Source organism: Actinia tenebrosa, unplaced genomic scaffold (genome assembly GCF_029948245.1).
Source record: "Actinia tenebrosa isolate PJP-AT-01 unplaced genomic scaffold, QUT_ActTen_1.0 PGA_scaffold0__85_contigs__length_37466705, whole genome shotgun sequence".
NCBI classification, from domain to species: domain Eukaryota; kingdom Metazoa; phylum Cnidaria; class Anthozoa; order Actiniaria; family Actiniidae; genus Actinia; species Actinia tenebrosa.
This window is the reverse complement of record NW_028292569.1, coordinates 18,180,061-18,301,956: the sequence shown is the minus strand read 5'-3', so window position 1 is coordinate 18,301,956 and position 121,896 is coordinate 18,180,061. Positions and strand designations below refer to the sequence as shown.

Genomic DNA, 121,896 nt, shown 5'->3' with positions numbered 1-121,896 from the left:
GATTTCAGCCCATTTTAAAGCCAAGATTTATTGAAAAATGTTTACTAAATCAAGGCAACATAGATACAACAAGATGTTCGCATAATGATCATAGCATTATGTACTACTACTACCAGAATCCTTTGCACACTTTATTTTTCTAAGTTAACAAACATCAATATTTTCTTGCTTTTCTCACAATTAATAAAAATTTAAAATATTGACAAAGAAAACTTGTGAAGCATTTTGGCAGGTAGTAAACTGGTAAGATAACCACATTCTATGTAAATATTCTATTCATTATAATGTAAGGTACAAAGATTAAAAATTATGTACGTCATGTGTTGAAATTGTAAAATAAAACACCCAGAAATTGATCGCTAAATAATGTATGTTTTAGCTTAAAGAGTTTGGGAGAGACCGATGCATTTCCAGATGGGAGTTCTGATAGGCTCCTCTTCTTCATCAAACTGTCTCTTTTTCTGAAAACAGAATTATTGCAAAGAAAATTAAGTTACATGTTGAGGGGAAGACAGGATGATGAAAATGAAAGTTCATAATTTTTTTGTGTATTAGTGGTGGGTGAGAGTTAAAGTGTTCAAACGAAGCATAAGAGACTGGAATGAATGAACAAATGAATGTGTGTGACTGATAAAGTAGCAACAAATAAATATGTCAGTGAGTAAATGAAGGTATGATCAGGAGTGAATGAATGAATGTATGGATGAGTGAAGGAATGAATAGAATAAATAGGAAGTTTGCACGATGGTGTCATTGATCTCTACTACCAGACTTCCTTGCACACTTTATTTTTATTTTTTTATTTTTTATTTAAACATATTGACTGTCTGTGCTCTCTACAAGAGCTAAGCTCATCGTGGGAGATTGCACACTTTCTTTTGTTCAGTTAATTAGCACCAATTTTCTACTATTCTCATGAGGGAATACTGAATTTAAATAAGAAAGACAAGTTGAGAAGCATCTGGGTAGCTGGTGTCAAATGACACCATCATGCAAACGTCCTATTAATGAAAGAATGATCTAGTGAATGTCAGAATAAATGAATAAATAAAACATTGAATGGAAAAAATGAAGGTTCAAAAAGGTTTGATAATAAATTTACACACATTTTATGATTGAAGATGTAATATTTGAACATAAATAAGATTAAATAAGAATGTAATAATAGTTTGGAAAGTATAATATAATATTTGTGTGTGTTCATTGAAAGAGTATATACTTTTGAGTCAAGACCACCAAGGATAAGGAGTTAATTAAAGAATGGATGGATGGATGGATGAATAAATTAATGAAAGAAGAATGAAATGAAAGACAGAATTTACTATTACAATTACCTTTTCTTTGATATTATATACACCATACTGCTCAAACCCCTTCTTAAAGACATATTTACCAGGTCCTGATGGCTAAATGTATAAATATTAATAACATCACTAACCCTCATCTTATAGTTGAAAAACTAAGATGACATACTGCCCACTAGTATAGTGCACACCATACATCTGAAAAACTTTGTAAGAAATTGCACAAATATGTAAGTAAATTCAATAGACCGTAGACCTACAAAACTTTGCACCAATATGTACAATTTTGTTAGAGCACATGCAGTAAAACCATGAAATAAAAACAAAGTTAATACTGAGGTAAAGGTAACCAGTCAATTCGCCCACGGAGCAACTCGCCCACGCCAAGTTGCCCACACAAAATCATTGATCATGTAAACCAATACTGACAAATTCACCATTTTCCATACATCGGTTCACTGGTCGAAGCATTCAGTCGAGGTTGCAAGGTTCAAATTTGAATAATCCTTTGAAAGTACCTTGGCGCCTAGCTTGAGCGCTTTGTGTTTGACCAGTGAACCAATGTATGGAAAATGGTGAATAGAACTATTTAGTGACTAATAGTTGCTATCACTCAACCAGAACATTCATCATACAAAGACAAATACACAAGAGACCATTTGTGTCTTTTGTTTAATAAATGTTCTGGTTGAGTAATAGTGACTATTAGTCACTAAATAGCTACTATTTGTCAGTATCAACTTTGTTTTTATATCATGGTTTTACTGCATGCGCTCTATCTAACTTATTCACACATATATGATAAGCAATCTATAAACCCTTACACCAATTCCCAATCTTTATTTTTAGATTATTGTTTTGAACCCCAGGGCCAGTTCTACAAAGGGTTGATAGCGCTATCTGATGAATAAGTCTTGTATCCAGTGGAGAAATTTATTTTGGATAAACTAGGGCAAACGTCGAACTTTCCATGCACCGAACTCATTAAAAACAATGGACTAGTCAGGTGATAGTGAGGCGGCATTCTTTGATGTAATGATAAAAAGGTAAATTATACACCGTGAAAAGATGAAAAAACGATGAAAAAACTTACTGACGTTTCGGACGCTAGTCCTTCGTCGGAGTAAAAGAGAAAGAGGTGGTAGAAAGGAGTGTTGATGTAATTAAGTTCGGTGCATGGAAAGTTCGACGTTTTCCCTAGGCCTTCTCTACTAAATAAGGAATTATCCATTGGATAGGTACACAAGGAGGGTACACGACTTAACAAGATTTAAGTCTGGCCTAAAAGAGCATTTTAGATCTTGCTACAAATTAACCCTGTGCGCCAAACAGTACTACATGTAAAGTGTTTAAATCTTAGTACTTTGTAACTTTAATTTTTGTATTCTGTACTATATTTTCTGTCTAAGTTTATTTTATACAGAGACCCATTCAAACCAGCTTTGCTGAACTGGACACCTCTGTATAAATATCGTTGATAAATAAATAAATAATGCTATCCACCCTTCATACAACCAGGTTCAGGTTCAGGGGTCTGTACCCTCTTTTAATCATTTTTGAAGGGGGGGGGGGGGGGGAGGGGGGGGGGAGTAGTGTCCAGATGTCCAGAGAGACAATTGCCCTATTTCACTATGACGTCACATCAAAACAATCTATTGTTTAAACGCAAAGGATCATGGTCGTCGGAGGGGGTCAAATCAACGCAAATTCACCGAAAATTGTTCTAAAACTTGCATCAATCCACGAAGAGAAGTAGAATATCCGGCAAACGCTTAGAATATTTTTTAGTACATATTAACACATACTATATCTGAAAACCAGGCCATTTTAGATTAAACTGTTTCGCTAGGAGCAAATTTTGTTGAATTTTCTATTGGATTAGGCGATTCTATCCCCCACATAAACAAGCAGTGACGTCATAGTGAAATAGGGTAATTCCTACCAGATTATCTGCGAATTTTCCTTGGTAAACATGGTCAGCCAGTATCATCTTTCCTGTGCCATTCAGTTTTCCTCTTACCCATGTTCCTTCAAGCTTTTTCATGTGAAAAAATATAAATACATCTTAGAATAGATATATATCTTTGACTCTAGGGCTATGTACCAACTTTGAGATTAGATTCTTCACCATCAGGTTTTAATGTTCCAGTAATCCAGTACCGCTCAAAAGCTGGATTTTCATTGCTCCCTAAGTACAGTACCGCTTTTGTAAGGTTAAGTTTAGTGCTATTGTTTGGATGACCAATTTATTGCTTTTTAATCCAATCATGTAACTCGTTCCCAACGGTACGGGCTGGCTCTTTCAATTCACTGGTTTTCCTCCCTAACTACAAAAACTATCACGAAATTCTAATTCAATCTTTAATTTAACAGAAGTCAGGTAATGAACTGAAAATGAATATTCTGGATTACAGCTGCCATTCTGACTCCCTCCCCCCTCCCACCCTCCCACCCTCCCATCATTCTGGGGCTTAACCATACTCTACCTTGACTTTGGTTTTAGCACACAGATAACTTCCACGACCATGTTTCTTGTTCTTCTTCCATTCACCATCATAGACGTCATTGTTTGGATAGGTATACAGACCCTGGCCATTTCGCTCATCATCCACCCACATTCCTATAACCAACAACATACTTCCTTAAGGTGCAATAATTTTGGCTGCAAAATTCACAGCTTGTCATGCAACATTGTTGTGTTGCAAGCTGCAAAGTAAATGCTGTCTAATAGGTAGGCGTACGATGACGAAATTTGTTTTGGTTGATAAATAAATAAATCACTTTATTTAAGTGTCTAGTCGTTCTAGCGCTTTCGCACTAATTGGGAACACTTTTCACTCACACGCACTACCACTACATTTAATATTCTATGCACACAACGCTCAGCTCACATGTTGATTTTTACGGAGGGAGGAAACGGGAGAACCTGGAGAAAACCCTCGTAGCATAGGAGAGAACAACACATCAAACAAACTCAATTCACATGTGGCGACCGCAGGGCTCGAACCAGCGACCCGGCCGACACGTTGGACTCACAATGGTGAAAGACGACGCGTTAGCTGCGAATGCCACCTATGCTACCCAGATTGTTATTTAAATTGCCATCCAGAAATCTATTGGACAATCCAACAAAGCAGAATGACAAAACAAAAAAAGTTGACACATTAACATCTTAATGACAATGTTTAACAACATTACGTCCACCTATTTTACCCTGGATGCAACAAATGTTTTTGCGAATGGCTATGTGCAAGCAAGAAAATTTGTAATATTAAATAAAATGTGGATTTTTCGTCCCTCACCTTCATATTTTGAGCCGTCGGGGTAGACGAAGGTACCTCGGCCTTGCTTCTTGTTGTTGTCATAGGTCCCAGTGTATTTTGCACCTCTTCTAAAGAAATATGATCCCTGGGAAGATGTAAAGACTAATTATGGATGTAAATATGAATACGTATATGTATATTCTACCCCTACCCTTGGTCATGTGCTCCAATTGAAGTAACCCACCCATACCTCAAGCATGGTATATTCTACCCCTACCGTTGGTCATGTGCCTCCCATACCTCAAGCATGGTATATTCTACCCCTACCCTTGGTCATGTGCTCTAATTGATGTAACCCACCCATACCTCAAGCATGGTATATTCTACCCCTACCGTTGGTCATGTGCCTCCCATACCTCAAGCATGGTATATTCTACCCCTACCCTTGGTCATGTGCTCTAATTGATGTAACCCACCCATACCTCAAGCATGGTATATTCTACCCCTACCCTTGGTCATGTGCTCTAATTGATGTAACCCTCTAATAACTTAAGCATGGAATATTCTACCCCTACCCTTGGTAATGTGCTCCAATTGATATAAATTTCCCACACCTGAAGAATGGAATATTTTACCTCTACCCTTGGTCAGTGCTCCAATTGGCGTAACCCTCTAATAACTTAAGCATGGAATATTCTACCCCTACCCTTGGTCATGTGCTCCAATCAATATATATCCCTCACATAGCTTAAGCATGGTATAATCTACCCTTAGCCCTGGCCATAATTACCTGTCCATTTCTTTTACCATTATGATAACTGCCTTTGTAGATATCTCCATTAGGTAATACAGCCTTGCCTACACCATGACGTTCTCCTAACTCATTCCTTTGTCCTTCATATTCCTAAATTATACAGAGCTCAAATTATTAGCTTGATCTTTTATCAAACAACTGTTTGATTCCTTAAAACAACTTGAAACTCGAGCAAAAGCTAAGCTAAAAAAAAAAACACACGATGTTTTCAAAACATTCTCACTATTGAAACTGTAAGTGATAAACTCAACTATTTTGCTCTTTTTGGATTAAATTGATGGACGATAAGAAAAACTAAAAGTTTGTTTTAAAAAGAATCAAAGAAAGTTCATTTTCCAAGGTTATTTCCAACAAAAACGTTTAAAAAAATAAAATAAAATAAACTTGAGAAAAAATTCAGACTCAAATAGTTTTATCATAGCTTAACTTACTCCCAAGTCGTATTCTCTGTCGCCTTCCTCGTCGGAGTCAAAGTGTAGGTCTGACATTTTGTTTTATCGACAAAAAAATCAAAGCTTTTCTTCCTTTTTCTTCATCGGTAAAAAATTCCTATATGAATTCTGAAAAATGCAAAAACTGACGAAAGATTACATAATCCAGTCCCCCACAACCTGAGGTGACACAGGAAACCCAATCTACAAATAAGGAGTCTCGGTATCACGTGTGAGTACAGTTTGTTGGGTTTCTTCCTTCAGCTTGATTTGAGGTCTTAGTACAATTTCCCTCTTTTCGCTAAATTCCAATAAAATCTGTAACTGAGTTGGCCGAGCCTTGACTTAACAAATTTCGCGGCATCCCTTCTTAAAAATGGGCTACAGGGCTTAAGTTTACTCTGAGCCTCACTAATTCTTGCATGTTGGTTGACGACAACAAATTAAGAATTCTTTTCGTATTCAAGCAGTGAGCGCCAAAAATTGCTTTCTTGAAGAGAGGCCTAGGCCTGTTGAATTGTACAAGGCTAAAATCTTGTTATTCAGAAAGTTTAACCTGTTTGGAAGTGGAGATGACCGATGAAAGTGGAATCAAAGTGATAACCCAAAGCAAAAATTTGAATCGAAAATGTGGTTTAGGCCTTCATTATTTTTGCTTATTTCCCATATATTTTCTTTAAAAAAGCCTGACAAAGCAACATTCTAACACAAGTGCAACAAAACGATTGAAAATACCGCTTCAAACTGCAGGTATCTTATTTATCATAGTACATCAGTTTCTAACTGTTAAAAAAAGGTTTTGAGTGTTAACCCAAAACGAAAATTGGGATCAAAACTCATACGAAAGTCTAGTTTTTGGCGCTTTTTTGCCATTATTGCTCAGTATTGAAAAAAAAATTCCTCTTAAAGCATTCCTCAGTTCAGCTCTGTCCTTTGTTAGATCAAAGAACATGGCGGCTGTTTCATTGTTATTTATATCTCAAGGGATTTTGAATCTTGTATTGGTTGCTCCTGAAGTGATAGTCGTGATAGCCCAGAGGGTTGTTTTAGAGGTTCGCCAACTTTGGGTTAGGCGTAGAGATCTTGTGAGCGCTTTTCTTGAAACTTCTTTCGATTGCCGCCATTTTATAATCTTGACCAGTGACTACCACGAGTTGAATTGTCTTCTTTACAAAGAGGGAAAAAATACGGATACTTCCATTTTGGGAAAAATTTCGCAACGTGAGACTGAGTTATGTTTTAATTTAGTGTAGTGTGTATTTTAATTGTTATTCCTTGATAAAAAATTAACAAATAACACATACCCTCTAATGCTCTATTTACATCGAATTCGTTATATACTATATTATGTTCCATATTTTCCTATGCTAGTTTTTTATCGTTTAATTTTATTTGGTAACTTAAGGGTTTTTGTGCACCAATAAAAACAAGGTATTTTCTTAGGAATCCGGCAGACATTCATAATACGAAACGTGTGGTACATTATAGTTTAACTTGGACAGAGACCATGACTTATAATTGGTTTTACCAAGAGTATAAATAAGAGAGGGAAACTTCTTATAACGCGCGCGCCATGTAAATTCCCGGTTGGGCTATTTTTAGTAGCCGGATGCAGTTAAAAGTTCGCCTTACCCTACTCCCGTGCGTCCCTCTCTTATTTAAGCTCTCTTGGTTTTACTTAATCTGAAAAATAGCATAAAATTAGGCAATCAGTAAACGACTGCCATTGTCTAAAATCTCATATTAGTATCTAATACCATTTACGGAATGTTCTAACATTTCAGCCCACGTGCATTTCATGCAATCCCTAGAGCATTACGTCTTTGTTTAACGGCTGCACATTAGAAGACACATGAATATGGATACAACTCAAACAAAGAATCTTATTCTCTAGGGAATGACACGTGGTCTGAAATCGGAATTTTTAAACATGAATGCGCCCAAAGTAAACAGGTTGTCTATCAAAACTTTTACTATACAACCTAGTGTCGGTAATGAGAGAAATTCGAGATTAAAATGAAGATTTAGTTAAGATTTAATTATATTTCAAGAGTTTGTTGACTATTTCGTAAACTTTTCGCGTGAATTTTCTATATCCTTTCCTCGTCAGGTGCAGGTAGTCGAACATATCGGTATGGTCGATGAGCCCGTCTCCTTTGACGAATCCAGGGTCAGCGTCATAGTACTGCGCATGCGGAATAGCAGTGACTATCTCGCTCAAGGAGTGGTTAACTTGAAAGTGTTTTTCACGAAGAGGGTTGGGTTTTTCGCCTCTTGGTAAAAGACCCTGGAATGGAAAAGTTTATAGAATTAAAAAGCAAACACGCTGTAACGTGCGCGCTACGTTAGTAACTGAGAAGTGGCAATAGAACGTTTTCTCAAGGTTGCGTGCGCATCCAACTTGACGGGCCACAAAACTGAAAAACACAAATTCAGTAAAATTGAGAAGACAGTTTTATATTTAAAGAGGAGAATAATCGATTTGATAAATTTTTATTGAAAAATCTAATAGATATGCATGATAATTCTCATTATAAAGCTCCTGTTCTGGTATCGTGGCCCGTCACTAAGTTCCTTAAATTTGGATGCCAACGCAACCTTGAGAAAACAGTCTATAGACCCCTTGAGCAGAGTCCCGAGAGCATTGTTCTGTGGGACAAAACATAAGAAAAGAAAAGACGGGCTATCGCGTTTTGTCTTCCATGCAGAACAACTCCTCTAGGAAATGAATGCAAGGGGTCTATAGCAGATATAAACCCCTTGCATGTGATGTCAAAGCAGCTCAATTTGGAGGACAAAACGAAAGAATTTCAATCTGCTGAGAATTGGAAACCTATTGTTATATATGTCCTCCAAATTGAGCTACGTACCAACGGAATGCAAGGAGTCTATTAGAGTTATACTCTGTTGCCTTCAAACAACAGGTATTTGAATGGGTTAATAATTGATACAATGAAATTTATAGAAAATTGACACAAATGGACGCGTACGTTCTTAAAAATGCGAGGCCAACATGAAAATACAAAAGAAATGCTGTATTTATGGATGGAATTGAGTGGATTTTGCTGAGGTTTTGTTGGTTTAGATCATTCGAAAAGACGGAGTTTTGTGAAGACAGGCAACAAACATGGCGCTCGACGAAAGCTGATTGCGTTGCTAAGCGACGGAAGAATACTTATAGACTACCGCTGGGATGATAAAGTGGGAGCATAATCGCTCCATCCCTTTCTCGATTTCGCGTAAAAAGAGCTCCAGGCCCAAATGCGTTCACAATAACCGCTAAAAGAAAACAAAAAATGTTCTCAATTATTTAACCTCTATCTGAAATAATTAGACATTTGAACAGCAAATCCTTTATAAAGAAATAGTAGAAATATCTTAATCGAGAAGCTGCTTTCCTCCCCCTTCCTTTTTCGATCCGGAAGTCGTTTTCCAAACCATTCAGTGACGTCACACTCAATAAAAACTTTTCTCTCTTCCAAATTCTATTTTTAAATCATAAAAATTTCAAAGCACGTTTCCAAGGAACTAGTATTTTTTTTAAAAAAATAAGGAAATAAGACCAAAATTTTTGTCAAGAGTTTGTGTGATTATATTAAATGACATGTCTTTTAAACGCATCCCACATGGAAAAGATTCCTCACGGTTGCTAAGTCATCAGAGACAAGTGCGATTTTTCGAGTTAGCTGGTCATAGCAAGGGGTTAATCATCTACGGTCTAGGGGCCGACTAACCTCTCCCTTAGGCTTCGGCCGAGCTTCCTGATCAGTCTGCAAATCTTCGGATAGCGGTGTCGGGGCCGAAATCTCCGGCGTAGCCGTAACGCTGCCATACGACGGTTCAGCACTAGATGTCTGGAAGTATGGTCCTAAAATTCTCCAATTGAAAACTAATCATGATTCCATAGATGATCTAAATTCGGTGCAAAGTTTTTAGTAGCTCTACTATACAGTCTACTTAGTTTTACCAAACTTTACTAATTTGTGCAAATTTGTGCACTTTCCTACGAAGTTTTCCAGGCCGCATTTGCTCCAAATTTTTTAATGAAATTAAAATAAAAAAACAACTACGATTTATTTGATTTTATAACAAATTTATTTCTCAAAACCAGCTCTAAATTTGTAAATAATTGAATTTGTATTACAAAAAACATATTTGTGACAAATATAGATGTAGCTAGTTATACAATACTGTTTACCTAATATACTGAACTTAACTTACCAATAATTTAGTTCTTAGAAATATATGAAGAAGTCAAAAATAACATATTTTTAAGAAAAACTAAATATATACTAAACTCGTATTGATTCTTGTCTACAAAATATGAAATATTTTAACAAACAGTTTCGGACTCAAAAAGTGCCGGATTAATATTTGTGTGCTATTCTTCTAACATTTATAGTAAAGTCTTTTAATCTACTTCCTCGATAGTCGGTCCTCCCGCGCTGTTATTGGTGCTTTGTTGTCCTTTGCCATGTAGTTTCGCCATGATGGGAGAACAGATTCTCTGGAGCTCTTTTTCTTTGTGTTCAAATTCTTCTTTCTCTGCCAGAGTATTGCTATCCAACCAACTGATCACCTCTTTGACTTTACTTTGAACATTTTCACGATCCTCAGAGGACAACTTGCTGGACACAGCCGGGTCCTCTACTGATTGTTTCACGTGATAGACGTAATTCTCCAAGCTGTTTCTTGCCTGTACTCTTTCTCTCTGAGCATCGTCTTCACTTTTGTATTTCTCAGCTTCATGGACCATTCTTTCGATCTCTTCATTTGACAAACGTCCTTTGTCGTTCTTGATGGTGATGGAACTCGATTTACCTGTGCTCTTGTCTTTAGCAGACACGTTCAGGATGCCGTTAGCATCGATGTCGAAGGTGACTTCAATCTGCGGCACGCCCCGAGGAGCAGGAGGAATTCCATCCAGTTCGAATCTTCCAAGAAGATTATTGTGTTTGGTCATGGCTCTTTCTCCTTCGTACACTTGGATGGACACTCCTGGTTGGTTGTCTGAGTACGTTGTGAACGTTTGAGATGTCTTGGTTGGGATGCGTGTGTTTCTCTCGATTAACTTGGTCATCACTTCTCCAGCTGTTTCGATTCCAAGAGAAAGAGGAGTGACATCAACCAAAAGCACATCCTTCACTTCAGAGCTCTGATCACCAGACAGGATAGCTGCTTGTATGGCTGCACCGTATGCTACCGCCTCGTCTGGGTTGATGGATTTGTTCAGACTTTTACCGTTGAAGAATTCTTGCAATAACTTCTGGATCTTGGGAATACGTGTGGACCCTCCAACAAGCACCACCTCGTCAATGTCTTTCTTTCCAAGCTTGGCATCGCGGAGAGCTTTTTCTACTGGTTCAAGACACGAACGGAAAAGGTCTGAACAGAGCTCTTCGAATCTTGCGCGGCTGATTCTCGAGTAGAAGTCTATTCCTTCGTAGAGTGAATCAATCTCGATGTTGGCCTCGCTGCTTGACGACAGAGTTCTCTTGGCTCGTTCACATGCTGTTCTTAATCTTCTCATCGATCTTTGGTTGCACTTGATGTCTTTTTTGTACTTTCTCTGAAACTCTTTCACAAAATGTTCAACCATTCTGTTGTCAAAGTCCTCGCCTCCAAGATGCGTGTTGCCGGCTGTCGACTTGACTTCGAACAGCGACCCTTCATCGATGCACAGAATAGACACATCAAAAGTCCCTCCACCAAGATCAAAAATCAGCACATTTTGTTCTCCTTTGAGTTTCTTGTCCAGTCCATAAGCCAAAGCAGCAGCCGTCGGTTCGTTGACGATTCTCATCACGTTCAGTCCAGCAATGACTCCTGCGTCTTTCGTAGCTTGTCGTTGTGAGTCGTTGAAGTAAGCTGGTACCGTCACTACTGCATCTGTAACTTTACTTCCAAGGTACGCCTCGGCAGTTTCTTTCATCTTGGTTAACACCATAGAGCTGATCTCTTCTGGTGTAAACACCTTGGTTTCGCCTTTGAATTCAACACGAATCTTTGGTTTGCCTTGGTTGATGACTTCGAAAGGCCAGTGCTTCATGTCGGCTTGAACACTAGCATCGTCAAACTTACGGCCAATCAGCCTCTTGGCATCAAAGATGGTGTTTTTAGCGTTCAAAGCCACTTGGTTCTTGGCAGCATCACCAATAAGTCGTTCAGTGTCTGTGAAGGCCACGTAACTTGGAGTCGTCCTGTTGCCTTGGTCGTTAGCGATGATTTCCACTTTACCATTTTGGAAAACCCCAACACAGGAGTACGTGGTGCCAAGATCGATTCCAATCGCTGGTGTTTTAGGCATCTTCTTCTTCTTCTTCTTCTTCTTTGTAGCTTTTTTTTCTCTTGTAGTTTTATCTTGTTTTTCGTTTCTCATTAGATTACTGCTGGTTCGCTCGCACTCGCATTTATACCCCGAGCTACGAAATCCAGAACATTCGCTCTCAAAATAAACCATTATGTAATGCTCGGTTCGTACGTTCTAGATTGCGTGACTCAGTAAAATACTTTGTTTACAAAAATGATGAAACTGTTCACGATCAAACGCGAAGGTTCTAGAGGAATCCCCTCTGAAAGATTCGAGAACTTTCTAGAGACTTCCGGTAAATCCGAGTACTTCCGGCCGCCATATTGGAAACAATAGTATCCAGTCCTCCTCAGACAGATACCAAAAAATTAAGTTTAAAGGGATGTGTTAATTTAAGATATAAAAATATTGTAATGATATCTAATACACTAGCTATTTCTTTGATACTATGCATTGTTTTGGAGTCTAACAAGTTTTATCATATGTTTTTTAGTAAATTTGTTTTTACACAGTCTCTCTCGACCTTTTACCACAGGTAGACAATGAAAACAGAAACTAAACAACATGGACGATATAAAATTTGACAAGTTTTCTCTAGAAATTTCTAGTTTACTCTAAAAATATGAATCACAAAAAGGCTTTGAAGGTTCAAAATAACAGTAAAGGTATTAAGTAATTATTTATTTATAGAGAGTTTTAAAATGAAGTAGTTTTTTTTCTTACCAAAACGAGAATTTTTGAGGAGGGAAGCTTTTCATTTATCGTCCATACAATGGCTTCTATCCCTTCAACTATCTGGTCTGCAGTGCTGTGATGATTATTTGTGCCAACCAGAAGTACAACTACCTAGAGGTTAGTAAAAGAATATTAGCTGGCTACGTTCAATTCTGTTACTTCTTGTTTAAAAAGTCTTTTTTTTTTTCAATACAAAGAGTGTGACTGAAACTTGAGATCTCATTTTTCTATCTTATGTAACAATAATTTTTGCAATGCTGGGCTCGAAATAGCGGCCCGCCAATGGCCAAATGACAGGCCAAATTTCAAGTTTTGCAGGTGAAACTAACAATACACTGCCAAATGAATAACAAAATGGCATGCAAAATTTACTGGAATTACCTCCTTTTAGCATGCTCCTTTACTATGGCAGGCTGCAATTTTTTTCTATTTCGAGCCCTGCATTGGCGTTTTTTCTTACCTTGGGTGAGAGGGCATCTAACTCCCCATTCTGCATTCTCCATAGGACATGCTCAGTGCAGTCTCCTCCAATACCAAAGTTAAGTGACCTCAAAGGCTTGAAGAGTTCATCCCACTCCTATAAAAACATTTTAAAAACAATTTTTGTAAATGGAAAAAATAGTAGAGACAAAGCATGTACGTTACAACTGACATCACATGACACTAAAGTGACTTCTCATTATGGTTATCATACCAGTGCTACCGACTTTAATTTGCTACGTACTACATACTCCAAAAGTTATAGGCGGGAGCTAGTGATAAACGCAAATCAAGATTCTTTCTGGCATCTAGCACACAGGGCTCCCAATGGAGCAAATGCAAGATTAGTGTTGCAGCTTCCCTGGTGGCTCACACCAATTGTTCTGAATATTGAGGGCTATTATTAATTAATGGTCGATTAATGGACAATTACGTCCTGACAAAATTGCCACTTGTCTGGATATACGCCTAGCTTAGGGCCAGTCATTTTGACTGGTCACATGTTAACCAGTTTTGGGAATCACAGGTGGTGTAGCAGTGAGAGTGCTTGCCTCTCACCAATGCAAACCTGGGTTGAGTCCCACTGGGCTTGGTGTAGTTTGTGAGTAGATTGCTTATTGATTGTCTCCTGTGCTTCAAGGTTTTTCTGGGTTCTCTGGTTTTCCTCCCTTCATCAACATGCTGTACATCATGGATTTACTATCTATTAATTACACAGCTTCTCATTAATCCCATATAGGTAACTGTCCAATTATTTTCTTAATTGGACAGGTCTTGTTGTTATGGGATTAATAAGGCAGTTATATAATAATAATAGGTAATGGGATTTCATGCTCCCCAATCAAGAAATAATTAGACTTGAAAAATTCCTCTGACTGCCAAATTGGACTCGGCCTACAGCCTCGGAATTTTCCTCGTCCAATTATTTCTTAATTGGACAGCATGGAGTCCTATTACATATACTAACATATTATAACTGAAGCTTAATACCTCTGTTTCTTCCATGTTTCTTATCAAAGAATCTCCAACGAAAAGTATTTGGCATGAAGAATCCTTTTGCTTGGCGTAAAAATCTTGCATGCTAAAAATAAAAAAACAACAAAAATGTTATTTCAAAAAAACTTCTAAAGTACATATTATGTTAAATTTATATACACCTACTTTACTTGCAAGAACGTTGTCATACAAAAATAGAACATTAGTGATTTAGTGGGATAGGAATTATATTAAAAAACAAAAGAAGAACGCTGAAGCTGAACTTTTTCTTTTGTCTTTTAATGTATTCCTATCTCATTAAATTACAAATGTTCTATTCTTGTATGACAACCTTCCCGCAAGTAGGTGTATAAATCTTGAACTTTAAAGCTTTAATAGACAGATAAAATTTTCGCTTTGTTCATCAACGGGGAAAGGTCGTTCAAAGTTTCTTATCAATTGTTCTGGCAGCTAGCTTCTCTGTAGCCTTAGTCGATGGTTCTGAACCCTAGTCTTGGTTATGTGTTACAGTGCGAATCGGAAAACCGTGGGCACCTAGAAATATTTCAAGAATGTTTAATAGCCAATCAGAAGTGTTATTGTTATCTTTCCGTTATCTTGTGTTTAAAAAGTCAATTCTGATTGGCCAACGAAGAATAGAACGTTCCTAGAATATTTCTAGGTGCCCATGGTTTTTAATTCCCACTGAATCTAAGCCTTTGGATTTTTAATCAACTCGTAATGTTCCATATACAGTACTTTCAATAATCAATTTCAGCATACAGCTCAATAATATTGTACAGAGTTTGCAGAATGTTGAGAACCAGGTCTTAAACTAGTTAGTTATTTATTAACAGGCTGAAGTCAAAAAATTCAGACGTTTTGAAGTAGTCAAAGGAAACATTAAAAAACAATCTTCAAATCTTAGTGTAGTCTTCATTCTCGAACCTTACCATGCTATTCCAGCGTCCATCTCCTTGAACATCTTGAAGGGGAGTAGGTACAGTTGCTGGATTACTCATTGCTTTAAAAAAATCTATGGATATGAATTTAAAAATATAATAAGTAATAAGCCTGAAGCGAGATGACGTTTTACACCCAACTCTATACCATAATAGTTTTTAAAATTCTTTCATATTAAAATTTTTGATTCCTTAGAGAATACATGAACAATAGTCATGATTAAAGAACAAAAGCAATGTGAAAAGGATTATGGTCTAGAGACGGGGGTAAAACGTCATCTCGCTTCAGGCTTATTAATATTATCAGAATTCTATTATTAATAGCATGTAGGACTGATAGCTAAAGAAAATATTAGATACATTCCTACAGGAGTTGAGGTACGTGGCCAATTCACCTTTTCGGCACCAGCCATCACAGGGCATAAATTGTTTTAGATTGTGTTACAATCACCAAAACGTTCGGACATTGTTCTCGAATTTCCGTACAAATGTACTGACTCTAAATGAACTATTTACTTGGTTAATGTTTAGTTAGTTCCTCTCTAAATACAAGTAAATAATCATTTTTCTAGCTTGATTGAAGCTTTTCTTACTGCTGTTAAGAGAGTTAACTAAAGAAATCTACCTAAATTTTCTCTTTAAAGTCAGTGATGTCTGAACTTTTTGGTGACCGTAACACAATCCAAGCTAGCGCTGAAAAGGTGAATTTAACATGTGTAATGACCCCCCCCCCCCCCCTCCAAATTAGATAAAAGATATGTAGATACAGTATTCTCCCCTCGGGCTCTTCCCATCTCTTGGAAATTACAATTCCTCTCCACAGGAACTACACAATGAGTATACCTTCTTCAGACCATACCCACTTTTTCGAAAATTCCAAATCCCCCTCCATGGGAGCGGTATGGATGTTTTTTGGTACTACACATCAATAAATAAATATAACCTACTCAAACCTTCCCCACCCCTTGGAAATCCCAAACCCTCCCCCCGGCCCCCATGGGTGACATATGGATATTTCATTATTTCATCTGCAGGCAAATTTACTTTATTGTCTAAAAACACATTAAGGTGTCTCTGCTTGAAACTTAAACATCTTCAAAGATTTCCCAATTTACTTGAAGGCAACCGAGATTGCCAAAGGCCACAGAGGTTGCTTGGTTTTCATTGGGCCTTTGGAGGCTCTACCAATTATTTTTGAAGACTCATACAGTAGTATAATAATTTATTCTAACATCATAAATTTTGACACTTAAGAGAAATGTTGCTCTATTTGAACTTGAATTAAAAGAATGAATGAAGCGAATAGAAACATCAGCAATGTATATCTAAAACAAAATTGCATTCAATTATTTAAAGCAGAATTGAAAAAGTGAAAAAAATATGAGAAATGAAAAAAAATGAAAAAAAATGAATGAAGTGAATAGAAGCATCGGCAATGTATATCTAAAGCAAAATTGCATTTCATCATTTAAAGCAGAATTGAAAAAGAAAAAATATGAGAAATCTGAAAAAATGAAAAAAAATGAATGAAGTGAATAGAAGAATCGGCAATATAATCTAAAACAAAATTGCATTTCATTATTTAAAGCAGAATTGAAAAAGTTAAAAAATATGAGAAATTTTTAAATGATTTACTTGAGATTGTTTTTTTTTTTTTAAAAAGTATTAATGGATACGAATAGAAATGTGTATAGCCGTCCTTTAATTTGAATATTCAAATTTTGTCATAAATAAACGATGTCTGCTTCAAAAGAAGATCTGAAATATTATTTCATTTTTGGAAGATATATTTGAACATCCTTCAAAGGTTTTTGAAATAAAGTTAGTAGGGATTCTTTACATTTTTTGGATTAATTTTCTGAGTGGGCATTTTTAAGATTAAGTAGCCATCTAAATTTCATTGGTTCATAAATTCATGCAAGTTCAATATTTTTAGCAAAAACACTACCATGTTTTAGTATATTTTTTGCATTATTTATCTGATTAGATGAAGTTATATTATCAATCCACACATATATTATATAAGTTAAATTTTTTTTGGGAAAAAAAATTTTTTAACTTGTCATACAAACCTTTTTTTTTTTGCTTCAAAAAATAAAATATAAAATTCAACATTTAGTTTATCTCATGAATTTAAAATTCTTAAAAATTATTTTTGTGTTTGTGCAATATTATTTTTCGTTAAAGTTATCTTTCATTGTCAAAAATGTTGGTTGCCATCAACAGTTTCCCATAAACACTTCTTATGGTTTTTATTTTTTTTATTGAAATAAAGATCCAGAACTCACAAAAACCTTTTCCATCAAGATCAATGATTTTCCTGCTTAACTTACCAATCATGAATCTGTAAAATATCCTTTATAAATTCTACATATTAATTTATTGGTATCAAAAATAATGCATTCAAAAAGGAACGAAAAAGGTAAAAAAACTGATAAAAAGATAAATGGAGTTGAAGAAATACTTAAATCCATCTTCTGAAATAAACTTCCAAAATCAATATTATTATCCCTTTCCCATATTACTTTCTTTGCCATTGAACTTTATTTATATATTTTTTACTTTTCTAATAAAAATTACCATCTACATATCCTCCAAATATATTCTCTCAAAAATAAAAATCGTTCGTCAAAATTTTTTTTGGGCAATTCTGTAGTTATACTTACAGTAAAATAATATTGTTCTCCTGTGCTGTTATTTCACAGTGCCTGTATTGTTTTTAACAACTTTATTTCCCCTAGACCAATTTTTTTGTATATAAAGGTCTTCACTTTCAATGCTACACCTTTTGTATAATTTAGGAAGTCATTTAGCATGAAAAAATATAATTTACTGTTGCTAAGCTTTTAAAAAACACGATGTGTGAACAGCTGTTGGAAAATGATCTATTTTTGTAGCATTTTATGGAGTAGCATTTTATGGAATAGCCAAAAATGGAATTGGTTGGCAATTTAATTTTACAAAAGATGGTTTTTGTTACTTAATTAACATTTGGATGAACAAAGAATTATTGTGAGTCTTTATTAAATAAAGGAGACTATTTTGTCTGAATAAAAATCTGCACATTTTTTTTTTTAATTTCTTCAATTTTTTATTTTGAAAAATATATATCTATACCTCTCCCATGGAGGGGGATTGGAATTTCTTGTGGGGAGAGTCTGAGGAGGGCATATTGTGTAGTACCAGAAAATATCCATACCTCACCCATGGAGGGGGATTGGAATTTCCAAGGGGTGGGGAGGGTCTGAGGAGGGCATATTGTGTAGTCCCAGAAAATATCCATACCTCACCCAGAGGGGGATTGAAATGTTTTCATTAAATTTAAAGAAAAATTGAATGGTCAATATAATAAATATGAATAACAATTCTTAATATTATATGCAAACCTTATGTTTATATTTTAACGATATTGATTCGTGTATTCCATATCGATTTAATGATATCTAGTATTCATTTCTTTTGAATCAAACGACATTAATATATAAACCTAATCCAAATTAAAAGTAGATCGGAAAAATTACCTTGCACAATAAATTAACATAAAAGGCTAGAACTTCTTAAAAAAGTACGCTAAACCATGGATAAACCACCTCCCTGGATGAACTAAGTTAAAATTGTTTTTGAATAATAATTTCATGGGAATATTTAATAAAAATTAACTAAATACATAAAGTTATATATATTCGGTTTAGTTTATGATTTAGAACTAGAAATATTCTAGTGAATTTATAAATTTTAGAGGTAAAAACATGGCATTAAGCCTTAAAAATATATAGCTGCTATACTATGATATCAATAATTAAACTTACCTTCAAATTGGGTATTCTAACTTTCTGATGTCCTTGGTTCGACGTTGGTGGTTTATTGGAATCTTTAACCCTGAAAAGTCTTTAAAATACGTCCTTGATTCGATACTGTAAAACGGAAATTAGACGAGAACGAGTTTCAATTAACAATGATTCGAGCTTTCCTTATCCTTAGGAAAATTTTCTCTTTCCGAGGATGTGATTTGAATATTTTGACTCTTGGACAGCACAAGGCGTCCGGCAATCGCGACGTGTCTCTAAATAAACAACCACGTTTCCCTTTTCTCTTGGTGAGTACGTGCTATTTAGCAAAACAATAAAGAGTTTTTAAACACTACCAAAGCAAACATTCTAATAATTCACCTATGCAAACAGTCTGACAAAAAAAACAGACTTTCAAAAGTGACGAGCCCGCAATCAATTCCACTACTCTCTGGAGAGGGGACAGAATTATTGACCATGGGGGGGGGGGAGGTGCACTGGGGTACTTTCTGTTTAAAACTTACCAAAAACTTATGCAACAAAAGTTTGACTTTCTGACAAAACTAGGGAAATTATAAAAATATAAATGGAAAGTAAGTTTTAATTAAGGTTCCTATACTGAACTTTGTTTAAGAATTAAAACAGCTTTTAACATGCTATGTTTAAGAGATATACTGAGCATGTGCATTATGTTTCAAATATTCTATAATCTGTAATAAAGCACCTAGGAAGTGACATAGCATGAATGAAGAAAGTCCTGGATAATGGAAGAGAGAATTTAAATCTTACTTTCTATGGGAAAAAAACAAGAGAAATTAGGAAGTTTTCTTTCTGTCTTTCTCTCTAACTTTCTCTTTCTTTCTCACTTTCTTTCTTTCTCTCTCTCTTTCTTTCTCTCTTTCTTTCTTTCTCACTTTCTTTCTTTCTCTCTCTCTTTCTTTCTCTCTTTCTTTCTTTCTAACTTTCTTTCTTCTTTTCTTTCTTTCTTTCTTTCTAACTTTCTTTCTTTCTTCCTTTCTTCCTTTTTTCTTTCTTTCCTTCCATCCTTCCTTCCTTTAATAATATTAATAATAATAATAGATTCATAAAATCGCATAAAATGAGTCTATATGCTCTTTAGAATAATTTTTAAGACCTATACAAATGCAAACTAATCTATCTATCTAGGTAACATAAATTGATTAGAATAACGGTACCCCGTGGATCTACTCCCCACCATGCATGAGCTCTCCAACTAGCACAACATAGTGTAGTTCAGAACACCCAAAAAAAACTCAAAGCGAAGACGTCTTCGAAAACAAATTCCTGCATTTTATAACTGAGATAATGCTTGACAATTTGGTATGCTAACCTGCATAATATTTCGAACTAGATATTTTCTCAAATTTCCATTTTTTTAAATTATTTTATTAGTTTTACAAGATCATTATATTGAGGGTTCAAAAAAGTGAATTTATTTTATTTTATTTTTTTTCTTTTCTTTCTTTTTTCTTTTGTCTGAGTTGTTTGTTCATTTATTTCATTTCTTATTTACTCTCAATTCAATTAAACAGATAAATGAAGTAAATATATAGCAAACAAAATAGTTATAATCATGATTAAAAAAAAAAAAAATCTTAAAACCTCTATAATATCAAATTATTGATAGTTCTATGATGCACTTCTAGTCCAGCTGATAGGAGCACAGCCCATTTTGTCTTGTCTAATGTCTTGTCTTGTCACCGGCTTATCTTGTCTTGTCGTTTTTTGTTTTTGTCTTGTCTTGTCTTAACCATTGCTTTAGTCAATCAGCAACAAATAGATTTTCTCCGCATGGCCCAGCCACTTAGCTTGATTATCTATTGCTATTTCTAATTGGCTGTGCTCTTATCACCTGCAATTTCAACTATTATTATTTATATCTGTAAACTATTGAGCACAATAAAGATTGATTGATTGATTGATTAAAAAATAAATTTACATATTAATTTTAGTTGAAAGACTTCAATATAGGTCCTTTGTTATCAGATACCCAAAGAAATGGTGACCAAGCTCTACAGCTGCATTGCCTGTATGCTGGAAATGATCATTTATTTTTTAGCTATAGAGGGGAGTGAAAATTTTTTCTGGGGGGAGGGGGTCAATATTTTTCATGGAACTTTGAAAGGATGGTCACAAAATTTGTGCAAGCTTTTCAAGGAGGACACTATCGATTTATGTGAAATATTAAGGGAACAACATTTTTTGCATCAGGAGGAAGTTGGGGGCTTTTAAAATATTCAGAACAAGAATAAAATGCATCAGACCTCCCCCCCTTCTCCCCATCTAATCAATGACCAGCTCCTATAGCACCTATGTATAGTAGCATTAGTGGTAAATTTCAAATGAAATATTTCATGTATATAACTAATTTAAAATCAAAAATATACATGTCCTACACAGTTTCTATAATTATGTTAGCCACTTAATTAAACTATTTTAACACAGCCTTTTTCAAGAAGCTGTCTTATTCTGCTTTTAAGTCTTTCGTCAGCTTCCAACCAAAAATATCGGCCAGGATTTGAAGGCTTTGGTTGTGAAGTAGGTATGAACTCTGCTAACAGTGTGAGACATGCACCATCAGCAGCCCCGTGGGGTTTGCCGACATGTTCTATACTTATGATACCATGAAGTTGGTAATCAACTTTGTCGATCCCTAGTGCTCGCTTTAATATGGTGTATACAGTATCATACACTGAGCAGAAGAGAGTGGATGGGGTACAATGCAAAAATCCCATGCTGTATTCCTTGTCGAGACAAATTTTGATTCCATTATTACCATCACATGAAACTAAAACAACTTGAATTTTGATTCTCTCGTGGGGTAGTGGCACTGGAAGAGAAGTATAAATGGGATCCCTTTCTTTCATTTCTTTCCATTTCAGCGTTGATTTAATGTGAGGGATGATATCCGGGGCCCGAAGTGGAAGTGAACGGGAAAACACCTCTTGAGGTTCAAACCATCCTGCCTCCATTGACTCCTTGTCTTCATCCTTGATTGTCTTCAGCTTCCCTCCTGTAACATTGCCTGTAAAATTAAAACGCTGCCAGCTTAAAACCCTTGAGTTATCCACGGAAATTAAAGACGTTGGCTCAAAATGTAGCCCTGTCTCTTCGAGAACTTCGCGTTTCACTCCTTCAATCAGGCTTTCATTTTTCTCCAGTCGTCCTGCCGGTAAATACCACAACCCTCGGCACGATTTCTTCGCTTCCTTCATCATTAGCACCTTTCCATTCTCAATAATAACAGCCGATACAATATAACAGAGATCCGCTTTAAGAACAAGTGGCCTATCAAATTCGACTTCAACTCCAGTTTTGAGATCTTTCTTCGCTTTTTCTTTGGTTGTTTTTCTTGGCGAATCGCTTGATTTTTCTTTAGAAAGATCTTTTAAAACAATCTCCTTTAGCTCTGAAAATAGTTGATCCATCGTGTGATTTTAATTTTTGCTTTTATGAGTTTAATTTTCTTGAAAAACTGATTCTGATGAATGTACCGCAGGCCTGAAACCGGAAAAAACATATTTCACCGGGAGATGTCGTGGATGTCGGAGTTTGGAGTCCAGCCACAGGGATCCCAACATACTAGGTACCTACTGTGTATTCTCTACTTTCACATCCCCATAATGCCTTGCGTCTTTGGGGGGTAACCAATCAAAAAACTGTCCCAAATCGAAAGGTTTCTTAATTGAATTTATACTATACCTGCTTTTATCTGTACGATACTGATTATCAGTTTATTCCAAGTTATTTTTGCTTGTACAGATCATCAAGAGTTTTGGTCTTACAGAAAATGTATTGACTTACGAAAAAATGTTTAAAATTTACCTTAAACGTCTTCAAGCTTCTATCTTTTTCTGTTTTTTACTTCTTCATTTTATTTTTGGATACCAAACAAGGTATTGTCAACATTGTCAGATCAGCCTTCAGCAAAATAAGTGGGTTTTTACCCTCTGGTTACCCCCCAAACACACAAAGGATTATGGGGATGTGAAAGTAGAAACTTCGCCCTTTTACAAAATTTTAGGTGCTCTTTTTATTTATGGAGTTCATTTTGACTCATTTGCTTGTTTAAAGGGGGATGGGGTCACGTGACCTGTTAGTGCAAGTCGTCTATTGCAAGTCTTTTGTTTGACCTTTTCGGCATTAGACATTTCCTGTCCCTTCCTCTTCCTCTTACTCCTCATGATTCTTCCTAAAGCCTCTGGAACCTAGCCTGTGTTCAGCCGAATGCAGGCTACTGGAGCCAAGTGTATAGTCTTGTGCAGCATTATTTTCATCAGCTGAATCACAAGTAAATATTATAGCTTTCTTTCTTGTTGACAGCACTAAGCATCTGTCCATCATTTGGAGCCAAAAAAAACCCGCAGAAAATAAAAATATCAAAACTGAACATAACTTATGTTACCCTGGCTTGTAAAATAAATATCATTACTATGATCATTGTCATGAGATGTTATTTCCAATAAAAGTTTAAGGCATATTTAAATAGCATGTTATCATATATTAACATCATAAATACTATAATATTTACATGGATAATGCAAGAAAAACGATCAGAATGCTTTAAAACTGGTTGCTGAAGGTTGTCTTTCATTTCCTCTAATATTTTTCATTTTCTTTTTTTCTTCTTTTTTTATCCCTTTTTGTTTTCTTTCCTTACTTATTCCTTTTCTATTTCTTTTTCCCTTTCTTTCCTAAATCCTTCTTTCCTCCTTTTCTTCATTACCTCTTTATTTCCTTCATTTTTTATTCCTCTTTGGCCTTATACTTTATTTCTATTTTTTCTCTTTTACTTCTTTCCTTCTTCTCTTATTTCTTTCATTATCTGTTTTTTTTTCTTTCTTTCTTATTCCTTTCTTTCTCTACTTTTTTTCTGAGAAAGTTCAAAGCTGTAATGATTAAGTTGTTCCCAAGGCAAACAGATCCTTCATTCTTTCCTTCATTCTTTCTTTTTTTTATCTTTTTTTCTGGGATTTTAGAAGCTGTAAGTCTTTCTTGTGGTAAGTGCTGGAGAATAAATCGGCTCCATCCAGTGGAATATCAACACAAAAACAAAAGCAACCACAGCAAACACACAAATAAAGGAAAATAAAACAGTCCTTGGAATGATCATGTAGTCAACTTCCACCTGAAAATAAATACAAAATGGAGGTAACAAAAGTGAGAGAGGTCCTAGTATATTACTGTAAAACCCCTTGGTCAAGAGTAAATGTAATGGTAATCCATATAATAGATAGAGTAGCTATGGATATATTCTGGGACTACACAATATACCCTCCTCAGACCCTCCCTAGCCCTTGGAAATTCTGATCCCCCTACATGGGTGAGGTATAGATATTTTCTGGTACTACACAATATACCCTCCTAAGAGCCTCCCTGCACCCCTTGGAAATTCCAATCCCCCTCCATGGGGGAGGTATGGATATATTCTGGTTCTACACAGTATACCCTCCTCAGACCCTACCCACCTCTTGGAAATTCCAATCCCTATATAATGTAATGGCTAATGTTGTACCTTTTTGCCTGAACTTCCAGCTAGTTCTTCCTCCTTTGTCTTTCTTGGGTAAAACAGCATGGTTATTGTGAGTAAAATAAGAAGAAAACCAATTCCGAACACTGCATTCCTGTCGAATAAACAAAACGATTTGAACGGTTTTAATCTGTCATTGACTTTTTTTTTAACTTAGCCAATGAATTATGTTACGCTATAAAGCTTGAGGATCCTTGATCTTAAAGCCTTATCAAAAGTTAAAGAATAAATTTTGAACAAAAATATGAAAGAATAATCAATGAAAATATTTTTTTTCCATGACTTACTTCAGTCCTCCTGTTGCTCTAGACAACGAAACACATCCAAGAATACCGAGAACCCAGAAGAAAATAAGGACGAAAAGCCCAACACCAACACCAAGAACAAGCGCCATTAAGACGTGCAAATACCTAAAAGAAACGGAGGACTACTTGTAGTTAAAACTCTGGATTAAAAAGGTTTTTTTCGTAAATCTTGGAAGGTGAGAGTAGAGTTTAACAGACTGATGGCCGCCATAATTTTGGGTTTGCTTTTAAACCACAGGAAGCCCAAGCTTTGTATATTTGACAAGATTGAAAAGGCAAACTCGTGGAAGTATTGGGTTTCCTGTTCTTCTCATCGTCCCACTGACAAGACTGAGTGTTGCGTTATGCGTATTAAGGTGGCTCGACTGGGTTTTGCTTGTGGCGTACCTTCGAAGTTTGAAGGGAAACTGCGTCGCTGCCAATAAATTAAATTCAAATAAATCATTATGACATGTCTAGAGATAGATTCAAGTTTTAAATGATATACAATTTATCATGATCGGAGTTACCATAGCAATACAGTGACGTCATGTCATTTTTTTATACATTCCATTTTTGGCGAAATCAGACGTTTGTTTTAAAAATTGTTTAACAGAACTTAAAGTTCATATGTTTGTCTTCAAGTTAACGAAGTTTCGAAGATTTGTATGGAAGCGTTTCGAAATAATTGCCGTCGGAACTTTTGGGCAACAAAAATGTAAACAATCCAAAGCAATTAGTTCATATGATCGAAACCTTTCCTTTTTGGACTTGGGAAAAGCTTTTTTTGGGGTCATAGTGTTGTGTTACTATTCCAATAGTCCTTCTGAGAAATGGAAAGCAATCGCGTTATTCGATTTCGAGAAATATGATTTCAAGCCTAGTTAGTAAAGTTGTGCCTTTTGATATCTTGTCAAAGATCTCACTTGTCTTTACTAAAAACGGTCAAACTCAATAATCCGATGATGAATTTTTTTTTAACTTCCAAGTCAGTTACTTTAGATAACATATTTAAATACCCTAAAGTTTCAAGTTCATTGAAATAATTTAAAACCGTCAAATAATATTCTCAATTCCGTAAACATTTGTATCCTAATTCTAAATATGCGACAGCTTTCTTCACTCGCACTTTGTCTTTATCGTTACGCCTTTCTATTGTCCAGAATATTTCCAAAGTCGTGCATTCCAACACCTCACGCTTAACATTCGAAGTCTGATTGCTTTCCGAAACCCTTCCGACTATGATAATTTGTGATTGCAATTTCATATATACTTGAAAATAACAAAGAAAAACACTTGTCACACGACTATCTAGTACTCTCGTTAAACTTTATTTAGTAAAATATGTTTTTGTCTTTAGAGTGGGGTATAGTATGGCTGCCGCGTGAAAAAGACCAATTGTTTTAATCGATGACCAGAAATCCGTCTGTTATTCTAATAGACAATTGTTAAAATCACCAGCTAATGTTTATAAACACTGTGCGAAAATTAGAGAAAACGAAATAAAAATAGAAACTTCATATAAACATTACGCCAAATAGAAATTAGACTCTTCCACAGTCTCTCGCTCGTCCGTTCCGTCTCCACGCTTAGAGACTGTAACGGTACAATGACCGAAAGGACTTATGGGTCCCGAAAACTTGGACCCAGCGTGCTTTGGGAACCAAAGTTTTCGCCGCCATCTTTAAAATATTGAAACGAGTGAGACTGTGGACGAGTATTTTGGTTCCCAAAGCACGCCGGGTCCAAGTTTTCGAGACCCATAAGTCCTTTCGGTCATTGTACCGTTACAGTCTCTAAGCGTGGAGACGGAACGGACGAGCGAAAGACTGTGGAAGAGTCTAAATAGAAATTTGCAGCACAAGAAAAAGGAAAGAAAAGACGAGCATGCCAGGGACCGCGGAGCTAGGGGGAATGGGGCCAATAATATTGCCGCTATGTTGCATTACTTTAATCATAACTTTAATGCTATAAATATGCTGCAAATGCCCCTCAAGACACGGGAAATTAAATTTCCAAAGGGTCTCAATTCCAATATTTTTCGGGGGGAGGGGAAAACCTCCTTGATGCTTCTGTCTTTCTGAATCTGAATCTGAATCTTTATTTAACCACGGTAAAATACATCAGTCAATTACAGCTAAAATAATATATAATATATAATGCTAACTAAATACAGATATCTAATATACATGCTTTACATACATGTAGGCCGTGGGAGTCTTTACATTAAGAAAACACATTTTCAATGTTTTTCTTGAATTGTGAGATAGTTTTTGTCTCTCTCACTGATTGCGGAAGGCTATTCCACAGTGAAGAGCCACTATAACAAAAAGAATTCTTAAGATACTCAGTATTAGGCTTAGGAAATAAAAATGTATTTTCCTGATTACGTAATTTGTAATTAAGTTTTTTTCAGATCAAAGAGATTTTGGATGTACGTTGGCTTGGCTTATGCATTGTCTTATACATTAGTGTTGCTTTTTGCTTATCTCGACGAATTGCAAGGGCGTCCCAATTTTGGTCGACGAGTAATTGGCTAGATTGAGTCTCATAGTTAGTCTTTGGCGGTCGTTAGCCCCCCAATCAGATTTACGCTCCGCCGTCCCCGGTCCCCGCCAATTAAGAAAATGTGGTACTCATTATCCTAATGATTAAATCTAAAACTTATCCAAACCGCACCGAATTGAAATTAGTATATTTAATAGGACTCCATGCTGTCCAATTAAGAAATAATTGGACGAGGAAAATTCAGAGGACTGACAAAATTGGATGAGGCCGTAGGCCGAGTCCGCCAATTTGTCAGTCAGAGGAATTTTTCGAGTCTAATTATTTCTTGATTGGGGAGCATGAAATCCCATTACCTATTAATTATATAGCTGCCTAATTAATCCCATATCAACAAGACCTGTGCAATTAAGAAAATAATTGGACAGTTACCTATATGGGATTTATGAGAAGCTGTATAATTAAAATATTTATAGACGTAGAGAAAAGAAATGTAATGATATTATTGTAATAATCGTAAAAGTTGTTTTTCCAAATAAAACTAAAAACTATGTATAACAAATATTAATTTAAAACATGTCAAGCAAAGAAATGTCGAGCAAAAATAATAATATTAATAAAAGACATCAGAGCCCGGTAGCACGAAGGGTGGATAGCGCTACTCAATGGATAAATCCTTACACAGTGGATAAGTCGATGCTTTTATCCAATAAATTTATTTACTAAAGCCCTTCGTACAACCGGGCCCTGCTGAGTTAACATTTAAAAGAAAGTCTTCTAAGAAGTCATTGTTATAACAAGAGGGTATTCGCGAGGCTCAAACGCTCACGCGGACCGATATTAATTCTTTGAGAAAGATATATATGATATGGACTCGTATATTTCCAACACCATAAAAACGAGGTATTTATCTTCTTATCGAAAGGTTCATACTTCGACTGGGGAAAAAATGGCGGATCCTCGATTAAGGAGGTAAAAACGCAAAACCGTCTGATTGGCAAGCCAGTGATGCTAAGGCCACGAGTTACTAACAATGCACTTCTTTTCTTCGCAGTGCTGTATAAGGCTGTGCCAGATTGGGTCATACGATAGTAAGTTTTTATTCCCTGTTGAAGAAAAAGAGTTTTAGTATACGAGTTAAGTACTAGAACATGGTATATGTGGAAATTGAGACGAACAAGACCGCGAACCCCCGAAACAAACAAACAAACGTTTCCAAGGCAAATGGGACTTTGAAAACCCAGTCTACCTTCCTCCTCACTACCGCACACACACGCTCACGCGCGCCAATCCTGTTTGGGAAAAGATTATAAGTGCACAAGTAGCCCAATTAAAGTTTCAGCTTATGCATAATGATTTCTTTCTTTGCAGTTTCTTGGTCTGTGCTTATGATAGTGGTCTATTTTTGGCATGCCATTCAACTATTCCCTTCATGTAGATTCAATATTGAAAGTATTGTCTTAGGCTTGACGTGCGCTTTTACATTTGAAAGTGTATGCACGAAGTAGATTGAAGCTTGGTCACTCAATTACTCGAAATATTTAGCTTCTGTCTTGAAAACAAATTGAGTATTATAGAAGATCGCAGGCTATTGAACAATATTAATGATCTAAATGTACCAGTGATGAAAAGTCCATGTTTAGCTCGTGTCAGGGCCACGTTAATCTGATGTTCATCTGTGATGAATCCAAGATGTTCACCGAGCCATGATGACGATGGTTCAGGTTCTAATTCTTGTTCAGGAAGCGAACGAACCAATGACAAGATTACATAGTCCCATTCACTTCCTATAATGATAAAAGATGTTAAAAAAAAAAATTAGCCAAAAAGTATGTCTAATATAGAAAAATGGTAATTTTACGAGTTGGAGAGATAATTTACACACACACGCCGGTACGTTCATAGTCTCCTACGCCGCCGCTATTATTGTCGTCACGCTATGCTCTTGGGAGTGGGCGTTGCGTGACGACCCTAACAGCGGCTGCGTAGGAGACTAGCCGGTTCTGGGCTTAGTTATCATGTTTCTGTGTCCCAGGTATTTTCAGAATCAGTACGTTCAGATTTCTGGAGCTTTGGCTTCCTCTCCATCAAATAGTTTCTATCACAATGCAACGACTAGGAAATATGAAAAGCGCAGTTATAATACGAATAATAATTATTAATGACCTTGGCTTTTAATGATAGTAGTAACAAGGATATCCTTGCCAGCCTTTTTAAGAAGATCTTGAATGACTTTGCGTTGTTGTCTGTATGGCGTCAGGATGACTATATTCTTCTCTTTTATCTGTTGTCTGTGGCTGTTAACCAGATATTTAGCCAGATAGACCTTAAATATAACATAAACATAACACATTAGTAGCATATCGTAAGATGCTATAAACTAGGATTGAATTCCAGACAATGATAATGTATTGAATCTATTGTGTATGTATACTATTTGATAGTTTTTTCTTATTATATTTATTAGTAATTCAGTCTTACGACTCAGTAACGCAAAGATGTTTAATGAACGATTTATCTAATATAATATTGATGGTGGTGTTGGGGGAGAGGGGAGAAGGGGAAATATCAATCTCGTACCCAGAGCCCTTATTTCTTACTGCGCATGCTCGACGAAATAATTGGGCTCTGGAAAACTCCAATATTTCCTGTGCTGTGATTGGTTCTCGAGAACAAAGGAAGATACCGGAAGTAAAAATTACAGGAAAAATAAACAAGATGGCGTCTCGAATTAAGTACACCAAAAAAGCCTGTAGGGCCGGATTTTTCAAGTTTTGCCGGTTTTGTAATGGAAATTGTATTGATGTCCATCCAATAGATATTTTCGGAGTTAATTTAACTGAAAACCATCTTCAAAACCTAATTTTTCAAGCGCAAATTCACATGCTCGTTGAACATCGTCCGCCATTTTGAATTTACCTAGTCTGTCATGTAATGCGCATGTGCGAGAAACCCAGAATCTGGGTCTTCCGGTTTGGAGTTTTCCAGAGCCCAATTATTTCGTCGAGCATGCGCAGTAAGAAATAAGGGCTCTGGGTACGAGATTGGGGAAATATCTTTTTTGGCGATTTTAATGTCAATTAGAAACCACCTGTGGGAGTCTGTGCTTAAAGGTCCAGTTCAGACGTCTACAACTTTTGCCGCGTCGAATCTAGTAGTTGCGTTTCGCACATGAGAAGTGCGACGTCTGAACCAATATTTAATACGAATAAAAATGAAAAAAAGCCAGTCGCACAATACAAGACAGCAAAAGATCGGCGTTGAGGCAAATGTCGAACTTTCATCGCGTCAAATGCAATGCATCAATTTTAAAGGCTCAATATCATAGCGGCTATGGATAACAATCTTGATAGTACTTTAGCTAGATTATGTTTGTTGTGAGCGGCAGAATTAAATGCGACGTTTGAATTAGACGTCGAATTTAATGGATTTCAGTCGACCTCAAGGCAATTAGATGTCATCCAATGTTAACATCAATAAGGTGGTGTCACACGGAACAACTTGCAACGCCGATTTTTCGTGCAACGCTATTGTGCCATTTGTGTGTCGAATTTTTGCAACATGTTACACGGGAACAACTTTTCGCGTAACATTCACTTTAGTATTCAATCCACGCGCTGCCAACATGTAAACAAACAAAATGGCGTTTGACTCTTGTTATCGACGACGCGCAAGTTTGATACTTTTACTTGTGTTAGCTGATTTTGGCGAAGATAAACTGAGGAGAAGAGAAAGAAATGTTTGGACGAGGAATTGGTTGTTAAACAGCAGCCGCCATTTTGTTTGTTTACAAGAAAGCCTCGCTTTCATGAGCAAAGTTGCGCGTCAAATCGGCGATGGACATGTTACACACATCGATTTGCTGCAAATTCGTCATCTTGTGTTGCAAGTTTTTGTAGTCAGATCAAAAGCTTGCAACGTGTTGCAGAGTGAGATATTGCGCGAAAAATCGTCCTCGGCGCTATGTTACACGGCAACGGCAACAGCGTTGCGCGAAAAATCAGCGTTGCAAGTTGGCCCGTGTAACACCACCTTTAAGGACTATTTAACAATTAGACCTCTCGCCTTCATGGTGTACGAGTCAATAGTGCATGAGGCCGAACCTACTAATCGTCCAAATAAATGGATACAAACGAGAGAGTATTAATAAGAGAGGGAAACTTCTTAATAACGCGCGCGCCATGTAAATTCCCGGTTGGGCTATTTTTAGTAACCGGATGCAGTTTAAATTTCGCCTTACCCTACTCCCGTGCTCCCTTCCCTCTCTTATTTATGCTCCCTTGATACAAAATATTATGAAATCTGATTGAAATAATGGATTCTCTGTGTTGTTTTGATTTTCAAAACTGGCACTTTTCTCTACTAGGGGTCTATCACTAATACACCACTAGTCGCTCAACCAATCAGAGGGCAGGATTTGTGATAGAACATTAGTAGGTTTATACTAATATGTATTATTCTCTTCTCTTCATAAAAACTACTGAAGACCGTAATTAAAGACAGCAAACATTTGAACTTACAGCTTTCCTGGCTTCGTCCATGTTGTATTTAGAGTCAGCTCCACTGTCAACAGCTGATATAACAGAGGATTCTTCTACGCCTTCAATGTGGCAGAAACATACTCTTGTACCCAAAGCAGGCCATATCTGCACATTAGCTGTGTTGCGGGACGTCACGATGTCAGATGTTTGTAGCATGCCTTCGTAAAACTGCTTAGAGGGAAACTCACAGATCGATGGATGCTGAAGAAAGATGCGTTTTACAGCTTACCACTCTTTTCACTGCTACGCGCTGATCGAGACAACAATCCCAACAGGAAAATAGTGCAATACACTGCTGCCAATCAAAGAATATAAAGTTACCAACCAATTTATTTGATTGACAGAAGTGTATTGCCCAATTTCCCTGTCGCGACTTTTGTCTCAATCAGCACGTAGCAGTGAAAGAGTGGTAATATGGAATATAAGTTATCTATTTTTTACTTAAACAAAGTACAGTCATAAAGTTTTGGCTTGGTTTTATTGTGTTCCGCACGTGAAGGTAAATTACGGCCGGGAATGAAAAAACATTTTATCATTATAAAATGATGAAGCATAGAATTTTAATCAAAAAGGCTGAGGAATGAAGTTCGCCAATCCTTAACTTTCGTTAAGCTGATTCGAATGAAGTAAAAGTGACTGGACAAGCAATGTATATGTTTTTTTTTTAAAGTAATAAACAAGAATAACAAGAACAACTAAGAAAAAAAAAGGATTTATATTTTTTTTCCCGCGGTACATACGTCGAGCTTGTGCGGCACTCAGCGCAACCAAACCATTATAACACAGCTATTTCAAAAATGGATGGTGAAAGTTTTGTTGCATGTGGCATGTTGCACGTGGCATGTTGCATGAGGCACGTTGTATGTAGCAAGCACGTTGCATGTGGCACGTTGCATGTGGCATGTTGCATGTGGCATGTTGCATGAGGCACGTTGTATGTAGCAAGCACGTTGCATGTGTCACGTTACATGTGGCACGTTGCATGTGGCACGTTCCATGTGGCATGTTGCATGAAGCACGTTCCATGTGGCATGTTGCATGAGGCACGTTGTATGTAGCACGTTGCATGTGGCACGTTCCATGTGGCATGTTGCATGTGGCACGTTCCATGTGGCATGTTGCATGAGGCACGTTGTATGTAGCACGTTGCATGTGTCACGTTGCATGTGGCGCATGTTGCATGCTGCACGTTGCAGTGGCATGTTGCATGTTGCACAACGTATAATATTCATTTGTCAACACAAGAAATTATGCAGGAATTAAACACATTCAGACAATATTTAGAAGATTTCACATCGATGAGACTCTTTGGAATGGAATGCAACGAAACCTTCGCCAATCCTTTTTCTTTTGAAGTAGCTGTATGCACAACGTACCATTCGGTATTGCATCCTTAACATACATGCTTGCTTGGCAAGTCGTTCAAATAATGATATATCCAGCTGAAGACTCTTTGCACGTTTATCAGTGATGATTGGTTGCAGTTGTTTGTGATCACCAATCAGCACGAACTGTTTAGCATTGGATGACGTCATGGGGACCAGAGCCTCTGGTTCCGTACACATCCCACATTCATCGATAATACACTGCTGAATATTATTGCACAATTCAGTGATTGTTTTACTGCCTGCTCGAGAACACGTGCAGAGTATTATCTCTTTGCCAGACTTCGTGATCGCCCATTCTTCAGCTTTAGCAATTATCTAAATATAAAACCATTATTTAAATTTAAATTATTATTTTTGCATTATTATTTGTCAAATTTTTCAATCAATTAAATGTTCAAGAATTTCATATACAAATGGCTGAGAGGCAAAGTTATAAATTCAGAAATGTTGTCAGATCGAAACCAAATCATTTTTGGAATTACTGAAACAATTCTGTCGTAATATCCGTTTTTAAGGTATCAAAGTCCAAGTCTATGAACTAGCTTTAACCCTGATAGTAAGGACTGAAATCCGTAGCTAAAGATGTCATTTCCAGCGTCGCATGTGAATTTTACCAGCCAAAATAGCAAGTCTTTAATAGATAAAAACATGGGTGATTAAAAACTTTGGGCAGTATTTGCCCCTAACATTAGTTATTCATGGTATTTATTTATGCTGACTAGCCGTTTCGAGGTTGAGGAAAAAACTGGGTCGAGTTGGCATTGCGGTGCATTGTGGGGCTGTTTTAGGGGAAATATTTTCAAGATGGCGCCAATTCGTCACCTTAAACATAAACACAATGCGTTGAAACACAAACTCGAACCAGCTTTTTCTTCAAGCTCGGAACGGCTAATTGAAGCAGCACGTTACATAAGTTTTGTGCAGCATTCAGAGCAGTAACCAACTGTTACAAACTACTAAAAGCGAATAGTGTGAAATAGTGTGACCTGAGAAATGAAAATATGCAAGTAATCATTAAAATAACACTTTTTGTTTGGTAAAATATACAGGATGACCGACAACTTAGCCTGTAGTATTCACTCACATCACAATATGTTGCTACTTCTTCCTCACTTGGCCTTTCTTTTCGTTTCTTTGCTTCTTTGAAATCGTCCTCCTTCTCTCTTAGTTTTGTGGCGAATGGAGACAACTCACTCCTTATGAAATGATGAAGAGAAACTTCTTTAACTTCGCCTTCTGGAATCTTGAGTTCATCATCACTTGCAGTGGGTTTGGATACGTTAATCTTGTTGGGAATGGGATACTCAGATTCCTCTATAAGTGTACCGTGCACGCGAAGAATCTTGCCCTTCATTCCGGGTATCTTAAGCAGATATTCTAAATGATAAGAGGATATGTAAAACAATAAGTAAATGACTATTAAAAAGAGGTTTAGTCCAAGTCAAGTACTGATCTCTCGAATCCTCATCGAGCGTGTGCTGCGTCCATACAAAAACATCATAGTGCAAGTGGTATTTTTCAATACCTTCATTGATTTTTAAAAACTAGTTTTATCCTTCTCTTTTTACATCTACATCTTTATAACATTCTTTATATTGTATACACTTATTTCAATAAAGTTAGTCACCAAAAACCTAGAAAGCTGAGATCACTGAGCATCATGGGAAACTTTTCATATCAATAAAGCATATATATACAAAGCTTTTTTAATACAAACTGCAGCTCGATGATGCTTAGAAGAGGTGAGACTATAACCGGTAAAAGATTGGCAAGTCCATGAACAGTTATCAAGCGGTTGAACGTGTAAAATGAATCTACCCATAATCCTTGTCGGCCTCAGCTTTATAGCTTTTCAGGTGACTAACTTTATTGAAATAAGTGTATATGTAAATTGTTTATAATCCCGAGGGCCACTTGAAAATTATCAGTCATGGTAAGGTGCGAACCCTGACAAATAAAGTTGTTGTTATTATTATTATTATTATTATTATTATTATTGGAGGGTTTTCAAAACTGAAGCGCTTCACCGCTTATGTGAACGGCGAGAAGAATTGCACGAGTCGCTTTAATAAATTATGAAAATTACTGAAATCATGTGGCTGTGTCCGACCGTAAATTGGTAATCTTAGCAACGTCCACACGGATCCGGAAATGTTTTGTATCCGTATCCGAAAATTTTCGAAAACGATCTCTAGAGTGGAAATTTTCGAATACGCTCCGAATACGGATACGTGTGGACGGTCGTATCCGCAAATTTTCGAATACGATGACGTAAACACGATTTTGCGCATGCTCAATAAGAAAAACTATCCGCCAAAGGGACTAGGCACTAGCGTGCATCAATGTGGATCAAGAAATTTCCAGATACGTGTGGACAGTAAAAACGATTCGAAAACGATTCGAATACGCTGCGTGTGGATGCAAACATTTCCGTATCCGAAAAAATAAATTTGCAGATACAAAAATTTCCGGATACGTGTTGACGGGGCCTTAGAAGTTCATAACTAGATTAATTATTCTAGTAATCTTTACTTTGACTGATTTTCTGAGACAAACAATCAAACAAACAATAGCAATACCTGTGACAACATCAATTGATTTGTTGGATGGGCCGCAGTAAAGCACCTGTGGTGGCCCCTTCTCCTTTTCCTCCTTATCATGATCTGTCTTAATTTTGGCTGCCTTCTTTTTTGACTTCTTGTTTTGTTTCTCTGCTGGCTTCTGCTTTTCATTTTGCTTTGCGAACCAATATGCAACATGCACTCCAGTTAATGTTTTGCCGGTCCCTAATGAAGAATCAAAATGTTATCCAAGTTAAATTCTATGTTTATCCTCGAAGGTCAAGTCACAACTACATTTAAAAATTGCAAGAGTCAAAGATAGATGGTCAATTGCTATTGTATATAATAGTTTGACAGCATACCTGGTGGACCTTGAATGAGCGAGAAAGGCCTTGACAAAGCCTGACGTACAGCATTTTTTTGATAATCATTCAATGGTTTAAATCCAGTCGTTCTGTAATGATCAGAAATGGATAATTCTTGTTCGGGAAGAGGAAATCTTTCTACAATGATAAATGAATCACAAATAATTTAAAAACAAAAATAAAGGTTTTGCGTTAGAGATGGGTTGACGCACCTTGTGAAGGACTTTGTCCAAGGCAGATTGTTTTGACAAGTTCTGACGAGTCTTTCAACTTGCATTCCAACGCTGTAATCATCCGCCTTATAAAATAAATATCAATATTAGTAAAATTATGTAAGACTTTACAAAATTCAACTAAAATTAAAAGTTAAAAATCAAGTTTTACTAAAGCCAATGTTCATGCCAAAAGCCAATGAGAGAATAGCTTAAAGAAGTAAAGCATTTTTTTTTTGAAAGCGACAGTCTACAAGAAAATTGCACAAATGTTTTATTTTCTAAATATATCTCACGAGAGGGACTATATCGTAAATCGGAGGAAAGACCAAGGACACTGTTGGCAGAAGCCTACTGCTAGGAGTACGGGCAGCTTAACTCTACTTTACAAGAAAAGTGCACAAACGTTTTATTTTCTAAATATATATATCACGATATATTTCCCCTATTGCGTAATTAAACGAACAAAAAAAGTTAACGAATTTCTTTAAAAATGAGGGGGGGGGGGGGGAGGATTTCTTTTGTCTCCTTTTCAGTTTGGAAAATTGTGTTATGAAACTGTTTTGATGTTGTAGAGGAATACAAAACAAAACAAACCTTAACGGCAGAGGCTGGTAAATATACTCCATGTCACACTCCCGTTGGCCTTTGGTCAAAAGGTGACGAGGAAATTCACATGCCATTTGATGAAGTCTGACAGTCACTGATGTTGCATCTTGGTTCTTCTTTGGTTTTATATCTTCAACAATACAATGCCCTATCCAAATGCTTATTTCTTGATCGTCAGTTGTTGCCTCAGCATCTTCTGGTAATAAGTCGTCCGAGAATGGAATTCTAATGCACGCGAGGTCACCATAGTGGAACTCCAGTTGCCGAGATTTGCAATAAGATGACGTCAGAGTAAATTTACCCTTGATATCTCCATCCTTTTGTTTCCACTTCACTGGCAAAGATTTCAGAATAAATCCATCATTCTGAACAACCGCTGCATTTGCTGCTTCCATGGCAAGTACGGGTTTCCAAAAGTCAACGTACTCATCAACACTGCAATATTCTGCTTTTGAGGCACACCGTTTTGTATCAAATGCAAAGCACCTTCGAGGGTATCTTTGATGCTCCAGGCAAATACAAAAACCTGATGAAACACTCAAAAGCTGAACGTCTGGACAGAGCATCTTACTGTGCAGACGTGAAAACATTTGAAAACGAACCATGTCACACCGCTTGAGATTCATAGTTATCTCATGAAAATGACAATCACTGTTGCTGTTCGTACCAACATCCATTCGGCCAAAGTTAGGATGCTTGTAGACATCTCTACTGGAGCTTCCGGCTGTAAAAGACCTCTTTTGAGTAGCACTTTTTTTCAAGTTCTCGTCAGTTTGCTTTACCTGTCGTAGTAGTTCATCTGCTGGTTTACCATCCTTGACAGCATCTATAATGCACTTCCAGGTATTTCCCTTTATCCTCTGAACGGCAACACGGTTTCTACCGCTATCTAACAAATTCTTGATTTTGGCCGCATCCCGACGGGAGAGAGACAAATCATCAGCTTCGGTTCCCGATGAATGTGCAAGGTATATTCTCGACCTCCATCTGAGACTGGTTTCCGGCTTGCCATCAATGCTGTCTGACTTGGAGGAAGGCAACAGGACATCAAAATTAACCTTCTTGTGCTTCCCCAAGAAATAATCGTGATCTGGACTCACTGGATGTATCGTGAAGAAACGGCCCTCCAACTGGTCTATGAAAAACATCCCAGACTTGTTTTTCTGTTTCAACGTTGAAGCAAAATGAATGCGTTTGAATTCCTTCTCAAATTTGTCTGAGTTGGTTTTGAAGTATGTGGACCTGCGACAGAGCGTTGCCATCTCATCTTCATTCAAAGTGGCTTGTTCCACACTATTACTTGGCATCAGTGCCAAAAGAAGGCGGTGGACTTCAATATCTACGTAGCGCCTGATGGGTGAGGTGAAGTGAACGTAGTTACTCAGTCCTAGGGAATAGTGTTGAGAGTCACTTCCAGAGCACGTGTATTGAGATTTCGTCTGAATTCGCATGAGATGCAGACGTGCTATCGCAAGTTGTGGTGAAGACGACGGGTCACAAATCAAACGCTTCACTTTTCTCAGATCCCCAGATTCTGCAGCTCTACATATTTCGTCCCAGGCGTGTTCATGAATGTCGATTTCTTTTTCTTCTGTATATATTCTTTCTTTGACTTCGTTTTTGATGTCCTCACTCTGAAGTTTTGGTTGCAGAACCGGAGAGTACTTGGCAATTGAGCCATACTTTTCCGCCCATTCATTGAGGCGATGGACCTTTGGTTCTAGTTGTGTACGAAATGGAGTGCCCCTTGGATTTCTACTATGCAGGAAGTCCCCAACTGTATGATTGGCAAGAATCATGAGCTCTTCTATTAGCTCGTGTGCATCTGAATCTTCTCCGTTATTCGAATCCTCAAAAGATGCTTCCTTAAGACGCTGCCAGCGCCTTTTTACGACAAGTGAATGAAGCCTCTTAATTGCTAGAGGCACTTGAGCAGGCACGCCCTCTACATTATCATGCTTCTCCATGTCTAATATCTGCTGTGCTTGAGAGTAGCTAAGCCTACAGCGAGAATGCGTCACAGTTCTCAGAATCTCTTTTTGGCCGACGACCTCGCCTTCACTGTTAAGAGTAACGAAAACTGAAACAGTCAAGCGGTCCTCGTTTGGCAGGAGACTAAGGATATTCTCACTTAGTTCACGTGGAAGCATGGGCATATTTTCTTCCCCATTTTGACCAGGATAATATGACACTCCTCTTTGCCGTGCTTCTCGATCCAGATCAGTACCACGCTCTACAAAAAAGCTTACATCGGCGATGTGAATCCCAACCTTGAACTTTCCATCTCCAATTTCATCTATTGAGATGGCATCATCCAGATCTTTAGCTTCTGGTGGATCAATAGTAAAAGCCTTATCAATCTTCTTCCGGTTCTTCATTTCACTGTCTGGAATTTTCCATGTTGTTGGAAAACGCTTGCGTATCATCTCTTTAGTGTTCCTACTGAAGGCTTTGCGAATGCCGCATTCAGCAAAGAGGATTTCTTTGCATTGCTCTACTGTTTCCCCTGTCGGTATAGTTCTTACGGCAATTCCCAGAGGAAGGGTGCAGTCGCTTCTCCACTGAAGAAACTCGACAACAAACAAAAGCTTCTTCTCTATAACCTCTTCTATGGCTATCATCTTCATTGGTTCGCCGATTCTTTCGTCTTGCGTCTTGCGCTTCTTGTAAACCGGTATGATATCTCTGAGGCTCTTATCACTAAGGTTTACTATTTTTGTAGCCGATCTGTTAATGGGAATCATGACTGCAGGATTGTTCAGAGTGACCTTGCAAACATACTGCCGTTCGCGAGGACTAATCATGTGATTCAGCACACCTGAAATAGAAAATGCAAAACGTTTCAAAACAATAAAGAGAGATTCTTAAGACGTTTTTTCTGAACCTAAAACTTAATATGAGGCACCTTACCTTTGAGGAAACCACAGCTTATACTTTCTGTTTCGTTCTGACTTGGCTGTACTTCGACTACAATAGTATCGTGATCAAATGCATGTCTGATTGATCCCTTAACTTGTATGTCAGGTTTGTCTTTGTCTGGAATAACGAGATAGGCTATCCTTGATTTCTCATTTCGTATCTGAAGCTGACCAGAGTAGAATTTCAAAGGTTCTTTTTCAAGCATATTTATTAGTACCTCGGGCTCAAGGTTTTGATATTTGTAGTTATTCATGGCGATCTGCTGTACTCGATCTGAAGGGCTTTTGTATATATCCAACAGCTGGATTTCGGTGCGCCCATTCTTGTTGCGAATTAGATATTCGCTTTTCAGTGTTTTACGATTAAAGTCCTGAGTGGGCCTTTTCGAGGGCCAAATAATTTGAGTTTCTTTAACTTTTGAAGAGTACTTGGTCAAGGCGGGAAATTCCTCATCCATAACAGCGGTTTGCTGCTGGCGTTTTTTAACGAATTTACATAGCTCTTTGATTATTCCATCAATATTAGCTGGTAGCACGGCCTCGTCTTCTAAATCGTCTTCCACATCAGCAAAACAATCATCGTCTTCAGCATTATATTTAATGTCTCCCGAGCAAGAGGATGCCTGATCTTCCTCCGTTTCTGGTTCTAATTCACTCAGGTTTGAGGCGGTTTTGTTTGGAAATTCCATATTTGCCTCATCTCCATCATCATTCCTAGGAATTTCTGATTTAGGAACAAACGTTGGAGCTTCTGGATCCAGTTGAATTTGAGAGAAATGGGCACCTATGTCTTCACTTAAGGCTTCCCATGTTATTCCGAATAACCCGTTAAGATTGTAGCATCTTGTGATGTAATCGTCCCAAAGAATTTTACACCTTCCTAGGGTGCATAGGGCAAAAGGGTCACCAACAACAGCCACCAATGACTTTGCTCGTGTAACAGCAGTTATGAGCAGCTTCGGGTCAGAAAGAAATTCCAGAGATAGATCGTCACAGGACAATTTGTCAGACTGGCTCAAGTCTTGGATGGAGTTCCAAGTTCGCACAGTACTGATAAACACAGCTCTGAATTCCCTTCCTGAAATGAAAAAAAGATTGAAAAATGTTTGATGTAGTTAGTTCCCTTTAGACACAAGAAGGACGAAATTCGTAAACAGAATTTGACATTTCGCAAGTTTAGTTACTTGTAGTTACTTGTTGATTATTGCAATGGTTCGAATTAATGGAATGGTTCGTGAACTGTTAATAAAGTCACACGAACTATACCTTGTATATTGTGGATCGTTTGAACATTGACTTCACTCATTCGTTTTTTCCTCAATTCGCCTCGAATTGCGTCCACCTAAAGAAACAAAAATCTTACATTGCTTACATTGTATACAATTAACACATCATACTTTACTAGAAAATATCATTTTTATATTATTCATATTTTCCCCCCAAATTTGTATAAAATACCTGATATTTGTAGGGAGCAACTACTGCAATGTCTCGTAGGTTCTTCTGGCCCCAACACAGTGGCCAGTTTTTTACCAGTTCAACTACTCGCTTCTCTACCTCGTAAATTTCAGACTCGTTTAAGAACGAGTTGTTGCTTTGCTTTTCGTCTTTGCCTTTGGCTGCGTAGAAAACCAAAGGCGGTATCTTAGGATGGCCAGGAATGTTACCTCTTGCGACGATGCCTTTTTCGTAGCAGTTCACCGAAGGAAAGTTAAGTATTTCCTCGTGAGAGCGGTAATTTTCGAACAAAAACAGCACTTGATCGTCTTTGCTATCTTTTGCCTGGTAATGGTCAAAAAGGCGTTCGGGAAGTGATTTCTGGAGTCCGCACTGACGAGCGAATTCTGAATATACCTCAGGAGACGTCTGTTGAATTACATAAATGAATAGATTAGAATTTTCCACATACAGACCAGGTACGTATAAAAATACCGTAAACCTCCAACCTAAAACAACTTCTGAGCTTATATTTTGTAAATTTACCCTTTGGATAGGCTTGTTTTCGGAGAGGGATTATTTTCAGCGGATTAAGCTTGTTTCTGGAAGGAAATTTGTAATTTTCGGATTGCATTTCGCGTTTGTCTCAAAAACTCATTGGCCAAAAGAACTCTTTATTTAATCCAACAGTAACAAGCTTCATTACGTTGTGACAGAATCTTGTCGATAAAGAAATAACATGTTAATAGCTTGATATCGTTTTTATTCACGAGTTTCCATATGATATCGCGAACGAGTGAGTCTGCGAGTGAGTGATATCATATGGAAAACGAGTGAATAATAAAGATATCAGATTACACATTTAGCCTCCATATTAGTGTGATAAAGCCGTGAATATAAACCATATCAGTGAAGTGATTTGATACGATATCACTTCACGGTAAACGGTAAACTGTAAGTTTTGTCATTTTATCGACCCTGTGTAATGTGTAATATCTTTCACTCGCTCGCAGATTCGCTTGTTCGGGATATGATATGGAAACTCGTGACGATATCAAGCTCTTAAGATGTGATAATATCTATATTTAAAACACTTATTAATAATTCACAAGCTTATGGTCCAATTGGAGCCACCATACACGTCACGTGCATGAACCTTTATACCCGATAAAGTCCTCTTCATTAGTATTCAAGTGATTTTATATAAAGACACATGTGATCTTTATATAAAGACCACTCGAATACTATGAGGACGACTTCATCAGGGATGAAGTATGCATCCAAGTTTAGATGAAGACACAGAGCTTCATCAAGGTCATAGCCAAACCTAATGATCTTTGACTAACGTGCCTGTCTTTGACTTGGCACGCAATATCCAACGTGTGGGAGCTTCTATTGAATCTGGTTGCGCATGCCCGTGACGTCAAATCTCTATCGAAGTATAAAAATCCATGTTCGTGACGTGTATGGTGACTCCAGTTGAACCAAAATCTTATAAATTGTTCATGAGTGTTTTAAGCAGTTTAAGCTACGCCTCGTGCTTTTATACCTGATAAAACACTCCTACTCGTCCTCCTACTCGTTTTTTAAACACATAAAACCATAAAATTTTAATAATAGTAATAATAATAATAATAATGGGAGGTTCTCGCATAGCATTAAAGACCAGTGGAGGACTTTACGGGCTGCATATTAAGGCGCTATTAGCAGTCGTGCAGCTTACAATCATGGGTAATTTGTTAGTACATTAGTGTTATGCCTCCAAACAGGGATAGGCTGTTGAACCGGGAGACAATCCCCTACTCTTATACGTATAATTCAACAGGTTCTTTTATGTCCCCCATTTTACTATAGCTTAGGAAGGGTTGGAAGACAGGGCCTATGGTTTTAAGTCCTTGTCCGAGAAGACTTGAAGTCTAACCATTTGCAGATATTATTACAAAGGCAGCACCTTCTCCTCAGTTATTTTAAGACAGGCCGAGGCTTGAACCACGACCTCCCGCACAACAGACCGACGGTTAGGAAGTCTATGGTATAACACTAATGATACTCGATAAATATCATCCGAAACATAATACACTCACCTGCATGTGGTCTCCAGTGAAGACAATCTTCGTGTTGGGGCCAGCGAGGGCTAGTGGTATCAGTGCTTCTGTTTCCCAAGCCTGTGCAGCCTCGTCTATCAGGATATGTGTAAAAAATCCATGGTGAACATTAAGCTTAGTCAACAGGTCAGCAGTTGTAAGCGTTGTTATGACAACACGATGATCGACGACATTCTTTCTAGTTGGCATTACGAAAACTCCATCTTTCACTAGTGCATACTTCCGACCAACGTCAGAAGTCTTACTCCATTCTGTTTCAGGGCTGTAAATGCGCAGAGGTTTTGCTGCACGCGAAAGCTTCCCATTTCCTTGGAGATATTCATCGAGTCGTTCCACGTGAATGTCAGCCGCTGAATTTGTATGTGTGCATACAAGAACGCGATTTGTCTTCTCTTTCATCAAATATATCGCAGCTTGGTTCAAAGTGAAGGTTTTTCCTGTCCCAAAGGGTCCAAACACCACAAGTGGAGGAGAAGGGGGGACAACGTCTGCGATAGCGTGAATAACGCGTTTCTGGCATTCGTTAAGGCGTTGATCCAGGAACCACCCCAAAAAATCGGTCACCTGTACAAATGTGATCAAAGGAGGGAAATTAGAAGATTGATTCAGTGGTAAGATTGAGATATTTAAGGAGAAGGACATGAGACAACTGCGATTAAGAAATCACAAAAGATAAATGAAATAATTAAAGACGCACAAAATCAAAATAAACAAAATTGCTGTAATTGGACTATTTGATCCCTTCGGTTGGCATCGTTAAACAGGAAACAACTTGAAATTTGATTCTTATCACAAAATATTTATTTCCGCTCCCACTAACGTTGAGATCAACATTTATTCATCGACGACAAAAAGTGCGCAATTCATCTTTCCAAACTTGTTCATGATTGTAGAATCAACTTAATTTGAGAATCACGGAGGCCAAAAAAATTCGGTCAACGAATCTATATGCTGAGTTGTTTTTTGTGGTGTTTTTTCTATCGTATTAGTTGTTAATAACATAAGTTATCCGTGGATTTAGTTTACCTCTCGTCTTCTGATGACTCTTCGTTCTACGGGAAAAAGCTGGCGTGCTTGCGTAATCCCAAGGCTGTCTATGGCTTTATGCATCATGCAAAGAATATAGCGGTTTAGATTGAACCTCATCTCAACATCAACGACTTTGTCTTTGATTAGCTGAAGGGAAAGAATGTAATTTATTTCAAAATTGTTTGTGAATAATTATATTTATTTAATGATATTTATATTATCATTTAATCTAGCATGAATAAACGTTTTATATAATCGTGTTACTACTTTTACTCTATAATATATACGATGGTCATCTTGAGCGCAAAGCATTAAATGGGTTGTACAGGGGGCAAATATAGAGCTAATGTGAGGCTTGATGATATATTTTCATATATTTTTGATTGATATATATATATACACACACTTTGCCTTGCGATTCAAGATGATCGTTCTAATGTCGAAATAGCCCATTGTTAGATAAGGTGATGATATTGTAAATTTTGTACGAATTATCAAAACTTGATCAATCAGCTGCATTTGGGATGGAGCAAAACGTAATCGTATATTGCAATGCAATGCAATGCAATGCAACTCCTTTGATCGTGTGAATTGGCTTCAAGTTATCCATTTAATATCCCGTTTCAACAAGCGTCTTAAAATATAGTCAAGCGCGTTTTCCTTTGCCTCATTGAAGTTTACCGCCCTGCTCGTGCTCTCCGTTCATCGAATCTACTAGTACTCCAAGCACCTAAGAACGACTCTGTTTCATATGGCCAACGAGCTTATTACTCTTATGCTGAATCGGAACTGTTTGCCTTTCCGACTGACGAAAGAACGAGAGGAATTTTCAGGTATCTTTAACAAAAAATATTTTAAAAACTCTCCATCACTACATACCTTCAGATCCTCGCACACCTTTGGTGGCAAATCCACATAAATGGTGTTGCCCTCGTGAATTTCGCTCGGCAACTCGTAAAGGTATTTGGGTTTATCACGTGACTGGATCCAAATGTGCTGAACATTTCGCAGACATACTCTTCCCGCCATGTCATCGAGAGTAATTTCGATGTTTTCAAGTTTTATTTTTCCAAACAGTTGACCTTTCCCCGCAAACTTTATACCACCGAACCTGAGGTCTGGTTTAGTTGTCACGATTTCAAGCTTTACGGCAGTCGTTGGCGCAAGACTATAAAATGATAAATCCAAAGTTAAAATACATTTGTAAATATCCCGCCAGTATGAGGAAAGGTTATAATCACTTTGAACAAGAGAAAAGCTTAACTGAGTGAAAAACTATGAAATTAACTAGTTTAATTGAATAAAAAAACGTTGGAACAAAAGACATTTCTGTTTTAATGCTCATAACGATTTTTGGTTTAAAATTAAATTTTTGAAAACAAAAAGCAGAAACAACAACAAAACAATAACCAATTTCGTACCTTAACAAAAGTTTCCTCATATAAACCTCTTCCGAAAAAAGGAGCTGGTGCATTGTCTGTTTATAAGTGTCTTGTCTGACTTCCCCTTTAACCAACTGAGCTGACACAATTCTCTCTGCATCCTTAGGCAAAGAATAGGCGGACATCAACTTTTCTTTTTCTGGATCGGGTTCGAATCTTACGAGTGTCATATTTTGATCTTCCCAAGGTAGGGCATCAAGTATGACGGTCTTCCTCCTAGCTGCCAATTTCTCCAGTGTTTCCTTGCTGCCAATATCGATGTTAAAATCTTTCTTAAGACAAGGTAGCTGACCAAAATTAAACAGAAGATGCTGAGAAAAGCTGCCAAACAATGATGCTTGGAAGGCAACGCTCACACGAAATTCGATTTTCTGCATTTGCGAATCCAACACCACTGCCTCCCTTGGAATATACACCGACGCTTTGAGCTCTTTAGACAAAATAGTAGTAGCTTTGTTATCCCTATCAAATCCCACAACTTTGATCTTTGTAAAATGGAAGTTTGAACGAAAATTCAATAGTTCAACGGTTGGAAGGCCCAACGTTACCTGCAAGAAAACAAAGCATATGATTATAAAGTAACTTTGAAATAAAATTTAACGGATTTTTATGAAACGGTTATTACAACCAATTTCTTATTGGTAAATAAAATTACCAATTTCAATATGGTTGTTATTTAACAATTAGGCGAAGTGATCATCGGTGGAATATTCACCATAATCACTGAGCCTGAGGGGAATAATTGTCTTAGCATAATTTTAGAATTGAATATTGAGAAAAGTCAAAAATCAGGATAAAAAAACGTTTTAGTATTATTTCCGCATTGGAAAACTTTGGGAAGCCTCATAATCACCGCTCGCGGGCAGTGATTATCGTCTCAGAATCACCGGTCGCTCGACCAATCACAGTTCGAGAAACCCTATATTCAAGGCTGTACTTTTTTTTTTGCTTAAAATAACCTGCATACTTATAACCGATTAAAACAGCCATTACAACCAATTTCTCATTGGTTGATAAAATAACCAATAAGGTTATTAATACTGCAACCAAACAAAACGGACGCTCTAATCAGCTGAGCTACTAGACCTCTTGTTGGTGTGCTCGAAAAAAATCACACATTTAATAACTATCCAAGTATACACAAAAATATACTGTGTCTAACTGTCAAGGTCTTTAAAAAATAGGATAAAAGCTCTATTCTTAAGGTGACTGCCTACTTTTGGAAATTGATTTAAGCTTTTTTTAAAACTTCGATTTTCCGAATTGAAATTTAAGAGGCTGTCTCTGTAAGAACCAGCTCATAACCATTTTGGGTGAAAAAACAGATTTCTTTCAAACTTTGTGTGTGAGTGTGCCCTTCCAAGGTTATTTCCAAAACACACTTTGTTTTGTGTCTCGGCGCTTTTTTGCAAAGTTTCAGGGGGGGTCCCCTTGGGGGCCAAATTAGTGATTTTGACTACTTCTCATTCATGAAATTTGGGCGATGTTTAAAAATTCGTAAATCCATAACAAATCATCACAACACTAAATCCTTCCATATTATAGTAGACATATATCTTATGCAAAGTTGAGTAGCCTTAAAGTTAAATATGAACTTATTTATATCTAGATATTTTAATTTTACCGACCATCCATAATCGACTTTGGCCAGTTGGCTAAAATATGGCTTAGGAAAAAAAATCAAAACTCAAAAGCTAGGCTTCGTAGGACTATAATATTTGAGTACTGCAGAGATAAAAGGTAGTTCTTACAGAAATTGAAATAATATTTTGCGGCCAGCAGGTTTTGAGAAGTGAACAGGTCGACAAACTTTCAGTATTTTTGAGATTTAATGTAATACGTGAAAAAGGTGCAAATAGTTTTGAATGCGATTTATCTTTAAATGTATATAAATTCATTGTTTAAACTGATCTAATATATTTTTAAAACATTTTAACCACACAAATCGTAAAAAACGGTTTTAGAAAACAGTATTGGAATCGAAAGACTGATTTCACAACATGCCTTAACTGTAAGGTAAAATGCTGTATACTGTCATAAAATACAACGATAAGTTCACTCGAAATGAATAACTGTAAACTATTTGCACGATGCACAAACATCAATCGATGAACAAATCACAAGATTATTTGTTCATATTTTGCCTACAATTAAAAAAGAAATCCAAATAATCTAGATAAACATGCCTTTGAAAAAGAGTCATCATCTGCAGTTCGATACAACTGTCATGTTGATACATTTAGGCCCAGAAGTATCCACTTTTGGTCTTCCATTTCGTCCTCAATGAAGTCTTTGAATATAGTAACATGCTAAAACATTATTCTTGTAACTTTATCGAGGATATTAGTTTAAAAAAACTGCCTCGTTATTTTCCTGAGTTCATCTTGTAGTTACTCTTTTCTAATAATCTAGTAGTAAAAGCCGCTGACCAGCAAGGGCACACTCACACACAAAGTTTGAAAGAAATCTGTTTTTTCACCCAAATTGGTTATGAGGTTCTTACAAGAACAGCCTCTTAATGCTGATTCCAAATCTGGAAAGAAAAATAGGGTGTCCCGAGCTCGTTTTCGAGATAATCAGCATTTAATGGAAGCCTACGCACGAGCTTTTGGAGTAAAAATTGCGTTGCATGTTCGCTCGTTATTGTTTTCTACCATTAAAAATCGAAGCTAGATTTTAACAGTTGAATTTTAAGCATAACATATTTGGTTAAATTAACAGGAAGAAACCTAAAAAAACTGGTTGTCTCAGTTGCATTAGCCTGCTTTGCAGACTCGATTTTTTTACGCTCGGTTATCTCGCGAAAAACTAGCCTGCTGAACCGAGTTGCTAATTAGTTTCCATTACGCACGAGCTATTGTCTGAACCGGCCAATCAGAGCAAACTTTCCATATCCCGGGAAGTAGCTTCTGATTGGTTAGTCGCAGTCGAAATTCCAAATGGCGTTCGACGAAGGTTTAAAGCAATAAACGTAAGAGCTGTGGCTGTGGATGAAGCCCATGTTATTAGGCATTAGTAAGTGTAAATACTGTTAAAACTATTTAAATAGCCCTCAGGCTCTTACAAAAACTAAAACGATAATTATGTAATATGTATAAAGTTAAATGTAAAATATGTGTAGCAAAATAAATTGATTTGTATTTTAAAGTGCACATAGTTATTAAATAAATGCATACATGTAAAATGGCAGACTGTGCTGACTGAATCAAGACTATACCACTGATTTCAGTAGATTTCAAGAGGATGTATGCACGAATAAACAATGATTACAACCTTATCAAATCAATGTGTGTTATGAAGCTAGTCTTGTGGTTGGATTTTCTACGTAATAAATTTTTTTATTTATACATGGTAGGCTTTAAAGCTATACTCTATTAGACTTTTCAGATGAAATATTACAGACGAAACATTCGTTTTCGCCAACGACAATTTTTTGGGAGTTATTCCTGTCTATCTAAGGTAACAAGATATACTACTCTTCCCAGTAGACCAAGGCAGTTAATCGTCTTCGTAGCGTCTGTTATGTTATCCAGAAGTACATTTCAAATCGACCACGTGATGCCAATGTTATACCACGTGGACATGTTTTTTACACCACGTGATTAAAACTTGAATGAATTTTGATCACGTGATGTTAAAAACTTGTCCACAGGGAATAACATTGGTCGATTTGAAATGTACTTCTGGATCACATAAAAGGCTATGTTAACCATTAAAAAACTGGTTCTCTCAGTTGCATAAATTTAACCAAAGTTTTTTGGTTGTTTCAACCCGGCAGTTTTTACAGTGTACACGGGAACCATGTTTGGACTGCCTGTGATTAACTGTACCTCAAAACGAGCACAAAATTCCCATGTGTAGGAATGGTCTTCGCAGTCCTCGGCAAGCTGTACATTAGGGACTACGGGGTTACATGTGAGCTTAACCCCTGGAATGGAGTCTTTACACTAAAAGATAAGTAGGAAAACAAATTAAAAAACGTAATGCAACCAAGCAGCTTACTTGATGTCTTTGTTTTGGTCTTACCTGAAGCTCATGATGCTTTAAGAAGTGCTCGCTGTATGGTATTCTTATTTCTCTCCGTTCTTTTAGTCTTTCTTCGAAGAGTTTCTTCCAGGAGTCCAGTTCAGTTTCACTATGTGCAAAACGACAGCCTCGTCCAAATCTGCAAATTATTCTTGACTGCACGCTACGAAAAAAATAAGCAGCCTTGGTGTCACTCCCCACCTACTCTTTTCTGACCGGATTTTTGTATGTAGTAAGTTCTTGAGCAATAATAACGAGGGAGGAGGGAAGGGGGTGTGAAGAATATGTTTCATTTGATTAAAAAAACATGTGGTCTTGTAAAATAAAACTAAAACGTTTACTGTGACATATGACTTTCTTTGACCGTACCTATAACCTAATGTGTCGCGATTCATCGCCAACTATTCCGGCCATGCGCCGCTCGGCAAGTCAGCGGATATAATGTATAAAATAAAAACCACAGGAAGCCCAAGCTCTCTCAGGCCCGGACTTACAGAAACAAAACTTTTTGCTACGGTATTCCTGTGCTTAATAGGTATCCTATTACATTATCCTATGGCAAACGAGAGCTGAGGATTCAAGCTTTATTTTGCTACCAAACATGCCGTATTTTGCGGATAATTTTCAAGGTTTTTGCTTCACAAAGTGCCTATTCTTGAAGAAGGATCTCACAAATATTCGTCTCAAATCGGAGCTTTTCGAAAGTAAAAAGCGAAAAGTATAAATTCGTTCAATCGACCACCAGATTCGACATCAGTAATTTAGAATGTGTGTATTTTAAGGATCGACTCCGGCAAATGAGGTAACTAGCTCTGATTTTGAGAAATGTTGTTTATAATATTTGACCTTTTGTGCTTTTCTTACAATTTAACAAAGCACATATGGCAAGAAGGCTGTTAAAATCTAACTATCGAGACGAAAAGGTTTTTCGAAACAAATTAAAGTATGTTTGGTAAAAATCAAATGCATTAATGTTATATATTGATCTCCTACCCCGGCAAGTGGAAAGCTGTTTACACAGAAATTTATAAATCGAAAACTATCTTGACTCTATACATTTCCTTGTAAAATCTGACTTAACTCGCCTAACACTTTCAAGCGACACCGCTGCATTTGTACGCGGGCGCATGACCGGAATAGTTGGCGATGTTATATCATCATTCTCAAGGCAAGGCAAGGCACGGCTGGACAAGATCAAACATCATACAATCATGAGGTATTATTACATTTAATCACTAAACTAACCTCTTGCATAGTGTCAAATACTCTTTCAGAGGCGAGGCGAGGCGAGGCGAGGCGAGGCGAGGCGAGGCGAGGCAAGGCAAGGCAAGGCAAGGCAAGGCATTTTAATAGACACACCTTTAATCAAATATACAGGTATTATTACATAATCAACTTACCTCATGCATAGCCTCAAATCGTCTTTTAAAGCTCCATGGGGGAGTGGCCGTACAACAGCCATTAGTTCATTACTTGATACATATACGATAGTACGAAACAAAGCCTCCCATGCTGGAACAAGCGCTAAAAAACAAAACCAGAGATTTACTGTGTTGACAATAAACAAATCCTCGTTTTATAGAGGGTGAATAATTGATATCCAATGGTTTCCATTATGACCCACCGGCTTTTACTCACACCACGTACTACTGCGACATTCAATACTCTATGAAATTAAATGTAGATTTTTATGGCAGGAAGAAAAACCATATGCTTTCCGATAGCTATTTTTAGTGTCGTCACGCAACGCTCCCTCCCCACTAGACAGAACGGCGGCGGGGGAAAGTAGGGAAACCGGTGAATGCGGATAAAAGCCCTTGTGGCAAGGGAGGGAAAAAGAGACATCTGCGGCATAAAGATAAGAAAGATATTCATTCATCTCTATGTATGCATGTATAATAAAAAATTGATTAAAATGTCCCTACATAGCTAGACCGGCATTCAATTGAGGCCAATAATGGACCCATTTGGATCGCTTTAAAAAGAATAAACTTAATCAAAATATATATATGCATGCCTTCAAGGCATAGCTTCTAGGAATAACAACTGTTGCGTTTTGATGTGCAAAAAAAAAAAAAAGTCAAACATAAAATAAAATTGTACTCACTTCCTTCTCGTTCCATAGTCCACATAGATACCTCGGGTCCATGAGCAAAAGTACATTCGCTTCTAGTACAGAGCCTGTTATTTTTTAAATCTTTGCATTGTCGGAAGGCAATACGGAGCTCTCCCCTTGGATAGGTTCTGATCACAAACCATTGTTTAAACCCTTCGCTCCAAAAGGCATATCGTATTAACGAGCGCACCAAAGGATGCCTTTCCTGACATTTCTTCTTACAACTATCACAGACATTTGTTGTTCGCTCGACAGCCCGTCCACCATAAGATTTGAAGTTTTTTATGAAATCATCACAAACAATCTTTACACCCGTTGGTAGACGGCATATATTGCTAGCACTTAAAGATTGGACCCTCGTTGTTTGAATCGGTGTTCTATTGTTTCCTGAAATTTTCTCTGTTGGGCATCCTTTTGGTCTCTCTATAATGTATTCAGGCGCAGTATCTCTTTTAGATGAATCTGGTGTTACTACATTATATAGAGAGATTTTTTTATTCTTCAGATGTGTCTCTGGTGATGGCAGAACTTAAAAGAAGAAAGGGATGTCTGTTAGCCGAATTCATATTGAGGAAAATATGGGTCGAGAATGGTGAAATAAAACAGCATGGTGAAAGAGAACCGTGGGGACATTTTTAGCAAGATTGGTACTCGAGTTGCAAAGAATAGGAAACTGCATGACAACAGTGATTCAACAACATACATATTCTTTTTTAAGGTGACTGGCAACTTTTGGAAAAAGATTAAACTTTTTCTTAAACTACGTTCCTTACGAGTGAAATTTAATGGCGATTCCAAATATGAAAAGAAAAAAGTGGTGTCCCGAGCTTGTTTTCGAGATAATCAGCATTTAACGGATGCCTACACGCGAGATTTTGAAGCAAAAATTCCCCCCCTCAGTGAATATCTGAGAAGAAAAAAAAAAGGTTAAAAGTTCTTTGCCGACTCTATGTTTGCACGAATGACGGCTGGTCAATCATTCTACAATAATACGTGGATATTTCTGACAAAAAAACAAACATTGATTTGTCACATTTTGTTTTTTCAGTTCTCTCAAAAACTCTCATAAAGTCGAACAAAAATCCCTACAAAAATCTATTTTTTCGTGTGTTACGAAAATCAACTTTTTCTTAAAAAATTGATATGACCTAGATTTTTAGGAGCTTTTTCGAATAACCTAAAATAAAGTATAGAGTCCCGTGCAAAATTTGAGAGTTTTGTCATCTTGAAGTTCAAAACGTGTCATGGTTCTTCAAAAAAAAATCGTGAAAATTATTCAGCGTATTTTGAGCGCGCGTACATTGCGGGCTCAAATCGAACGTCCAAAAGTAGGTAGTCACCTTAAGCGTTAATTGTATCGTTGCTATAACCTTTCTTGTTCCACTAATATTCCCGATGTTATATAGGAATGACGAGATAATTCTAAAGAAGGTTGCGTATCCAGTCTTGTAGGCTCATGCGGCTTTGCCTGATTATAACAATGGTTTCAACTCATGTGCAGTTGTGTTATATGCAATCCATACAACTGTGCTTTCGTAGTCATGAAGAATTTATCACTTTTACTATTAGCTGACTCGTTTTCATAATAAGGCAACCCAAACAGCTGGCAAAAGCTCTAGGCGTCTGGAAATCTAGGGTTGCCTAATTGTAAAAACACGTGTAATTAAGACATCAATTTTATCACCTCCTTTGCGTTCTAGATCCCACATCTGTAGCTCCGGTCCATGCGCAAAAGTGCAGGATGGGAAGCACGTCTTTCCACTTTGAACATGACGACAACAAAGGATCTGCTTTCCAGTTGGGCGCATGATTGACGGAACACGCCGCACAGATATCCACTTCTTTTGCTCTTTGCTCCAATATGCGTACTTGCATCTTGTAGGGCATCTTTGGCAATTCAGACAAACCTTAGGAATTTTGGAACTGTTTTGGGGGTGTGCAAAGACTTCTCTCTCGAAATGCTCACAGATGACTTCCACTCCTTCTGGCAAACAAAAGGTTTTTTGTTTACTAACAGTCTGAAATGCGCCTTCGTATGATGGAGGAAGTTCCGTCTCGGTTCCTATCTCCTCAGTCTCACTTCCTGTGGCCTTTGCACTATCTTGTTCAACATTACTAGGTTTTGCGATTAGAGACTGTGATGCGTCATGTTGTGTAGCTGTGGAATCTTCATGGCTGACGGTACGTAACACTGAATGTCTAATGCAAGACTTAGTTGAAGAAGGGGATGCCTGATTACTGCTTTGAAGGGGTTTCTGGGTATTCGTCGTTGTCAGTTTTGGTAGTCTTTCCCATGCTGAATCCGTTTTATTCCTTTCAAGGTGACGACTGCCACTTGAAACACCTTGAGAATGTAAACAAAAACAAAAGCGGAGTGTTTCTCAACACATCTCGAGTGATCTGCTACTCCCCAAGTAACTTACAACTCCACACAGCACAGCAAGCAAGGGTTTTATTTCTTTTATAAAATACAAATTAGAGTAACCGTTATTTTGGATACGAATGACAAAATAGAAAATGCGCGTGCGTACTGTGTGCTGTCGTAAAGCACGCACTCCCATCCAATCAGAAAGCAAGATTCATAACAGGTATTTTATAACTATAAATAAATAAATAAAAATGTCTTACAGTTAGGCTCTTTTTTGGTTCGGCGTTTATTTTTATCTCATTTTTATTTTACTTTTTCTCCTTTTGGTTCGGCCTTCCGCAGGTCAGAAGCTCAATCAAAATCACTGAAATTGTGCGTTTAAAAAAACCTGTGCAATGAGCTGATTAAAGTCTACATTTGTACAGGATAGCAACAGTGGCCAAGGGAAATACAGGGTCTGCTCACAGTCTACGATTATCGTTGATTAAGGTTATATTGCACTATTAAACCTTTTAGTCTAACAGGTATGGGGTGCTTTCGAAATTTTATCGAGGGAACAAAGAAGCCAATTAATTCAAGTAACAAGCCCTTAGAATGCAATACCTATTTCAATAGTACTTTTAGCTTGGTCAAGACTATCCATGATATGGGGGGAGGGGGGGATGGGTAGTTGTAAAAGAATATTTGTTTGCAGGCTTATTAGATCAGAGACTGTGTCGACAGGACATGAGTGAATAGGACATGGAGCGGAATGATGAATAGGAGTAGTGTTTATCTGAAATATCTTACAAGATATAGCAAGAAAAATAATGTTAAGGTGAATTAATGTTCATTACTTATTGATAATTATCAAATACCTTTTGTTTGCAGTTCATGTTGAGCTCTCAAGTATTCTATTTCATTAATATGGACAGTTATTTCTACATCACTTTGTGCCATGGCTATTAGCTGTTTTGTCAATAACACTTTCTCCAAATCAGTTTTCAATTGACCCTCTTTGTATCTTGAAACAAAATAAATGTAGTTAACACATAGGACAGAAGTAAAAAAAAAAAAAAATTTTTTTAAAGATGGTAAAGGAGTATAAAACCACAAAGAGTTATCTAAGATACAGCCCTCTGATTGCGAGATCAAATTAGAATTAAGTTCCCTCCAGATTTCAGATTTTAGTTTACAAGGAATTTGAGGAGTGGCACAAGCCCTGGTATTCTACCAAAAAATACTAATAACATTAAGTAATGAAATTTATTTATTATAGCTAGGAAAGTAAATATAGAAATAATGTATTGAATGTGTAGTTCCAGAAGTTATCCATACCCACCCCACAGAGGAATTTTGAATTTCCGAGAAGTTGGGGGGTCAGAGAAAAAACAAATTACAGAGTTTGTATGGAAGAAAATTGGAATTTCTGGGATGTAGGGGGGTGCCTTTAAACAATTCCTCCGTGAGGGGGGTATGGATAATTTTTGGAACTACACATTAGTAATTTATAAAAAAATTTATCAACTTATCAAGTATAAGGGTTAACAGTAGGCAGATTAAGACTCCTGTTTTTCCTTCCCGCAAACGGCAAACGTGACCACGTTTTCATCATTTCTCTACATTTCACTTTACCTTTTGCAAACCTTCCCGACAAAGACAAATATTCTTATTTTTATCTACTACTTGGAGATCATTGAGATTCCTTTTCACTAATTTTAAAGAATTTTTTAATGGTCAACTGATGTTTCATGTTTGCCGTAAACGAGAAGCTTACCTCTCTAGTAACAGGACCAAAAACTAATTAACTGAATTAAGGGTTTTTTGAATCTAATTATATGGGTCCCATCACTCTCTAAGACTTTCAAACTTGGGTCTGTTGGTGAGAGACGAAGCTCTCACTGCTACGCCATCCATGTTTCCCATGAATTTTAGTTTTCATATCATTAGTAACTTCATGATCATATGCATGTCTTACCTCTCCCACAATTCTGTAAGGGCATCCAATGATGTTACTTTTGTAACCAGTTTGATTGAGCCAAATATGATTTTATAGACTAAGACTCCAGTAGGAAACACCACATCCTGGAGGACTGTTTTCAAGGCCTCTAAATCATCCCTATATTGGTTCATGATAACTGTACTTCCTGCAAGCCACAGTGCTCCAGAAGCAAATTTAAACAGGCACTGGATAACCACCTCTGTCATAAAAAAGTAACCTCAATTGTGTTGGAGTACCAAAAAATTTTCAAAATCATATGACATTTGCTCTACTTTTGAATTCGTATTTTACCATTAGTCACTGAAGTCGAGGTGATTATCGAGGAATATTTACCGAGCCAAGAGTCTTCGAGGTAATTTCTTGATAATCACTGAGACCGAGATTACTGATTGTTTTAATGAAGTAACACAGTCAGGTGATTATTCAAAAAAATAGAAATATATAAGCACATTTCCTCCATAACGTTGACAAACCGGCTAGTGGATTTTTGTAATCACCTGTGTTATTTTGCTAAGCAGTATCATAACAAAATAATTTGTACCATGAATATGTATCTGTAAAATGTGGTTTGGGTAATGAAGCTAAGAGTTTTTCCTGTTCTCAGTGATCCTCTTACTAGCTACATTCCACAGTGTTTGCTAAGTACTAAATTGCCAGAGTATGAGACTACAAGGAATTACCTGGTTGTACATGTGGTATCTGTTCTTGCTGTTGTGCTTGTACAACTGGTTGCTGCAAACCCTCTCTGGCTCTGTCTGGTAAACAACAAATAATTCATTAATATTCCTCAATGTATGACCAATGGAATACATCAACAATGTGGCAGCCATCCTGAATCACAAGGCATTATCTGTTGCCCAGGGGGCAAAACAAAACAAAGATGCTGAAATGATGACCTCATGTTACTGAGAAATTTCCTCAGTTGTGGATTGTTTATTTATTTTAATTCATCTCTTGTCAAATTGCCTTGTTGTGAACTGTAAATGTCAATCTGTGCCATTATCTTTTGTGGATGCGGGGTTTTCGTGTTTCTGTATATATATGTATATATTATACTCAATTTTCTCTTTTCTTATATTTATACTTTTAGGTTCTTAATCGCAGATTTTAGTATAGATTTTATTTAGATTTTTATAGATTTTATATTGCTGATCACCGGTTCATACCAGCTGTTCTATCGTCTCCAGCTGATCGGTTTTTTAAATCAGGGTAAATAAAGATATTATCATTATTGTAACAAAGCTTTGTCTATTTGCTTCCTGGATGACCCACAATGCCTTGCGATTCAAGATGGCCACTGCATCTTTGAAGTAATTATCTATTAGTATAGGCCAGCTGCTACTATAGTTATTGGTTAAGGCTCAGATCAGGTGCCAATTCAAACATTACAAAACTTAATAAAGATCCTAATTCTCACTGAGACTAATGAAAAATACTGGAATATTAGCATCAAGCAGAGTTTACAAAGGTGAACCACTTTAATACCACAAGTGGGTAATGAATAGGGAGAATATTATCTATATATAGCCACACCTTTCCCTGCTGTAATTGTACTCCTGTAAATACTCATGACAATGAATTATATTTTATCTTCCAATAACTAACCTGTTCCCATCATAGTTGTCATTTGTTCTACTGCTCTTCTGGTTTCTTCTGCTGTTCTTCCAATTTGATCTACTGCTCTCCTAACCTCCATATCCTCCAGATACCAGTGCTCTAATTCTTCAAGGTGCATTTCATCTTCGTCAGTTAGAGGCGCATTTAGCAGTTTTTCAATAGCATTCTCCCAATCTGTGATTGAAGTTGAGCCACTTGTAGTATAGTACTTAACAATCCTTACTAAAGCGTCTTTTATCTCATTCCAGAGGCCAAGAAATTCCTCGTCTCTCAGTTCCATGTCTTCATTCACATGTCCATGAATTTCGTTTCGAAAATTTTTAATTCTAGCTAAATCAGCTGTTAAAGAAAGATCCGTGCTGTTTGGCAGACTGTCCCAACCAGTAACCGGCGCTATTAGGCTGCAGATATTTCTAAAAAGTTTACAAAGCAAAGTAATATCAAAATTTTTCGACTGACCACAAGTACCAGGCGACGGAAATAAAATTTTCCATTGAGGAACGGTTAAAAACCCCCTCCTTTTCATTTGTTTTAGCGTTGAACGTTTACTTGTCAAGACAGTTGAAAGATTTGCTGGTGGATGGATAAAATCGAATAACTCTCTTAAAATCGCAGTTCCTCCACATATCAGCAGTCTTGTCAGTCTTGTATGGTTGGTTCTTCCTGATGTTACTCCAAAGACTTCTTCTGGATTTCGACTACTGGCCATAGTCCATATTTTACCCCATTGTTAACCAAATTATTTAATTGGGTCGTCCTTGTATTGGGTCGTCCTTGTATTGGGTCGGTGTGTTAAAAATATGTTGTAATAATTTGTATCGTATATTATACGAGAAATTTTCATCTCCTTGTTGCCTTCAAAAACATTAAAGATTCATGTCCTTAACATAACGACAAAGCAATGCAGGCGTTCCTGGTTGGGGACGGGGAAGATTGAGGACGGGGAGAGAAGAAGCCGGGAATGCCCAGGTACAAAAGAAGCGGATAAATTAAACAAAGTTTTTAAATTGACAGACGAGAGAACTGCATTGGAAGTTCTTCCTGTACGTACTACAAGCCTCGTAAGTTTGAGTTGTAACATGGCCACTCTGCTTAAAACAAATATTTATTTATTTTTATGATGCTACACATTGATTATACCAATATTGATCTTATATTTACATCATTACAGTCTAAAGGTGCGGCAATGTGGGCAAGAAAATGAAGAGAGTAACAGTGCAAGTTTGTTGCGCGCGGAGTGGTAATATGAGTAACATTCGCTCTGCAACTTGCAACACAGCAATGTTGCGCTAGAAGTTGCGCGTATTTTTTGCCCATAATACCTCACCTTTAGAAGTATCTTTAATTTATAGTAATAATTTTTTTATCATATAATTATCCATAAATGCTAATATTTGTATAGGAAATCGCACGATCTCGAGTACAATTTGGAAATTAATAGACACGAGTAATGTTTTGTAAGTTCTTGTAATTGCACGAGCCTTTAGGCGAGTGCAATTAAAGAACTTTCAAAACATTACGAGTGTCTATTAATTCCAAATTGTAAGAGAAGATCGTGCGATTTTTTGTTTATAGTTCACTCAACAAAATTTCAGTAAAAAATGCGAAGCGACGCCGTTCATCTTTGTCTATTTGGCGGCCGATTTTCAGTCCATCGCGCAACTGAAATGCATAAAAAACATTAGTTCTTACGGCTTTAATATTTTCTTTATATGTTTTTTAAGTACAAAATGATAGAAAATATTTATTTTGACATTGTTTTGGCCGTGTTGCCATAGCGACTTAATTTGGTACTCCTACGGAGTACAATTAACGCTATAATTGTACTCCTCTCGACCAATCAGAGTCGAGTAATTTTGTTGAGTGTACTATAAATGTGAAAATATCGGTACCATGTATGTACTAATAGTTTATAAATAAAAACTATTTAGAATAATAAAAAGGTCATTAAGATGATTTTATGGATAATTGTATAATAAACAGAATATTATATGGACGCGCGGAGATACGAAATTTATCTTCGAGTTTTGAAAAGATCTTTCACGAGTAAGCGCAGCGAACGAGTGAGAGATTTTTAACACGAGAAGATAAATTTCTTATCTCCGCATGCCCATGTAATATCCTCTATGGATCAGTTGTTATTTAGAGTTGGCCGGGGCTCCTACGCAGCCGCTATAAGTCAGAATAAGAATAAATCATTTATATAGCCCCAAAATCCTAAAGTTCAATGGCGCTTAAATACAATGCATTATAAAAGTGTCGCAATGCAAAGCGAGATTACACGGAGCGATTTTCTCTGCAACTTGTCTCGCAACAACGATGCGACACAAGTTGCAAAGAGTGTCTACACGGTGCAACGGAGAAGCAATCGCAAACATTTTCGTATCCGAAAAAAAATTTTCGGATACAAAAATTTTCGGATACGTGTGGACAGGGCCGCCTAAGACTCATATCAGAGTCTAAATATTCACAAATACCAACGGTAAAGTAAAGAATGCACCACTTCAACAATACGAACACTGAAACTCCACGGATCTTCATTGGAACACGTGAATACTCTACACGAAATCGAGGCTTATTGTGGGCAACAGAGAACTTGAACTGTGAACACGTGACAAAACTGTTCACAGAACTGTGTTCACAGTTCAAGTTTCCTTACTGTAAAAGTAGGAAATTAATAAATTTCTTTGTAAATAAATCAAAATTCAAAGGATGTTAATTTTTTTTCAAAAAAACAAAAAAACAAAAAAAAAAACTATGGCATTGCAATCACAATTTTCTAGAAATGATGCAAGTGGATTGCAAGAGATAAATAATTGAAAGATGAAGTAAAAAGCAAGAAACGAGTGATTTTTTATGACTAAAATTGAAACAAAAATACAGCCACATTTTCGTAATCAGGAATGCTTACCATCTTAAACCAAACCCTCCGGTTGGGAATTCATTCGCTAATGGTAAGAAAAGAGCGGGAAACTTTGATTTTCGAAAAATGGTACAACACACCTCTACAAAAGAACTGATTAGGCTAGCGAAAAAAGTGGATTACCTCAAGTTCACAAGACCAATTTTTCATTGGAACAACACATACTATTTGTTTTCAAACCGGAATTTCCTGTTTTTGTGGGTAAATGGTAAGCACCCCAGACACACAAATTCTTATCTCAAAAAAAAATTTTAAATGTGAACTTGAATTCTGACTATACGTCCAGTACATTACAATAACTGTGAGCTGTCATTGTGTTGATAAGGTAAATTCATTGATAATTAGCTGTCTGCGTCTGGGTTGGATGGAATGTCTATTGGTGTAAATAGCAGCTCAGCTTTTCGGTGAATGAAGATAACCAAAGCAAAGGAGAACAAGGTGATGATGATTCCGGATGCTAATGTTACAGCCTGAAGACAAGAGAAATTTCGACGCCATTATTGATTGATGAGTGAGAAAGTCAATCAGTTTGGGAAGAAAGAAAGGAAGGGAAGATTGAAGGAAGGAAGGGAGGGAGGGAGGGAGGGAGGGAGGGAGGAATACTTTAGGTACTCAACTATATTGAAATGAATCAACAATTTATACCTGTCTTTGAGGGCTTGAGATTAGAAACATGCGAACTGACAGATCGGCAGGCCACCTAAGAAGAAGCAAGGAATTAGGTTTACCATTAAATTGCAAATTAGTCAGTTGGGAATAACACTAATAACTTTGATGTTTAATGTTGAACCCTGAAACAACCTCTGGGCTGATCTAAGTCAGGGCATGGCTAATCCACAAACAGAACCCTGAAACAACCTCTGGGCTGATCTAAGTCAGGGCATGGCTAATCCACAAACAGAACCCTGAAACAACCTCTGGGCTGATCTTAGTCAGGGCATGGCTAATCCACAAACAGAACCCTGAAACAACCTCTGGGCTGATCTAAGTCAGGGCATGGCTAATCCACAAACAGAACCCTGAAACAACCTCTGGGCTGATCTTAGTCAGAGCATGGCTAATCCACAAACAGAACCCTGAAACAACCTCTGGGCTGATCTTAGTCAGGGCATGGCTAATCCACAAACAGAACCCTGAAACAACCTCTGGGCTGATCTAAGTCAGGGCATGGCTAATCCACAAACAGAACCCTGAAACAACCTCTGGGCTGATCTTAGTCAGGGCATGGCTAATCCACAAACAGAACCCTGAAACAACCTCTGGGCTGATCTTAGTCAGGGCATGGCTAATCCACAAACAGAACCCTGAAACAACCTCTGGGCTGATCTTAGTCAGGGCATAGCTAATCCACAAACAGAACCCTGAAACAACCTCTGGGCTGATCTTAGTCAGGGCATAGCTAACTCACAAACAGAACCCTGAAACAACCTCTGGGCTGATCTAAGTCAGGGCATAGCTAACTCACAAACAGAACCCTGAAACAACCTCTGGGCTGATCTAAGTCAGGGTACGGCTAACTCACAGATTAAACCCCGAAACAACCTCTGGGCTGATCTAAGTCAGGGCATGGCTAACTCACAGATTAAACCCGGAAACAACCTCTGGGCTGATCTAAGTCAGGGCATAGCTAACCCACAGATCAAAATCACAATGTCAATGTTTCTATATAATCTTTCAATTACTGTAATAAAAAGGATAATCTGATAGTTATTTTTTACGTACGTGCTTTCTGCCCACGTAGAATACTCGGTGGAGTCGTATTCTTTCTTTAAAAATGCTGGAGACTCAGCCACTGAATAATAGACCGTTCCATTAACACAGATATCATCAGAGTAGTTTCCTGTCCCACGCATCCTTTGTGTGACGTGTGGCTAGAAGAATGGAAATGTAAAAAAAAAGACATTAAGTTATATTTGTATTGAACTTGTACGTGAAATATTACAGTATTTACTTGTTTAAGCACCGATTAAACACTGCCCTCAAATAAGTGCCGCACCTAAGACCACCAAAAATTAATTAACATGCGCCATCCCAGAATTAATGCCTCATATGGAACCCCAAAAATTGAATAAGCCCTTAAAGAAGCATGGTAACCTCTGTGCTGAATTAAGTCAGGGCAAAGAAAAACCATAGAGCCTGGGGAAAACCCTCGAATCAAGGGAGAGACACAACAAACCCTTCTCATGTGTGATACTGGGTCAAGGAATAAAAGCCGAGACCCCAGAGGCAAGAGGGGAGTGAACTTTTATTCATTAGAGAGTTTTAGATTGACTTTTTTTCTCCCCGCAAACAGCAAACGTGACCACGTTTTCATCGTTTTCCTGTACTTTACTTAACCTTTTACAAACTTTCTCACCAAGCGCAAATACTCTTTTGTTTTTCTACTACTTGGACTTTTTTGCGATTCTTTTTCAGTAATTTAAAATAATTTTAAAATGGTCAACTGACGTTTCACGTTTGCCGTGAACGTAAATCTAAAACTCTCTATTCTTGATCAATTCTATACATTTAGTTCTTCACTTCTAGAAAATTAATACTAAAATATATGGGAATAGACCTTATTTGTGGTGTGAAGATGCTTTTGCAATTCACCTTTTCGGCGCTAGCCGTCACGGGGTATAAATCGTTTTATATTGTGTTACTGTCACCAAAATGTTTGGACATTGTTCTAGGATTTCCGTACAAATGTACTGACTTTAAATGAACTATTTACTTGGTTTGTTTAGTTAGTTCTCTAAATACAAGTAAAGATCATTTTTCTAGCTTGATTGAAGCTTTTCTTACTGCTCTTAAGAGAGCTAACTAAAGAAATCTGTACCTAAATTTTCTCCGAGAACAATGTCACCGTAACACAATCCAAGCTAGCGCCGAAAAGGTGAACTGAACATGACAAACCTCTAGGGGAATGAACAGCTATTGTTTCAAAACTCATCAGGATATCATCGTTATTTCATTCATATCCTTTGGGATACTCATGAATTTTTGGAAGAGTAAAAACAAAAGAATATGAATCCTCTGGAGGTTTGTCACGCTGAATTGAGAAAACATTGTCACACCACGAATAAGGTCTATTTACTAGTGACATTTCATGAACTATGGATAGAATAGCCCACTCAGATGTGCTTTCACACCTAGTCTACTGTTTTCCAATTTCAAGCCATGCATCATTGCCTTGAGTATTATTTTCTTCATTATTTCCATAGTAAGTTTACAATTTCATTCTCAATGGAATGCTGTGGTCTGAAACAGGAAAGCATTATGCCCAATGGAAGGGATGACTCTCTTGTTAACTATAACCCATACCTTGTCTGATGAACAAGATTTTGTCAACAAGTGTTCCCCAGTGAAGTACAGGAGAAGGTTGTGGGTGATAAACGTGAGGGTATTGTTGGCTGTGTTGACGCTGACGTATCGTGATAATGGTGATGCCGCTGCAAAAAATATAAAATGAAATGTTACTAAGAAAAGTTCAAGTTTAGTGGCTGATGAACTAGGACAACCAATTTGCAAATAAACTTGATTTTTTCTTGAGACTGGTAGATCGTTTAAAATTAGACGCAAAGAACATTAAAGTGCTGTTGTGAAACAGGATAAACACAATAACATTGCCAGGCATCATACCAAAACTGGTCATACGATAGACTGGGAATCCAGTGAATGCCTTTCTTTTTGCAACAATAGGCAGCAACGACTTGTGCTGGAGAGTTGGTTTACCAAGTTTGAGCATCATCCACTAAACCGCTCAATTAACTTACCGGCTCTGTATAATAGGCTTATTAGAAACAATAAAACCGCCCACAACACCGAAACAGCGACTCACACTCATTAGACCAATGCCGCCATTTACGCTAATCCAGGTAATTAGGCTATTGTTATCGTGGCAGTATAAATATGACCAATCTGACTTTATTCTTTACTTGACTCTGAAGATGACTTCCGCTCAAGTTGTCGAAACGTCAGTCACATCAAACAGTCCTTCTCAGTCTCTTCTTCTTCCAACCGGATGATCATAATACTTCGATTTACAAAGAATTTTTTTATGGTTGGTGTTTGATTAAGCGTCCTTCCAGTGAGTTGTTAGTTCCCTTGGTCAGTTTCTTATGCACTCAAAATGCTACAATCTTCTGCAAAAATAATGTGCCACGTTCCCCCCTGTAACCCTAGCAATAATGGTCAAGGAAGTTTTCTAGACTGTGAAGCGGTTGGCTGGTAAAATGCATGCGAGACAACATTGCTACGGGGGGAGATGGGGGATGGTCCTCCAGAATACTAGCTGGCACATTTTTTTTTTGCAAAAGATTGTATTAGACTCTTATGTTTCCATCGTGCTTAACAGCCTCCTGCATGCGGCCAAAACTCGATGGAAGCTTGCTAATCAATGACCAATGCTTTATTATTTGATTTAATTGATTTTCTACTGTTGCTGCTATTTAATACTTACGCAACTTTGCCCCGATACTGCTGGTGAACACACTTTTGAACAAACTACAATCTGTTCTGTAGAAAGAGCAGTACACAAGATGACCAACCTGAAATAACAGCAATGCAGTCAGAGAAGACTGGTGAAGTTCGATTATTTGTGAAAAACACAAGTAATAATGATAACAAATAATAATAATGATACATTCTACATTTATAAAATGTCATATCTATCACTCTATGGTGCTTTACAATACACCCTAGAAGGATTCAAATGAAAAGTAAAATATTAAAGTGCTAGTCTTACGAAAATGACACCGTTCCTGGAAATTGTACCATATAAAACTAGATATGTAATATAGCTTACTGTCCAAATTCTTTTTCGATACAAGACTGGGAAGATGCTGTATTTAGCCAGTAAAGTTTGGCTGTTTGAGTCCGCCATTAAGCGATTGCGTTCCTGGCAACTTTTGGTGATTCGAAGGAAGTAACGTCATACGCGCAACCCTTCAAAATTCTTCAAATATTTTTGATTTAAAAACAAGCCTTAAACCAAGTCATGCCTTCTTACAGAGAATGCTGTAGAGTCAGTGTGGATAAAGAGGATGCCAGTTGCGCGTATGATGTCACACATAAATTAAAATGCAGCGACAAAATCGCTGCTCATAGAAATGGCAGACGAGCTTTTAACAATTTTCGGAAGTAGAATTCAGACGGGAAAAGTTTCTTTTTCGAAGCAATTATTGTTTATTGGTGAACATTATAATCTATTTGAGCATATAGAAATTCGGGGATCTTTTTGTGTCATTAATTTTTTCGTAAGACTAGTAAGGCTGGTAAGGCTTAAGTAACGACCTGGATCGAAACAACTGTGGATCAAAAAGACTGGCATTCAGAGAGAGAGGAACAGTGGAAGAGATGGACAGGCCTATCCGTTTTTAGTTTCCATGAAATAAAAATAAAATAATTTAAAAATCAATAAATAATAAATAAAATTCCTAGGAATGCTTACAATGTCTTCGTCAGCCTTGAGTGGCTTCTTTGGTGCCTTCCCGTCATTTGCCAGTGTATAAAGAGCATTGGCTACAGTTGTAGCTACGTCTGTTAATCTCTGTTTGTACAGGTAAGAAATCAAATTAGTTTCATATCAGTTTTTTTTTTATACTTTGATGTTTCGATTGCAAACTCCTTTTTCTGACAAATAACATATCTTATATTTTTATACGTTTTACTCACTACAGTCAACTCTCGCCTTACGGACACCCCGATATTACTTACACATTGCTAATACGGACAGGAGAAAAATCCCGACAAAAATGCTGACAAAGAAATGGCCGTAAATAATTCTCGCTATTGCGGACGCTCGCTATTACGGACATGAAATGATGGTCCCGAGGGTGTCCTCTGTAACGAGAGTTGACTGTAACTCACTTCTGATTGGCCAAAAGGCCACAACCAATCCCTGATACCTTGTGAACTCAACATGATAAATGTAAGGCCCCGTCCACACGTATCCGGAAATTTTTGTATCCGCAAATTATTTTTTACGGATACGAAAATGTTTGCGTCCACACGCAGCGTATTCGAATCGTTTTCACCGTCCACACGTATCCGTTTTCGTAAAATTTGCGGATACGGACACAAAAACTTCCGGACACGTGTGGACGCAACCCGTATCCGTAAAAAAAATTTGCGGATACAAAAATTTCCGGGTACGTGTGGACGGGGCCTAATAGTTTTACAGGTTTTCCTGCTGATGTTACATATTTTGTCATGTTGAGTTCATAAAATGTCACAATACAGATTGTGTTTGCTATATCTTTGAATTAAAGTAGAATTAAATATATCTTTATTTTATCTTTATCTTAATGTAACATGATATATGAGTATGTATTGTGGTGCATTTTCTTACCTCTGTGAATTTATTGTGCAAGAAGATTTTGCTAGAGTTTTCAATCCTAGAAAAGTTCCCCTGGACATATAAAGCATCGTCAAAACGACTGTTATAATACCTTCAATAAAAAACAAACAAACAAAATGTTAAGCAAAAAATAAAATATTAACAATAATAATTATTAAAAGGAGAATAAAATAATATAAAACATAAATGAAAATAATCAGAGAAAAATAATGATTATGATTGAGTAAAATATGAATATGAAGGGAACGTGTGCTGAGACGACAGGGCAGAAAAACGGGTTCTACTTTGGACGTTAATAAGCTTTATATTTCATAAACAGGCTCTTTTGGGGCTGATTAACAAAATACCAAAATTTTGGGGAAATTTAAGGAATGCGTATTTGAGATATAACGCTTTGAACGTAGGGAGAGATGATATTTTGATCAGCACAAAAACGAACATTTTCGCCAATACCTCGAAGTAGAATTGCTCGAGATTAGCAGAATTTTGTGAAAAGTTTAAAGCACAAGAGACACGAATGAAACACTAGACTTTTTTTTTTAGCATGAATGAGAGATAAAGAAAAAAATTGCGAAAGCAGCCTTGTCGTTTTTCTGCTCTGTCTGCTGAGACAGGAAACTCAGAAAAAAAAGGTTTAGTTCCAGAAGGGAATCAAATCCAAAACCTTCTGTGTTCTAGTCGGACATTCTAACCACTGAGCTACGGGAATTCGAATGGAGTTAAGAGTTAAGAGTTAAGAAAGACAGGCTGCATTGCACAGTCACTGTAATGCCAATGCATACAGTCAATTCAAAAAATGTTGTCGTCGACCAACTCAAGCCTACGCGACTGGACCGAAAGGAACGCTGGGTAGAAATCATTGAAGCCAAGTTGACTCCATAATTTTATCTGGCTAGTTATGCCTCATTTACAGCACGAACCTTCGTAGGCGAGCGGGAAGTGTTGAAGGAGACATTTTTTCAATGCCTTCATATTTTCGGAATTGTGAACTGAATCATAACTACTTTGTTTTTCTTTCCCTAAACCCGAAGACAGCATTTGATGGATTGTTTCTCGCCATTATTATCTTATTACTAGCGAGAACAATTAATTCAGAACGAATATTTAACCGCTTCAGTGGTTTTTACCCATATTCCTTTCGGTCTAGTCGCGTAGGCTCGAGCCGGTCAACGACAACGTTTTTTTAATTGACTGTATGTTCGTATCAAAGAATGCCATTAAATTAACTTCATCACGCAGTCACATAAAGAGAAGGTCGTTAAATGTAAAACACATATTTGATAGCAATGCCTCAACATTGTTATCATACTTGTTGAGAAATTCAGCCTTGTGGTCTGTTAGTACTATTCCTGGTATTTCTTTGTTGGACTTGAGGAACTGTTGTAAAGATGCTGGCGGGAGGGGCTGGTCTTTGGGTGGTTTCTCCACGGACATATTTGCTTTCTTGCTGGCCTTTTGGAGTATTTGGAACATTTTGTCAATCTGGATATTATTAAATAGAATGAGAAAATCTACAAATGGGTTGATATAGAGATATAGTTGAAAAGTGAATGGATGGATGGATGGATGGATGAATGGATGGATGGGATGAACGGACGGACGGACGGATGGATTAATGGATGGACGGATGGATTAACGGATGTATGGATGGATGGATGAATGGATGGACGGACAGACAGACAGATGGATTAATGGATGGATGGATGGATGAATTAATGGATGGATGGGATGGATGGAAAGGACGGACGGACAGACGGACAGATGGATGGATGGGGAAGGATGGATGGATACGGACGGATGGATAAACTGATGGACATCCAGATGGTTGGATGGATAGGCAGATGGACGGACAGACAGCGATCCAAGTCCAATATGATAATACCTACCTCAGAGTCTACTCCTTTGTCTGCTCTTGTGATGGGATCTGAATGTGCCCATAATAATGAGTTTGTCCCCAGACCAACTTGATTAAGCTCAAGAATATACCCAATATCTGAGGTACTTATATTCAGGTCTTCCATTTTGCCAGTGACCTGTACACCAAAAGTAACAATGAATGGAGAATATAATGAACAAAAACCCTTAAGTTCTATGGACATTTTAAGAACAGTGAAATTGCTGGAAAAACTTCTCTGTAACAATAATATTTTTTATTATTACTTCTATTTAACAAATTGACATCAGATTTTTATGTGTCTGTCCTCTTATTGACGATGAATCGAGTCATCATATTGTCAAAGTAACTGAAGTAATATGTTGAAGTAGCACTTAAAGTGCTACTACGACGAAAATCGCTCAAACTTGGATTCAGCTGAAACTTCCTAAGAATACTCTTTAAAGGTCCAATAATCACTGTATGAAGTGTTTTCTCGATATTCAGGACGAAAGTATGATATTTTTACGATTATTTTTTGGAGTCTGTGACGTCATACACTCAACATCGAACATCGCTCCATACATTTCTTTGTAGTTTATGATCAAAATATCAGTAGTAAAGGGAGAAAGAAATACCCAAACACCTCAAAATATAAATTATAGTCACAAGTAATGTGAAATAAGCACATTAGCCACCCTTTGGGCTTCATAGGAATAAAATAAAATATACAAAGAAATATATGTAGCAATGTTTGATGTTGAGTGTATGACGTCACAGACTCCAAAAAATAATCGTAAAAATATCATACTTTCGTCCTGAATATCGAGAAAACACTTCATACAGTGATTATTAGACCTTTAAAGAGTATTCTTAGGAAGTTTCAGCTGAATCCAAGTTTGAGCGATTTTCGTCATAGTAGCACTTTAAGTTTAAGACTTACATTGACTTTCCAAGTGTTTGGAGGAAATGCTTTGTTCTCCATATCGTAGACCATTCTTGATGAACCAATGTAATCCCAGCTTTCCTGGGGAGAAAAGGATATGAAATCAGGACAGGATTTAAGCTTGCATCTTTAAGGAGGCAGCATTGTCGAGTGGTCATAGTGTCGGTCTCGCAATCCAGTGGTGAGCACTGTGTTCGAGTCCCGCTGTGGGCACTAGCTGAGACTGTATTTGTCCTGATTCCTGATTAGTTCAGATTCAGTTTCTCGACCATGCTTGTAAATAGCCTACTGGCTTGCCTCCTTGCCAGTTGGGATTCTTAACACACTTTATGTTTCTTTGGTCATTCATTTCAGTTTCATTAGTTAATTGTAGGAGGGCCATAATGTAAACTACTGGGCTACCAGTAATGTATGTCACCCTCGTTAAATAAAGTTAATTTATTTTTTATTTTTTATCTCTACCCTCCTCTGCAGGTACAGTTAACTCAAAGTGGTCACAGTTCGAGTGTCATCATTATTTTTCAGTATTTATTGATATTAGAGTGCTCACACTAAACCCATGAAACAAATACTAATTATTTTTAGTACTAAATAGTCTAAATAGTGATAATGAAACAAAATGAAACAAAGGATTCTGTATGAATTACTACTAATTAGTACTAAGTATTATTCACGGGTTTAGTGCATGCACCCTAACAAACAATAATTTATTTACTACACGTACAATAATTCACTAGCCTGCAAATACCATAGCTAATCTAGGCGGGTTTGTGATATATGAAGAAAAGTATACAACTCAATTAAGTTTTGAAAAGAGATATAAGGACTGTAAAATAACGTAATATTAACGGACTTACCCCTTGGAATAAAGTAAACATGATGGGCTTCGCAGGAGGAGGAAGTGACTTCTACAAATGAAATAATAATAAAATAGATTAATAATACACTTTTAGGGATAAGAGGTGAATAAATTAGTTTAGCATAAATACACAGGTGATTATTCAAAATCGCGTGTGCTGATTGGTTGAGAAACTCAGATTATCACACGATAATCACCTCCAGCGATAATCCAAAATGGCGGCCAGCCGCTTTGTTGCTGTTACCAGAAAAAAATGTGTCTTTTATCTTCTTATTTTCTTTTTTTGAAAGAATCACTTGTGCATTTATACTAAAACAATTATTCACCTCAGGCTCAGTGAATATCGGGAAAAATGACCTCAACTTCGTTTTGGTTATTATTCCCTGATATTCACTTCGCTTTCGGCGAATAATTGTTAATTAGGGGTAATCAAAAATAAGTGATAACAAAAGTGATGGCTTCCATAGCAAAAGAGACTAACACCAACGCTAACAGAGTAAATAGACCCCTTGCATGTGACGTCAAAGTAGCTCAATTTAGAGGAAGAAGAAAAAAGAATTTCAATCTCCTGAATATTCCTTTTTACAGTTCTGTTCAGTGACCACGAGTTCCAAGTAGCTCCAAGTCGAGGCTGGAGTTTCAGTGCATAGCAAAACTATACTTTATATCATGCGCGGCAACTCCAACCTCCTCCTGGACTACTATTTATGGTCACTGAACGGAGCTGTAAAATGGAGTATTGCATTCTGATGTGCTGCAAGGGGTCTATTGCCAATATTGTCAATAGACCCCTTGCAGCACGTCAGAATGCAATGATTTACTTGAATGACAGTCAATAGACGACTTGCACTAAGAGGTCACATGATCAAATCGGCCATTGTGGCTGGCATTTTACAGGATTTTAGCTATGCGAGAATGTAAAAAAAGATGGCGATTCAGGATGTTTTTTTGGTGATAAAAGGTAAGTTAGCGCAGTAAATAACACTAAAAATCCCCTTTTCTTGCAAGAAATATATTCTTAGTAGATATCTAAAGTAGATTTTTGCTATCAACTAGCCAAAAAGAGAAAAAATATGGTATTTTTTGCACTACAATGAGAAGACCTACGAAGTGTTTAGTCTTGTTTTGCCGGCTTCATGACCTCAAAACAACGACTGTCATTCAAGTAAATCATTTAAGAACATGTAAAGATAGAGGGGAACCATAGAAAGGTACATGAGAATGATTAATCAAAATTGATTGTAGTCTATTACCCATTCTCATATTCATTAATAATTCATAAGGAAACCAGCCAATCAATGGGCTATTTTTTAGGTCACATGATGTTACTTGAAACCTGGTAAAGTCCTGTGAAAGGACTGAATTAATTTTATTCAAGTCCTTGGACTGGATCAAAATTAATTCAGTTCAGGGACATATCTGTCCCTTAAGTCTTTCAATCCTAAACAAATAACCTCCCGAATTATTAATGATTATTAGAAGTCATTTCAAAGCCTCCAAATCAGACTGGACGAGATTTCAAGTCGTCCTTGCAATTAGTTGCGCGGACTTGAAATCCAGTCCAGTCCTCATTGTCGGCTTTGAAATATTACTTCAGGTGTTGTGGCTTTTATCTCAATCATTGTGTAGCAATAAATACACTGGTAAGACATCTGGATAATTATAAGTTACTTTTACATACCTTTCTCTTCATTTCACCGAGCGCACTAGCAGCAGCTAGAAGAGCAATGACACCAGAAGCATCATTCTCCGCACCGTGGACCATGTCGTGGAAGAAAGAGCTAGAGTCAAGCTACAAAACAATATGACAGGACAAAAATTGAAACTTGAGGGATGGGTGGGTGGGAATGATTTGTCACATAAGGGCAATCACTTCCTAAAGGTCAGGAAACATGGTGCAACATTGCACGCAATGTTGCAGGCAAAGATGCTGAAATAAGATCATATTCTAATGCCAGACATGTCTAGGTTGTGGCCGAGAATAGGTTTGACTGATAAGAATTACTGTTATCTGCAGAAACATCTACATCTGCATGACAACGTGAAAATCAAACTATCACAAAGATTGCAGCAAATGGTTCCGTTAAACAGGTTAATAGACCTCCTCTGCTTGATTGGCGTAGTATAAAATTTTTTTTCCAATTTCAGACCACATGCCATTCCCTTGATAAAAAGATTCTTTGTTTGAGTTGTATCCAGTCATATTCAGGTGTCTTCTCATGCGTAACCACGCTCAACCATTAAACAAATAAATGATGCTCTAGGGAATCTATGTGGTCTAAAATACGAAAACATCATACCCGAGCTGAGGAGGTCTATTGGTTCTGCCATACAACATGACTGACATGAAACCACTCTATGAATCTACGGTAAATTGACTTGATGAATGTCTCACCTTTGCTGCTGCTACTACTATGTCACTCTTGTTGGGTTTCTCCATCATGGGGTAGAGAGTACCCCAGACATTATAATCACCAAGAGGATCACAGAATTGGTCTAGAAAGAAAGAAAATATTTTAGAATATGTTGAATTTATTGGTAAAATATTAAAGATAATAAATTACAGTCAATATATCAATCATTTGCTGATTCACTAACTCATTAATTGATTGATTGATGAATAAGTGAGTGATTGATGAATAAATGAGTGGATGGACAGATCAGTGGACGGAGTGGAGAGAATAGATAGATTTAGGGAGGTAGGGAAACATTTAACAAAATGATATGATTGGTAAAAGGATGGTTGCGTGTATGGAAGGATACGTGGGTGGATAGATGGATGGATGGGTGGAAGAATGGATGGGAGGATGGATGGGAGGATGGATAAATGGGTGAATAGAGGGAGAAAGGTGGAAAGGATGAATAATGTACATCTCCAGAATAGGTACAGAGATTTGATAACCAATAACAATAAGTATTGGAATTCTCCCATAACAGCCACCATATTGATATAACCTGGTTCAGAATTACCAATCGATAGAAGAGTCATTATACAAAACATCTTGTGACTTTGACTCACCAATATGACAATCACATACTCATCGTCACAACTACAGCCAATAAGGAACATATATTTTCTCCCAACTTATATTAGTAGCTGTCAATATAACCTGCATTGGTAACTCGAAATCGCAATGAGCTGTGTTGACTTGAGTAAATGTTATGTCTAGTATTCATTTTCAAAATAGGCCATTCACGGATCCTGTTACTCAACCTCAGCCTCGTCAGCGTGTAATTATTCTTTAGAATTTGACTACAGTCCGCAGTAATGAAAGGAATTTACACATCAACAAACAATTGAAACACTTAAAAATTTCACAGGTTGTAGGCAATTTCTAAAGAATATATTACACTCTGACGAGGCTGAGGTTGAGTAACGGGATCCGTGAAATGGTCTATTGTTGACTTACTTTGTGTAGGGCTTGGCATCTGAGACTTCCTCATGCACGTAGGAGTGTCTTTCGCTGCGAACATGAAATCCTTGAGCTCTACTCCACACAGGGGGAAGTCTGGCTTGCTACCATTGACTGGATTATTATTATCATTAAAGCACTGCAAAAGAAATAATTAATGAGTGATTATGGTATGCCGACAGTGATTACAGCACACAGCACAGATAGATGGATAACCACACTGAATGAATAAATGAACGGATTGATGGATGGATGGATGGTTGACCTGATGGGTGGATGGATGGATGGATGAATGGGTGGGTGGGTGGGTTGGTGGATGGATGGATGGATGACCTGATGGGTGGGTGGATGGATGGATGGATGGATGGATGGATAGATGGATGGATGACCTGATGGATGGATGGATATATGACCTAATGAATGGATGGGTGGGTGGGTGGATGGATGAATGGATGGATGGATAAAAGAAGGAACAAACGAATGAAGGTCAAACAACAGTGGACAGAATGACAGGATAAAATGAATGAATAGAACAATAAATAAAAAAACAGACAAATGTACAGTTAAAAAAGAATGTAAATGAAAGAATAAATGAATGAAAGAATGAATGAACAAATAATTAAATTAACGAACGAATGAACAAAAGAAAAAACTAATGAGAGAAAGTATGAATGAACGAATGAACAGATGAACAGACAGACAGACAAACCTTTATCAGCTCATTGACTTCATCTTTATCATACAAAGCAAAGACTGGTATACCATAAGAAATGAAGGACATGCCGTTTCCCTGGAAGAAAAAAATATTACATATTAAATTTTATGACACTAAGTAAAATATCTATGGTAAATAAAAAAATCACAAGGAATCATTGAATCAGAACCTACAGTACATGCATAAATGTAGTCATAATGACCCATAATAACTTCATATTTTCCACGATACTCCAGTTTCAAACAATTTTATATGCACAGGGTTAGATGTTTGATTTTGTGTAAAACAATCATGTGTTCCAGTGAAGTTTTGTGGAAGTGCATTTCTTAATTTATCGTTAGTATTTGAGGATGCTTTGGTGCTGAAATGGGGCTAACACAGAGTTTACAAGTCTGTAATCAAGTAATGTGGTGTTTTATGAATTCAAAAAGGGCAATAATCTTACTAGACAACAATTATAATTTTGTAATAGTTATTAATAATGACCTTTTTGTTCCACTTGACTTTTTTACAAGAGCCGTAACTAGAATCAGAATACATTCCTATGAATATGGAAAAAATAGTATGTTATGTTGAATAAAAATCAGGTATAAATGATAAAATAATTATATTATTTTAAATTAAAATAATTATATATTATTAGTATTAGTATATGTAATAGGACTCCATGCTGTCCAATTAAGAAATAATTGGACGAGGAAAATTACGAGGACTGACAAAATTGGATGAGGCCATAAGTCGAGTCCAATTTGGCAGTCAGAGGAATTTTTCGAGTCTAATTATTTCTTGATTGGGGAGCATGAAATCCCATTACCTATTAATTATATAGCTGCCTAACTAATCCCATATCAACAAGACCTGTCCAATTAAGAAAGTAATTGGACAGTTACCTATATGGGATTAATGAGAAGCTGTATAATTATCATAGTAAGGGTACAATAGCAGTAAAACAACTAGTTACTACTAAGTACAGCGTACTTCTAATACTTTTTCAATGACCATGAGTTGAACGGCATGATACATTAAGCATGTTTCACATGAAACAAATTTTCATGCAATTACTTGTCTTGCGGAAAAAATTGTTGCCATGTCACACACACGATTTTGTTGCAATTTGTCTCTCAATAAAAATTAAGTCAAGTTGAATTTAGAATGAACAATTGGCTTGTGCGCAGGACCATGTCACATGTAAATTTTTACATGAACTGTGGCAGAAAGTAGTAGGCAATTCTATTTTTACTGCAGCAAAAAAACTAAGAATTCAGGGTGTCAAAATATCAAGAAAAGTTGAGGAATTGTTCCATGCAACACAACCTTTAGTATCGGGTCCCAAAATACTCACCATATCTATCATTAGGACAATCAACATCTGGAGAAAAACCTGTGGAAAACAGAATAAGGTTTAGGATCACAGTCGTCAATTTTCGCCTTACAGACACCCCAATATTAAGAACCTCGCTATTACGGACAGGAGCAAAATCCCCGGTCAAAATAATGACAAAGAAATGACTGTAATTAATTCTTGTTATTGCAGATGCTCGCTATTACGGACGGCCCTGAACTCAGGTGTCCTCTGTAAAGACAGTTAGCTGTATAATGCTCACATCATCAATCTATAGCATGACAACAACTAACTATTTCATCACACATTGCCCAAATGAAGTGTGAGAGTATTAATGTAGTCATATCATCATTTGCAATCTGATAATTAATTCTCAGTCAAGGTTGTCAATAACATTTTTGGTAGGCGGTCATGAAATGAAATTGAAATAGTCTGTAAACTGAAAATCACTGGAGCATGTAATCAAGGTATATTTGTCACCAGTCTCACTCTTCTCACAAAAATTTAAGACGGCGGACAACGATCGTTGTAGTTTCTATTGTGTTACAGTTTTGGTAGTACAGCAACAAAGATTGGGTTAAAATTTATTTTATTCATACATTTTGCTAGTTTAAAGAACTCTAATCAAGATTTACGATCATTACATTGAGAAGTGGCTGAGTAGGCAGCTGAGTTAGTGAGAGAATTGGGAATTGGCTGAGTAGGTGGCCAAATTACCAAGAGTAGATGGCAGAATCTGCCGGTTGCCGGCCGCTTCTATTGACAACCCTGTCAGTGGCCCTTGATCTTCTTATTCAATACACATCTTTCTTATTTTTGATGACCATGCACATACAAGTTTAACCTCATCTGTTCATAAATACATAAAAATTCTGTGGGATTTCAGAACAGCTGTACATTCTTTACATTTTACTTGACTTTTGTAAAGGATGTTCTCTGACTTAAACAAAGCTAAACCTGTAATACATGCCAAATGCCAAATGGACTACTCGCATGAGTGTTTCAGAATTTTCATTAAGGGTTGAGGCTTGGAGAAAGCTCCAATTAAACTGAGCAAACTCCCCAGTTTAAACTACCATAGTACCTTAGCTCAGTAATTTGTAAAATAGTAATGATGAAAAGGTAAATCATACACCGTGAAAAGATGAAAATGTTCACTTGGTCTCCAGGGCTCTCTAGCAGTTCATCTATTCTCCCATTAATTCAAAACTTAATGAAAACCAGGGTATTTTAGTCTGACCCACAACTGCCTTCTTCAAGATCTAAAAGATTTCATATTCCAACTAGTTCTTACCATCTATAGGTGCATGTCCATGCTGGCCAGCAAAAATAACCATAGCACCATTAATCAACTCTTTGTCTACCAGAACTTTGAGGGTTGTACTGTGAAAAAAGGAAAGAAAATGACAGCCATGCAATACTGTGTGTTGTATGAGTTACTGGCTGACTGACTGTCTGAACTTATGACTGTCTGACTGTCTGGCCTTCCGACCGTCTGACCATCTGACTGTGGACCATCTGACTGTCTTACAGCTGTACCTTCTGACCGTCTGACCCTCTAAACATCTGACCATCTGTATAAGTTACTGGCTGACTGACTGGCTGAACTTCTAACTGTCTGATCATCCGACTGTCTGATTATCTGACCGTCGATCATCTGACTGTCTTACCGTCTGACTGTCTGACCCTGTAAACATTTGACCATCTAAATAACTGAGGGTCAGACTATCTGATTGACTGACTGACAGTCTTTCTGACTGCCTGACTGACTAACTGATTGGCTGACTGACTGACTGCCTGCCTGACTGACTGACTGACTGACTGACTGACTGACTGACTGACTGCCTGACTGACTGACTGCCTGCCTGACTGACTGACTGACTGCCTGACTGACTGCCTGACTGACTGACTGACTGCCTGACTGACTGGCCAACTGACTGACTGGCCAACTGACTGGCCAACTGACTGACTGATTGACTGACTGACTGACTCTCTGACTGACTGACTGACTGACATTCTGACAGTCTGCTGACTCTCTGTCTGTGACACTACATGTAAAATGAATAGCACACTTACTCATTAAACATTGTAGATGTAAATAAAGGTATATATGGTGAATGGTCTCCATATTTTATCAGCCAATCAATGTCATCTTGTGATTGTATCAAATGTACTACACCAACATGACCTCCCATAGATGCTGAAAAACAAGCAAACAAAATCATTATTAAACCCTGGTTAAAATTGGTTGACCAACAAATGCTAGAAAGTTGTTCACTCACATATTAAATAGACTTCTTTTACACCCAATTGGTAAAGAAGCTTAAAGAGGTGACCAAAACATAATCACCGGCGAGGCAAAGGTTGGACCAGACAAGCTTTGTTTCTGCCTGAACATTGTCTGTTGACCAGCCGTTATTCTTAGCCCTGTTATAAGTGCATCAATGCCAGGCCAAACTGATAATGACTGTTACTAGCTATGACTATGTATACATTGGTGTGCTGAATACAACCAGTTAAAAAAGCAGTGAGCTTAAGGATGTTTGCAGACATTGTTCAAGCACAGCCATCAGTTTATTCAAATGTTTTTATGGGCTAAATATCAGGAAACCCTGGGCATTTTTCACTTCTTTACAGCAAAACATATTGAAAACCAATTCAGTGACTCCCATTCTTTATTTCATTTTTTGAACAAGAATATTAGTTGGGTATGTTTATGCCAAGCTATAAAAAATTCTGATTGCAACTTTATTTGCCCGCGAACATCCTTAAACACAATCCCCTTGAAAAAGACTTTTCAACTGATGTACCGAAATGTACATGTTAATCCAAGAGATAAAAAAATAGCATTCTGTCCATTATTATATAGTTAGGATAGTACGAGCACACTGAGTGGTTGAAAACTGTGCTTTATTAGTGAACAGAGCACAGTGCTGACGCCATCCAAGCTTGGGAAGTGGTTCTAGATCCCGCGAACATCTCTACTTTTTGCGTAAATAAATTCAATACTGAAATAATTTTAGTAAAGTTCTATATAATAAAATGAATAAAACAGCTTTTTCCGTGCTCCATTCACTAATAAAGCACTTAGGAATGCATTGTAAGCACTCAAGAAGTGTAAAAAGCACTCGCCTATAGCTAGTGCTTCTCCTTACACTTCTTCCATGCTTACATCACTTCCTGCACGTTTCATTACTGAAAGAAGAACAGAAAAAGCTGTATTATTATAACCATTCTCAAATACTCACAAGAACATCCTATTTCATGAGTTGCATTTGTTAGTCTGACACAAGGAGCAATATTCTTTAAATCTGAGTAGATTTTGTAAGCGACCTTGTCACTGTAACCTGAAACAGACAGATAAATGATCATTAAAAGATTCATATGGTTCAATAGAAGTTTACCGTAAATGCCACATAAATGAGGGCTTTATAAATGAACATTGTGTAGTTCAAGAAATTATCCCTACCCCCTCCCCGAAGGAATTTTTTTAAAGACCCCTTCCCCATCTACCCCCAGAACTCCAATTTTCTTCCATACAAACTCTGCAATTTTGTTCTTTCTCTGACCCCCCTACCCCTCAGAAATTTGAATTGCCTTTGTTGGGGGGGGGGGGGGGGGGAGGGGAGAGGGGTATGGATCATTTTTCTGGAACTACACATTTAATAATTATTATTCGCTGAATAATATTGGTGAATATATATAATTTAAAATAATTACAGCTAAATGCTAAGGGTAATGGGAAATAATTGTTTTAGTATTACTTTCACTCTAACAAACTTTGGAAAACCTCATAATCACCAGTCAAGCAGTGATTATCGTCTCAGAATCACAGTGTGTAAAACTCTTATTACTCTAATTACTGGAAAGTATGAACGTCGTGATTAAATATTGTTACAAGTAACGAGACACATGCCGGCAGTGTTTATTGCTTTTATAAAACATTTTTGGTGATCTTGTGTGAACGCTTCTTTGACCCATAGTACAGAGAAGCGAGCCAATCAGTACAGGCCTTGGAATATAACCCAAATATTTTATAACTTTAAAAAATCAATAAAACCGAAACAGCTTTCATTCACTATCGCTCTTATGCAGTGTATGTAGTATATTTAAATAACAGTATTTCATCTCCAAACCCCCATAGCACAAGGACAAGCCACGCTGATAACAGTTGTTAGCTTAATATTTATGGACGTTTTGACAACCTAAAGCTTCTAGGTATTGGAATTAACTAAGAATAATAAGATTTACTTATTATATTTTTTTTCGAAATTTCCGGTCTTCTGAACACTATAACCATGCAAACCAAATAAGCTTACAAAAGACAAGAAAAGATTCAAATATCAAGCTCAACTTTGAAAAATAAAACATTAAGCTATCTCGCACTCTTTTCAACCAGTTTTAGCCTTTAAAAAGTTTGAGGTCAACAGTAAAAATAATATCAAGTACGACGAGAATCAAAGAACAGGGTAAATTACGATTACAAGCTCAAGTTTTGACAAACCCTAACAACATTTCTAGACCATTTTTCACCTTAAAGATGATACATTAGGGTAAATAAATAATTGTTGTACACTTCACGGCTAATAAAAGATGATTTTACCTTTTTTATGAAGTAAAAATAACAGCAAAAAGACGAAGACAATATTTTCAGTGACAGTCGCCATCTTGGTTTTTTTCTCCTTTCCAGAAGACCTTGTACGTCATGTCTAAATTTACATAAATGGACTTCCGGTGATGTTGGTCACTTCCGGTACCTTTACCACAGGGTGACCAATTATCTTTAGCTGCCGGGCAATCAGAAATTGAGAGATACAGTGTTTTGCTTTTGCAAAATTTGGCTATCTTTCGAAAATTCAAAGTCAAATTTCTCAAAACTGCTCTCCATGCATATATATTGTTCACATTTTTTGAAACTTGAGCATCGTCATCGTCCTGCAAGATCTCAAAGTCAAGACCTTAGACTTCAAAAAACTGGACAAAAATGGGCAGTAAAGCAAACGCACCAACGCTTAACAGCGGTTTTATATTTTTGTGTCTACTGCACAATGCGGATACGAAAATGTTCGCGTCCACACGCAGCGTATTCGAATCGTATTCGAATCGTTTTCGCTGTCCACACGTATCCGGAAATTTCTTGATCCGCCCTGATGCACGCTAGTGCCTAGTCCCTTTGACGGATAGTTTTTCTTATTGAGCATGCGCAAAATGGTGTTTACAACAGCGTATTCGAAAATTTGCGGATACGACCGTCCACACGTATCCGTATTAGGACATTTCCACACTGGAGACCGTTTTCGAAAATTTTCGGATGCGGATACAAAAATTTCCGGACACGTGTGGACGCAAAGCTTATCCGCAAAAAAAAAAATTGTCGTTACTGCGATTACTAACGAATAGCGCCGAAGTCGGTTACAAGTGATCGAATTCAGCTTTTGTGTGCATATATGAGCATTATTTTGTTCTACGTATATGTTCTGCGTATATACGTGCGTTATTTTGTTCTACAAGGAAATGTTTGATGACCCATTGCGGCTGATCAATAGATGCTGACAAGTCATAAGCGCTTCGATACCGTGAATCATCAGGAGAGGTCCAACCTCGTTCCCAGGGCCTTTCACACGGAGGAGAGAAGAAAGAAAGACCCTGGCGTTGGCCCGTCACGTGACAAATACACCCAGCATATTCGGGTGTTTTGAAAATACCGCTGAAGAAATAACTGGAGGAATGCGGGCACATTAAATAAGCATAACTTAAATATGGCTGTCAACTCGAATAAACAGGTTGAGTTTTTAACAGACTACAAACAGATATGGATGATGATCTTTTTTCTTCCTGTCGGTATCAAACTTTCTTTGGCGTTTCTCTAGCTCCCTCCATCACTTTTGGACGTACAAGATTACATTTAGATAACAAATTTACGTTTAAATAACAAGCTTTTCTAATATTTTTAGCGGCCGTGTAGCCGCTGTTTTCGTATTATTACTTCCAGTCTTGCCAACATCTTGTTTCAATCTGTCATTATATTTCTCGCTCAGGCGTGCCATGGAGCGCCAAAAATCATAATAAAGCAACAACAAATCAAAATTCAGGATCAAGTAAACCAATGAAAACCTTTCATTTGACCAGCCAACGCCAGGGTCTCCTCTCCTCTGCGTGAGAGGGCCCTGGGAATGAGGTTGGGAGAGGTCCTGAAAGCGAGAGAGGTGTACTTCCGTGTTTCGGACTCCATAAATTGCATAAGTTGTGTTTATCGTGCAACTAAGGTAAGTTAAATTGCAGCAAACTAGCAGGTTAAAGTATATATCCTTCGTAGAAAGAGTATCACTTATTAATTAGCTATCTTTACCGCAATCTTGCAGTCAAATCCATTTTAATAAGGGTTCTTTCGGAGTGAGAGTTGGTAGAGACGATTAACGATCGTTTCAGACGAACTACTGACTAAAATATTCGAATCAAAATCCGCTTACGAGCTAATAGCAATTCATAAGCTAACAGAAATTCTCCTATGAAACTTTCGATTTCGGCTTTGACTTTGGCTTTGATCATATCGCTATGCCCATTGTTGCTTGATTGACTTTCGCTTTAAAATGTCGACTTTCGCTTTTGTTATGCGCCATTTTAAATAGCAATAAGTTAAGCTTTTGATACTTAGACTTTGAATGACCGTTCTTAGGCCACCTTATGATCGTAGGATTACAATTCATGAAAGAACTGAGCATAAACTTTGATTGACTAAAAAAATATACAGAAAGACCACATAGTTTCATCACATGACGGTTTAGAGTTTCCATATGCCTACTTTAGACTTTGTACGGCTGCCCGTACCGCTTAACTTTGACCTAGCTCGACTTTTCTGCCATGACAGAAAAAGGTGGATAGCAGCCTAGAATTTCGTGCACGAGTTAATCGTATTCGCGTCACTTTCCTAGGTCATGATAAAAAGGTAAATTATGACACCGCGAAAAGATGAAAAAACTTAGTAGTACTCCGACGAAGGACTAGCGTCCGAAACGTCAGTAAGTTTTTTCATCTTTTCACGGTGTCATAATTTACCTTTTTATCATTACTGTTTCATTAGAAAAGCCGACGCAGCTCGCACTAGTTTTTAGCTAGTTATCTCTTCACTTTCCTAGGTACAAGAGCAACTCGTGCTGACTTGAACTTTCATGGCTCTTGATCAGGTTAGAATCCAACAATTTGAGAGCACTCGACTACTACTGAAAGAAACTGGTGTAGAAGTAGACGTTCGAGATACAGACCATGCAAAAACAAATCATTACATCAGGCAGAGCCGAACATACTTCCCAGACACAAAGTTGCTGACCTACATCGACTGTTTTGACTTCTTAAAATTTGCACGTTTGCTATTTTTTGCAAGCTTGTTCGGAGCTTTGGGTGCTATCGAAACTGGTATCCCAAAGGAGCTGCCTTTGGGCTTTTTCGTTGCCTGTGCAGTATTTTTCTTAATTTACTGCCAACACGAGTGGGTGAACCAAAAGTCTCTACCAGTTGTTCAAAGGCAGCCTGTGTTTGAGTCTCAGCGAAATACTAACTGGTTTTATGAAGTAACTATCACAGAACTCAAGGGTATGGTTCTCGAAAATTATAGAGCTGGTATTGGCTACGTCAAGCGGTCTCATGGAAAGATCAAGTTTCAGGCCTTCAACAAAACCGCAGTTGAAAGAATGTCACGCGCTAAATGTCAGTCACGTCTGATGCTGGTCCTCTTCTTCTTGGCGTCTGTTTACAATCTCTTTTTCATGGTGCTGGCTTATTCAAAATCCTGATTTTACTTTCAATTCATACACCGAATCGAAATATGGCGACCAAATTTGAATAACTTGTTTTGACCTGACTAGCCTCGTGTTCCGACGTGGAAAGCGTTTTCACATGTAAGAGCGAGAGGCTAGCCTGATCGATAGTGCTGAAAATGCACTTCAAACATACCCTGAAGTTTGAGAGTGACACAGGTGCAACCTCAAAACCATGTGTTGAAATAATAAAGTATAAAGAACACCACACAAACTACAACTTTTCGCGGGAATGATAGATATCAAGCTATGATTACTGTGAGACCATCTTAGAGTGACCTGTTATGGTATATTATGGCGTGTTTATGCATGCTTTACTGAGGACCAGTATGTATCAAAGCATTATATTGTTTGGAGTCCAGTTTGGAGTTTCTCACTTTGTTCACACTTTTGTAGTATTTCAATAGCCTCATTTTTACATCTCACAATATTTGCATTGTCGCGATGTATCATGATGTATTGGGGAGGGGGGTGGGGCGGGGGGGGGGTGGGGTGGGTGGGAGGTTGATAGCTATTTCATTTCAAAAGGGGGAGGGGTGAGAAGTTATTTTACGTTTAGCACAGGGGGTTAGCCTCAGTTTAATCCCAATTTGGAGAATTTCAGAACCCCCCCTCCCGATAATTATTGCACAGTCCCTAATATACAGCTATTACAAAATTCAAAAATAAAGGTTGGTGAAGGTTTTGTTGAATCGTGCTGCGTACCAAGCCCGAATTGCACCACGGTAAATGTGAATTCAATCCGCGAAACGTCACAACAATATTTAGAAATTTGACGGGCCACGATACCAAAAACACGAGTATTATTATGCAGTGCTATGAATTTTTTTTGCAAGTAGAATTCATAAAGTCGATTATTCTCCTCTTTAAATATAAAACTGTCTTCTCAATTTTACTGAATTTGTGTTTTTCAGTTTTGTGGCCCGTCAAGTTGGATGTACACGCAACCTTGACAAAACGGTCTAATGCCACAAATTCCATCGAGCTAGAATAAATGTGATTTCTTTTGTATTTCCATGTTTGCCTCGCAACCAGGATACCTCAGAGAGGATCCATTTTACCAAATTTTTTTTCTGCACGTTTTCCGGTAAATTTTCTTGTAAACTTTTTTCACCCACCTTTTTTGAAATAGCTGTATACTGAAAAGCAAAGGATGGTTAGGAGTTAAGACTAACTTTTTTCTTTCTTTTTTTTTTTAACTTTTTTCGCCAACATTTTTTGAAATATCTGTATTCTGAAATGCAAAGGATGGATAGCAGTTTAGACTCACAGACCCACATAGTGTGGGATATATATAGACTGTAATAGCAATAAATAATACTCTCTATTAACTTCTATTACTGTTTATTATTGCATTATTCTTGACAATACACAACACATAGATCCTTTGCTCATCAGTTTTTGTCAGCACTAGCATTCAAGGCCTTTTCAGTGTCTTTATTCCACACATAGCATATCAGTGTCGTCATAAATAACAAGGCGGTTATTATCAATAAGCAAAGAGAAATGGCTAGTAGGATGATGGTCTCGTTCATCAGTTTGTTGTCTGAAACTATTAAAGCGATGATGATTCATTAGTGGTGTAGCGAGAACCCATTTAAATGCGCGAAAGTTCCCGCCAAATCCACAAAAAGCGCGCGCGCGTGTTGTGTGCAGTTATAAAGCACGCGGGGATTGGCGAATCACGTAAAGAAGATAATAAGTGCATGTGTGTCCAAGGGAGCACGTTAAAATTTTGATTGTGTTGGTTTATCATCGATTTTATCGCACGCATTCTAAGATATAGTAGGCGTTCATTGTAGTTCTTGTTTACGTGCGCGCGCTTTACTTCATGGCAGGCGTTCCTTGCTTTAGTCGGGCTAGCGAATTTACTCCGAAAACCGACGAATATCTTGCGAGGAGCAGAGCGACGTGTAAAAAAGGAGGGGAGTGAAACTGTAAACCACGTGACCCTTTTCAGCCAATCAAATAATCCAAAATCAAAATATTTTTCTCTCTATGCTGGTAGCAGTATCTATAGAAACGGATTACGTGACAAATTCAAAAAAATGACGTGTAACGTCAAAAAGATGAAAACAAACAAAATGGCGTCCTTGAGCGAAGAGCAAAACAAAGTTTTTAATCTCGTAGAAAAAGGCTTTAGTGTGTTTATTAGTGGAACAGCATATTACACTCGTCATTAGCAGCAGTTAGGCGGAGTCGCGAATTGCCGGCATTGCCAAAAATCACAAGTCGAAAAACACCAGGGGGGGGGGGGTGGGTTTTTAGAGGTCGGTAACCCGCCCTACAGGGGGTCTTGCGCGATCCGCCTGCAGCGCGAAATGTGCCTAACTGCTGCTCTGTTGGGGTCGCAAACAGAGGTAAAGATATTCTTTAGATATACATGGCATCCGTCAACGACATTCAAAACGCAACTGTGCGCAGGCTGGGAAATCAGGTGATGGATAACTCAGATGCAGACTTCGTCTTTGCGACATTCATGGAGGGAAAGACAGACAAGACGATGAATCACGAGATGGCTGAAAAGATAATCGACAGAATGCCGGACGGCGACTACCGTTTGGAGTTGACGTTCGTGAAGTATTTGGACGGCGAGTGGGTGATAGAAAAGGGCCGTAATCCCATCAGGGCGTCTGGTAAGCAGAGTTTGTTCGTTTTGAATAAGCAAACGAGGCCGGGGGCATTGGAGGGAATCGACATGCTCTTCTACGAGGTTGCTTACCCGGTTACCGTTGTCATTTACGGCGCGTACGAGATTGAGGAGCCGGATGTCGAGAAGTTGCGACCAATGCGACATCCGGGCAATTGCGTCGGGAAATTGGTCAGAGAGTTCTTTGAAGACGCTGCTCGTGGTGGTAAGCTTACGCCCAAAAGGAGAGAAGCCATAAGGAAATGGGAATGTGACACGCATAGGATTGGAGGTACTATTAAAAACATCCAGAAGTTGGAGACGGCTTTAGAACGCCGCATACACGTGAAGGATATCACGGACGGCTACATCTACGAAGGAACAAAAAAATACGGAGGTAGAGGTGCCCCTATCGTCATCTATCAACACAATGGACATGCTTGGCGAGAACTTGGGTTCCCTAAGAAGAAGGAAACTAAGGTTTATAAGACGTCGCCGTTGGCAGAATTGGTTCACGAGAATTCCGTTTGGTTGATGGACGCGGAAGGAAGTCAGTTCATGACGCAGGATGGTACTCTCTACCGCCCTGAAGTAGAGCATCAACGTATTCAAAGTGCGTGTGCGACATTAGGGGAAGACTTTTCAGACGAGGTCTTAAGCAGCCGTAGTTTGGACTTCCTAGCTGCGAAGAAAAGGAATGGATGGAAGTCCACGCCTAAGGAATTTGGAGACATAGCCAAAGCCTGCGTAGAGCACGGCCATGGAGGTCTGTGGAACATGGAGTATGACGAGAACGAATACGTCTCCTTAGACATGAAACATTGTTACCCTGCCAGTTTTAAAGGCCTCGGGGATTGTAAGGAGTATTACGACCGCTACGGGCATCCAGACTCACAATTCTTTCGTGTGTCTTTGCCAGGTAAATACGACGCCCCAGCTACGGGGTTCGTGCGGTTGACAACATGGAAGTTAGCAAAGGGCTTACATCCAATAATTTACGCGTGGTATGGGAAACATCTGCAGGAGAAAGAATGGATTCCCATACCCCTGCTGAAGTTTCTCGAAGAGCGCGAGCTTCTCACATACACCGCGCATGAAGCCATATTGTGCCGCTCCGCGTTTACGCAATGGTTGCCAGAGCATAACCCCACCGCCAGAATCGTCATAGGAAAGTTCACCCAAGGCGCAAAAGAAGGAGAAAAGCACATGCAGCGGCGTTTGATAACCGATGACGGAGAGTTGAGCTTCCTCGTAAAACGCGCACATGAGCAAGGAACCATGGTGTCCGTAGAGAAGTGGAATTATTTCATAGAAGGCCAAGGGGAACGGCAATGGAATGCGTTGTGTTATTACCAAGATCATCGCCCGCAATATTACCATTTACGCGCCAGCATGCTCGCATATGCGCATATTAATTTATTGTCAATGCTGTTGCGGTTTGACAAAGAGGACGTTCCACGCGTGGCCACGGATTCTTTGTATGTGAAGCCCGAAGTGTTAGAAAAAATGCAAGAGTTTTACACGGAGGACGAACTCGCGGAAAGTGGTCAATGGCGTATAAAAGATGAAGAGATAAAAGCCTGGAGAGAACGTGTGGAATACCACGGGAAACACGTAAAAGGTGCCACCGTCCCCACCGTGGAGCCATTGCCATCCGTTGTGGACCCCATTTCTTACCAACGCTTTTCGTACCTGTACGGGCCGGGAGGCAGCGGTAAGACCACCAGGGTTTTGGAATTATTTCCTCGCGTGAAGGTGTTAACGCCGACACACCGCCTTGAAAGAGAATTGACGGAGATGGGTTACGACGCGCAAACGTACCACAGCTTCTTTCGCTGGAATGGTCAAAAGTGGGTGCCAGAAGCAATACGCGACATACCCCCGGTGATATTATGGGATGAGATTTGCACCGTGCCATTAGAAATCCTGCAGGAATTTGTAGACTTCCTCCGCGGAAAGTGTCAAGTTATATTTGCCGGAGATCCATGCCAACCTCCTCCCATTTGCGGAGAAATGCCCCATAAATGGTTAAAAGGAATGGTAGACCATGCAGAGGAAATCAACGCTGACTACCGCAGTAAGGATCAAGTAAGAAACTTAAAGGCGGAACTTCGGGGCCTCAGTGATGCCGAGCAAAACAAGACGCTGCGTAAACGCATCCGAGCGAAGTCTTACGAGGACTTCCTTGGCGCGTGGCATCCAGAGGATTTGGTGTTGAGCAGCAAGCGCGCAGCACAATCGCGAATACAAAAGGATTTGCTAAATATACACCGAGAGCGCTTCCCTACGCATCCCGTACCTGTTTGCTACAAGCCCCACGATACCCGCATGCAGAAGAGAAACGTGTGGGTGCCGGGCACCGACGTCCAACTGCGAAACGCGGTAACTCATGATAAAGTCTGGGTGCCTATGGGAAAGGTTGAAAAAATAACCTCCCATCCAGATTGGCGTTTGGGATATTGTATGACAGTCCACAGCGCGCAAGGGCTTACCATAAAAGAAACCTTATGGATCATAGACCAGCGGTTATGTTGGAGTAATTTGATATATACCGCTGTGAGCCGTGTGGAGCATGCCAAACAGTTGAAAAGAAGCTGGGGTCCGCAATTGCGTTACGATAAGACGCCAGAAGATATAGCAAAGGAGAACATTGCTAAGAAACTCCTTCGCTACAAAAGACACGACGAAGAAAAAAATATGACGTTCGACCTATGCGTGGACGATGTCTATAAGAAAGGGGCACGGTGTGCCAAATGTAACATACCTCTACTATGGAGGTTTGACCCAAATGACGATCAGCAGTTCTCCGTGGATCGTATAAATAACAAACGCGGGCATTGCAGAGGTAACGTAAGACTGACATGCCTAGAGTGCAATCGGGCGCGCGGTGCTGCGCTACTCTGAGTCTTTGGGGACTATGAGCAGCTCTTCCTTAACAAATCCACGACTTGGGCCATTTAGGTAATACAACACAGGTTGCCCTTCCTTGGTGACGGACTTTGAAATCTCATACGTTTCCAAAGACCAGTTAGGATCCGTGGCTCTCTTACTGCCACCTTCGAGTTCCCCCGGCTGATAGAGGTATCTGACCACTATGTCGCGGGGGAGCTTTTTTTCCTTTAGTCCGACCGCTCTTGAACTTCTGACGTAGGACTTGTGTTCCACGTGTTTCTTCTTCATAGCATCCTTGGGTTTCATCCCCGTAGCCCTGGCCGCCTCGTTATTCAAAGCCGCGATGACCTGGGGGAGCCGCTGTGTCCATTCCCTGTTGCGTTTGGAGGGATCTTCCAGCTCTTTCCAATACTGGTACCCAAAGAGACGCTCGGCCAGGGTTTTATTGAATCTTTCGACGATGCTCTGACCCCTGTGGTACTCTGCTTCGGCTCTCCTAATCTTAGTGTCGTGGTCTTTCAGGGTTTTGGTAACCACGCCCATGAACTCTGTCCCCGCATCCACTTGCAGCAGCTTAGGCCATTTCAAGACGCGCTTATAAATCCTACCTAGGGCTTCTGCGACTTCCCCAGAATCCTTGCTGGTTATGGGTTCGGCGTCCTTGTATCTGCTTGCGATATCGACTACGGTCAAAGCGTACCTATAGGTCTTTCTTCTCACCTTGTCGTGCGGTAAGAAAAGCAAATCCGCCTGATGAACTTCATTAGGGGTATTTACGGTGAAGCTGGGCCTGGGAATGTACTTAGGCACGGGAAGATAAACCTGCCAGATGGTTTGTTTTTTTAACCAGTTCTTAACCGTTTCTTCTGATACCCTGGCCGCGGTCGCGAGTTTCTTGATAGCTGATGCTCCTTTCCAATAGCCTTCAGGCCCATAGTAAATCCTTTTGAGTTTGTCCTCCAGGCGGCCCATTATATGAATTCCAAAACGAGATTGATCTTACGTCCGTTAAAATCCACCGTCTTTCCGTCCACCTTAATGGTGATGTTTATGCTTTCTACCAAATTAGACAAATCATAGCTTAAAGAAATGGGAGTGTATTCTACCAGGTCAAATGGATTACCTTTGGGCAGAAACTTGGACATGAGAGAAGACTTTTCTCCATTGTTGTAACTATGGACTAAATCGCAATAGACTTCGTAAGAGGATGCGACTTTCCATTTCACAGGTATGGCTGTGTTGGTAATCGTCTTGCCTGAGGCACATAATAAAGATCCCAATGGGTCAGACTTTCCAAAAGTCATTGAATAATTTGACATATTATGTTTGAGGGTCATTTCGTGCGGCAATCCTGTGGTGAGAGTATAACCGTGTTTTGCTAATTCCTTGGCCAGTGTGATTGGTGTATAATGTCCATCGGGCAGCAATACGGCTTGATAGTTAGATCCTCCTGTATGCTCAGTGACTATGCCCCTAATCAGGTTATACCAAGAATTGTACAAAGAGCAACTAACCAACCGAACCTTATGGGCTTTAATGGGGGGATTTAAATAAGTGGTAAAGTCATTCTTGTCGCTTTCCAAAAAGACGATCATTATATTAGGGGCATTTTACAATGCCCACGCCAAAGCTACGCCTCCCGCCAGCCCTGCGACTCCTACAAAGACCAATTCATTGTCTTTTTGTTTCTTAGAAGGCTGGTAGTAATTCTTAAACTGAGGCTTTCTCATTCTAAAGTCGGGGTGTGCTTGCGCATAGAGCTTAAAGGCGTAGTCTGTGTTTTCGAAGTTCTTATCCGCCTGCATCTTGTCTTGGTAGTTCTTATCCAACCAATCCCTGTAAGCTTGTCTTTTTTCATTCCAAGCTGCTACGTCCCTTTGATATTTCTCCAGCGCTAAGTCGTGCCTCTTCCTTTCGGCGTTAGATTCTGCGTTTCTATCACCGCTGACTAATCTATCCAGATATCTACCACCATAGTTAGCTCCAGTGAATGCTAAAGCTGCAATAACTCCACCTGCGACTAAGCTAACCATTATATGTTAGGCAGGTACTTTTCCTTCTGTAGGTAATTTCTTAGCATGATAGCCCCGCATACGACAGCGGTCATCTTAGCAAAGTTACTCAGATTCTTAGTTGGGTCCTCAGTAAGGTCCTCCTTTAGGACTTTCTTACCTACCCAGCCAATACCGGCGATGATGGAGGTTGTGATAGCAGCTTCTTGGACGGCGTCAATTAATTTGGTCGACATTATATTACAAAGCGAGAAGGTTACTCCATTTCAGGGATCTTACTTTTTCTAACAGCCGGTTCCACAGGTGCGCGATATGTTGGTGGTCCTACCTTTTTCGTAGCCCGCCATTGTAAGTAGAGGCTGCCTGCTGCTATAGCGACTCCTAACGCGCCAATGACGTATCCGGGATTCCAAAAGGATTCCTCTTCTTTCTCTTCCACCTTTTCCTCTTTCTTTGCTTTGTTCTTCCTGTTCATCTCCGCGAGCTTCTTTCCGGCAGCGACTCTGCCTGGAGATTTAGCCTTGGTAATCTTTTGCTCGGGCTGCTCTGCCTTCGACTCTGGTTCACTCATTTATATCTAAGGACTTGAAGGACTTGATAAGTACTTGACGACGACTTAAGGATGACTTGACAATGACTTGACTAAGTACTTGACAATGACTTGACTAAGTACTTGACAACGACTTAAGTAAGTACTTAAGGACGACTTGACTAAGTACTTGAGGCGACTTGATCAGGTACCTCAGTAAGTGCTGCCTGGAAGACGTTTTCGACTTCTCTGTCCTTCTTGAAGTCCTTCCAAGAGGCACCAAAGGTGCCCGCAAGTTCCTTCAAGTCGACATGCTGAGCTACGTGCAAAGCCACAGAGGCAACTGCCATTAACTTACCACACTTTAAAGACAACCACCCACAGGTTATCTTAAGTTCTTGGGCGATGACATAGTCCTCGCTTATGTCCTTCCGCAGCTGCTCCACGTCGTCTATAGGCAGCGCAAGTCCAAGCAATTTAGTCGCAAGTCGGATAGCGGAGTCTGCTACGGCGTCCGTGGTCTTACTTGCAAGGGCAGCCTCATACCTCTTATGGAACTTCTTGACTTCATCTTCTGACAACTTATTAACCTGCTCATGGGTAAGTTCCTTGCCTATCATTTCTTTGCACTTCCCCGAAGACACAAGGATGTTAAGTTGTTCCTTGAGGTTACTTTCATCTAGCTGTGTGGGGACTTCATCTAAGAGCTGCTCAATGTCCATATACATTAGGAATCATAGATTCCAACCGTGTAGGGAAACCTCAAAGAGAAGATCATTTTGGAATGTTGGTGCGTTTTTAAATGCCGCATGTATTCGTGTAACTGTTCCTTGGATATCTCACCGCCGTAGTCGCTTAAGATGGTTTCCAGGTCACTCCGGCTCGGAGTATAAAATACGACAAGTGAACCTATGTTTTCCCTAAAAGGTTTAGAGACGCTGGTAAGCTGCTGGGAAAGCAACCAAACGCTGATATTGTCATGCCTACCGCTGAAGGCGAGCTTCACCAACTCCGAAGTGCGTCTTTTTACGTCGTCCCCGCAGGCAATGTCATCCAATATGAGGAGCGTCTGCGTATCTTTAGGGAATTGTTTGTGCCAAAACTTCAAATGGCTGGATAACTCGTTAGGGTCCAAAATATCCACAAAGAAGTCGTCATCTTTCACTCCTATGCCCGTCCAGGTGCGGTTATTCACGTAGGTGGGGCATAATAGCACAATATAGTCAAAGCGGTATCTAAAGGGTCCTAATAGCTGCTCCACTACGAACTGGGTCTTTCCGCAGCCGGTGGGTCCTACTATCAGAGCATTGCAGGGAATATGGTTCGGATCCATTATATATACGATGGACCCAGTGGAAGCAGTAAGAAGGATTGCCGCCGACGCAAAAGATAAAAGAGACACCATAGAAATGCAAAGGGAGGAGATCGATCGGTTAAAAGAGCGCGTGCAGGAATTGTATGATGAAATGTGCAGCCTGAAGCGCGCGGAGAGGTTTGGTGCGCTTTTGACGATGGCCGGTTGGGCAAAAGAAAGCATTAAGGACTTTATGCGATATCCGCTGTAGAGCTGTTTAAAAGACGCCTTAGAATGTTAAAGATAAGGTTGTTAAATTGTTAAAGATGTGTGCGTGTGCTGTTTAAAAGACGCCTTAGAATGTTAAAGATAAGGTTGTTAAATTGTTAAAGATGTGTGCGTGTGCTGTTTAAAAGACGCCTTAGAATGTTAAAGATAAGGTTGTTAAATTGTTAAAGATGTGTGCGTGTGCTGTTTAAAAGACACTTCAGAATGTTAAAGATAAGGTTGTTAAGGATGTCTTGCACGTTACTTCTAAAAGACACCTAAGAATGTTAAGCGTATGGTTGCCAAATTGTTAAGGATGTCTGCATGTGTCGTTTAAAAGACACCTTAGAATGTTAAAGATAAGGTTGTTAAATTGTTAAAGATGTATGCATGCTACTTTTAAAAGACACCTCAGAATGTTAAAGATAAGGTTGTCATATTGTTAAAGATGTGCTGTTTTCATTAAGAATGGGATTTACACAAACCTTATTCTGAGACATCTCTTAAAATAGTAGTCTTAACAATATAACAACCTTATACTCAACATTCTAAGGTATCTTTTTTTCTTTTAAACAGCATCCTTAACAATTTAACAACCTTATCTTTAACATTCTAAGACATCTTTTAAATGACTCATGCATCCTTAACAATTTAACAACCTTATACTTAACATTCTTAGGTGTCTTTTAAAAGACACACGCAGACATACTTAACAATATAACAACCTTATACTCAACATTCTTAGGTGTCTTTTAAACGCAGCTGTATGCTCCCGTAGACCTGTTTTAAAAGACACTGCAGAACGTTAACAATAAAGTTAAAAATACGTTATATTGTGCTTAAGGTACACTTAAGTATAAATGAACTGTTCAATGTGTAAAAAGGTGTTCAGCACCAAGCAAAGACTACAATACCACGTTCGTCGTGGCGTTTGCACAAAGAAACCGATTGGTAAAGTTTGTAAGGATTGTGGTAAAGAATTCAGCACCGTTCAAAAGATGCGACAACATCAAGACAAACGCATTTGTGGGCTTTGTAAGGGCTGTAATAAGGAATTCCCTAACACCTCCGAGCACCTGAAAAGGGGCGTCTGTGAACAAAGCAGACAGTGTAGTTTCTGTAATAAGATACTAAGCAGTCGTCAACGTTTACAGACGCATCGGAAAACACACGAAGTCAACTATCGATTTCTCTTTGGGAGCTACGACTTGGAAGGCGTGGATTGCTACCAATGTGCGGATTTGATGTGTCGCTGCCCGCATAAAGAGGATTACTTAAGGAATCGCATAGATTACCATAAGAAGATAGTCCGTACTTTCCCCTCTTTTGAACGCGCCGAAGGCGTTCCGTGGACTAAAAGGGAGTATTGGAGGCAGGAGTGCGATCGTTGTGGTTGCATCAGAGAAGAGGAACATATCTTCAACTGCCTCGACAAATAAACGTCCTTAACAATATAACAACCTTATACTCAACATTCTGAGACCCTTTTAGAATGGGGTTTGCGCAAAGAGTCTCAAACCCCATTCTTATTTTTATTATTAAGAATAATGAATAAAAATAAAGACCCCTTTAAAGGTATATGCTAGCCTACGCAGCCGCCTTCTTAGGAGGATTCCTAATCGCCCTTTCAATATATGGACTGTATTACGTGCGAACTACCAGCCGATTGCATTACGCCCACTCCTGCACCGCGTAAAAAATACACCTGCCTTCATTGCGGCAAGGTATTTCTTGAAGGATCCCATTGGTGCTCCGCGGAGCAGCGGACTTTAGCAGACGTCCTTACGAATGCAGAGGACTCTCAGGCTCCCAATTAACCACGTCAAATACCCACCTGCCATCCTTTTTACCATGACTCATAACATGGGTAACATCCTGCCCTTCGATGGCGTACCTTATCCTATCGGGCGCCCAAAGGGTGTATGTTCTTTTTTTATTCTTTAAGACCAAACGCAGGCGGTCCAAGTCTTCAAAGACCACATAATTCTTTATCTCGTAAATCTCCCCCACCTGCAAATCCCTCCAGTGCGTTTGTATAAACTTTAACTCGTTAAATTTATCCTTGTCCATATATTCTATGAAATATCTTTAAGTGTGTTGCCAAAGTCTCCGAGGTTTTAAAGCCCTTACAGCACCACCTGCAGGGAATTCGTAGGTGTTCAGCATACGCAGTGATCTCCCTGCAAATGACATCGTAGTCGCTGCTTACGAGCACCTTATAGCCGTTTTCTTCATACCTCTGTAAGAGTAGTTGCTGATCCTCAGATAACCTGCCGTTGCCTTTTGGGGTCTTTAGCTCTATGCAGAATCCACAGTAATGTGTGTGCGCGTTCAAGATCATTAAGTCGGGTTGACCGCGTTGATATCCTTTCTGCCAGCACTTTATACGTTTGCCGTCTGAATCCTGCAGTTCGCCTAGACCGGGTGCTATGAGCATTTGGGGGTAAAACCTGCGGATGTAGTCCATCACCTTTTTATGCAGGTCGAACTCATTTTCTATTTTGAATACCAACTTGTTTGGACCGTCGAAGCGCTTGTCTATTGCATACTTACCCGTTTTTCTTAGCGTAGGAAGAACGTCACCTAACACCCATTTCCTGAACTCCTTAGCTACGGACTTTTCAGATCCGAATATTAACTCATAAAGACCCATTTCAGTGATGTAAACGGAATGTGGTTGCGCATTAAGGGTGTCAGTCAGATTGACACCCTTTATAGACCTCAAAGTTACCTTGTTTTCCTCTGATACGTGATCAGACGCCGCTTTTCTGGAATTTACGTAACCCAAGGCATCAGCCACGGACTTCGCTTTGAAGTACAGTTTGTCGCCTTGCACTATACATTGCAGTTTCGTACCGTTGTTTTCAAATATTTGCAGCATCGTATATCTAAGAAATATTTTAACCTTAATATGCAACACTTTTAAGTTGGTTACTTTCTACGCTCAGTTGCGCGTCTGAGACGACGAAGATGTAGCAGTTTATCTTGTCAGCGTCGCCCGCAGCAGCATTCTTGGTGCGTTTGATCTCCAATGTTATACCATCCTGCGTATTTACTAGACGGAGGCCCTGGCCATGTAGGTCTTCGTCGTTAATGGTGCGCATGTCAATCCACAGCGCATACTTATCCTTAAAGAATTCCTCAGGGTTAATTTGGTCGCCAAACTTGCGCATGGTCTCTCTGTACACGTCTGCGGGCTTTATCCCCTGCGAATATACTTTGTTTGGAACGCCGTTGATATTCACGCCGACGTTAGTAATGTTGGGGTTGTGAAAGGCCTCGGAGTCGCGCTTACCAGCCTCATAGGGTTTGGCAAACACCAGCATCAACCCCGTGAGACTTCTTCGGGGGAGGTTAATGCTTTGGTTGATAACCTCATCCGTCTTATCCAGGAAGCTGAACGTCTTATACATCACTACGTGGTCGTATAAGAATGCTTTTCCGGAGCTGTATTCCATGCCAGCGCTACGTGCTAAATCTTCGCTGTACACGGTTTCGTACTGTAATTCTAGATTAGTGATAGAGTATGGGGTTGTCGTGGTAAGTGCACTGCTTAGCCCACCAATGATGTTATTAGCATCTGCTAAAGTTACTTCAAACTGTAGCTCGGATAACTGTCTTGGGTAATAGACACCGTGATTCGTGATTACTTCAAAGTCTAATGGTATGACATACTTGCTACCATAGGCGGTCTTTATTCGCTTTGCGTCTGCCACTGCGGTTTCTCCGCTGCCGTCAGTAGGTTGCGTTTTCGTAGGTGTGCGGACCTTACGCAGGATAACACTACCAATTCCTTGTTCTATCCTTTGCGCGCGGTCAAAGGCTGTCAACCATAGATCCTTATAGGTGGTATACAGATCGTACCTATTTAAGTCCAGCAAGGATTCCCCAGCAAACTTGATTCTCATCTTAGAAACGATGTTGCGACCCACGTTGTTAACGATAATCCTTTCATCTGTGGGGCTTGACTGTACCGCTAGGTCGAACCTCAGCGCCAGGGTGCCAGGAACCAATACTAGGTTATCCGTTAGGCGGGGAACGCCCACATACAGCGTTTCTCCAGGCTTTGTGCTAGAAGGCGTAAAGGTGACCCGGTGAAAGGTGCGTTCTGCTTTCAGTCCGCCAACCTGCTTAGGTAATACGTTGGGATTTAACTTTGAGCTTATCATATATAATGGAAGTAGAAGGAACAGACCCTGACTTCGATCCCACCACTGAGGAAGGTCAGGCTGACATTAACGACGGTGATGAAGAACCGCTGCTTCCCACCCAACAAGTCGACGATTCCCTAAGGGATAGGATCGCAAAGGTCCTAAGACATCCCAAAGCACGCGAGTACACGTTTCCGCGTGAGCACATAGAGCTTCAAAACATGGGCGAGCCGGAAGCAGCCGCGCGGGAAACCGTAGAGTGGGCAACGCAAGAGCTAGAGCTGCGCTACGACAACTTTGATGCTGACGACGTAAAGCTCACGGAAAAGGGAAACAAAGTCCTCATAAGCGTCCAAGACTTAAGATTTCCCGACAAAGACCGCTGGACAAAACCGCAAAACCTCTTTGATGAGGAGGGCAACGTTAGGGGTGGCGTCTTGAGATTAAAAGGCTTTCAGCGTGCTACTAGAAGCCTGTTAGAAAGGCTGCACAACTTAACCGAAAGGACCAACGCGGAAAAACGTGCCGCGGATCTGCAAAGGGAGTTAAGAGAAAAAGATGTAGAATATGCAAAGCAAGGTCAGCTACTTGCCGATGCTGAAAAGAAGTCCGCCCAACAAGATGAAAGAATAAAAGAAATAGGAAATCATGTGGATCAGGCCCTGCGCGAATTAGACAAAGCACGGGAGGACTTAGGAGAAGCCCAAAGCTCTGGCGCCTCAGTGGAAGCGCTGCGGGAAACGTTGGAAGAAAGGGAGGAGGAATACATGAAGCAAAACCAGCGGCTTGCCGACGCGCATAGGAGGGAAGTCGAATTTAAAAATCAAGAAATAAGGGAGCTGGTAGACCAAAGGAATGAGATTCGACGTGAAAGGAATAAATTACGAAAGGATCTTGATCTCACCCTGCAGGCGTTGGACGTAAAAAGCGAAAACCTGCGTGCTGAAATGTCTGACTCCTTGGTAGAAAGGCGAATGTTAATGTCTGAAATCAATGCAAAAACAGATCAAATTCAACAGAAAGATCAAGCCATCAAAGACTTAGAGTATGAAATAGAACGACAGCGGGGGGTAATCGAAGATCAAGAACGCCCTGAGGAAGAAAAGGAGGCAGCTCAAAAGGAAATAGAAAATCTAGAGGTACGCCTTGCGGAATTACGGGTGGAAAAGGAGAAGTTGGAGAAAGAATTAGGGCTTACCACCAAGGAAAAGATAAAAAGAGCCCTTTTGAAATATGGTCTTCCGCTGGCATTTGCGGTCGCTATTTCGAGCGTAGTAGGCGTGATCTTGTCCGCGCTTAAGGCTACAGGCGCGGGCGTAAAGAAATTAGGCAATGGGCTGACGGACTTGGGAAAAAAGATGGCAGCCGGTCTTCCTGGGCTGCTGGGTAGTGTTCTTGGCCTGGCACTGAGGGCCGGCGGAGAACTGCTAAAGTTCGTGGGGAATAACATTTGGATATTAGTCGTAGCTATTGGAGTGGTACTCCTGAAGAAGATGAAGGGTTGATCTTATCCTTGTGTATTACTGGTGGCTTATCGTCGTCAGGCGCCCCTCGGGGTGTTCTCGACTGGGGATAAGTAAAGATAGTATTCACACCGCCCTGATAATTCGGAACTAGCGGTATGGCGGTCATAGTGCTAATGGGCTTATGATTCCAAATAGCATCAGTCGGGGGGTTCGCCTTTACTGTGGCGGCATTTATCCGAAGGTAGGCAACGCGGTTGGGGAGAACTTGTAACTTCGCATATTGGCAATTGACTATCATGTGAAAACTTACTGGTGTTAAGTCTTCTACAGTCGGTGGTGGGGGTTCCGACGAGAAATGAACTGGGTTCCTATTATTATCTTTTTTTCCGTAGGGTAGTAATGGATGGTCATTCTCATCGACAATCCTAAACCCGGCTTTACACGAATACGCCGTCGAAATACTAATAGTACACATGATTAATCCCAGGCCCCCAACCTTCACCCACAGCCCGGTGTCATACCATTGCTGTTCTAAGTAGTCCTTCTCCTCCAGGTAATGAAGGAACCAATCCTCCTTCGCGTGTGGGTTCATATATTTAAAGACTAATCACCGTAAGAGTGCTAATGGTCTTATGATTATAAATAGTATCCCTTTGATTTTCTATGCTATTTACCGTAACCTTTCCCGTATCGTCTACTCTTATCTGCAGCTTTACCTTCCCATGGCAATCGGCGACCATGTGGAAAGTCCAAACGGAAAGATTCTCGGCGCTGGTTGTGGTGGGCTCTACGGAGAAATGCACAGGCTCCCTGTTGTTTGTCTTATTTCTCATAGGCTGCAGTACGCCATTCTCATCCAGGAACCTAAAGCCGACGTTGGCATGGCTGCTCGTACCAATGCAAATACTACAAAGGATTAACTTCTTCCCTGAGTAGTTCAAATTCACTGACATGCCCTCAACGTCCACCCAAGACGCCTGGGTGTATTTTTTCTCGCCTGTGTAAGTCGTATAGACACAATCTACTCCAGCTACGTAGGGGTTGTTCATCGCCATATATAATAACTCAGACCAACGCCTGCGGCGGCTAAGCCGGCTTTTAGTAAGTTATGGTCATATTCCTCCTCTTTTTTAGGCGCTCGGTATACTTCTTTTGTTAGCTGCACTTTCTTAGGTGGTTGCGTATGGTGCACTTTTTTAGGCTGTTCAACAAAGTGCCTTCTAATAGTGTCAGAGTTCACGTCGTTCACCCCAAACTTCATATCCTTAGTAGCTCGTTGAAGTTTGTTGTTGTATCCTACTACAGAACCAGTATTTATAGATAAATTACTAGGCATTAACCAACAACCCGGGGCTACTGCATAGTCCAACCTTGCCTTAGAATTTTGTATAGCTAGTTGGTAACGCTGTACGCCCTTGCTAATGTCGCCCTCCAAGATCGAACTTTCGAATAAGATCAAGGCTTCGGCTCGCGTTTCTTCTGCGGCGCCGGTATTCCCCACTATGCTGGATCGGGTGTTTACTTGGGCTCCAAGGATAGAATAAACGTAAGCTTCTATGCTGCGGTTTAAACGGGCAAGGCCGGCTTTGGTTAGTCCTTTGCCTTCTGGGGGTATGAAATTAAGATATTGCTTCGTTTGCTCGTCGTTGGTAATCTTGATAATCAGCGGGTTAGCCCCTGCATACTTACCACCCTCGTCTTTGAACAGAGGTCCATCGCGGACTTCCTTAGTGGTCTTAGCATTTGGTTCGAAGAAGGTGCTACTGTCGTGAGTTTCCTTATGATATCCCGTGTTCCATTGTAGATTCAATGCATGAACTTCCTTATCACTTAACACATGTCCACTAATCCCCCAATAAGCCCAAATATGTCCCAGACCATTGTTAGCGCCGGCAGTGCATCGGAAATCCTTCCCTACAACGCCAAACTCCTTACAAAGTCTGTCATAAGCCGGCACGCTGTATTTATTATCTCTTGGATAAAACGTGGCATCTCCCGGCAGCGCAATAACACCCATTTCATGTAGTATTCTTCTAACCGTGAAGTGGAAGTGAAACATGAATATTGAATTCTTCATCAAGTTTGCGCTTACCCCACAACCGCCGGTGGCGCACCAAACCGCAAAGTTCAACTGCTGCGGCCAATAACGCATGTTAGGACCACTTAACCATTCATGAGATTCCTTAGCGGTGGTATGATTAATGGGCACGTTTTTGAAGATATCTCGCACCTTTAACGGAAAGGAATGGTTGTTAGAGATCCGCATGTTCAACGTTAGGTCCAGGCTTGGATGTTTATCGAATGACACCGCGGGTATTGGATAAGTACTGGTACCCAGCAATAATTCCTTTGACCAACCTTGTACGGGTTTAGGCCTAGGCGTTACCGTGGGATGCTGCACAGATACCGTAGGCGTGGAATGCTGCAGCTGATTGTCTATTTGCCCCACCAGCGTAGGTTTCAAGTCCGCATTGCTGTACATTCTGGAGCCGTTATAGTAAATACCGTCGGGTCTTCTTTCAAACTTACTAGGGTCTGCATGTGGAAACATCTTCCTAAAGGCCCTCCAGTTCCAATAATCCCTGTTGTCGTGATGTGGCTGCTCCTCTATGTTATTTCCAAAAGCGTCGTACATTAGTATATAATGGATGTTATACCATCAGCACCTCCACTTTATCCTGATTTACCTAAGGAGGAACCTAACGAATTAAACGCCGAGAACTTTCGTCTGAATAAAGCGAACTTAATACTGGCTTACTTGGAAGGGCAAGCGAAACACTACGAAGAGGTCAGGAAAAAGTACGCCAGAGCCCGAAGCATACTACATAAAATCGCGATAACTTCCGGCTCCATGTCCGCGGCGTTAACAGGCACTGGCGTTGCTACTTCGCTTACCGGGCCTGGAATAGTCGTTGGCGTTCCTTTAGCCAGCGTTGGAGCCGTCTGCGGCATCGTTTCCGCTGTTACGACAGGCATTATAAAGCAACTGTCCGGTAAGATATCCAAGCACGACACTCATATAGCCCTAGCAAGAGCAAAGGCTAACACCATCGCCGACTTGGTCTCCAAGGCTCTGCGGGACCGCCGCATAGACGACACGGAGTTTTCTTTGATCCTCGCGGAGGAAAAGAAATACGGCGAATTAAAGTCGGGCAATAAAAAAACCATCGTGAAAGATCTGTCCGAGGAATCTCGCAAACAGATCTACCAGAAGGCAAAGGAAGATCTACAAAGAAAACTCGCTCAGTAGACATCGCATGGGGATTTCGACTGCACATTTCATCTTCTCGGAATCCATTCTAATAGGGGGTGGTTGGGGTCTATTTTGTAAAATATTTCGTAAATTACGTCGGGGTAATAAGGAATATCCTTATCCAGCCGACAGAATAACCACTCGGCCCTTTGCATATCTGGGACATGAGGAATACGCCTACCGGTAATTTCAGACAAAAGATAGGGAATAGCTTTGTAATATTTCCCTAGTTTTAATTTTTTCAGCGTTTTCCGTAGACTTTGCGGGGTTGGCTCTTCTAAATGGTCTATGATTTTCTTCTTTACTTCGTCGCTTAAATATATCGGATGTAAACCTTGGATATGACTCATCCAGTCCCTGAAGTATTTTAATCTCTTATATGGCGTTTTCTTACGACCTCCATTGGCGTAATATTGCTCTTTGGTAGCATTTGGTACGGCGTTACGAATATTCTTACCACACTCGTAACACTGTGCTGACGTATCCTCCTCTATCTGCATTTTTTTACCACAACACCAAAAGGATTCTGGCTTGGGTATGACGACTCTAGGTCTTAAACAAACCACACAGAAGTCGTTAACGAACTTCTTACATTCATGCATCGTATATCCGACAAATATCTTTACCTCTGTTTGCGACCCCAACAGAGCAGCAGTTAGGCACATTTCGCGCTGCAGGCGGATCGCGCAAGACCCCCTGTAGGGCGGGTTACCGACCTCTAAAAACCCACCCCCCCCTGGTGTTTTTCGACTTGTGATTTTTGGCAATGCCGGCAATTCGCGACTCCGCCTAACTGCTGCTTCATTCCATTCCTTACACGATCGTAAGCCATTCGGATCGGCCGAAACCAAAACACTACGAGGAACGCATGTCACAAGATGGATTGCACGCGCTAGATAGATCAACCAAGAACAATGACTTTCCTTACACAAACAAAATTTTAATGTGCTCCCTTGGTGTGTTGGGAGGGACCCGACGCGTGCGTGCTTTGTGTTCTCATAAAACATGCGCCCTGGCCAATCAGAGCGCGAGATTTATTACAGATAAATGAAATGTTATAGAAATTAAAAATCGCAGGTAATCTTAATTTGCTGGGAGCCGTCTGATAGTCGTGGTCGATCAAGACCTAACTTACCTTGGAAAAACCATATCTGATTTTTTAAAGCTTCTTGCTGTTTTCCTTTTTCTGGTTGATCAAAAAAAACCACACACACAAAAGTGAGACTATATATAATGAGGAATGCTTTGTTGTAGTCAACTTTCCAAAATGGCGCGCGGCTATATGATGTAACATATACCCCAAGAATACTAAGAGTAAGTTATAAAGCTAAAGACCCAATATATAAGAATAAATACAATTATTCAAAAGTAATTTGAAAACAAGAAAAGTACTTACGTTTTGTAGGTAATACGCTAGCAGTAACGGTGGTTGGGCTTGGAGTTATAGTAGAGCGTGTCGTGAAATTTAAGCCAACTCTTGGAGAGATAGTACGGCTTATTTGTTGAGTTGATTCAGTGGGTATCGTTCTTGTTCGAGTGAGTGTTGTAAGGGTAACAGTTTGTCCGTGCAATGGTCCTATAGTAAGACATTTTGTCAAATCAGTTTATGTTATTTAAATGCAACAACTTTTTACATGTAGATAGTAGTTTACAATTATCAATATTTTACATATTTTACCTTCAATCAGCTCCGAACATACAGCAAGAATAAGGAGTACTTGGAGAAGTGAGATAGTGGTTTTTACCATGTTCACGGATCGTTTGAGAGTGCTTATGGTCGAAGACTAACTGGCGAGCTCGAGATCTAGAAAGTCGGCATAAAATGCAAATTACTAACCAACTTATAAGACTATTTGAAAGAGTCAGTTAAACTAACATTTTTGACGACATATACACAAAATATGCACGTGAACATCTTAAGCAAGAACTATTTCAAATAATCGAATCGTGGCTATGCATAAAATAAACAGTTAGCTAGCAAGGACTCCAGTTTGGATCTACTTAAAGAGGCGTGGCAGGGGGATGGGAGCAGCCCACCTCCTTCGTAGCAACAAAATGGCGGCTCTTTAGAATATATATGGTAATAAAATAAACTTAAACATAATGCAGGCCTTTTAAATTTTCTGTTTTTTCCTTTTTTTTCTTTCTTTTCTTTTTGGTTCGGCGTTTCGGGGGCTAAGACAAAATGGCGGATCTTTGAATTTGGGCCTCCCCCATTCTGGCTGCGCCCCTGAGGATGGTTAACCGTCACAGAAAGAACTCTAAAACAACCTCTGGCTGATTTAAGTCAGCCGCGTGGCTAGCGCTAGCTAGCTCACAGATCAAACCTGAAACCCTCAGTAACAAACTCTGAGGTGTCGATCTATTAGTCAGAGCACGACTAAATACAGAGATCGAGCCAAAATAACCTCTGTTGAAGGCTGGTCTAAGTAAGCGCATTGCTAAAACGCACAGCTAGATCAAATGAGATGAATTTAGCATGTTAGGTTTTGTGGGGGGAGGGGGGGGGGTTTGTAACTAGAGAACCCCTCAAATCAAGGGAATGACCATGCAACAAAAATCTAATTATATATACCACAACAACGGTGACAACCGCACAGCAATGACAGCAGCAAAAAACAACAACAACAAAACAGCTATAATAACAGCAGCATCAGCAACAGAAGCAACGACAACAGAAGCAACGACAACAGAAGCAACGACACTGACATCATGCAGCAACGACAACAGCATGCAGCAACCACAACAATTACAGCAACAACGACAACAGCAGCAGCAGCAGCAACAGCAGCAGCAACATAACAATAAGGGGCAAGGTCAAAACAATGGTGCAAAATAGGGACCCGATTTTACGAATTAAGGTGGTGGGTACCGGTACATACCCCCTCCCCCCTCAGAAATCTGTTCAAATGCTCGATACTGCGGGTCTGTAGTGGCAATTTCTGTACACGAATATGCTTTTAAGCATACATGCAGACAGACAGTCCATTCATTTCTGTGATTTGGCTTTTAGTTTTGGAGATATTTGGAGACAAAATCTAAGATTTCACTTCCAGAGGTGGTGGGTACCGGGTAACACCTCCCACCACCCCCCTAAATCGGGTATCGTGAGATGAAACGGGGGGGGGGGGGGGGGGGGGGGGGGGGGGGGGGGGGGGGAGGGGGGGGAGGGGATGGTGGGAAGCAGCATCCAGCGGTCTTCTCCAATCGGTCAACAACTTTCGATCAACATGGCAGCTGAGTCTGCAGCTCAGGTTAGTAAATCTACAATTGTTTTACTCTAGATTTCATCATAATTGTACATTTTAATCCTGTCTCCTACATATAAAAAGTGTCTAATCTTTTTTTAGCAAATTTATCGTCTTTAAAATATTTTTTTAAAATTTCAATTCATTGCATCATCGAATCGACTTTGGAAAACTTCAGCTCATCTTAGACTTAATATTTTGCTTTTTTGCTTCTGAAAAAACCTACTTAGAGCTAAACTTTGACATCTTATAAATTAAAGTTAAATTGAATTGAGAATTTGGAAATCATTGAGAGAGAAGATCGATTTTTTTTTTACCTATCTTTGCATTTTTCGAAATCAAAAAGAATATTTGTGAACTTGAGCTTATTTGCTGGCTATAGTCTATGCTAAGTTCGACAGCTTATTTTGAGAATATCATCTTGTTAGAGTTCATTGAATGTATGAGCTTAGACAAAATAATTGATAATAATTTAGATTTGTTATTCGTATTCATTAATTATTTTGAAATTAGGGTTAATTTCGTGTTTTAATATCTTGGCGTTTGCAGCTATTTTCCCGTCTTGGTTCTAAACAGTCTCTGGAGGGGTTAGACACTGTTTTCTTTTCTGACATCCCACAAGGTGTAAAACCAGGAGATGTGATAGAATTCCACGGAGCAGAAGGGTGTGGAAAAACAGAGATGCTTCTACATCTAATAGCAAACTGTATTTTGCCAAAATCTTGGAAAGACTTACACCTGGGAGGAAGAGGTGTTGGAGTAATATTTGTTGACACAGACTTTCACTTTCAACTTCTGAGACTTGTTACAATAATGGAGTATCGAATACACAGAGCTATGAGACAAATAAACGAAAGAACTGGAATTCCAAAATTTGAGGAAAAGTTTGTTTTTAATCATGCCTCAGCATCGTCAAGTAAAGATACTTCAAAAGATATTGAGGATTTTATTAGAGTATGTTTGGCACGTCTGTTCATATTGCGCTGTAACAGTAGTCTCGAGCTACTTGCATCAATGTTGTCACTTGAGCAAATGCTAATAGCCAAGCCGGAAGTATGTGTTGTTATGATTGATAGCTTGAGTGCATTTTACTGGATTGATAGAAGCACGGGTGGAGAAAGCACTACTGATCAGGAAGAAAAGATGAGAAAGTTAATTGAAGTGATACAGAAATACGTCAAGGAGCATCATTTGGTATTCATTGCTACAACACATGCAATTTTCAGTGCAAGCAAAAGAACTCAAGATGGAGTTGAGAATTATTTATGCAAGTCGTGGTTGAGTGTTGTAAGATATAGATATTTATTTAGATCCCATACGGAGTACGACACGTCATCTAGATCTCAAGCAGTTTATACTGCCCAAAGAACAACTCCAAAAACTAATGCTGTTAAAAAGTTTCATATTTATGAGAAAGGAATTGAATTTATGAGATGATATATTGAATTCTTGATTTTGGGATTGAAGAGAAAATGCAACTTATCAGTAAAGAAATTATAATTATTGGTAAATGTCAAAGATTTTATTTTAGAAAAATAATTAGAAAATAATTATTCATACTTTCCCCAAAGAGGGGATTTGAATTTCCAAGGGGTGGGGAGGGTCTGAGGAGGGTATATTGTGTAGTACCAGAAAACATCCATACCTCACCCATGGAGGGGGATTGGAATTTCCAAGGGGTGGGGAGGGTCTGAGGAGGGTATATTGTGTAGTACCAGAAAACATCCATACCTCACCCATGGAGGGGGATCGGAATTTCCAAGGGGTGGAGAGGGTCTGAGGAGGGTATACTCTGTAGTACCGGAAAATATCCATACCTTCCCCATGGAGGGGGATGGGAATTCCCAAGGGGTGGGGAGGGTCTGAGAAGGGTATATTGTGTAGTACCAGAAAATATCCATACCTCACCCATGGAGGGGGATTGATATTTCCAAGGAGTGGGGAGGGTCTGAGGAGGGTATATTGTGTAGTACCAGAAAATATCAATACCTCCCCCATGGAGGGGGATTGGAATTTCCAAGGGGTGGGGAGGGTCTGAGGAGGGTATACTCTGTAGTACCAGAAAATATCCATACCTCACCCATGGAGGGGGATTGGAATTCCCAAGGGGTGGGGAGGGTCTGAGAAGGGTATATCGTGTAGTTCCAGAAAATGTCCATACTTCACCCATGGAGGGGGATTGGAATTTCCAAGGAGTGGGTAAGGTCTGAGGAGAGTATACATACGTAGTGAAGGTGAAAAAAAGTTAAGATAAAACCTGTTCATGGCATTTTTTGAATTGAAAATGGAAATAAAATTGGGAAAGATATAGGAAACCCACTGACTGCATGTTTATCCTATTTTTCTTTTTTTCAATTTCCCAACAGTAAGTTCTCATTCTTTTAAAAACATTTTCCCCACATAATTGATGATTACCAAAATAAACAAAACTTTTGCAAATATTTTTTGTCATCAGTGATTGTTTTGACTCCCAAATTTCTGTGAAACTGATATTAGCATACACGTAATTGAAAAAACGTAGTCGGGTTCGAGGTCACATAATCGAAGCTAAGACCAAAAAGGATTTTGGGTACTCCGAAATGTGTATTATATTTGCATAAAGACATGTAAATATGCACAGTAGAGCAAAGTCGGTCAACCTAGATCAACAACATGTCAAAGTCATGATGCATAAAATGTGCACAGGAAGGGAAAACTGCAATACGCATGAAATTAGCATAATTGTTTTTCCATGCTTCCCTTTCGCCTTAGCTTTGATGATATAACCTTTTTTTGAACCGGACGTTTTTTCAATTAGCCGTATGTGCAAAATATTTAAATCTTGAAAACATTGCTATTTTCTATCAGTTCTATTTTCAATGGGTTTGTCTTAACATTTTATCTTTATTTTTATTCCACGAAACCGTCAGAAATACAATGTTGTTACATAATTAAAACATTTTAATGAAAAATATTCCAATGGAACAGAAATAATGATAAGGTCAGTCCCATTACAACGCTTTACTCGTGTACCAAACCAAGTATAACATAAGTTCAATTCCAAAACATTTTGTAGCTATTGCCGAGTTTACAATAACTTACAAATTTCTTGCGCGCTGATTGGTTATTTTTTATCATCAATAAGAGGAAAGACAGATAAAGCTGACGTCAGCGAGTGCACACTCTTTCAGTTGGTTGTTTTGATCACTAAAAATGAGAAGTTTTTATCGTAAAAATAATTGGCGTTTGCCACATTAGGCGAAGCTGGAGCTGCAGCTGATTCACGTTGCCTTTTTACTGTACTTTTAAATTCATCAATTAGGTTTAGTATACGAGTAGAGTGACTAGGGAACAGCATAACACTATGTTAAACATATCTTTGGTCACGATAAAGGTCTTATATACAGTACTACCAAAATCATTTTAGCTTTTTAGATGGAATTACATGATAATTCATGCATGAATATTTTTGCACGTCATAGACCCTTTCTATGCAGATGTAGCAATTTGATTTATTGAAAAAGGAATCCAATTTGCCATACTTATATCTATAAAACTGTGAAGATAATATCTGGATTGTACCTATTAAGATAAACTCATTTTTATCAATCTCTAAAACAACCTCCGAGGTGATTTTTAAATCACGACTTAAATAAAGCGCAGACTAGCTCATAGATCAAATTGGAAAAGATGACTTGCACTAACAGGTCATGTGAGAGCACCTTGATATTGGTAGGGTGGCAGAATTTTAGCTCACAAGTGAAACAGGAAAAATGCCATTAAATACAAAATGGAATATTTGATAAGGATTTGCATGGGAAAATATACAGGATGGCAAAATATTCTATTTTATATATTTTAAAACAATTTTTCCTATAGTCAACATTAAACATTGTACTCCTCTTACTAATGTTGCGCTGCTCTTTTTATTTATACAGTTGGTTTTCATGCAACTGCTTGTTTTAAGGGAGGTAGGGTCATGTGACCTGTTGGTGCAAGTCGTCTATTTAGCATGTTAGGAGAGAGAAAAACTGGAGAACTTGGATCAAACCCCTTCAATCAAGGGACGGAGACTTAACTGTAAACCAACACCTGGGGCACCACCCTTGATTCCTAAGTCAAAGAAAGTAAGAAATCTTGAAATTGTGAAATGGTACAATGTAAGGGCAGTTCTTTCCCTTCCTCATTCATTTCAACACATCAACTTCAGTAGTTTCAAAAAAGTATAACATTATTTCTTATACATTCAAAAACTCACTCATGATTCATGAAGGAAACACAATAGAAATCATGACCATGAAGGAGGTTTTATATGTGTTTTATATGTGTTTTAATGTATTTCATATGTTTTATATGTTTTATATGCGATGTGAGGCTTAAGTTGTGAACAAAGGGATCTGGCACGACTCAAAGTAATCTAGCTTGATTCAAAAGTCATGAATCACGCCAGAATCCTTTGTTCACAACTTAAGCCTCACATCGGTGCGAGTTTTGAATTTGGTCTATAGATTCATCTTCATTTGCATAAACTTTAACTTGGATTTTCTCTATCAAACATGGTTCATTTCATAAAGAATTCAGTACAATATGAGAACATACATCATCAGCTTTTGAAGCTGTTCAATAAACTCGCAGATCATGTTTTATCAGGTCTAAAAATGCTCGGCAATGCCCATGTTTCAGCTATGCCTCGTGTTTTTAAATCCTGATAAAACACTCCTGCGAGTTTATTAAACAGTACATAAAGAATGTTCTAATACACGTCACAATATCCCTGAAAGTTTACTAATATTTATATGATAATTTTGCCTATTCCTTTTCCTAATTAAATAAATTTTTCCAAAAGCAACACGAGCATAGTAAGGGCTAATGAAGGTGGCAACCTAGTAAAGGTTTACAAGTAATAAGCAAGGGCAATAGCAGATGCAACAGCAGACACTGCTACGACAGCACCAGTCTTGATGAGGGTTGGCCAGTAGAATCCTTTACCCAAGTCCCAGACCTATAAATTGGATGAAAAATACAGTTAATAATACTAGTTCAAACTGAATACAGTACAGTGCTAAAAGACAGTAAAGTTATATACATCTATTAGTTACTAACTATAGCTAAAAAATTAATGGCTAGTCAGGTAGAATGCAAATAATATACCCGTGAAATAGATAGCTAGCTAACTAATTACTAACTTTGTGCTATTGGTTGCCTAATTCTAATTAGTTAAAATAGGCGAGCCGTGACGGGTAAACTAGTGCACGTGTGCCACTCAAGGGCGCACATTTTAAAATATTTTTAAACACATTTACAAAAACTGAAACAATATTTAATTGTACATATTGTTTTTCCTTTGTATAATTTTACATGTTCACATTTTCATATCTATTCATTTGCGTATTGAGTTATCACTCTAGTAAATGCCCGTGCCCTTGTCATGCCTCACTGAATTCCTAATAGTACAATGTCTTGTCTAATTAAGTGCTAACTATTTCCTATTTCATCCTAACTATTTCACGGGTGTATTATTTGCACTCTACTGGTCAAGATGCCAGGCCAAATTATTTTGGCCATCGATAGGCCTTTTGCAACAACAGGTCACGTGACCCTACCCCCCTACCCTACCCCAGTTTTGTCAAAGTGAACATCAGAAATGGAAAGAGCACCTCAATATTTTATGTTTTACCTCAATATTCAAGTAATGTTTAATAAACGAGCAGGAGTGTTTTATAGGGGTATAAAACACGAGGCATAGCCGAGTGGTTTTAAATTCGATAAAACACGATCTGTGAGTTTATTAAACGGCTTAAAAAACCCATGATGTAAGTTCTCATATTGTACCGAATTCCTTACGAAATGAACCAAGTTTGATAGAGAAAATCCAAGTTAAAGTTTATGCAAATGAAGACGAATCTATATCAGATATAAAACCTCCTTCATGGTCATGATTTCTATTGTGTTTATTTCATGAATTATTAATGAGTTTTTAAGATTTTTTAAAGCGGGATAGGGTCACGCGACCTGTTGTTGCAAAAGTCATTTCATACCAAGTGTCTAATTCCATTGATTCCATGGTAGGTGACTGGGAAGGCCAGCAAGGCTTTAAAGGTAAAGATGATTGGTCTAGGAATACCAAATGACTTCACTATGTTCACATAATGCTCCAAGTTATCTGGTAACGTCAGGGCACACAGTGCAAATGTTGTTGTAGCTATGAAAAGAAAGAACAACAAATACTGTGACTAATATGAAATTTTATGAGTTTGAAATAGAAATAATAAAAGAAAAACAATAAAAACAAAACAAAACTTTTTTTATTAGTTTTCATATTGAATTGCTCTATTTGACTATGATGTCACAACAAAACAATCTTCAACAATCTATTGTTTAAACGCAAAGGATCATGGTCGTCGGAGGGGGTCAAATCAATGCAATTTCACCGAAAATTGTTCTAAAACCTGTATCAATCCACGAAGAGAAGTAGAATAGCCAGCAAATGCTAGGAATATTATTTAGTACATATTACACATATCATATCTGAAAACCAGGCCATTTTAGATTTAATTGTTTTGCTAGGAGCAAATTATGTTGAATTTTCTATTGGATTTGGCGATTCTATCCCCCACATAAACAAGCAGCTACGTCATAGTGAAATAGGGCAATTGTCTTTGTAAGGTTACTTTTCATATGATATCGTAAATAGTCAAGACCTTTGCAGTTTTATCCATTTCAGCTTGTGGCAGAAAACACAAACTTGGTCTTGATAAGTTACTTATATAAGTGATTTGATAATGCTCAACCTTATACAATTGCAATATTAATGTTTATTACGATGGCCAATCATATCAAATGTTATTGAAGATATAAATACCAATAGTCATGAGGAAGCCAGTCATACGATGAGAGCCAGACAGCAAGGCATGGAACTCCCATCTAGAAGAACAAGATTGTCAGTCATTACATTAAGGCCCTGGCTAAACGAGCATGTTCCCCGATGATTCCAAGTTTAGCCACATGTTAAACATTGCTACATGCAACAAATTTTGCTTCCAAGATGCAAAAATGTTTCTGCTGTGCGGCAGAAACATTTCATGCTTCCAAGATGCATGGAAACAATGTTTCCGATGTCTCCTCGTTTAGCCACGAAAGTCAACATCCTAAACGTTTGTTACTTAGCAACGCTAGCTCTATCTTGAAAGTGCGCATACGCTAACTGATGTTGAGCAAACATGTTCCCGATGTTCCCTGACAGTTTTGCCACCTTTGGAAACATTTAAGAAAACGTGTTTCTGGAAACATGTTTCCTCGTTTAGCCAGGGCCTTACAACGAGAGAGAGAGAGAGCAATTTCTATGTCTACCGTCTTCTGCAAATATAAATACTTAAATTATGCAATAATTAGATAATCTAGTAAAGGCAAAATAGCTGTGTTATGCTACATAAGCTCTATTTATCTCTTTTTTGGTATATTTAGACGTTTTTCTTTAGCACAAAACGAAAACAAGTAAGCTTAAATTACATAATCAACCGTGATTAAAAAATTCTTACTTATAAATAAGAAGATGTGGCGACATAGGACGTTTTAACTTTAAATTTTTGGCAACAAAACCATCTGTTACTTCCTTCTTTGGAGTGGTATTAACAGAAACTCTGCAAAATATAATTAAATAATCGCAAAAATAGAAAGAATTTTGTACAAACATTACGTGCACAAAGTCACAACTCAATACTTTATTTTACCTTTGCATCAAAACACATGACGTTCGAGTCAAACCCGAACGCAAAAAAGGAGAAAACCTTGCCGTATTCCTAAAATGAGGATAGAAGAATCAGTTAAGATGTATTGGAGGTTGAGTTTGGGGATTTATTTTGGGTAAAAAATGAATTTGTTTAGACGAACCTGAGAAGTAGACTAGCCGCCATCTTGGAATATTGAAGATTGGATGGGAATCATGGGAAGGATTAACAGGGTAGAAATGACGACTATCAAGGGGTCCTCTTAGGTTATTGCATCTACCCTCCCCCTCTCCAACGGTATTTTATTGCTCCTTCGATTCTCACACATAAATTAAGTTCAGAAAGAAAAGAAAAGAAAAGAAAAGAAAAGGAAAGAAAAGAAAAGAAAAGAAAAGAAAAGAAAAGAAAGAAAAGAAGAAGAAGAGAAGAGAAGAGAAGAAGAAATAGAGAAGAGAAAAAGCATCCCGATCCTGCCCCACGCCTCACCTCCTCCCCTCCCCCCCCACCCCCTCCCCTCCCCCGCCTCCCGCCCACCGCCTACCCCACCACTACCCTCCCCCCATCCCTCCCCTCCCCCCACCTCCCCTCCCCTCCCCTCCTCCCCGCCCCCCCTCCCTCCCCCCCTCCCCTCCCCCCCCCCCCCCCCCCCCCCCCCCCCCCCCCCCCCCCTCCCCTCCCGCCACCCCACAACCACAAGTATGACCCAATGCACGAAAGACTAGAATGATTGAAGGGCTATCGCAACAAAAAAGGGAAGAGCAGGGTAAAGAAAGATAGAAAGAGATAGAAGAAGAAACAAAGGAATGAAAAAATATATAAATGCATTTGGTCGTGATATCTAGTATACTTTATCATTCACTCGTAAAAACCTAGACATTCTCTTTCTCTGTACCTGACAAAATTGATCATGAGGTGTAATCACAACAACTACGTCATTAATTACATTATGACGTAATAATGATTACGTCATTACGACGTCATAACATTAACATGGACCTGCGCACGAACCATCCTGACGCAAGCCCATGATAAACCCGAGTCAACAATGTTATGATTTTTGAGGTTATCGCCTTCGCCATTTGGGTTATTTGTATTCTTGTGTACCTCGTTATAATCGGAAAAAATATTTTAGGGTTCACAATCTCTAATGGAGGTGAGACGTTTATAAACTTTGGTCTTCATCAGTCGTCGTTTGATTTGCGCAGGGTTCCAAGTCATGAAGGAGATGATGTGGCGACGTATTTGATTCGTCAAGGCTACAAGGTTGGATCAAGGATTGGTGAAGGTGCTTATGCCGTGGTAAGGGAGGCATATTCAAACAGACTTGGAAGGTAAAACAACTAGTGGTGCTATGACATGTCAGCCTATTTATAGTGTGTCGTTGCGTGACCGCGTGACATTGCTTAGTCCAAGTATTCTATCTTATTTAAGGCCCGCTTACACGGAGCAATTTGTTTCGCAACGGTGTTGGGACGAAGTACCATGGAGCACTGCATCATGTAGCCTACGACGTAATTTTAAAAAATTGTCGCAGGCAAGCAAGTTTTAGGCAAATTTTTGTATCCGCAAATTATTTTTTGCGGATGCGAAAATATTTGCGTCCACACGCAGCGTATTCGGAGCGTATTCGAAAATTTCCACTCTGGAGACCATTTTCGTAAAATTTGCGGATACGGATACAAAAATTTCCGGACACGTGTGGACGCAACCCGGCCCGTATCCGCAAAAACAAATTTGCGGATAAAAAAATTTCCGTATACGTGTGGACGGGGCCTTAGCAATCGTTTCTAAAAGTAGAATTCGTTTCTACTTTTGGCAACGATTGCGTCTCATTGCACCGAGGCGCGTGTAAACAGTCTTGCAACAAGTTGCAGAGAAAATTGTTCCGTGTAATCGCACCTTTTTTGGGGGAAGTGAGTTCAAGGGATGTCGCTAACTTCGTGCGCAGTCACGCAGTGACAGTCTTGCAAACCTTGACGTTTGAGGACCATAGGCACAGACACCAAATTTAGTCTCTGTTTTTACGCATAGATTTCTCTGCGTATTTTTACTTATGCTTGTGCGCAATATTTGAAGGCATATGATTTTTGCGCGCATTAGAGTTTGCTGTTCTTTGCATACCACATCATTCAAAAATATTAATACTTCTTTCGTCGCGTCGTCCATCGTGCGATTCGCCCCTCACTTTACACATCCTTAGGCATTTATTGATGAGATTTGACGAGTATAAACGGTTAGTAATTGCTGTGCGCCCTACTGAGGTGGCCTAGCCACTTGCTGTCGTCAATATTATTTAATTAAGAGCCCTACAAACTCGTACCCAGAGCCTGCGTTTCTTTTAGCCTGCGGCAAAGAACGAGGACTCAGGCATAACCCATTTTTGGCGCATGCGCCGTTTTCCGGAAATTAAACATAATCAATAAAAATCATGCTTTCAAACCTGCTTTCAAACAGGGTTCTGTGTTTACTTCCGATCAAAATAAGAATTAGAAGTCGTTAAAAAAAAAAAATTTTTTTTTTGGCAAGTCTTTTAACGTATGCGCTCTTCTACCGTTTTTCTTCTCGTTTTTCGCCGCAGGCCAGAAGAAACGCAGGCTCTAAGTACGAGATCTAGTGCTCTAAAAAGAGCCTCTCGTATTTTGCGCACGCGTAGTAAAGAGAACAACTGCAACTTAAAATGAGCAAGTCTCATGTAAAGCGTATAAAATTTTTCAACAAAGAAATAAAAGTTAAATTTTAAGCAAGCTTTTTTCGCGAGAATTTGGTACTAATAGCCACATAATTATATTATAGCTTAGAAGAATTATTTTTCACAAATCTAAAGCCCTTCATTTCCATAGTGAGTTAATCAGTGTTGCCTATATCCTTTTTATTATAACAGGAATGTAGCAATAAAGATCATCGATAAGCAGAATCTGTCCGATCGAAGTGTTAACAAGTTTTTACGACGCGAAGTTGAAGCTCTAAGGAAAGTAGACCACGAGAATGTCATCTGTCTTCTTGAAGTCATGGAATCTGAACATCGCTTTTACATCATTATGGAGCTCGCGCATAACGGTGATATGTTAAAGCTGTTGCAGGAACGAGGAAAACTAACAGAAAATGAAGCGAGGATTATGTTTAGAAAAGTTGTGAAGGGAATACTGCATTGTCATGAAAAAGGTACGCATTTATGTTAAGTTTAATTTCGAAATTGCTTATGCAGTTACAACAAAGTATGAGTTTGGTTACAAAATTGATTATTTATTTTTCGTTTTGGCGTACGTAGAAAAAATAATTCAAGTTAGGGATTTATACCTAACGAAAACAACTTACTATGATTACAAAATCTTTTAAAGTCTCGGCTAAAACGATTTCAGAAAGATTACAACAGACCCGTCAATAAAATATAATAATCTCAGTGAACAAGGTTTAAATTATATGAAGATATAGAAATATAGATAAGTTATAGGTTTAAATTACTTATAAAAGACCAATCGAAACAAACTACTTATAAAATATATATCTATATGTGTGTTTTCCCAAAATTAAACTGACAGCAGGACCCGCGGTTGAACAAAGGGTGGATAGCGCTATCCGATGGATAAATCCTTATCCAGTGGATAAGCCGATGCTGGTATCCAATACGTTAATCCACTGGATAAGATTTATCCGTCGTATAGCGCGCGCTTTTCACTCTTCATACCTGGCCGAGATAGATCCTTTGCAATACATAACGTGACTGTCGGTGACTAACTATTTACAATCGCTTTTCCTGGATTACTAATGGCATACCAAAAAAAAAACGCCTATCTTTAATATGTCCACTCCATGTTTGACGGAATCAGAGCCCTTGGGCTAACTGTGTTCTCAGCATCTTGAAAAGTTTATACAAATTTCAGTGAAATTAGGGGTACTTCTTACTCTATAAAAATGGCCAATTTCTCAGTTCGATTCCTTTATTCAAGAATTTATGCTAAATCACTGCTGATCTGCAATCTACCTTTGTAATAGTTTACGGACTTCTTCTTCATACTTCTCACAAGATTTCTGTTTATCCCAGTAACCACCCAAATCGTCATACACTTTTGGGGGAAGATTTGGGTTATGGAGATCAGCACACACCTGGCATTTCCAAAGATTCCTATCTCCACCAAACTTATACTTGAGTTTCCATTGAAAATACTCATTGTACGCTGTATCGTTCTTATCCAAGTATTTCAAGTAACTCGCTAAATCTTTCAAGGACGGGAAGTCCATAACATTGATGTACGAGCCTGGAATTGCAATTTTTGAATCGTACTTTAGAGGCCCTAATACGATAGGGACCATGTCATGACCAAAAGGAGTGTACCAGTATTTCTCAGTGACGTAATCAATACAGTTCCTATTCTCAAAGGATAAATAAAACTTGAATCTTTTTAAAAGCTTTCCACAACCACTGTATGGTTTTCTATCGCAACGATTAGTTTGGTTAAAATGTTTCCCACACGGCCCAAACACCGTAACGTTGACATACTTAAGGAGTTTTGCTGTTACCTTGTCTCTAAGACTTCCACAGTTACTAACCATCCACGCTATAAACTTGTCTTTGCCTTGAGCATAGTTCCTTTGCTTCTTGTTGATTGACGTCTCAGTTGAATCCAATGGTGTGTAATATCTATAAGGTGCGAAAATATCCGAATCTCTTCGGTAAGTCATCGTCCAGTTGAAGAAACCGTTATACATGTTTGTATTAATAAAAGTATAGTAAGGATTTTCAAGAATGAAGAAAACCCATCTTTGATTCAAACTTCTGTTTCGTGACATCTCTTTCATTGTATTTACGCTTGGTAAGTCTGTTCCATGAAACATTACCGCGTCGCTTCTTGCCCGATCCTTTTTATCATATGTCAGTCTACATCTTGATTCCTTGCAGGATTTGCCACTAAAATGAGTGAACTCATACGTGTTCTTGAATTGTGGCCATGGCATAATTCCAAACAATGGAGTATAGATCAAAACTAGTTTATATTGCATCTCTTGTGACTTGTTTTGCGGATGTAGTTTCAAATGTGCTTTCCCCTCTACTGTTGCTGTCATTTTCACTTGTTTTCCTGTGTTCTTTATCTCCAAAAGCCCCGAAGTTTTTGAAATCATCGTTTCGTTCAACCTTGCTTGTTTTTCGTTATTCTCTTCGACTTTTTCCATTCGTACTTGTTTCATTGCTGTCCTAAGAGACCGATGAACACGAAGATAAGTTGCAGCCAGAATCAAGAACGACAGAATGATTGTGCTAGCAAAAAATATCTTATTGAAAGGGAAACTCATTGTATAATGGAAATAATTAAGGAGGTAGTTTTTCTGCTTTATCGAGTTTAACTTGTATCTATTTGCTTGTCCTTATTCTCAGAACAAGTCGACTTCGAATCAGCTAGTTTCAGTTGAATCAGATTCTTATAAATGATACTTATTCATGCGTCTCACCATTTTTGAGCTCTACGCATCGACTGCTGCTACTCGAGTGAGATACACCAGTAGCGTAGCGAGGGGGGGGGGGGGGGGGGGGGGGGGGGGGGCAAGGGGGGCACGTGCCCCCCCAAATTTTTAAACAACTTTTTCGAAAAAAACAAAAAACAAAAAACAAAAACAAAAACAAAACATATTAAACCAAAACGAAAGAGGAAAATAGATTATTGCAACCTAGGAAAGTACGCATACAACAATAGATTTCATGGTCACGGAGTATGTCGACAGGTCATGAAATTAAACGCCATTTGGCGAACTCGTGGATACTTGTTGCACTTTTCGAAGATTGATCTTCCTCAGTGCTCTCCTTATGCTTGTTGACATTCTAAAAAATTCCAAATATTTCGCTTGATTTGATATTTTTAGGTTCGTGCTACAACAACGACGCTACAACAATAGATTTCATAGTCACTGAGTATGTAGACAGGTCATGAAATTAAGGTGTTTCGATACAGTTTCGTGACCACCAAACAGAACTTTTTCAATCGTCGCGTTGACAATGTTCTGTTTGCTGGATCATTTTAGAATTTATACCAGTTGTTGCTCTTGGTTTGAAGTTTGTACTAATGTATATTTTATCAAAATCAAAGTCTTCAACGCAAGAAAATCAATAGATAAGTGGAAAAAATAAAAGTGCGCGCGATTCAGATGTGCTGTAGAAAAATTGTTAACTCCTAAGAATCCACAATTCATGGCAAACAAAATATCAAGGATTTAAAGAAATTCTTATGTTAGATTTGGAGAAAATCGCACGAACATTTCATACTCTCAGTTTTGTTTATCGCTTTTGCGCACTCGGTATAAAAAAATTACTATTGAATAAAATTATTCAAAAATATCCTAAAATGTTGCTGTTGCTCTTGTTTTTAAACTGTGTGAGTTTGGTCAACTATTTCCTTGCTGGTCTTGAAAACGATTTTTTTTTTCGAAGAGCGTTTTTAAGTAAAGATTTAGTAAATCTTCGAAGTTTTGCGTTTTCCACGATTTCCCATAAACGGCTCGAACGATTGTTTTTTAAATTTAGCTACGTCTTTTCAAAGATATATAATCTGTACCTATAAAAGCTCATGTCGGTTGATTCATTCTAATATTTTTAAAATGGCCCTTGAAGTTGGGAAGTCACAAGGCAAGAACTCTACAGTCTCTTTTCCGGTTCATAAATTTATGCTAATATATTCCTGACAACTATCAGTGCATTCCTTCGTGATTGCTTTCGCTCGATGCCTTTTGTATTTTATATGGTGCAAACCATTACTTATAAAAATCAAGTTATTCTTTTTTCTCTTGTCTGTCTTCTGCTTGTTTTATTTATTCTTGTTTGTTTGTTTGTTTGTTTGTTTGTTTGTTTTTTGATGAGAGTAACTTGATTTATATATAACTAATGGGGATTGCACCATAGCCCTTTTCTGAGATACACCGGAAGTGTACGAACGCAAAGCATTATGGTCTAGATTCGGTACAAACAAAATATAGGAAAAACCTGTGAATGTTCCAAGTTTTGCAACGAATCTTTGCTCTCCACGAATCAGCCAGCAAGTGTTAAATCGTGCTTCTGTTTTACGCTAAATGGCCATGGATGTGAATACTAAAGACTTTTCTGAAGTGAAAAATGATGAACTTGGTTCTTTCTTGCAAAAGCGAGGAATCCCATTTCACGATACTTGCCGGGGCAGCGAATAATCTGGCTTTCCCTCTCCGCCCGAAACCTGAAAATACTTAAGCTGATCTTCAAGGACAAAGAAAATCTCTTAATCTTAGAAAACGGTCTTATCAAGCTTCCAGGCTTCCAAATCAGTCGAAATTGAACAATCTTTCCAGTACCACAGGTCTAGATGTCATTATGTCTGATTATGTATATTGATAAACGTAAATAATCTTATGAATAAGAACTCTATCACTAAGGATCAATCCGTTTGGTTTAAACAACAGAGAAATAGGTCCTTAAAAGATATGGCTGATTGCTCATTACATTGCATTTGGAAAGGAAAGCTCTAAATTATCCCATAGAGTTAAAATTATGGTCCTTTATCTATGGTAAACCCGGCAATGTCCAGGACTTAAGATCCATACATGGTGTGGGTAGAACTTCATATTGAAGCAGCATATTGTGCTTGCCCTGCAGGGTATGCTATAATGATATAATAATATTATGATATTATGATATAATGCTATAATGATGATGTCTTTTTAAAAATAAAAATATCAGTATTTGAAAAAGTATATACAATACAGAGTGTCTATAAGGAGTACAAATGGGAATTTGCCTTTTTTGGGGGTTGGGAAATGGGATTTTATGTACTGGGAATGGGATTCATTTATAACAGAAAGCAATCAAAACTGGAAATGGGATTGAGATTTGAGCAATCATAGGCTGGGATTTAGGTAAAATTTGGCATGGGAAATGGGATTAGGATCCCCCTTCAGGATCACCCTCATGCACCATAAGATAATTGAAAAGCTAATCTATAACTTGTATCTCAATATTACTGCAAAATATCTTAGATGATAGGTAATTTAGTTTCCATTGGTATTAGGGGATGTCATTTAATAGCACAATTTAAAGACACATTCTTTGTATTGTTATTATTACTACTACTATTATTTATTTTATTTATTTATT

The 121,896-nt window shown here is 38.6% G+C and overlaps 12 protein-coding genes across 13 annotated transcripts in view; 3 read left to right on the top strand and 9 right to left on the bottom strand.

Annotated features, from left to right (window-relative positions):
• Positions 1-223: 223 nt before the first annotated feature.
• Positions 224-5,869, bottom strand: LOC116299908 (radial spoke head 1 homolog). The gene is made up of 7 exons (XM_031708625.2): positions 5,813-5,869; positions 5,358-5,471; positions 4,607-4,712; positions 3,791-3,924; positions 3,247-3,339; positions 1,335-1,406; positions 224-461 (listed from the first exon to the last, which is right to left on the bottom strand). The coding sequence occupies exons 1-7, from the start codon at positions 5,867-5,869 to the stop codon at positions 381-383; spliced, it is 657 nt and encodes a 218-aa protein (XP_031564485.1). The 3' UTR covers positions 224-380.
• Positions 5,870-7,044: 1,175 nt separating this feature from the next.
• On the bottom strand, positions 7,045-19,482 carry LOC116299901 (platelet-activating factor acetylhydrolase IB subunit alpha1). Its single transcript, XM_031708617.2, is given in 7 exon segments — positions 7,045-8,099; positions 12,846-12,968; positions 13,318-13,434; positions 14,328-14,387; positions 14,389-14,418; positions 15,266-15,348; positions 19,084-19,482. Coding segments are annotated over 6 exon segments (651 nt in total). The 5' UTR covers positions 15,335-15,348; positions 19,084-19,482; the 3' UTR covers positions 7,045-7,847.
• Positions 9,971-12,198, bottom strand: LOC116299900 (heat shock 70 kDa protein 1A-like). Its single transcript, XM_031708616.2, has one exon. The coding sequence runs from the start codon at positions 12,189-12,191 to the stop codon at positions 10,224-10,226; it is 1,968 nt and encodes a 655-aa protein (XP_031564476.2). The 5' UTR covers positions 12,192-12,198; the 3' UTR covers positions 9,971-10,223.
• A 693-nt stretch (positions 19,483-20,175) lies between the features above and the next one.
• On the bottom strand, positions 20,176-22,635 carry LOC116299913 (8-oxo-dGDP phosphatase NUDT18-like). The gene has a single exon (XM_031708630.2). The coding sequence runs from the start codon at positions 22,509-22,511 to the stop codon at positions 21,510-21,512; it is 1,002 nt and encodes a 333-aa protein (XP_031564490.1). The 5' UTR covers positions 22,512-22,635; the 3' UTR covers positions 20,176-21,509.
• Positions 22,636-23,091: 456 nt separating this feature from the next.
• LOC116299902 (transmembrane protein 218) lies at positions 23,092-25,162 on the bottom strand. The gene is made up of 3 exons (XM_031708620.2): positions 24,901-25,162; positions 24,599-24,707; positions 23,092-24,211 (listed from the first exon to the last, which is right to left on the bottom strand). Exons 1-3 carry the CDS (start codon positions 25,005-25,007, stop codon positions 24,059-24,061), a joined length of 369 nt encoding a protein of 122 aa, XP_031564480.1. The 5' UTR covers positions 25,008-25,162; the 3' UTR covers positions 23,092-24,058.
• Positions 25,163-27,894: 2,732 nt separating this feature from the next.
• Positions 27,895-58,983, bottom strand: LOC116299904 (3'-5' exoribonuclease HELZ2). 2 transcript variants are annotated; one of them, XM_031708622.2, is made up of 26 exons: positions 58,106-58,983; positions 57,181-57,255; positions 56,477-56,699; positions 55,377-55,522; positions 53,836-54,495; positions 52,143-52,679; positions 51,436-51,559; positions 50,036-50,198; positions 49,840-49,956; positions 45,989-46,557; positions 45,447-45,735; positions 44,565-44,714; positions 43,518-44,102; positions 41,455-41,862; positions 41,263-41,338; positions 39,989-41,074; positions 37,067-39,896; positions 36,470-36,555; positions 36,255-36,395; positions 35,911-36,117; positions 34,416-34,708; positions 33,320-33,646; positions 31,923-32,144; positions 29,569-29,728; positions 29,022-29,189; positions 27,895-28,508 (listed from the first exon to the last, which is right to left on the bottom strand). In XM_031708622.2, the coding sequence occupies exons 1-26, from the start codon at positions 58,824-58,826 to the stop codon at positions 28,414-28,416; spliced, it is 10,458 nt and encodes a 3,485-aa protein (XP_031564482.2). In that variant the 5' UTR covers positions 58,827-58,983; the 3' UTR covers positions 27,895-28,413. The 2 variants fall into 2 exon arrangements, 1 of the variants encoding a protein (XP_031564482.2); XR_004197533.2 differs by lacking the exons at positions 27,895-28,508; positions 29,022-29,189; positions 29,569-29,728; ... (1 more) ...; positions 33,320-33,646; positions 34,416-34,708 and having other exon boundaries at positions 35,981-36,117; positions 36,255-36,346.
• A 226-nt stretch (positions 58,984-59,209) lies between these two features.
• Positions 59,210-81,201, bottom strand: LOC116299907 (nicastrin). Its single transcript, XM_031708624.2, has 21 exons — positions 81,132-81,201; positions 79,777-79,875; positions 78,605-78,728; positions 77,823-77,911; positions 76,529-76,567; positions 75,673-75,728; positions 75,181-75,261; positions 74,469-74,610; positions 73,454-73,554; positions 72,740-72,850; positions 71,057-71,107; positions 70,197-70,280; positions 69,267-69,413; positions 68,690-68,862; positions 67,372-67,471; positions 66,472-66,570; positions 65,482-65,569; positions 64,344-64,471; positions 62,763-62,911; positions 61,686-61,740; positions 59,210-61,510 (listed from the first exon to the last, which is right to left on the bottom strand). Exons 1-21 carry the CDS (start codon positions 81,193-81,195, stop codon positions 61,382-61,384), a joined length of 2,109 nt encoding a protein of 702 aa, XP_031564484.2. The 5' UTR covers positions 81,196-81,201; the 3' UTR covers positions 59,210-61,381.
• Positions 81,202-82,701: 1,500 nt separating this feature from the next.
• LOC116299899 (uncharacterized) lies at positions 82,702-84,703 on the top strand. Its single transcript, XM_089036644.1, has 2 exons — positions 82,702-82,794; positions 83,713-84,703. The coding sequence occupies exons 1-2, from the start codon at positions 82,702-82,704 to the stop codon at positions 84,316-84,318; spliced, it is 699 nt and encodes a 232-aa protein (XP_088892770.1). The 3' UTR covers positions 84,319-84,703.
• A 21,350-nt stretch (positions 84,704-106,053) lies between these two features.
• On the top strand, positions 106,054-107,588 carry LOC116299905 (DNA repair protein XRCC2). Its single transcript, XM_031708623.2, has 2 exons — positions 106,054-106,089; positions 106,633-107,588. Exons 1-2 carry the CDS (start codon positions 106,066-106,068, stop codon positions 107,518-107,520), a joined length of 912 nt encoding a protein of 303 aa, XP_031564483.2. The 5' UTR covers positions 106,054-106,065; the 3' UTR covers positions 107,521-107,588.
• A 1,358-nt stretch (positions 107,589-108,946) lies between these two features.
• LOC116299914 (succinate dehydrogenase cytochrome b560 subunit, mitochondrial) lies at positions 108,947-113,996 on the bottom strand. The gene is made up of 6 exons (XM_031708631.2): positions 113,953-113,996; positions 113,793-113,861; positions 113,601-113,702; positions 112,925-112,986; positions 112,101-112,264; positions 108,947-111,064 (listed from the first exon to the last, which is right to left on the bottom strand). The coding sequence occupies exons 1-6, from the start codon at positions 113,973-113,975 to the stop codon at positions 110,957-110,959; spliced, it is 528 nt and encodes a 175-aa protein (XP_031564491.2). The 5' UTR covers positions 113,976-113,996; the 3' UTR covers positions 108,947-110,956.
• An 843-nt stretch (positions 113,997-114,839) lies between these two features.
• LOC116299910 (testis-specific serine/threonine-protein kinase 3-like) overlaps positions 114,840-121,896 on the top strand; it is a 9,820-nt gene continuing 2,763 nt past the window's right edge. Inside the window, exons 1-2 of the mRNA XM_031708627.2 lie at positions 114,840-115,120; positions 116,671-116,951. Of these exons, the coding sequence (XP_031564487.2) occupies positions 114,840-115,120; positions 116,671-116,951 (562 nt within the window). The remainder of the gene's footprint in view (positions 115,121-116,670; positions 116,952-121,896) is intronic.
• Positions 117,053-119,176, bottom strand: LOC148913627 (core alpha-(1,3)-fucosyltransferase-like). The gene has a single exon (XM_089026013.1). It carries the CDS (start codon positions 119,076-119,078, stop codon positions 117,768-117,770), a length of 1,311 nt encoding a protein of 436 aa, XP_088882139.1. The 5' UTR covers positions 119,079-119,176; the 3' UTR covers positions 117,053-117,767.

Excerpts from the sequence above, each read along its gene's own strand:
- LOC116299908 (XM_031708625.2), bottom strand. The coding sequence starts at position 5,869 with ATGTCAGACCTACACTTTGACTCCGACGAGGAAGGCGACAGAGAATAC. Across the intron at positions 3,340-3,790 it reads GTGCTAAAACCAAAGTCAAG|CTTGAAGGAACATGGGTAAG; the intron begins GTAGAGTATGGT and ends CACATGAAAAAG. Across the intron at positions 1,407-3,246 it reads GAAAATTCGCAGATAATCTG|CCATCAGGACCTGGTAAATA; the intron begins GTAGGAATTACC and ends TTATACATTTAG.
- LOC116299899 (XM_089036644.1), top strand. The coding sequence starts at position 82,702 with ATGAGGTTGGGAGAGGTCCTGAAAGCGAGAGAGGTGTACTTCCGTGTT. Across the intron at positions 82,795-83,712 it reads GTGTTTATCGTGCAACTAAG|GTTAGAATCCAACAATTTGA; the intron begins GTAAGTTAAATT and ends GCTCTTGATCAG.
- LOC116299913 (XM_031708630.2), bottom strand. The coding sequence starts at position 22,511 with ATGGATCAACTATTTTCAGAGCTAAAGGAGATTGTTTTAAAAGATCTT.
- LOC116299914 (XM_031708631.2), bottom strand. The coding sequence starts at position 113,975 with ATGGCGGCTAGTCTACTTCTCAG. Across the intron at positions 113,862-113,952 it reads GCGGCTAGTCTACTTCTCAG|GAATACGGCAAGGTTTTCTC; the intron begins GTTCGTCTAAAC and ends TCCTCATTTTAG. Across the intron at positions 113,703-113,792 it reads TCATGTGTTTTGATGCAAAG|AGTTTCTGTTAATACCACTC; the intron begins GTAAAATAAAGT and ends TATATTTTGCAG.
- LOC116299907 (XM_031708624.2), bottom strand. The coding sequence starts at position 81,195 with ATGGCGACTGTCACTGAAAATATTGTCTTCGTCTTTTTGCTGTTATTT. Across the intron at positions 72,851-73,453 it reads TAGTAGTAGCAGCAGCAAAG|CTTGACTCTAGCTCTTTCTT; the intron begins GTGAGACATTCA and ends ATTGTTTTGTAG. Across the intron at positions 71,108-72,739 it reads TCGGTGAAATGAAGAGAAAG|AAGTCACTTCCTCCTCCTGC; the intron begins GTATGTAAAAGT and ends TTTCATTTGTAG.
- LOC116299900 (XM_031708616.2), bottom strand. The coding sequence starts at position 12,191 with ATGAGAAACGAAAAACAAGATAAAACTACAAGAGAAAAAAAAGCTACA.
- LOC116299904 (XM_031708622.2), bottom strand. The coding sequence starts at position 58,826 with ATGGCCAGTAGTCGAAATCCAGAAGAAGTCTTTGGAGTAACATCAGGA. Across the intron at positions 49,957-50,035 it reads TAAAGCATCATGAGCTTCAG|TGTAAAGACTCCATTCCAGG; the intron begins GTAAGACCAAAA and ends CTTATCTTTTAG. Across the intron at positions 36,396-36,469 it reads TGGACAAAGTCCTTCACAAG|AAAGATTTCCTCTTCCCGAA; the intron begins GTGCGTCAACCC and ends TTATCATTGTAG.
- LOC116299902 (XM_031708620.2), bottom strand. The coding sequence starts at position 25,007 with ATGGCGCTTGTTCTTGGTGTTGGTGTTGGGCTTTTCGTCCTTATTTTC. Across the intron at positions 24,708-24,900 it reads AGAGCAACAGGAGGACTGAA|GAATGCAGTGTTCGGAATTG; the intron begins GTAAGTCATGGA and ends TTTATTCGACAG. Across the intron at positions 24,212-24,598 it reads CTGGAAGTTCAGGCAAAAAG|GTGGAAGTTGACTACATGAT; the intron begins GTACAACATTAG and ends ATTTATTTTCAG.
- LOC148913627 (XM_089026013.1), bottom strand. The coding sequence starts at position 119,078 with ATGAGTTTCCCTTTCAATAAGATATTTTTTGCTAGCACAATCATTCTG.
- LOC116299905 (XM_031708623.2), top strand. The coding sequence starts at position 106,066 with ATGGCAGCTGAGTCTGCAGCTCAG. Across the intron at positions 106,090-106,632 it reads CAGCTGAGTCTGCAGCTCAG|CTATTTTCCCGTCTTGGTTC; the intron begins GTTAGTAAATCT and ends TGGCGTTTGCAG.